General features: G+C 45.7%; 16 protein-coding genes across 21 annotated transcripts; 11 read left to right on the top strand and 5 right to left on the bottom strand.

Annotated features, from left to right (window-relative positions):
* Positions 1–18283: 18283 nt before the first annotated feature.
* erfl1 (Ets2 repressor factor like 1) lies at positions 18284–25696 on the top strand. The gene is made up of 5 exons (XM_084671695.1): positions 18284–18347; positions 19028–19262; positions 20973–21159; positions 23251–23380; positions 24870–25696. The coding sequence occupies exons 1-5, from the start codon at positions 18284–18286 to the stop codon at positions 25694–25696; spliced, it is 1443 nt and encodes a 480-aa protein (XP_084527821.1).
* Positions 25697–28289: 2593 nt separating this feature from the next.
* arhgef1 (Rho guanine nucleotide exchange factor (GEF) 1) lies at positions 28290–58321 on the top strand. 5 transcript variants are annotated; one of them, XR_014724723.1, is made up of 32 exons: positions 28290–28389; positions 37239–37325; positions 37903–38016; positions 38475–38573; positions 39893–39935; positions 40149–40254; positions 40942–41082; positions 43501–43530; positions 43825–43936; positions 44174–44261; positions 44667–44699; positions 45167–45370; positions 45797–45938; positions 48766–48924; positions 49423–49613; positions 50033–50179; positions 50333–50415; positions 50620–50745; positions 50868–50982; positions 51117–51217; positions 51523–51597; positions 51707–51782; positions 51900–52067; positions 52325–52412; positions 52688–52810; positions 52977–53035; positions 53149–53292; positions 53384–53509; positions 53643–53833; positions 54616–54723; positions 54873–55053; positions 56369–58321. XR_014724723.1 is itself a non-coding variant. In XM_084667602.1 (31 exons), the coding sequence occupies exons 2-30, from the start codon at positions 37275–37277 to the stop codon at positions 54688–54690; spliced, it is 3210 nt and encodes a 1069-aa protein (XP_084523728.1). In that variant the 5' UTR covers positions 28290–28389; positions 37239–37274; the 3' UTR covers positions 54691–54723; positions 54873–58321. The 5 variants fall into 5 exon arrangements, 4 of the variants coding, with proteins under 4 accessions (XP_084523728.1, XP_084523750.1, XP_084523758.1 ...); XM_084667602.1 differs by having other exon boundaries at positions 54873–58321; XM_084667612.1 differs by lacking the exon at positions 28290–28389 and adding an exon at positions 28502–28688 and having other exon boundaries at positions 54873–58321.
* A 367-nt stretch (positions 58322–58688) lies between these two features.
* On the top strand, positions 58689–62567 carry cd79a (CD79a molecule, immunoglobulin-associated alpha). The gene is made up of 5 exons (XM_084667645.1): positions 58689–58826; positions 59276–59632; positions 61010–61125; positions 61450–61512; positions 61948–62567. Exons 1-5 carry the CDS (start codon positions 58787–58789, stop codon positions 62086–62088), a joined length of 717 nt encoding a protein of 238 aa, XP_084523771.1. The 5' UTR covers positions 58689–58786; the 3' UTR covers positions 62089–62567.
* Positions 62568–62685: 118 nt separating this feature from the next.
* On the top strand, positions 62686–84326 carry lipeb (lipase, hormone-sensitive b). 2 transcript variants are annotated; one of them, XM_084667589.1, is made up of 15 exons: positions 62695–62801; positions 63385–63388; positions 66670–66710; positions 70472–70713; positions 71211–71495; positions 72223–72313; positions 73788–73933; positions 74138–74323; positions 74926–75078; positions 76949–77093; positions 78132–78359; positions 78504–78659; positions 78769–78959; positions 79222–79488; positions 79788–84326. In XM_084667589.1, exons 1-15 carry the CDS (start codon positions 62714–62716, stop codon positions 80187–80189), a joined length of 2625 nt encoding a protein of 874 aa, XP_084523715.1. In that variant the 5' UTR covers positions 62695–62713; the 3' UTR covers positions 80190–84326. The 2 variants fall into 2 exon arrangements, with proteins under 2 accessions (XP_084523706.1, XP_084523715.1); XM_084667580.1 differs by lacking the exons at positions 63385–63388; positions 66670–66710 and having other exon boundaries at positions 62686–62801.
* A 578-nt stretch (positions 84327–84904) lies between these two features.
* On the top strand, positions 84905–97972 carry tmem145 (transmembrane protein 145). The gene is made up of 15 exons (XM_084670921.1): positions 84905–85009; positions 88542–88616; positions 89338–89415; positions 89617–89703; positions 90123–90224; positions 91681–91765; positions 92041–92112; positions 92800–92868; positions 93382–93462; positions 93853–93931; positions 94403–94496; positions 96373–96545; positions 96700–96820; positions 97356–97544; positions 97739–97972. The coding sequence occupies exons 1-15, from the start codon at positions 84905–84907 to the stop codon at positions 97970–97972; spliced, it is 1644 nt and encodes a 547-aa protein (XP_084527047.1).
* A 3343-nt stretch (positions 97973–101315) lies between these two features.
* Positions 101316–102401, bottom strand: mrpl17 (mitochondrial ribosomal protein L17). Its single transcript, XM_084670909.1, has 3 exons — positions 102017–102401; positions 101818–101886; positions 101316–101715 (listed from the first exon to the last, which is right to left on the bottom strand). Exons 1-3 carry the CDS (start codon positions 102188–102190, stop codon positions 101464–101466), a joined length of 495 nt encoding a protein of 164 aa, XP_084527035.1. The 5' UTR covers positions 102191–102401; the 3' UTR covers positions 101316–101463.
* Positions 102402–103061: 660 nt separating this feature from the next.
* On the bottom strand, positions 103062–104710 carry LOC146301411 (trypsin-1-like). The gene is made up of 6 exons (XM_084667517.1): positions 104632–104710; positions 104335–104485; positions 103944–104194; positions 103679–103815; positions 103385–103486; positions 103062–103216 (listed from the first exon to the last, which is right to left on the bottom strand). Exons 1-6 carry the CDS (start codon positions 104669–104671, stop codon positions 103169–103171), a joined length of 729 nt encoding a protein of 242 aa, XP_084523643.1. The 5' UTR covers positions 104672–104710; the 3' UTR covers positions 103062–103168.
* A 1289-nt stretch (positions 104711–105999) lies between these two features.
* Positions 106000–107282, bottom strand: LOC146301410 (interferon-inducible GTPase 5-like). The gene has a single exon (XM_084667440.1). The coding sequence runs from the start codon at positions 107280–107282 to the stop codon at positions 106110–106112; it is 1173 nt and encodes a 390-aa protein (XP_084523566.1). The 3' UTR covers positions 106000–106109.
* A 2833-nt stretch (positions 107283–110115) lies between these two features.
* LOC146301409 (trypsin-1) lies at positions 110116–111897 on the bottom strand. The gene is made up of 6 exons (XM_084667554.1): positions 111837–111897; positions 111540–111690; positions 111149–111399; positions 110861–110997; positions 110600–110701; positions 110116–110269 (listed from the first exon to the last, which is right to left on the bottom strand). The coding sequence occupies exons 1-6, from the start codon at positions 111874–111876 to the stop codon at positions 110222–110224; spliced, it is 729 nt and encodes a 242-aa protein (XP_084523680.1). The 5' UTR covers positions 111877–111897; the 3' UTR covers positions 110116–110221.
* Positions 111898–114139: 2242 nt separating this feature from the next.
* On the bottom strand, positions 114140–115639 carry LOC146301408 (trypsin-1-like). The gene is made up of 6 exons (XM_084667491.1): positions 115570–115639; positions 115284–115434; positions 114891–115141; positions 114622–114758; positions 114400–114501; positions 114140–114308 (listed from the first exon to the last, which is right to left on the bottom strand). Exons 1-6 carry the CDS (start codon positions 115607–115609, stop codon positions 114261–114263), a joined length of 729 nt encoding a protein of 242 aa, XP_084523617.1. The 5' UTR covers positions 115610–115639; the 3' UTR covers positions 114140–114260.
* A 2109-nt stretch (positions 115640–117748) lies between these two features.
* Positions 117749–119426, top strand: LOC146301407 (trypsin-1-like). Its single transcript, XM_084667529.1, has 6 exons — positions 117749–117840; positions 118152–118302; positions 118445–118695; positions 118828–118964; positions 119083–119184; positions 119276–119426. The coding sequence occupies exons 1-6, from the start codon at positions 117801–117803 to the stop codon at positions 119321–119323; spliced, it is 729 nt and encodes a 242-aa protein (XP_084523655.1). The 5' UTR covers positions 117749–117800; the 3' UTR covers positions 119324–119426.
* A 559-nt stretch (positions 119427–119985) lies between these two features.
* On the top strand, positions 119986–121778 carry LOC146301406 (trypsin-1). The gene is made up of 6 exons (XM_084667540.1): positions 119986–120046; positions 120193–120343; positions 120484–120734; positions 120886–121022; positions 121182–121283; positions 121613–121778. The coding sequence occupies exons 1-6, from the start codon at positions 120007–120009 to the stop codon at positions 121658–121660; spliced, it is 729 nt and encodes a 242-aa protein (XP_084523666.1). The 5' UTR covers positions 119986–120006; the 3' UTR covers positions 121661–121778.
* Positions 121779–124590: 2812 nt separating this feature from the next.
* On the top strand, positions 124591–125763 carry LOC146301405 (interferon-inducible GTPase 5-like). Its single transcript, XM_084667428.1, has one exon. The coding sequence runs from the start codon at positions 124591–124593 to the stop codon at positions 125761–125763; it is 1173 nt and encodes a 390-aa protein (XP_084523554.1).
* A 1372-nt stretch (positions 125764–127135) lies between these two features.
* LOC146301404 (trypsin-1) lies at positions 127136–128955 on the top strand. The gene is made up of 6 exons (XM_084667503.1): positions 127136–127223; positions 127370–127520; positions 127661–127911; positions 128063–128199; positions 128359–128460; positions 128790–128955. Exons 1-6 carry the CDS (start codon positions 127184–127186, stop codon positions 128835–128837), a joined length of 729 nt encoding a protein of 242 aa, XP_084523629.1. The 5' UTR covers positions 127136–127183; the 3' UTR covers positions 128838–128955.
* Positions 128956–131809: 2854 nt separating this feature from the next.
* On the top strand, positions 131810–133454 carry LOC146301403 (interferon-inducible GTPase 5-like). Its single transcript, XM_084667413.1, has one exon. It carries the CDS (start codon positions 131810–131812, stop codon positions 132980–132982), a length of 1173 nt encoding a protein of 390 aa, XP_084523539.1. The 3' UTR covers positions 132983–133454.
* A 1343-nt stretch (positions 133455–134797) lies between these two features.
* Positions 134798–136026, top strand: LOC146301402 (T-cell-specific guanine nucleotide triphosphate-binding protein 2-like). The gene has a single exon (XM_084667466.1). The coding sequence runs from the start codon at positions 134800–134802 to the stop codon at positions 135556–135558; it is 759 nt and encodes a 252-aa protein (XP_084523592.1). The 5' UTR covers positions 134798–134799; the 3' UTR covers positions 135559–136026.
* The last annotated feature ends 1556 nt before the right edge of the window (positions 136027–137582 follow it).

Here is a 137582-nt window from a genome sequence, read left to right as displayed (position 1 = left end):
GTATAAGCTGCTTGGGTGAACACACCCAAAGACGCTTGTGTCCTTTCCCCGCTGTCTCAATACCAGCTCAATGTAATTCGATTGAGATTAGTCGCCCTGGCATGACAGCTGATCCCTTGTATTGCCAAAGCACTTAGGAGCCAATGACAGGGCCACATCGACGCGTGCTAACACACACGCGTTACTCGCCAACTGGCCATGCAGCGCTATCAAGCCACAGAGAGTTAGAAACAGCCTGGGGGGAGGTAGAGCGAGGAAAGTCAGAGGAAATGACAGAGAGAAGAAGGTAAAATACTTATAAGAGGTGTGGGAGAGAGGAAGAGAGACAGTCAGAAGAAAGAAAGGGAGAGAGAGGATGAAGATGAGTCCATAGAAGTGAAAGAGGGGAGACGGAGAGATTTACTAGAAGAGATTAAGTCAACATGTCCCAGGTCAGTCATTAATCCGATTTAAGAGCAATTAAGGTGAGACTGATTCCTTCCTTGTGAGAGAGAGATAGATGGAGAGGAGAGGGAAGGAAGTGGGAAAGATTGGTGGGAAGGCTGCTGTGGAGGGGCCGTGGTTATACATTTGAGCACACATTCAATGGTCAAGCCATGTACTACGCTCTACTGAACTACGCTCACTACACATTAGAGCTCCAGTCATTGTAGCACCTGCCGACAAGTCACTCGAACTGTGACAGGACGGAGTTGGGTTTTTAGTCGGCATTGAAAGCTGGTGCAACTTCACCTACAGGAGAGAAGTGTTTCCAGCCTGTCAAGCTTACACTCATCCCAAGACGGTGGCCAGGGTGGGGAAGAAGAGATAGGGTGCTACAAATGCAGCAGAATGAAAATTAGGCCCGGGTTAACCTTCATTACAATCTCCCTCCACTCCTCCTCCTCTACCGCCACCCCCTCCCCACCCCCCTCCCCACCACTGCTCAAATGCTGCTGCTCCCTCTGCTCTGTGGTTCCAGATGTGTATCGGGGGTCTGGGGGTCGACAGAGGGCCCCCACGTAGCTGTAGCGTCTGTGTGTCTATTGGGAGATGGTGGTCTTGATAGCCCAGCTGCCTAACACATACACAACAGTACATAAATCAAACGCACACGCTGTTTATCTCAAGATAGCAACTAACTCTCTGCATAGTGAGAGTAAGACAGAGAGAGAGAGAGAGAGAGAGAGAGAGAGAGAGAGAGAGAGAGAGAGAGAGAGAGAGAGAGAGAGAGAGGGAGAGGGAGAGGGAGAGGGGATATGGTCTGGTATAATAAGTGATAACGTCCCAGTTTGCCTTGGTTTGGCCTGTCTGCATTGTTTACTGCTTTGACGACTTCAATTTATGATATTCCCTTCAACTCATCAATACATAAACTGCAATCTCGATCATGTTTCAATGTTTAGGGCTGTCAAGGTTTTATTGAGCTTAAGAGACTGTGATGGACATGTTCGACTGTGATTGGCACGTTAAAACATGAAGCATGATACTGTAAGCTACCGCTTCTCTATTAAATAATAGATGGCAAAAAATGCAAATGATTCAGCCATAAGATCATGGTCATCTTTTACAAAATATCTTCCCTCATCTTGACCATAATCATTTAGATTATGTACTCTTCAAAAGGTTCCTAGATCCCCATTTGGCTGCAGTATGAACATACAGGCCAGCCTTCAGAGCCTACAGCCCACTGAGTTAACTGTGGAGGACACTTGTCATATGCGGCCACAGACAGAGTGAGCGTTTGGCCGCTGTTGACAGGAGGGGGGGCCGTATTGACCGGATCATGCCGGGGAGGCGTGTCTCTAGTACCGCGTCCAAACCGTTCGTGGCGTTTAATACACTGTAGCGGTGGTCTCCTCCAGCCTTCGCAGGCTTCCAGCAGCCATCGGGATCAATATGCACTAGTCTAGACTGGGACAGAGCATCGGATGAGGGAAGAGTGATACAGCAAGAGAGGACGACATGGATGGAGGGAAAGTAGTGAGAGACCAATAGGAAGGAGGAGAAAGAAAAAGGAGCTGAGAGGTAGAGGGAGAGGTAGAGGGAGAGGGAGAGGGAGAGGGAGAGGGAGAGGGAGAGGGAGAGAGAGAGTCCGCAAGACACAAAGAGGAGGAGAGAGAGAGGAAACAAAATAATCAGAGACATGGTTTGAAAAGCACGGAAGTAGAAAGGGACAGATGGAGAGAGGAAGTGGGCGAGTGAATGGGGAGAAGCGGGAATAAAGAGAAAGAAACAGAGAGTGGCCAGTGGATGAAAGAGACATTCAGCCCAGAGAAAACAGATCCGGTGGAATGGAGATCGACACTGCAAAAGAGGAAGACGGGGACACTGGGGAGGATATACACAGGAAGTGAAACACGACGTGGAGGGAAGAGTGTAGTGAAAAGAGATAGAGAAAGAGAGAGCGTGTGTGCGTGTGAGAGAAAGAGGGGAGGGGGAGAAAAACAGAAGGGAGAGAGAGGGGGGGGGTAAAATTTCCATCAGGTTTTCAATTGGGGCGGATCAATAGTGTATTAGAGCTCACCTTGACCCTGTCTCTCCCCCTTCTCCCTGGCCCAGCACACAGGCCAAGCTACTCTCTCTCTCAGCAGGGGGTGGAGAGGGGGAGCGATTGCATTACGGCCTCCCTTTCTTGGACCAAAGTGGCAGAAAATGGCACAATAAAAGCAGGAGAGGAGACAGAAGAAATGAGGACTAAGTCGAGCGATGGAGAAAGAGAGTGAGAGAGAGTGGGTGAGAGTGGAGAGTAGAAAGGTAGCCCTTTGGAAAGTGCTGTATTGTTGTGTTTGTTTGGTTGGAACTGTAGGTATGAAAGAGGAAACCGGTTTGTGTTCAGAGGCTGAGACATGCGCACACACAAAAAACACATACCCACACTCTTTCTCCACTTTTTACACACACATACACACACACACACACACACACACACATACAAACTCAAAGTTTTTCTTAGCTGTGGTGGGCTATAACCATTCCATAACATTTCTGTGGTACCTGTCTTATATGGCAACTTGGCTACCTTCATACTTCCTCTTGCAGTATAACATACATTGTCCTCTGGGTTGTATTTCAATTCAGTACTGGAATTGTTCCATTGTGTTGTCTATCTTTCACATGGTACCATTGCCCAGGACACGTACGCACACACAACACACACATGTGCACACACACACGTGCACACACACACGTGCACACACACACGTGCACACACTCTAGACAGGACACCCTACATCACATGAGGACACAAGACTTCAAACCATTTCAGGAGGACAGAAGCGGGGGCAAAGGGAGCATGAGGATGGGGAGAGGTTGAATGAAAAAAATTGATCCGGGAATTTAGCATTTAGACACAGTTTACAAAGCGATATAGAGGGGAGTCACGGGAGGGAGGGGGGGCCGTGGGGAGGACACTTAACTTTAAAAAAGGTCAGCTTTGCCCAATTGACTAACTGTAACCCCGGTTTAGGTCAAAATACTGCAGGATATGGCATGTGTGGTGTAAGTCGTCAAGTTTGTGATGTGCATTTTAATTTGGAAAATGAAGAAAATATTGTAAAGTTTCGCGGTCAGTTGATGATCTTAGTCCATTCAGATTTCTATGCGGTAGACCTTAACACACGGTTTGTAAGTAGAACCGTCTCTTCTTCCCTACATTTCCTAGCCTTGTTCCTATTGTCACCCAAGCACACTCGGGCGCTCATGCACACGCTGAGACTATCAACAACACGCAAGTACACTTACACGCGCACACACACACTCCGTCCCTCTTGCTGAGGGGAAAAAAGAGAAGAAAAAAGAAGAGAAAAAAAGAAATCGATCGCCGGGGATAGCGGTGCGCGTCGGAGGATCGTATCTTGTCAAAATAATATATTACCCTCATCCCCGGCTGATCGATGCGGTGGATTAGGGACGGAGGGCTCCCTCTCTCCTTCTCTCCACCCTCTTTCCCCTCTTTTCCTCCCGGCGCTCCGTGCAGTTTAATATTTACCTCCGTGAAAGAGCGGCCGCGACGGCGCTCACTCCTAATTGATTCCGACACTTGGGGCTCTGGTTCGGGCTGCGGATGAGAGCGGGAGGGGTGGGTTGAATGCAGAGAAAGAAATAGAAGGAAGGAAACAGTGGTCGAAGAAAATAGTGTAAATAGCGAACGGGAAGATGGATAGAACAATGAACGGAAACAAATATATAAAAACCTTATAATTTTGGTAGTCCAAGCTGGTCGTTAGAGGAGGGTATTGATAACAGATTTTGATATGATAGGCGTTTAGTAAGAGAGGGGCAAATAATAAACTCAATGGACAGGATACACTAGAGGCCTTCTGTTTCATGAGGTGGATGGAGTGATAGAGTAAAAGATGGATGAGAGAGGATGAGAGGAGAGTGGGAAAGTAAGAGAAAGTAGAGGTGAGAGGGGTAAGACGAAAAACCGAGAGCGGACGGACAGAATGTAGGGATGAATGGATGGAGAGAGGCAGAACAGAGGGATGAATGGTGCGGCCTGAACAGAGGAAATGAATCAAGACGGGAAAGGGGAAACAGAGGGAAGCTGGAGGAAATGGGAAGAATGGAGAGTGTCTGGAGGAGAGACGAGCAATGGAGTGATGAGAAACAAGAGAAAACAAGAGATTAAGAAAGAGACATAAAGAGAAATGAGGGGGAAAGAAATATATGAAACATGAAGGGGGGGGGGGGGGGGGCATGGAGCACCAAGAAATGGAAAAGAGGTAAAAAAACAGGGGTGAGGGGAAAAAGAGCATGAGAGGAGGTGACAGGATGATATTGAGGGGGATAGACCGAAATCAGGAGTGATAGTGGAGGGAGGAGGGCGAAAGAGGGACCATATTTTCAGTTGAAGGAACTGGCCTGTCATCTTGTTCCGCCAGCACAGAGCGTTCCTATAAAATAGGGCAAGGAGGCAGGCCGCAGTGGGTGACTTATGTGTATATCTAGCCTTTGTCAATATTTCTTTCTGTCTTCCTTCCTGCTGCTCCCCCTATTGCCCCTTCGCTCCCTTGCACGCTCCTTCCCTCTCTCTCTCTCTCTCTCTCTCTCTCTCTCTCTCTCTCTCTCTCTCTCTCTCTCTCTCTCTCTCTCTCTCTCTCTCTCTCTTTCTCTGTTTCTCTCTCTCTGTATCTCTCGCTCTCTCTCTGTATCTGTTTCTCTCGGTCTCTCTCTGTATCTCTCTCTCTGTTTCTCTCTCTGTTTCTCTCTCTCTCTGTTTCTCTCTCTCTGTTTCTCTCTCTCTCTGTTTCTCTCTCTCTCTGTTTCTCTCTCTCTCTCTCTCTCTCTCTGAGCCTCTCTGATCTCTCTCAGCCTCAATCTCTCTTCTCTGTCCTAGTCTCAGTATTTACGCCCTCTACCGACAGTGCTATTCTCTCTACATTGTCCCTCTTTCTCTGTGAGGCTGACACAACAGTATAACTTGGCCTTGAAGAACAGAAGTGAAATGGTACTTCCTGAGCTTGCACTCCAGTGCACTCTCCACTGCATACCGTATCATAATTAATGGTCTATTATGAGACTACATTTCTCAAATTGAAAATCGTTTTTTTTGTTGTTTATTGGACTACTCATACAGTACTGCAGTACCAAATCTCGTATCCAGCCTGCCTCTATCATCCATCTTCAACGTACACTAAGGAATAATGCTCAACACTTGTCTGTGCCAAGCTCTATGTGTGTGTGTGTGTGTTTGTAAGTGCGTGTGTGTGTCAGTGAGAGAGAGGAAAGAGAGAGAGAGGAAAGCGAGAGAGAGAGAGAGAGAGGAAAGAGAGAGAGAGCGACTTCCTTTCATACAGTAACACCAGGTGGTGATCTCATTTATTCATTTGGGCCGAGGGTGGAGCGCATCTCCCCGCCCTCATGCAGTTTCGCTGGCATCCTCAGTCAACCCCTGGAGGGCCTCGTCTACATGTGCAGACCCCAGAACATAAGGCTCGGAGTGAACCTTAGACGCTACCTTCAGTGAAGTCAACAGGACGAGACCCTCTTAGAAAGGTTGATCTGTAAAGGTCATTTCTTCTCAGTGTTCTGGGGTTTTCTACACAGTACCATGAATGGATGTAGGTGGTCGATAAAAGTTGAAGTATCTATTCAATCCAGAGCACAACAGCAGGATTTGAGTATGTCTCTATAAGACAGCATAGACTGATGATGTTACCCATGTCTTGCATTCATATCCACCTCAAAAACTGGGATATTCCATGAGTTTTATATCTGCCAGAGAGGTGAGCAGTGGCTAAGAGGAGAGATTGGGAAAAGGAGTCACTCTGGAACCAGCCAGAACTTATTTATTTTAGAGAACAACCCCAAAAACATAATCCCTCATCCATCTCCATGACCACCTCTGTCTCCGTTTCAATCTCTTTTCATCTTCTCATCCCCCCTCTCCCCTCCCTCCCTCCCTCCCTCCCTCCCTCACTCCCTCCCTTTACCCCTCTCTCTCTCTCTCTCTCTCTCTCTCTCTCTCTCTCTCTCTCTCTCTCTGCATTCTTCTCTATCTCCCCCCCCCCTCTCTCTCTCTCTCCATCTCTCTCTCTCCCCCCTCTCTCTCTTTCCCCTCTCTCTCCCCCCCCACTCTCTCTCTCTCTCCATCTCTCTCTCTCCCCCCTCTCTCTCTTTCCCCTCTCTCTCCCCCCCCACTCTCTCTCTCTCTCCATCTCTCTCCCCCCCCCTCTCTCTCTCTCTCCATCTCTCTCTCTCCCCCCTCTCTCTCTCTCCATCTCTCTCTCTCCCCCCCTCTCTCTCTTTCCCCTCTCTCTCCCCCCTCTCTCTCTTTCCCCTCTCTCTCCCCCCCCTCTCTCTCTCTCCATCTCTCTCTCTCCCCCCCTCTCTCTCTCTCTCCATCTCTCTCTCTCCCCCCTCTCTCTCTTTCCCCTCTCTCTCCCCCCTCTCTCTGTGTTCTTTATTTACACCTCTCCCCTGTTCTCCGTGGTGGCTCAGGGAGCGGTAACAGAAGTGTCAGTTGTCATTATTGGTCTAATTCAGTAATCCGTCATCGCGCGCTCACTGTATGCAGCGCATTATACGCAGCCACAGCAGGTGTACTACGCACTGAGGTGGAGATTCGATTTGACACGCACACAGGCGAGGGCCGACGGGGCTGGGACAGAGAAGCAGGCGGGTGGTGTGTGTGTGTGTGTGAATGTTTGTGTGTGTGTGTGTGTGTGTATGGGTGTGAATGTTTGTGTGTGTGTGGTAATGAGAGCCATGATTCCACTGGAAACAAAGAGGTCTGGGAGGTCTGAGTAGAGAGAAGTGCCATGCAGACAGGTACAAAGGGACACCTGAACACACCCATCCGGCTAAAGGAGAGGCTGATGTATCTTTCGGTATTTACCTTCTCATCCTCGTCCAGTATTCACCATCCTCATCCTGGCAGATTCCGATGAGATTGTTTGCTGTCTAGTTCGTCATGTGCTGTGCATTGTCTCTTATATTTCAAAACAGACATTTCACAAATGCCTGTGCACTGACGTCATAAATAATTGGAATGATTTCTTAACTGTGTTTCTCAACAAACAAAAAAACATAAAAAAATAAGATATAGTTACAGATTAGATTGTGCATGCTTATGTTTCGGTTTTTCACAAATTACTTATTTGGATCAATAATCTTTTTTTCTGCTGCCTTTTATCGTTTTGAGTTATTACGTTTAACACTAAGCATCTGACCTCTAAAAAATATGTCTACCCCAGACCTACAACTGCCATATCCAAGCTGCCGTTTCTTTGGTTGCTAATTAAATAGTGGGAGACAGTCTGGGTCTGAGAAACTTTGAGCGTAGTGAATAGAGACTAGAAGGTTAGCAGCATAGTTTTACGAATAGCTTTCCTTTCTCTCCTCATCAATTGCAATTTGTATGGGAGCACTCACCTCTTAGGTCCCTATGGGCATGCCGGATTCATCTGGTTCTTAACCCCACAAGGCTGCAAATCCAACTACCACTGTAAGAGTTTTAAACAGTTTAAACTATCAGAATGCTTCATGCTGAGTCTGGAAGCCCTAGAAGAATGGTCCAGACTGAGACCACACCACTTCACTTTTCTGTAGTTTAGTAACTCATAGTTCACATATCACTGGAGACCCACCTTCCAATTCTACTGGAGAGTCTTCTTTCAGTACTTTGTTGGTTTCTCCCATTCATAGATTTTTGTTAATTTGTACATACGGATTCATAGAGAAAAAATATATAATTTATCAATTGTATATTTACATTTTCATTTGAACTATCTTATATGTTAAAATTCTGATCTCGTTATCATCATTACATAATTCCATATTTATACCATGGTCTTTATTTTTATGTTCATAATATCTACTATTGTTAGTATATTATAATTTCAATAATATATTATAATACGTAAATAATAATATTTTAATTTTTATTTAAATTATTACATCAAAATTATGTCATTTCGGTAATACATCGTTCATGTTTAAGCTACACGAAAGTGCCCTAAACTTTGATCATTACGAAACTGAAAGAAATTGTAGGCCTATGTAATATATCTATGCCACAGTTTCAAAGTCTGATGCAACATCAGAAATCAATTCATGTTTAAGTTGCCCATTTCACTATTCCCATGGCTACCTGTTACAGGTTACATGCGGTTTCCATTCGTCTTTTGACAAAATAAGGCGTGCTCACAAACAACTTGAAACAGTAGATTCATAATACTACAACAACCAATCATGTTAAAGGAAAACAAAACGAAACACAAGGACAATGGATGTTCATTATCCTCTCTTCAAACTCAATAGCCTATACTCAGAATTTGTCTCAAACGTTTCTGTGTAACATTCACATAGGCTACTCCATAGCCTGTTCATCGAGTATCAGTTAGTATTACACAATATGTAATATAGATTAGGAGTGTGTGTTAATGGAAACAAGTAGGTTAGCTCAACCTGTGGCTTCAAAAAACGGACGCACGGTAATTAACTGGACAACGAACAGCACAGTCACAGGAAGAGAGAAGGATGTAGCCTATGGAGTTAGGAGTTGCAAGTGGCTGTGGAGAGATTAATGGTATGTGTTGAGAATTTGGGTCGGGGTGCTCACTTTTTTGCCCCCTACATGTAATTCTGCAGTTAATCACCATCATTATGACAATAGTACCATCTGCAAGACAGAGAAGAAGACGTAAAGAAAAATGGATGAGAGAAGCGCAGAGAAAGGGGGCACAGGGAAGGAGAGGGCTTGAATTATTACAGTATGTTTGAATGAGTGGGAGATAAAAAGGAGAGAGGGAGGGGGAAAGAGAGCTATGACAGCAGATTTTGGAAGAAAAGAGTGAGGTGAGTCTGGATGAGAGCGAGAGAGAGAAAGAGAGAGAGAGAAAGAGAGAGAGAAAGAGAGAAAGAGAGAGAGAGAAAGAGAGAGAGAAAGAGAGAGAGAGAGGATGAATGGATGGAAAACAAGGATAAGAGATGGGGCGAAATGAAACGTTGAGCGCGGAAGAGTATGGTGCCTCTCTGAGGATGATGAAACACTAATTAAAGTAAACGAGCTACCTGAGCCCTCAGACTAACCCCTTGTCACACTCTGTCAGGAGAAAGAAGGAGAACGGAGGAGGGAGGGGAACTGAGAGGCACACGGAGGGATGTAAGGATAGAGATGGAGATTTGAGTGTGGAAAAAAAAGGAGGGAAAAAGGGTCAATTTAAGTTGGGAAATTCTGTTGTACTCTTCAGGTTGGGCGTACATCTCCACTTCCTGGCTCATCTCAACTTCTCTATGGGTCTAAATCCTGGATGCCTTCATTTCTGCAGTGTGCTCTAACCAAGTAGCTATTCATATTGTGGGTGTAGGTCAGTTCCAGTCTATGATTTTTGCATAGTAGGCTATTCAGCTGTTAGGCCTACAGGTTCACATTGACACTGGCCTAGACCCACAATCTTGACCAGTCTTACTGCATGACAACAAGTCAGTCTTGGCATGTCTAGGGGGTGTTTAAGGCATCCATTGCAAAATACTAAGACGTATTTTTGTTGTTTTGTTTATTTCTTTAGTGTAATTACAGAATTACAAACACAGACTTGACCAAGTGAAGTTCAATCGAATGAGTCATTTGGCGTCCACCATCTTTGTCACTTTGTGTTTGTTAAGATTTTAGTTTAATTAGAATGGCCAACATATTATCTTACAGCGACCTGCGACTATAGTAGCCTTTAATGCCGAAACATTAGTTTCGAGTCCGACTTTATAGACTAATACAAAGAAAATACATTTACAAAAAATACGATTTTGTTATGTCCCTTTTCAATGGCCATCAACCCGATGTGTTAGGCAAGGTCATTGTACTCGCCATGGTCTATGCGGGTTATCTTTAGAACCACCTTTCTTTATTTCTCAATGCTCATATATTCATTCAATTAATCCCCGGACTAATTCGTTCATATATTTATTTACTACATCTCGCTGTTTCTCTCTCCCTTTTTCATCTCGCCAACGATTATCCTGCCGTCTAATTAGAAATCGATACTGTTGGGCCGGCGGGTATTTGCGATGTGTTTGTGGACGTTGAGAACAATTCCCCGGAGAGAGAGAACGGGAGAGTAGAAAGAACAAGAAAAGACACACACGCACAATCGTATAGCCTACAATCACACACCCTCACACACACGCACGCACACACAGACGCACAACACCTCATACTGACAACCAACTTCATAGCTTCCAGCCATTCTTCTCTTTTAAAGGCCAGAATAAAACAAGCAGCATAGAATGAAAATAATATCGTTTTAACGACTGGCACGAGGGATTTCAATGGAATATGCAAGGAGTTATTTTTCCTCCTTGAAAAAAAAAACTAATTATTTGTGAGGTTTAGTCAACTGCTGTAAATATTTTGGCATTTATCTATAACCCCTTAAAAACAGTAAACTGTATCGACGTTTTAGGCTACCAATAACAGTTATATAATAGCTAATTCTTTGTATCTCCCAATATTTATATAACTTCAGCGTGTTTATGGAGAAATAAATCAAATATATAAATAAACATGCTGCAGGATTAGACCATGTTTAGCTCAGAATATAAAATAAGTTTATGGTAATTTAGCCTATGTAGTTTTGATTATAGTAGCCTATTGCAGTAAACAACGGGTAGTATTGGGCCCTATGGCTTATCAATGGTAATATATATTTATTATTGATATCATCTTTGTTAACATCACAACTATTTGGTCTGTGTTTTCAGATGTACAGAGGCCATTTCCACCTCCCGAATCGGTCTGTGCCTCTGTTTCTGTCTGCCTGATTCCAATACCAATCAGACGTCTCTTCCGTACATCGAGTCCCGTGGAGGGAAGTCGGCAGAGGCGACGGGTTAGCACCATTACTACCGTAGCAATCGAACCTAAACGAATTAGGAACCCCAGTTGCCGGCCTAGAAAAAAAAATGTGGAAACAAAGTGAAAAGGGAATGAGAACGCGCACTTTTATTAGTTTAGCTCACACCCGTACGTGTTTATCGTCTGTGCTTATATCTTCATTTATTTTCTGTTAATGTGTTTGCAGCTTTGATTTGGTTTTCCTTTTTTTTCTGATACAAAAGGATAGGGTTAGGTGTCCCCACCTTGTCTTGTATATTTCCAGCTTTCATTGTCTGCTTAAACAGGCATATTTGGGCACGATGTATGGAAATGTCAATTAGGGAACAGGCAAAGCCTATGTCCTCTTTTAGTTATACGGAAAAGAGAGTAAGTTGTTTTTCATGGACTTGCCTCACATTTCGTCAATCTCTATGGTGCTTTACTTGACCATGGCAAGAGTTCTGTGCCTGTTTATGTTTTGAAGCTGGTTGGTTGGTATTGGAGTCAGTCCTTGCATTTCTAAAAGTCCATCCCTCCATCTCGCGCGCTCATTAAACGTCCCTCTCTCCCCCTGCCAGCGTGCTGGTTCACCCACTCCCGCCCTTCTTCCTCCGCGCCTCACGCTCCCCTTGCCTATGGCTATATGATCGCGAAAAATGTGTTTACAAAACTCGCTCTCTCACAGATCAAACCGCACGGACGAATCAAAGACTGGAGAAAGGGAAAGAGAAGGGGAGGGAAGCGACGGGTGTGAGGAGAGGGGTGTGTAGGCCTATGATTTAAAAATTCACAGTTTTTTCTGGTATGTGAATGTTTGTTCATGTCTTCTTTGGTAATACAATATATTTAGGCCCCAAACAAATATTTATATTTCAGTTCAACAAGCCTATATTCCTAATGCAATATTGATGTCTTATTTCGAACGCAATAGCGAGTGACAACCCAACAAGCTGAAACAATAAAAATACTTACTCTTCATTTATTAGCGAGTGGTTTACACTCAACCTTACAATGGCGTGTTAATGAGCACTTGGGGAAAAAAGTGACCTATTTTATATCTAAGTCTATATCGTTATATAGAGAGGCATTGCAAGGCAGGCATTGGTATAGGAAGTCATGTCTGCCAAAATGTCACCTCACAAACTAGGTATAATCATTGCTGTTTTTTGTTTTGTGTGTAATATCTGTTGTATTTCATCGGTGTGCGTGTGCTTGTGTGTAAATGTGTTCGGGTGTTAAACTGATGTTTGGATTTTTCACCCGCTATATCAAATGGAACAATGGGGAGAGGAAAGGGACAGGAAAAAAGAAGAATGGCACCTGCATGGGATGAGAGAGTGAAGGGGTAAAGAGTGAGGAGTGAGAAGGAGGGGGAGGCAGACCGACAGGCAGAGGGAGCGATTATAGCAGGGTTTATGTATGAGCTATTGATTGAGTCGGTGGTGACTTCTTGAGTGGTTAATTCGGGAAGTGAGAGCAATAGAGAGAGTAACTCACTGACCAGGGGGAGGAGGTGGGATAAAGAGAGAGGGGGATAAAGAGGGAGATAAGGGTGAAAGCCGGGACGGGTCTGTAACAAGTGCATTTCCTTGTGGGTTGAATTGGCGAGAGGACTGGTTTTTTTTGTCGAAGGGACAGAGTCTTGTAGACCGTATAAAGTAGCCTTCTACTTTACTTAACCTTTGACCCAAGCCTTCAAGGTTTGGGTTTGTGCCTATGAACAAAGTAGGCTTTAACATTTTGGGGGAGTTTGCAGTCAATCTTGGTAGTTGAAACCGTTTATACAGACGAACATCTACCATCAGTGAATGTCATGTGAATGCCTTGATCTTGCTATAACAGCCGTGACTCACAACAGGTTCAGTCTAAGATATGATTCTCTTTCAAAACTTCCCACTTTTTTCTTTTCCAACTGTTTTGATCTCTCAAGGACACACACACAGACTCACACCTTTGTTGAGCTTCCAGATAAGCGTGAATTTGAGCCCATAGGACGTTCATCTGCTCCAAAGACACAACAGATGGTTCTGCAACTCTCACTGTCTCACCCCGTGTGAGGAAGTCAAACATCAGGGCAGCCAGCTCATGGATTATGATTGAGGGAGGGAGAGAGAGAGAGAGAGAGAGAGAGAGAGAGAGAGAGAGAGAGAGAGAGAGAGAGAGAGAGAGAGACAGAGAGAGACAGAGAGAGACAGAGAGAGACAGAGAGAGACAGAGAGTGATTGGTGTGACTACTGCAAAATGTAGGCTTAATTCAGATGATGAAACTAATGATAATCAAATAATAGCCTAGAGAATATAAACATAAACCGTATAATGATTTATTTCATGATATTTCCAATATAATGTCTTATAAAACAAAGACTAGCCTATAGAATGACAACAATTCAAGTTGATGATACGGAGCAATGAGCATTATAACGAGCTCGATAAGTGACCTTATAAACTAACCTCACGTGAATACAAAATTCTGAGACGTACTGAATTTGAAAATGACTTGTCACCACAAGGAGACAGGTTACATAAATGTATTAAGATTTACGTCTGTGTGTCACTGTCACATCATGTGAATATATACGTGTCTCGATGTGAAGTTTAAGGTCCGCTCGCCGGCGCAGTTTCTTTTCCTCTTTCCTTTCCTTCTCTCCCCTCTCGCGCAGGTTTTGATCTTTCAGCCGCAAGATCAAAGGCACTCTCTGGCTATTAGTCAGCGCGAGCCATTGATCCCACATCGATCCACGCGAGACACAGCCGCCCCGTGAACACCGTACGGGGCTCCCCAAAGCTAGGGAGAGAGAGCGAGCTGGAAAGGAGAGCGCAAAGGGGGGCAATGTGTGTGCGTGTGAGTGTGAATTTTTCACTGGCGTTGTAGAGCCAAACTCAAGCTTTTTCTTTGCCGCGGGACATAAAACAATGAGGCTCGAGCCGGTTTTAATAAAGCGCGCTTTCCCTCCTTTCAACTCTGGCGCGAGGCGGACGAGCCGGCAGCGGAGAGCGATCGATAATTAATGACGATGAATAATTTAACCCTATCGATTGATACCTTTTCTTCCTCTTTTTCCCCCTCCTATTCCTTATATCTTAAGGCCGGCGTTCTATAAGATACCGATAGGCTACTGTATTACGCAGCCCACCGTCAACTTGTCAAGTTTTCACACAAACATCAACCTGCCAACCAAATGTTATCTAGACTTCCACCTCATCTTCACTTGTTTATTCGGCAAAGCTAACCCTATTTCCGTTGATAAGAAAAGTCTAGTCCATTCATTGTTTTCAATTTATTTCTAATTGTCATTAGTCTGTCATGTAAACACTAGCTAAAACTCTGAAATCAATATTAAAAAGTCAGTTACAGAAATGTTTACTAACTCTATAAGCACTTTTTCAGGTGATTTTGTGTTGCTATATAGAACAATGTTTTTCTACTTTTCACCTTTCCCTGCCCTCCAACCTATCCACCCCTGAAATGCAGTCTTATTGTTTTCTGCTGCCCAGACCTTTCCACCTTCCAGTTTAACATTTAGGCGGACAGGTCCTTCCTCCATCTTCCTGACCACAATCTCCCCCTCCTCCCCCTCCTCTTTCTCCCTTTCCCCCGCTCACTCGCTCCTCTAACAAACCCATAGCACAGTCCCTCTGTTCTCCTACCCCGAGGCTGGCCTGTGTGTCAGAGCTAACCAGGGAGAGGAACAGAGTGAGAAGGAGAGGGAGGAAGAAAAAAGAGAGGGAGAGAGGGCAGGAGAGAGAGGGTTCAGTCGGTCCTTTTCAGGGGCAACCAAAAGAGAAAGATGAGACAGATGTACAGTACTTGTTTCATCTATTGGAGAAAGGGAACGAGGGGTGAGGCCTGACTCTTCACGTCTCATGTTTTCACTCTTTTTTTTTCACCCCAGGGACAGTTGTCTCTCTTCCATCTTTAGACACCACTGGAGACAAAATGTTGCCCAAATGTCAGCCTGTACCCCGTCCATCTCTCCGACTAGTCCTGCTGCAACCTTCCCGCACCCTCTTCATTACTGTCCAGTAGTTTTTCAGTTGGTCTCCTGGTCTAAGTCACAAACATGTTCACTCTAGTCCACTCTTTTATGCTTATAGGGCTAACCCTAAGATCGCTGGTTCGGCTAATTCCGTCTGCTCCGTCTGCACCACCCACAAACATCTAAAAATGCCCTTACTCATTAACCTTTCTCCCCCCCCAAAAAAGAGCTGTTGATAATCAGAGGGAAGAATTTAATTGACTTTAAATGGAAGCTAAAGTCTACCGTGAACAATATAGCTTTGTTCCCATAAGTCTTTATCCTGTGCTGTAGTCACTGTGTGCGATCCATCATCCTTCTTATATAGAAGATGCTCGTTTGTACATGGACCGCACTCTGACTCAGAACACAAGAGAGTGTTTCTCGGATCTTTGTGGTGTAGGTGTGTGTGTGTGCTCTATCAGCATGTCTGTGTCTTAATCTTCAGTAAACAATGTCCTTTCTCTCTTTCGGCCCTGTGAGATGTGTGCTAGTATGCCTCTATTGATTCAGGCAGGATATCTACGGCATCTCTCTCACTGTGTATGCTGCTATCACATGATCAGTCTCTACCTGTGTGTATGTGTTTGTGTGAAGGCTTTATGCTTGTGACTTGTGTGTCTGCGTGTGCCGTGTATGTAGAATCCGTTAGTTTATCTGTGTCTCTCCGTATCTGCTGGTGTGTGTGTGTGTGTGTGTGTGTGTGTGGAGCAGTATTCCCTGGGCTGCTAGTTATAATGTTTCTGGGGGTGATGGGGGGAACTTGAAAGCCCTCTGCTGCCCAAATCAAAACTAACAAGGAAATGATGGGGGCCCCTTTATCTCCTCTCTGGCCTGGGGGGCCGAAGACGAGGGGGAGAGGGGGGGGGGGAGGGGGGGGGGTTGAGAGAGGGAGATCAGGGAAGGAGTGGGGGGGTGGTGGTGGTGGTGGTGGGGGGGTCTTGCTTCCTCTTTGATTTGTAAAAAATGCATTACCTCCGAAATCAAACGGAAAATTACTGCGCCGAAGCAAAACTCACAGAGCAGGAGAGTGAGAGAGTGAGAGAGAAAGAGAGGGAGGGAAGGAAGGAGGGAACAGAGAGAGAGTATGTGAATAGGTAGGTGTGTGAAGAGAAAGTAGGTGGGGAGAAGAAAGGAAGGATTTACCTGTATGGATAGGGCTGGCTGACAGGCAATAAAAGGGGTAGTGATTTTGCAGCAATAAACATTTTGAGGAATAGGAGGTTTCAAGCTGGGAGAGACACTTTTAGACACACCCAGACACTCAATCCTCAAAGGACATTATACACACTACCTATACTGCACCTGCCTGAGATCAGGATTATAATAAACATCAGATAATGCCATATTGATAATCATTAAGCCCATTGGAAATGGAAAAGGTATAGCCTGGTGCTACAACTAAGAGCTATGATGCAGCTCCTTCTGGTGGATTTGGCACAGTGAGATCATGTTGGTATACATTTGGAAAAAGACGGCACTCAAATGAATTGCATCTACAATATTAAATCCATTACCAAAATAAATTGCATTTTTTGGCATGTACACATGTTCCATAGAGCGATCTATGGGATATTTCTTATCATGAGTGTGGTTCATGTAAAGCTTTGTAAGTAAAGTGTATATATTGAGAGTTTTAATTGAGGGGCGGTTGTAGGGAGTTTGCAACAGGAATACAGGAATGTCAGGATTGGAGAGAAGAAGAAGAAGAGCAAGGAGCAAGAAGAGAAGAAGAAGAAGGAATACTGGATTTGAAGAATGAAAGAGTGACCTGAAACAGAAAGATGTAGCGAGTGCAGAGAGACCGATAAGACACACAGTCCAAAGACTAAAGAGAGACAGAGAGGGGTGAGTTTGAGGGAGAGAGAGGGAGAGAAATGCCCGGAGTTAGCGATAATAATTTATACAAACACACCTCAATAATTCACGTTCCATTTCAATGCTGGAGGGAAAATCCAAAATTCACAGAGCATAATTAAATAGAGGTTGCGAGTGGAGGGAAAGATGGAGAGAGAAAGAGAGAAAGAGAGAGAGAGAGAGAGAGAGAGAGAGCGTTATTAAAGGTACTAGTGTAACGGCAGGGATTCTCTTCTATGTGAGGTTTGTTAAACAAACCTGATGAAATGGTAATATCCAACTAAAATCCAATCTTTTGGAATCGCCTCCCTTCATTGACATATATTAAACAGATGTCCATCAAGTTACTCAAGTCAAATTCAATGTTGTGTGTACATTAAATATACATCTACATTTAATAACATTTTTACAGATTCACATTAACTTTTGGAAATCTGTATCCAAGTAAGATGCAACCACATCATGTTCAGCTACTCTATCAGATGCATATTATTCGATTTCTACCTTTAGAACTTCTTGACAAAAAACATAAATGTGCATGAGCGTTTCACCAAAGGACTAATGAGCAACAGTTTACCATTCTCAATCAAGGCTCCAAGGTGACACCTGCGTTGCAAGGTTAACATGTTTGCCACTAATGATGTTTTCATCTTTCAATCTTAAATATTTTAAATGATCTGTTAATTCGCCATTAAGTAACTACTGAGATGTTCTCAGAGAAGTGTGAGCAGTCACAAACTGATAAGTTTTCTTATGTGTAAATAAACTGTAGAGATGTCCACCACATTGCGTCAGGCATGCTCTCAATTACTCAGATCTCTACTGGAGAAATGTTCTATATATTGTACCATTGATTTGAGAGACCTTTCAAACTCTGATCCCTTCTTCCAGCTCCTTAGGTAATCTCTCAGTTCTAACTTTTTTTCTTGAGGTTAACTCAACTGTTTTCTCCACCTATCCCCCTCCATTTTTATCCACCTGTCATCCATCTCTCCCCTATCGCCCCCCCCACCCCACCCCTTTCCCCGTTTTACTCCCTCACTCCCTCCAACCCCACCACCACCACCCTCCTTCTCTCCCCCATCTCCCTCACCCCAGGTGTTGAGGAGACATGGACTGTAACTGTGTCAGTGATCTGCTGCTAAACCCCCCTGTCCCCACTCTATGGACACCAGGTTAGTCACATGACAGGAAGCCCTCTGTTGTTAGGGTTACAGTCTCCAGCAGCTACTCATATGGTATTCAAAGTTTTGGCTTTATTATTATCTGTACATTATTGTGCAATAAAATCAATTAGAAATGAATATGGGGAAATACCATATGGAATGCCTTTCAAAAATATGTTGTATATATATATATATATATATAGACAATCCCATTTTAAGTGTTCGAAAAACATTTTCTAAAAATATGTTCATCCTGCAAAACATGTTTGGTTTATAAAGACAATTATTTATACATTCTTTAAAAAATTAAAAATAAGAAGTAGAAGTCATTAAATAGTGTCTGTTATGTTTTTAAAATTATATTTTGAGGAGTTAACAGGTATCTGCTGTATAACTTCAACTTCGAGTTGACGTGCCGCTTAAAATTGTTAGATGTGTAAGATGGTCAAATAGATATCCAGTAACAACCAGGTACCATCAATTTGAAGCTGACCAATCTGTCCATGCTGGAGGGCATTAACACAGACCAACATCGCTGAGGGCACGTGCTGTGATATTAAACACATCATCCCTTAACTCCATTACCTATCAGTCATCTGGACGGCTATCCCCCTGGCAAGCACTCACAAAAAAAAACAAACACAAGGCCTCATCCCACCTCCTCCCACTTTCCTGCTCCTTCTCCCCAGGCATCGCCTTCCCAGACTGGGCCTACAAGCCCGAGTCGAGCCCCGGCTCCCGGCAGATCCAGCTGTGGCACTTCATCCTGGAGCTGCTGCAGAAAGAGGAATACCAGGGAGTGATTGCGTGGCAGGGTGATTATGGAGAGTTTGTCATCAAAGACCCTGATGAAGTGGCCCGGCTGTGGGGGATTCGAAAATGCAAACCGCACATGAACTATGACAAGCTTAGCAGGGCGCTAAGGTAGGAGCTGTGTGTGTGTGTTTGTGTGTGTGTGTTTGTGTGTGTGTGTGTTCACCTTCAGGATTTACTTTCGTATCACTGACTTTGCTTACTACTCATTGAGTAGCAATACGTTTATCCACAGCTTGATTTAAATAAAGTGGAAGTGTACGCCACTGTCCACCAAGTCCCATGACGTGAAATGTGTATCGTCAGCAACGGTTGATAAGAAAATATGTATGTTGAAGCTGACAACCATGTTTAGAATTCCTATTTTCCCCCTGAATCATCTTTGCCCACAGCTGCTAAAGTCGAAAGAAAAGTTTTTTTATAAGCAGTGTCAATCACCTCAGTTTCATCTTTGAACATCCTCCCTAAGGGAAGGTTTACAAGCAAGCCACCATATAAAAAAAATTCTATACTGGTTTTAAAACGAAGTCCCTATAAGAAATAGCTCAGGCTTGCTAGGAATAAATCTGCTCCGTCTTCCTTCTCGAAGTTAAGCATGGGTGATTTAAGCTACACTACAGGGTCCGTACCTATAGCACTGCACAATACATCATCCTATTGGATTTCCCCCCCCCCCTTCCCCCCACCTTCTCGTTTGCTTATGCAAATGACAGTATACAGCCCCCCTTCACCCCCACCCACCCACTCACCCACACAAACATAGCGTAGCATACCCCACATCCCCCTGGTCTCCCCTTGCCCTCTCGTTAATGGGGGCTGTCGTAAGGGTCTAATTGTTATGAATTGGCTTGGGCCATAATTAGCCTTCTTGATTAGCCTTGCTTAATTGCTCAATTAAGGGGCACGGCACAATTGCCACGCGAAGCAAAACGCGTAGATCTCACGACAAGAGCTGCACTGCTGAGCGTACCTGCTGATGCAAACCGATCCCCCCTCGCTCTTAATGCTGATGTCAGTTTGTATCTGCTCTACTGTTCTTTTGCCTTAAACACAGTGGTCCCCAACTCTGCGCCCGTTTCAAACCCACAATGGCACAGTTAACACAAATGGTGGTATCGCTACATTTTGTTCTCTTGGGGGAGGAAGCGGGGTTCATTACACCCCCCCCCACCCACCCCACCGACCCCCCCCCCCCCCCCCCCTTACCTGTGACACGAAATCCCTCCACCTGAGCCATATGGCAGTGTGTCTACCGCCTATACTTTCTGACACCGTACTGTGTCGGGGGGTGCGGCGTCTGTGCAGCGCGACACCTCAGTGGGTGGCACAGGAAGCTGGCATGCTACAGAGTTGGTATCCCTAACGGGAGACACCTGAGGTCGTTTCCATGGAGACGTCCGTCATCCCCACCCCTCAGTGTCATCCTTCAGTGCTGCCAGAACGACTGACAACCTCTGAGGCTGATTGACATGTGTAGATGTTTTTTATTATGGTCTGTTGCTGACGGTAACCAGCTCCAACTCTGAAGGGATGTTGTCTTCCGTTCAGTTCTTGCAGTTTCGTTTGGTTTCCAACCAAGCATTCATTGATTAGAAAGGTGTGGGGGTAAACAAACTCAAGGCAAGTCAGCAGGATTCCATTCCTCTTAGACTGAAGTTATAGACACTGACTGTGAGCAAATTAAAAATGACTGACTTCAGTAAAAAAAAAAATGACATGACGACATGGAGTTATGCTGGAGTGATATTAATCTTTTTTTTTTTTCTTCCTCCCTCCCTCATTTATCCCTCCCTCTTTCTACATCCTCCCATCGCTTCCTAGATACTACTACAACAAACGCATTTTGCACAAGACCAAAGGGAAGCGTTTCACCTACAAGTTTAACTTCAGCAAGGTTGTCCTGGTCAACTACCCTCTGCTGGACATGGCCAGCTCACCCTTCCTCCTGGCCCAGAACCACTTCAACGGTGGCTCGACCGCACCTGACTGCAGCCCTGTCACCCCTGAGGTAATCTGAGATGGAGGGAGGGAGGAACCAGGGGAGGGAGGATGGATAGAGAGAGAGAGAGAGAGAGAGAGAGAGAGAGAGAGAGAGAGAGAGAGAGAGAGAGAGAGAGAGAGAGAGAGAGAGAGAGAGAGAGAGAGAGAGAGGCGAGAGACGGACAGCTGAGAGAGCCAGAGATACGTATGGCAACCACCTGTCCATCTTTAATGGTTTATTAGGGTTGATTTAAACCACAGATCCCATGCAGGGTAACTGTAAAAATCTATTTAATACCAGCGAACAGTGTACCTCTCATACTCCTGCTGTGTTTTCTTCTGTTCAGGGTGGATGAATTGTATTCAGAATATCTATCTTTTATTCAGCTTCTCTAATCGCTGCAGACTGCTGATGATAAAGTGGTTATCACTTATTATTTGCCCAGAGACATAGTTAAATTTTTACTGAAATAAAAACTACCGGACCACCGGAGGCGTTGCATGAATATACTGTAAATATTATGAAACAATAGAAACACCATTTCTAGGGAGTCGACTGTTGATCAAAATCTTGTAGTTGTGCAAGTACACGTTTTACTGATTCACAGTAGTATGATCGTTTTCACATTGCAATTGCTTTGCCAATGAACATTTTCAAATTATTTTGTGGAAAAGTAGTTTCACTTCAAATTCTTTTTTTTAAAGGATACACTCCTCACTTGTCTTCAGTTCAGGAAGAAAGCGACCCAGCGAAGAAACACAAGTGAAGGAGAAAGAGGAGAGACGGTTTTAACTTGTCCTTAAGACAAAAGAAGACATTATCCCCCTCTCACACATCCCATGTCTCGGGTGGTGTACGTGCCTGTCATCGACTGAAAATGAAAGAAAATAAAAGTCAAAGAGTCTGTCAGATTAGATCAATGCTCGGTCATTAATGCAGGTTTGTTAAGCAAGCCAGATTGTGCCGCTTGGATGTACAGTCTTGCCTTTCAAACTTGGAGCTGAGAGGTGACAGATATTATTGATCTCAGCCAAGCGAAAGAAAAAGGAACGAAATCCCTCCTCTTCTCCTTCGATTCCCCGCGACTTCACACTTTCGTTAGTTTTGCCCCCTTTCTTCCCTGTGTTGAAAGTACAGCTGCAGACACATATTCAATCATGTACATCATCTCTCTCACACACACACACACACACACACACACATGCAGCGGCTCGTACAGATTCTGTTCAGTCACACACACACTCAAACACACACCTTCTAGTACACACACCCAAGCACACACATGCACACAGTATCCGCGTGTCTCCACTCGATCCTAACCTCACCGTCATTATGTCGTTTACTCTCCCGATTTCTGTTGGGGCTTTTTCCTTCTTTTGTCCCCTAACACTGCTTGGGCACTCCTTGCTTTACCCTCTCTCTCTCTTTCTATCTCTCTCTGTCTGTCTCTCTCTCTCTCTTTATGTCTCTCTCTCTCTTTCTATCTCTCTCTGTCTTTCTATCTCTCTTTCTATCTCTCTCTCTCTCTCTCTCTCTCTTTATGTCTCTCTCTCTGTCTCTCTCTCTCTGTCCGTCTCTCTCTCTCTCTTTATGTCTCTCTCTCTGTCTCTCTCTCTCTGTCCGTCTCTCTCTCTCTCTTTATGTCTCTCTCTCTGTCTCTCTCGGTCTGTCTTTCTCTCTATCCTTTGTGCCCACGTTCTTAATCGCTAGCCCCCACTTGACTCTGTCCTTTCCCTTCCTCTGAGTCTTTGAGCCTCCACGTCCTCCTACCTCTCCGTACTCCACAGTCCCACGGCGCCTCTTTCATCCCGTCCTTGCTGCCCTGAACTGCCGTTTGCGTCAGACACTGCAGGGTGCCACACGGTGCCTTTGCCGATGACTTTGAGTAAAAGACGAGAGCGACGACGGGGTTAAATGAGGTCCTTTTTTGGGGGGGGGGGGTGGGAGGGGGGAATCCACGTGAACTCTTCACGTTCACGTGTGTTCATCGTATTCTCATTCTCTCTTTCTTTTTCTCCATCTTTTCTCTCTCTCCCTCTCTCTCTCTCCCTCTCTGTCTCTCTCTCTCTCTCTGTCTCCCTCTCTGTCTCTCTCTCTATCTCTCTCTCTCTCTCTCAGGCCTTGCAGTCCCTGTTCCCTCGTCTGCCAGAGTCAGCGAGGGGGACCTCCCTGTTTGAGCGAGGGGCCACAGCACCTGGCCCAGAGGGAGACAAACTGAGACTGGATGCTTTCCCCTTCCTTGGCTCAGGTGAGAGAGATGGTAGGAAAGGACGGAGGAATAAGAGAGGGCAAGAATGGAGGGATTCGAAGAGAAGAATAGAGATGGAGAGGAGAGAGGAGAGATTTACAGTAAAACAGGGAAAAGAATGGATGGGTGTATGACAAGATGACATAAATGTTGTAGATGTGAGACAGTGAAAAGATGACATGATGAGGAGCAAAAAAAAAGAGGAGAAGTGGAAGATAATGATTTAGGAAGGAGGAGTCTACTTTGAAAGGAAATCACACGATGTATTTTTAGAGCATGACCATTTGCATTTGTCTTGACACAACTCCTTGAGTATACAGTGTGTGTGTGTGTACTTGTACACAATTGTGCCTTTGTTTGCCCGTCTGGATGCTCCGTATGTGCATTGCACCTCCACTGCATCAGAATGTGTGTTTCTACTCCACCGAGTGTGAGTTAGTTTGTGAACACACACTCCCCATCACACAACCTGCCCCCCTTACTTTGTTTGTCCTCAGGATGTATTTCCCCCTCCTTCTCTCCTCACCCTTCTCTCCCTCCCATGTGTCCCCCCTGTCCTAATCCCTTCCCAGGCAGGAAGGGCCTAATTGAGGGTGCAGGCTTTGGTTTGTGGCCTGTGGGCGCCCATTACTGTGTTTTCATAAGCAAGTGAGGCCTGCCTGACTAATTCAATATTCATGTGTCTGCCAGCTACTCCTGGCCCAGCACACAGAGACTCCACCATCAAATTAGCCCTGCATAGCAAATAACAGAGAGAGAGAGACACATAGAGAGAGAGAGAGAGAGACACAGAGAGAGAGAGAGAGAGAGAGAGAGAGAGAGAGAGAGAGAGAGAGAGAGAGAGAGAGAGAGAGAGAGAGAGAGAGAGAGAGAGGGGGGGGTGAATCTCACAGTTAGCTGTCAGTTGGAAAGAAGTACACCACTAGTGGGAAGGAATTCTTTTGTTTGTTCATTAAAATTGAATTTCAGTATCACCTCAGATTTATCCTATTTGGTTTTTGCTTTCTCTTTCTCCAAACAAGTTGTTGAGCAAACCAGACTGTCAGCGAGATCTGCTGTAGAAATTAGTACACATTAATACAAAGCTACACAATTTCTACTGGATTTTCTATGTAGAATTATTTTCTTGCTCAGAACTAAATATTCCAGTTCATCTTCAACATTCAGATAAATAGCTATATTCATAGCCATTTTATTACGATGGAATTCTCGTTCCATTCCAGGTTTTGATGTAATGTGTTTGCCAGAGAATTCTTTCCTGTGTGTTAATCACTGTTTTGAACAAGTGCAAAGTATCTTTAGCATGCATGAATGTACAATTACCTTTTGTAGAAAGCCAACTGTGCCTGACTTTGGCCCCTCTGGCTGCTATAAGAATTTCTAATAAGCGTTGGGCATAATTAGTGAACATTCTTGGAAGTGGTATGTCAGGAGACCTTTGGCCCTTATGAGAGCTAACTCCCCTCTCTGTGTATCTTTTCTCTCCCAGGCGCACCCTGTTATTCGAAACCCCCGTCCCTTCTGGGCTCTTACCCCCGCAACCCTCCGTTTGACTACCCCTGGGGCTTCAACCCTTACCTCCCAGGGGCCTTCTCCCTCAACAACTGCCCTAAACTGCCCCCCGGCTCCCTCTACCCCTCCCACTTCTACCACAACCCGCTGCAGAGCAGCCTGTCCCAGCTGCCTCACCCCTTCTCCTCCCTGCTGCCCCCAGGGGAGGCAGGTGGGGGAGAGAGGGGTGGCGGGGGGCAGACCGGGGCTACTAATGGCACGGCTGGTGGGCAACCTGCGAGACTATGCCTTCCACCTTACCCTGGCCTGTCACTGAGCCGGACGGACCGGGGTGACGGAGGCTCCGGGGGCGAGAGGGAAAGGGTTGAGGCCAGCACCCCTGGCGCAGGGCTCGGCATGGGGCTGAGCCTGGGCCTGGGAGGGCTTGGAGGGCTGGGCCTGGGCCTGGGGGCCATGGCTGGAGGGAGACAGAGCCCATCAGAGTGCCGAGGCGGAGTGAAGCAAGACCCCGAGTCCGACTCGGATCTGGAGATTACAGACCTGAGCGACTGCAGCTCAGAGAACGAGATAGAGCCTGTATTCAGCATGTCCAAGGAGGCCAGGCAGGCCGGCCGATCACAGATCCTGTTGGACAGGAAAAAGGGACCCCTCTCCTCCCTCCCTCCCCCGGTGTCCCCCCATCCCCTCAAAAGCCTGGTGCCCATCACTCCTCCGCCCCCATCCCTCCCACTGCCCCTCTCTCCCTCCATGGCTCTAGTTGACAGACACAGGGAGACAGAGACTCTCAAACTTATCCACAGCTAATGGATTCTGTTCCATGTCTCTGTCCTTTATGCTAACCCTGTCTCTCTCTTTTTCTCTCGCTTCATCTGTTGATGCCACTGTTATGGTTTCGGTTCCTATATTTTCCATTCTCTAGTCGCTTCAATCTATCTCTGGTGTCTTTCCCTGTCAAGATCTCCTTCTCTTCCATTCTCTCTCTCTCTGTATCTCTCTCTCTGGTTTATCAAACCTCTGTGTTATGTGTTGACCTGTCAAACACAGCTGATTTTGTGCACTTGCCTGTTTTCCTGTAACTGGCAGTCTCCGTGTTCCGAATGTGTGTCACGCCCGCTCGACGGTGTTCCTTGTGACTGTGCTCTTCACTTCAATTGTACACCAGACTCTATTAATTGTAGGTTTTAAAGTGTTCTGGGGATGCAGAGAATGCAGTAAGGTGTTGCGTTGCTAGACAACGTCAGTGCTTACAACAAACAAACAACATACGTGACTAATGATTATCTCATGTTTTACCATAACGATGATGATTCATTTTTATCTTTGAATTATTTTACCAGCTCAGTTTTTTCTTTTTCTTTTCCTGAAAGATTGTCAGCTACTGCCCCCTAGTGGTATGTTTAGTGTTTGTGTTGAGAAATGGGATGTTTGCTCAGAGAATGTAACCCACTTTTTTCCCTTCGCCATTAACATTTGGCTTTATATTGTATATGGTTTCATTGTGCGTTTGTAGAGGGTCACTGTAATTTAGTTTATATGAAAATTATGAAAGTACAGGTGTATCAGCACTGTTGAAGTAATTCTTCATATTCCTAAAGGACTCAGATAAAAAGAGAAAGAGAGAGAGATAGGAAAATTTAGAATTTGTATAAATATTTCAGTGTATATATTTTACTATGTATATTACATTTAATTATTATCAGTATTATAAGAGTAAGCTGTATTTGTGTGATTTAATTCAGTATTTTAAAAATGTGGGGGAAATTGATCAGTATAGGTGTATTAAAGTAAAAAATACTAATGGCAGAATATCTGCACATTTGAAGATGTTTTTCCACGATGAGGACAGAGTTTACCTAAGGGATTGTCTCGTATTTTCTCAGCCCAGGTTAATTGTGCCCTTTGGTCATTTTTCAATAAGCCCTCTGTGCAACCCTTTTGGGTTTAAAATATGCTGTTAGACTTATTTTTACAGTTAGCTTTCAACCGGTGTAACAGTACTAGTAATTAGTCAAATGTGAATAATATTGGGTTCTGCATAATCATTATTTCTAAAGTTGAACAACTTACATAATTTATTAAATAATTTTCAGTCTGTTTTTTTTGTTGTCCATGACATCAAAGTCAGGTTATGGGTTCAGCTTGTAGGAGTAAATGTTTGAAAAACAAAGATGCACTGTTTCCCAACCAAGGGCAAAAAAATAAAACAAATTTTTAAAGTCCTCCTTTACAACACAGAAGGCAATACCACAATGTACAGATTATGATGTGGAGGTATCTGATTAAGCGTGAAAGCACCGTTGTAAAGGCCATGTAAAGTTATATCTGTTGAGTTCCCTGTTTCATCTTTGTACTGTGTTCACAAACACCCCTGTAAATACTCTTTACTTTGTGTGTACACATTCAAAAAGACCATGCAGTGAAATTACGAGTCACTTTTCTGTTGTACAAAGGAAAAATGGAAAGTGCAAAAAAAGAAAGATTAATATCTTCAAAAGCAATAAACATTATTATGGACAGTGAGCTGATCCTAGCACTGTATGCTATTTATTACGAGAATGAATGGTCGTGATATTGAACTAACATTGATGGAAATCAGAGAACTTCATGTCGTTTCCTCGTGATGGCGCTCCAGCATACAGGCCCTTTAAATTATCGGCTACATTTTGCATGACATAAGGAGGGTGGGGGGGTCAGTCTGTCTTTAAAAACAAACATTTGGCAATATTTTTCCGACATACATAGCCTATATGGGCTATTTGCCCCACAATGTAATTGACAGGATAACTTGTGAAATTGTTATCAAGTGTTTTATTACTGCAGCCTCCCCCCTAATTACAAACCTTGATTAAAAAGTTTGAGATGAAAGTGCCGGTTTGGTTCAATCGATACGGTGCCAGGACCTCGACAACACGCCACATTTTGGTAGGCTTATCTTTGTCACATTTTGAACTTATTGTGATAATGGCAAAAAGTCATTTCAAAATAATAAATTGTCAAGGGGACTAACCCAAGACCGTCGCAAGGATGCACGTGTGCCCAACGCCGTTGAACAATATCGCACGTTTTTATAACGACCGACTTTGCTTATAGATGTGATCGCCTGGCATCTAAAACGGAATGATCCATTAATATCACATTGATCTTCAATCATAGCCCATCTTTTTCTCATGAGGGGATGGTATATCGTGTAACACAGTGCGGAAACAGATCATTTTAAAGCATTCTTTCTTAACAGGAAGACAAGAGGTAGAAAAAAGTTGCTATTAAAACACAAATTAAAATCAAAGACGCCGTGTGCTATAATAACTATGCACAAATATCATAATCACAACATATTTTCACACATTGCCCGTTATTTCCACATATAATTGGCTCGGGGAGTTAGTGCACTTGAAATTGTACTTCCGCGTACAATGTTTTTTTTACACTGACATACGGCAACTTTCGAACAGGAAACCTTATTATACATTTTTGCAAAAAAATCCCTGTGCTTTGAGGTGAGTTGTCTATGGTGTTCTCAGTTTTTTCTTTAACATAAAGCATATGCATTGAGAGGTTATAGTTTGCTGACTTTAAAAGACGTTGGACTAATTTTGAGTTTCGAGTGAAATGGCTTCGCATGGAGCCAGCTCGACACCAGACAGCCAGTAAGCTAGCTAAAGGAATGTGTTGTGTTTGGCCACACTGTAAACGGGACATCTTATCGTTTTTCAACCAAAATCAGTTGTTTTAGAGTGAGTGAAACACATTATTTTACTACGATTTTTCGAACTTGCTGGAGTTTAATATTTGAGGGGTAAGTGTTAATCGCCGAATTCTTCTCAAGCGCGACAGTGTGCTGCTACAATGTAAGATTATATTTCCTTTATTCATGCAACAAACAGTATGTTGCAACTCAAGCCATGGCATAATCATTTGCGCCCACCGTTGTTAACTGTATCGTTTAATGTGGTACATGGTCATAGGACTTTGACATAACATACATTAAAATAATGTTACACTTTTTTTCTGTAAACACCATGCTGGTAAACATTTCACAACTCAATGAAAAAGGAGCATTCATTAGCGTTGTGTCAGGCTGTTGAAATAACGAGCATTATACACTAACGCTAATCCGATATGGGTTGAATTACATTGCAACCAGCCTAACTATCGTAAAGAGTATACTTTTAAATAGTACACCTACATACCATTTAATGGTCTAACCTTTACTGGAAAGTCAATTAGTACACACAATTAGTAGTCACTTTAGTCCCTCCCTTCCTCTCTTTTCCCCTATATTTCAGCTTTTTTTTGCCATCTCCTCTTAATCCCCCCCCCCCCCCCCCAATACTTGATTAGGGGGCAGGGTAGACTCAAGAACTTAGAGAAATGTTGCCTTTATCTACAATACCATTCCATTTACTTATGCATTCAATCAAAACACAGATTTGAAGCATTGACTTGTACAGTAGACGTTTGAACACTGAAAGGTGAACACAGTTAAGTCAGTGATCTATTCAAACATGCTCAAATGGCAGTCAAATGTACTTAATTCGATGGTTCTTATGGTTTGTTTCTACTGTTTTTTGTTTTTACATTCTTTAGTGTCAGGTGAGGCCTTTACAAGCTGGTTGATCCAATCTGGTTGTGTGGCAGTTGAATGTGATGTACCCAGATGCTTAACCTTAGGGCTCCGTGTGAATCAGGCCCTGCCACTTCCTGTCTGTTAGAACAACACATCTTATCTTCACCACCCTTTCCCTCTCTCGCACACTCTCTCTCTCTCTCTTTCCTCTTTCTATCAGTCTTTTTTTTCTTTCTTCTACCTTTTCTCCTACAAGTGCAAACCTGTCTCGAGTCGAAAAGGCCTGCCCTCTCTTTCTTTCAAAGGAATGTTAACAATTTAATTTGCCTCTGTCTTTGTCATGCTATCATACAGGAAATACAAGAACCTTAGGTCTTCAGATGCTGGCAATCTTAGTTTGCTTTGCAGAGCTATGGAGCTGTAGGTAAATCTGGCAACAATAATAGTGTAACAACGGTAGCATGCATGTATGATAAGAATAGTGACGGCAGTACAATCCCATGGGGGCCACGAGGCAAGGTTACAAACGTTAGGGGGGGTCGGGTGTTCATGTTTGAAGGTAGCTATGGAAGCTGACATATTTTCTCAGCTGTAAGCTTCTCTCTGTGTGTTTGTGTGACGTGTGTGTGTGTGTTAGTCCTTTGTATATTTATCTGGCGTGAAGTTTCAGAAACCGTTGACTGTTTTTGACCTAAATTGACGTTAGTATGTGCATGGGCCTGCACTAGCAGTTGCTTTGTTGAAAGCAACAAAGCAACTGCATTAACGTCAAGGATTCAGGCAGTTACCGCCATTCTCACAAAAAATGAGTTGGGAAATCATATGGGAAAAAAAGGTCATTTTAGCCTTCAGTTCATGACATATGTTGCCACAGTTTTTGCAGATTTCTCTGCCTTCGCCTGGCTGGCAAAATGCCAATGGTGTTCCACCCAGTGTGTGGAACAGATGGAACATGGTACACGTGTGCACATAGGCGACATCCCTGAGTCATGAATGACCCATTCACCAGGAATGGATGCTTTGTATACGTGTGTGTGTGTGTGTGTCTGCACACACGTGTTGTTAGTAGAAGGGTTGAATGCTCTGCCAGTGTAGTCGAACTTCAGGCCTCGCTTACATCCTCAGGCACCCAAAAAGGTATGGAAATGAGAAAAAAAAAAAAAGAAGTTCTGTCCGAGTGTGAGTCAGACAGCCAGCAGCAAGGAGAGAAGGCGCTCTTTCATTTTGGGGTGGAAAAAATGAAGAGTGGGCTCCAAAGACTGTTTACTCTTGAGAAAGGGAAGAGGGGGGGGGGAGGGGAGGGAGGGAAAAGACGGAAGAGAACCTGCCGGTGAAGAGGGGTGGGATGAGAATCGGGGGTTAACACGCACACTTACACACACACGTCATGTTATGACACAGAAACCAGACACAAGGATAGTCGAAGGGTGTGTCGACAGTGCCTGGAGGTAGAAGAGGTTGATGGTGTTTAGCATAGAGCGAGAGGTGGGGCGTCAACACAGGAACCTGTAGGTTAGCCTGCTGACGTGCAGGCCAGGCCTCTAGAGCTCCACACGTTCCCGGATGAGGATCTCCATGCAGTAGCAGATCGATGTAACTACTTTGTGAATTTAGTAGCAACGTTGTTATCAAGTTTGGAATGGATATCATATGATTTAAATGTCTAGCCTATTCTTTAGTGATGGACGTACCCTGAGGAAGGAGGTTAGAAGGTCTAGGTTCTTTATCTCTTGCTTGGTCTGAAAATTCATTCTGTGTGTGTGTGTGTGTGTGTGTGTGTTGGCTTGGCAACGTGGTGTTCAGAACCAGCCCAGATTCTGAGAATCCCCCTCCAGCCCATTTCAGATGGGCATAGCAGCTTTATGTGCTGCAATCCTTGAGTCATCAGTTGCCAAAAGAGCGAGCCGTAGCCTAAAACACTCCACACAGGCAGGCAGACGTGACCCTTACCTACTTTGGAATGAATTAGAGTGTTTCTCCTCGACCCCAAGGACTTATCAAAGGGCTCTGTGTTAGGCCCGAGCAGTTACCCCTCAGTCTGCAAATGACACACACACACGCACACATACTTGAAAGCAGTTAGGCCTCCAGAACTGCCAATCCACTCGTCGTCAGTTGGCTTTGCCGATCACATATTTCCCTGAAGTGTAGAAGCCAGTTGGCTTTCAGGGCCTAGACACTCCAGAGAGACTGGAGAGGACGGGTTTGAGAAGGACCAATCACCACGTAACGTGGCTGGGGGTGATCAGGACGCGACCTAGGGACAGAGGATTGGCGCTGGGGTCAAATATCTGGTCACAACCACACCCCAAACAGACTGCACTGGGGCCCGTAGAGAATCTGTCTTCCCTCTCCAGTACATGGGTGTGTGTCTGTGTCTTCCCTAGATCGAGGAAGGATGGTCGCCACGGTGCCACTAAAGCTGCCACTCTTTCAGGTTGAACACGGCGCTGTGCTGTACTTTGTAAGCCTGCAAGCAAGACGTGAGCAGGCCAAAAGCCTCGCTTTTGGGTTTTTCCTTCCTTTCCTTCCTGTTTGAGTTCATAATCTTATTTTAGACGTTACGTCATGGGTTGTTAAATTACATAATTGTCTGGAGTGTTCTGACCATGCATGCACTGGCTTTATTGGCTCGGCCATACCAAGGAATCTTATACTGAGATGAGGGCGAAAAGAGAACAATGAAGGGGGGGGGGGGGATTTAAAACGAAAGAAAGGCAGAGGATGTGGTGTCGTGGCACTTGTTCACACCTCCGCCACTGCTGTTTGGTTCATCCTAACGCCATCATCTCCTCCGTCTCTTCCTCTTGCCACCGCCTCGTGTGTTCCTCTCACCCCTGCCACTGCCTCGTGTGTTCCTCTCACCCCTGCCACTGCCTCGTGTGTTCCTCTCACCCCTGCCACTGCCTCGTGTGTTCCTCTCACCCCTGCCACTGCCTCGTGTGTTCCTCTCACCCCTGCCACTGCCTCGTGTGTTCCTCTCACCCCTGCCACTGCCTCGTGTGTTCCTCTCACCCCTGCCACTGCCTCTCACTTCGTCGCTGCAACCTGTCCCTTTCTCTCTGCACTAGGCCTTCCTTCCTCATGTTATCTGTAGGGGACGGGTTCAACTGCAGGTCCCTGTCTGGATGACAGACGCTCACCAGGTTCTTCATGCTAGCAGCTTGCTAAAGAGCTTTCTCATTAAGCGGACACAATCGTTTTTCTGCCATGTTTGCCTGTTAGCATCTGTCCTCGTACTAGACAGAGATATGTCGTGGTTATGACAGTGTGTTGATAAAACTTGATAGAATGTCATCTGTTAGAAAGTAATGTAAAGGTGATTGGGATTTTCTAATCTAAGGGAATGTGTTGGATTGTATGCATAAGGTTTAGTCGTTTATTTAAATGTTTTATTAGCTAGTGTGTTGATCATTGGTGTTCAAATATTACATGGCAGCTTTACTTTCATTAACCCAGTTTGGCACTGGCCTTTCACACCCCAGGCCCTGCCTGGCCCTGCTCTGTGGACACACACACACACACACACACACACACACACACACACACACACACATGGATAGAACACTAGTTATGCAATCACTTTCTGTGTCATTGTCTGTAACTATGCCATGCAGTATTGAACATATTTAGGTTATGTGGGGCCACACACACACAGACACGCACGCACATTGGACAGAGATTTTTCAAAAATATTGTTTCAACCTTTCAAAGCTTTTTTCTTTGAGAAACTTTTTTTCCAAGTCACCAAAAAGTTTCAATTTTTTTTCTTCACCTTTAGCGGTCACTAGTACTGATTGATGCAGACTTAAGTAAAACCTCAGTCCCTATGTTGAAGTGACTGTATATTTTTCAGGAAACATTACTCTGGCTTTTTCTCTTTTTCTCCCACCCCCCTTCCACAAGCAGACAGTTTTTTCTCCCTCCCGATGTTGTCGCAATCTTTCTAATTTCCTTGTCCCCACCATCCTGCCGTCTTTTCCACGGCTCCTGCGCTCCCCCTCTTTTGAACCCCACCCCCCCCTCCTGGAGGAGGGGATCCCTCTCTGAATTGCTCTTGAGTTTTTCTGGGAGTTTTTCCTTGTCTTCCTTGAGGGTTTAGGTTGGTTGAGGGGCAGTTCTATGGGCGCATGTGAAGCCCTCTGTGACATGCTTGCGTGTAAAAAGGGCTATACAAATACATTTGATTTGATCCTGGTATCGTGCTTCTCTGGGGCATGTCTCACGACGCCTCTCTGTCTTAAGCTTGTCCCTGTATGGTTCTCCTCAGTCCTGGCCCAGTAGGTTCTCCTGACTGGTGTGCTGGGGAACACAAGACATGGGTAGAGAAGGGTGCAACACTCTTAATTGGATATTTGACCTTTTGGTATCTTCTCTCTTCCTCTTTCATTTTTTTTTTGGCACCGTGCAACATTTTTCTACTTTTTTTTTTTAAACATTTTTTTTTGCTTAGCTTAGCATTTCTCTCTCTTTGTTTCTCTCTCTCTCTTTGTCTCTCTTTCCCTCCCAGGCCTCTGAGATAAACCGAGCAGGAAATGTATCTGATCGCTTCCTGAGGAAATTACACCCACTTCCTGTCTGTGTGGCTCCTGCTGAGTTTCTGGTCAGGTCGCCTGAAGGGGCACCCCCCTCCGAGTAGGACCCCAGAGGCTCCTCTAATGGAGGATAGGGCCTGATGAGAGGGCCAGATAAATGGCAGCACAAACATTAACCAGCCATTAGCCGTTTTGCTATTTTGGGGCGGTGAACTCAGAGCAAAGGGCCGGAGATGGAGACAGGACACAGAACATTGTGTGTGGACAAGGTGTTCTGATACAGGAATGATTTGATCTGGCACAATAGAGCATGTGTGGATTCCGTCCAGAACAGAGAAATGTAACGAGTGTTTTATTAATGTCTCTCGTTGTGAAAGGTTACTAACGCTGGAGTTGCAACTCGTTGTGAAAATCTTTTTGGAGTTGCAAAGAACTTCTGTTGGTGTTTTGTTTTTTTTTTGTCCCGAAAAAGGAACAATGCGCTAAGTAGCGGTGTTGAACCTTTCGAAGTGTGTGTGGATTTGAGAAGCGTTTGAAGATCTTCCTGCAGGTTCTTGTAAAACAAGTCTTGACCCAGTACTGGATTCTTCTTCTCTTTCATTCATTGTTCCAAACGAACATGAATGTAAACGATGGACTGACAGATGTTGCCATGCCAATGCAACAGCTGCTGTCCAGTCCCCTTCCACAGGAGCAGGACAACGAAGAAGTGAGGTCACGGATTGGCCACTCAAAAACAGCTCTCTCATTGGTTGTGTAAAACGGTTATAAAACATTGCACGTGGTAAGGAAGGAGACTGGTATAAGCTCCGGAGCTGTTGTAACAGTGCCTTAACTTAGGAATTATGAAATGATTGGACAGGGACTGAGCTCGACTTCATCTAGCCTGGAGTCACATTCTGTAATTTCCTAGAGAGGACATGGACAGTATTGAGCACTCAACTCATCCCATCCATAAATTCTGTAGAGAGTAACACACACTAACAGTGTCTAGTCAATGTCAGATCCCACCCTCTCCCCACACACACACACACACACACACACACAGACATGGGCATAGTCCCCTGGCACACAGACTGGCAACACGTACAAAGCCACGTACACTTGATGGCTATCAATAGATTGATGCCAGCTGACACCTAATTAGTGCTGGAATGTCAGGGAGGGAGGGAGGGAGGGAGGGAGGAGGAGGAGGAGGAGGAGGAGGAAGAAGAAAGGGAGGGGGAGGGGGGATGGAGGTGGAAGAGGGAGGGAGGGGGAGGGGGGAGGGGAGGGGGGATGGAGGTGGAAGAGGGAGGGAGGGAGGGGAGGGGGGAGGAGAGGGGAGGGGTAGTTACACAGCTGCCTCCCCTCCAGGGCTCCTGAGCTTCTGGGCCACGTCTCAACACTCTAGAACAGCTCGCTTTCCTCCTCCCTCCATCCATCCCTCCTTCCATATCCCACCTTCCTCTATCGCTCCCTCCTTCCCTTCTCCCCTGTGTGCTCTCTCCATCATCCCTCCCTCCATCATCCCTCCCTCCATCATCCCTCCCTCCATCATCCCTCCCTCCATCATCCCTCCATCATCCCACCCTCTGTCCATCTTGTCTCCCGGCACCCGCCCTCTCATCTATCCTGACCTCTGGTGCCAGACCGTGGCATCCTCATACCTCTCCCCTCCCTCTTGACCTCTCTCCCCCGACCCGAGTATCGCATTCTCAACTCCCCTGTGTTTTTCTACACCCACCCACACTCACACACACACACATACCACCACAATAGATTAGCCTTTAGATGGCCTGTTGCTAATGGGATACCACAGAGGCCTGTTTGCGCTAACTAGCTTAGCGATACAGTTTTTTTGAGAGAGGCATTCCAGGAGGTCGTTACACGATGACAGTATAAAGCCGTGATTGTTTTCTTGTCATTAATACGCCGAAACAGGCTCAAATGAAAATGGGTTAAAAAAAGAAATATATATATATATATATTTCCACCAGAGAATTACATTTTTTCATGTGTACATAACATACCACTGGTTATGGTTGGGTGAACACGAGGTTTAGGTGACGTGGTGGGACATGGATTTAGGTGATGATGGTTTGTGGCACTGCCACAGTGGCAGTCAACGTCAAGCATCGAAACTACAGTGTGGGGTGAACCGTGTGTGGTTTAGGACCACAGGTCTTTCTGAGCTCTCTTGTTAACCCCTCTGTTCTTCTCCCTCTGTCCAAGTCTGCTTCTCTTTTACAGCTTTCTCCGTGACCTTCTTGACCACGTCAAACACAACTTCTCCCTCACTGGGTTCATCCATCACATTCCAGACACGCTCTTTCAGTTACCACCCGCTTTCATCACACAGTCCACATCTTCCCCCCAAAACGAACACACACAGTAAAAACAAAACAAAAAAAAAACAGATCTGTTCACAGCAAAACTTCCGTTTTTCTATTTCTGAGCAGTGGTGAATATATTTGTTGGCTGTGGGTGCTTTATGACTGGGTGCTTCCTCAAAGCAGTAACAGGCCCATGGCCTTCAGAGGAAGAGTGTGGCTGGGGCAGGGAGGGCAGAGGCTTCTAACCCCCCTTCCAACATCTTATTGACCTCAGGAAACCGTTTTAAGCTGGATCCATGAGTCAGGTGCATTACGGGCTCAACCACTCCGATCTTCACTCTGCTCCGGTGGTGCACGTCCCACAATCAAATATTGATGGCGCCCTGTCTCTCTACCTAGCCCCCACCCCCCACCCCCCCCCTTCCACATACCATTCTCAAGCGTAAATGTTTTAGTATTGCCTGGATGGAGGGAGAATACACACAGTCTGCATACAGGATCGCGGCTTAATTGGTCTGGAACGTCAAGATTTGTATTTGATCGCAGCAGGTAGTCGTCCCAACTTGCCCACTGGCAAGACCGCTAGGCTGTCTTGCCGCTGGAAAGCAGTCCCTCTGGGTCCCTCTCCACATTGAAACTGAGGGCGTTTGCACGTCCGTTTTCCCGTTCGGGAAAGAATAAACGTTTGGACTTTTCACCGCGATCCATCGTCCAGCAGTATAGAGAGAGAGAGAGAGGCCCTCGTTTTCGGAGGCGCAGTTCTTGGTCCGTCGGAAGCATGGGAAAGGTTTCCTAGCTTCACCCGCTTCTGCACAGCTGTGTGTGTGTGTGTGTGTGTGTGTGTGTGTGTGTGGGGGGGGGGGGGGGGGTCAGCCAGGCCTGTGAGACCGTGTCCTGACTGTGGTCTTCCCCTCCTTCCCTCTCTGCAGCCACGTGTGTTGTGGCCTCAGGGGTCCGAGACAACCATGAGCATCATAGGAGCCGAGGACGAGGACTTTGAGAACGACCTGGTGACTGTGAGTGACATGGAGCTGGGTGCCAGCTTTTGGAATGTTGTCACCCAAATATCTCTCCCCTCCCCTTTTCTGCCTGCCCCGCCCTCTTCTCTGTCTCTCTCTCTCTGTCTCTCTGTCTCTCTCTCTCTTTCTGTCTCAAAGGGCTATAATTGCTTGTAAAAAGGGCTAGACAAATACATTTTGATTTGATTTTGACTCTCCATCGCTTTCTGTCTCTCCATTTCTTTCTTTCTCTCTCTCTCTCTCTCTCTCTCTCTCTCTCTCTCTCTCTCTCTCTCTCTCTCTCTCTCTCTCTCTCTCTCTCTCTCTCTCTCTCTCTCTCTCTCTCTCTCTCTCTCTCTCTCTCTCTCTCTCTCTCTCTCTCTCTCTCTCTCTCTCTCTCTCTCTCTCTCTCCCTCCCTCCATCCATCCATCTCTCTCTCTCTCTCTCTCCTCCCTCCCTCCATCCATCCATCTCTCTCTCTCTCTCTCTCTCTCTCTCTCTCTCTCTCTCTCTCTCTCTCTCTCTCTCTCTCTCTCTCTCTCTCTCTCTCTCTCTCTCTCTCTCTCTCTCTCTCTCTCTCTCTCTCTTTCTCAGACGGTGGATGACCAGTGTAGTCACTTCAACAGCATAGAGTTGGTAAAGACCCGACCGACTCACCTGCTGGTCTTCCTGCAACATGTCATTCTGCAGTTTGACTGTGCCCCTCTGGTAAGAACTACAATTCCCACAATGCATATGCAAATATGGGGCAGAGGTGCATGTGTGCGCGTACCGTGTGTCTGATTGTCTAGTTCACCCTGTGTGTGTGTGTGTGCACATGGGTGTGACACAACACGCTTGTGTGGGTGTGCAAGTATTTCCGGGGATTTAAAGCATGCCTGTCTCTCCCTTCACTCTGCATGCAGACAAGGTGACCCAACCAGGTACTGTTACTGCCCCCCCCACCACCACCCCCTCTCCCACACCACATTAACCTTCAACCACACCACACCCCGCCCCATTCCCAAACCTTTCCCTCTCATCTTAGTAGTCACGTAGCGAGTGAATCACTCCTATGTCAACACACACACACACACACACACATACCCCATTTGAATTCCATCTCTTGTATTCATATCTCTCTCTCTCCATCTCCCTCTGTCTCTACCTACCATGATTCCTCCCAGTTGTGTTTCCTTCATGCCGAACTCTTCAAGAACACCAACACCAAAGAGACCAGGAAGCAGTTTGTGGAGTTCTACAACACCTTCCTTGACAAGGGGGCGGTGAGTACACAGACAGGAAGTGACAAACTGAATAATGGAGATTGAAAGCCCTGGAAACGATCATGGGTTTAAAGTGCATAGCTGTTCAGTATTTTTGCAGTCAGAGTCATGGAACAGTCTGGATGCACTAGCTTTATCTGGCCCTTTGAACAAAAATAATACTGTTGCACAACAATATCATCTCATTTGCTTAGATAAATGGCAACAATAACATGCCAACTGTGGTAGCAAGCTGATTAATGTATTATGACAAAAATAACACTACTGTGATATGATTACATCTCAAATAGAGTCTGACAATAAGGTCTTAATTCCAGAAGTGTCTAGTAGCGTGCAGTGCAGCAGAAACAGCTACATAAGTTATCTTATGTTCAACCTCGACCTCTAATGCAGTTACCAGATCACAACACAGCCACAAGTACAAACTGCAGGGAAGGGACAACAGGGATCAAAGAAAGCAATTGTCTTCTAAGAGCTACTTTCGCCGCCCTTAGGCTGAGCAGAGAAACCAGAAGCTAGTCAGGGTGTAGCTTCGAGAGGACAGTCTTGAGACCAGTGGTGGTGGCTCAGCAATAATATTTTGGACTTCCCCCTTCATCTACCCTTGCCCCTGGAAGTGTGTGTTTGGGTAAAAGGGCTCTGAACAAGTGTGTTTTGGGATTGTTGTTTGTGTGTCAACAGTGTTTGTTGATCATGTTGGTGTGCACTGGGACTGGCTGACTCTCCCCCGGGCTTCCCAACAGCTTTCTGTCTGCCTCACTGTCTCTGTTTACCTCTGCCTATCTGTTTTTTTTCTCTCTCTCTCGGTCTCTGTCTCTCTCTCTCTCTCTCTGTCTCTCTCTCGGTCTCTCTCTCTCTCTGTCTCTCTTTCTGTCATCTCATCTCCCCCCTCTTCTAATCTCTGGACTCTATCTCTCTCCCTCTGTTTGGCTTGTGTCACTCTCGCTCCCTCTGACCGCCCACTTCCTGCTGGGGTCGTGGGAATGACCTTCAGGAATCAAGCTTTTTTTTTGTTTCTCTCCCATTCATTCACTTCCTTTCTTTTGATATGAGCCATTTCACGGTATTTATTGGATTGTTCGAACCGATGCAGTCAGATATGGCTGGCTTTCCGTCGGTCCTGTGATCAAACGTTCTCGTTTTGTGTCGAAGCGACATCTGCTGGCGGCGCCGCGGTACTGCGCTCACCTCCGTTCCCCCGAGCTTGATCAAATAAGTATGGTGGTGGTGTAACAAACTGTTCAATTGGAAATGCGCTTCTGACTTGTGCCTCTCTCCATCCCCTCTCTGGCTTTTCGCCCCCCCTCCCCCGTTCTCAGATCCTCCGAGTGTGCGTCCCACAGTCTGTGTCCTTTGAGTTGGGTAAGTCTCACATCTGCTCACTCTAACATGGCCGTCACTTTATCTCGCTGCGCCATGATTTGACTCCTCGATCTAGAATGTGATCTGGAATTCTGGATCCAGTGTGTTCAGGCGACATCCCAACACAAAACGCGTATCTTCCTCCTGAATGTGTCCCCTCTTTTTACTGAATGTCCCCCTCTCGTCTTGTTTCCCCCCTCCCTTCCTTCCCAGATCGTACGCGTCCCGACCTGTTGCCTGAGGATCAGCAGAGAAGGTTTGCCCAGGAGATCCAGTCCCTCCAGGTCACTGAGGTGCTGCGTCAGCTGGAAGACTTCAGGTGAGAGACCATCCACCCTGACCGTGAAACACCATGAACCCTGACCAGCCCTGACCCTGGGCAACCAAATCTGACCAGCAAATAACTAACCTAAAGCAGCAACCCCTCTAACGACAGAGCAGCCAACTGGATCAGCCAGCTGGGTCTGTCTGCAGAGGACACCTGTGTCTGTGTGTCATTTGGCTCGGCTGGGAATCGATCTGGCAACCTTCAGATTACTAGCCCGATTCCCTCACCGTTCAGCCACCTGACTCCCTCAGTCACAACTGTACGCAACCGAGCAGTGTCTTCAAGCACCTGACCTGTTATGTGTGCTTTGACATTTAGCAGACACGCTTATCCAGAGCGACTTAACAGTATGTACAGAATGTACAGGGACATTCCCTGAATGTCAAACATAAAGCACACATAACACGTCAGGTGGTTGAAGACACTGGCCGGTAGTCACTTAGCAGACACTTTTATCCAGAGCCACTTACAGTAAGTACAGGGACATTCCCCCCCCGATGCAAGTAGGATGAAGTGCCTTGCCCAAGGACACAACGTCATTTTGCACGGCCGGGAATCGTACCGGGAACCTTCTGACTAATAGCCCGACTCCCTAACCGCTCAGCCACCTGACTCCCTGTTTGTGTGTCTTTTTGTGTCATCCCATCTACCCCCCCCCCCCCTCTCTTCTCCGCGCAGGCAGAAGCGGATGATGGGCATGACCCCAAACGAACAGGAGCTGGTGGAGGTGGAGTCCCACTACCCGACCGACCGCGTTCCCATGGAGATGAAGGAGAAGGCCGTGGCCGAGAACCTGCTGGACAGGATGTCCGAGCTCCAGTGAGTCTTCCGGAAACCAGCGGCTAAGACTTTTACCCAAACTATGAAGGCCTTAACCGGCTGCCCGTGTCATAAAAGTGGAAGATGTAACCTTTTATCCTGTATACGAATGAAACTCGGTTCAGCATTCTTTGTGTGCAAAGAGAGGCCAACCCCCAAATGTGAACTCTTTCCGTGCTACGCGGTTCCAGTAGCACAAGCTGCTGTGCGCGAGCTGCAGTCTGCACACTAGGAAGCCTAGTTCTCTTATTGACTCGGTTTGTGTACTGCACTGTAGAATCCCAGCTTCACACCTCAGTCTTACAGAACCAAAGGATGTCTTACCCCCATAATCACCTCGGAGATTTGACGCGTTAAGCAGCATCCAAACATCTCCTGGAGTTTCCCATAGGAGCTGCTAAGAAGCCACTGAATCCAATATGGGGCATGAGGCCTGGTGTGATGTGTTACAGATGGGGCAGGACTAGGTGGTCAGATTTGGTAGATGCCTTGGGCTGACGGGAGGGGAAGGGTTCAGTTGTATGGCGTGCATCAGACACCACCAAGACTAACCGGAGGGTTTTAGACGAGACATGACGAGACGGTCAGAGCCCAACGCGGAGGCAGGGGAGGGAGGGGGACAAGGAAGAGGAACTGAAAGCCGGACGTGGAGACGATGGAGTCGGTCTTGCCACGTTGGCAGGAAGGCCTCTCCACCCCCCTTCTGTCCCTCCCCCCCCTCCCCCCTCCCCCCGCCACTGGCACAGGGCCAAGCGGGGGGAGGGGGGAGGGAGCACCCAGGGAGAGGAGAGGGCGAGTGTTATTGATGCAGTCTGTCCATTGGAGACTGAGAGGGGGAGGGAAGTAGAGGGGGAAATGGAGGTAGAGAGACTGGGAAGTTAATGTAGCACTGACCCACTGGCCAGACACAATGCATTAGCACTACAACAGAGAGAGAGAGAGAGAGAGAGAGAGAGAGAGAGAGAGAGAGAGAGAGAGAGAGAGAGAGAGAGAGAGAGAGAGAGAGAGAGAGAGAGAGAGAGAGAGAGAGAGAGAGAGAGAGAGAGAGAGAGAGAGAGAGAGAGAGAGAGAGAGAGAGAGAGAGAGAGAGAGAGAGAGAGAGAGAGAGAGAGAGAGAGAGAGAGAGAGAGAGAGAGAGAGAGAGAGAGAGAGAGAGAGAGAGAGAGAGAGAGAGAGAGAGAGAGAGAGAGAGAGAGAGAGAGAGAGAGAGAGAGAGAGAGAGAGAGAGAGAGAGAGAGAGAGAGAGAGAGAGAGAGAGAGAGAGAGAGAGAGAGAGAGAGAGAGATATATGGAGGGAGGATACACCCGGTGCAGAGACAGAACCTAAAGGCCTGATAACAGGCTCCATCAGGGGCATCATAAAACACTATCAGTGTCTCTTGTCTCCCTGTCGTCACACAGGGACAAAAGAGTCATTCAGACGTGCAGTTTCACCCACAATCCTCTCCCTGTTCCTCCAAACCCCTGCTCCCTCACTCTCACACGCTCGATCGCCCCCTGCTCCCCACTCTCTCTCACCACAACTCGGTGACCTCACCTCCTCTACCTCCCAATTGGTTGCACGGTCAGCAGATTGGGGGGGTTCAGACCCTATGATTGGCTAGTTGTGGGGAATCCCAGGGAAATCCCTCCCAGGCTACAGTGTAGGAACACAGACAGGTCGTATTTCCTCCGTCTTGCCTGCTTATTGCATCAGTCAGAACCAGTTAAATACCCATGTCGGTTAGTTTTGGAGCTTTGTTTGAGAGTCATTCGCCCTGCAGACAAATGACAGAGAAATTTCCTCTTAGCTGAACATCGTCTTTGGAAGATTGAGCTTCAGAAGATTCAGTTTTAGAGAATTGGCGCGTAGCCTTTTTTAAATTTGTCCCTTCTTTTTGGTTATTAAATGAAGTACTTTTGCCAAGTATTTTAATTGTTAATTTTGAGGGATTATTTTCATTATAATTGTGTTTTTTGTGGGGGGGGTTCACAAATATCAGAATATGCTTAAAACCATTAATTCTGAACTCACTATTGCTGCAGTCAGATTAGAGCAGGAAAAACAGTGTAGCTTTCGATTCCGTCGTCCCAAAATCGCAGTTTGGAATCAGACAAAAGAGAGGGCAAAATGCTACTTAAAAATACAAGCAGGTGAGTCCTGCAGTTTTACATTTACATTTAGTCATTTAGCAGACACTCTTATCCAGAGCGACTTACAGTAAGTACAGGGACATTTTCCCTGAGGCAAGTAGGGTGAAGTGCTTTGCCCAAGGACACAACATCATTTGAAATGGCCGGGAATCGAACCTGCAACATTCTGATTACTAGCCCGATTTCCTAACCACTCAGCCACCTGACTCCCTGCAGTTTTGCGTGCGCCTGGTAAGGTGCATCTCGTCCCCCTCTAACATCTCTCTCTTGTTCTTTCCTTCACAGACCCACCATAGTCTCGGACGAGGAGAAATGGTGAGTTGTGTTGATGTCGTCCAACTCTCTGTTTACACAAGTACAGTTTGTTAACATCATGCTGCATGGGATACGTGTTTCTGCTTTAGTCATGCGGTCGATCTGTTTTGCAGATTTAGTTCAACTTTAGCCACTTAGAAAACAAGTCGATTTCTAGACGAGTTGAAGTTGTATCACTGTAACAGATGAGATGTGCTGTAGCAAGAGGTTAAAGCGACGATTTTGTTCCCATGAGTAGCTTATACTGGTAACAGAATCTTCTGTGATTTAATAAACGTTGTTCTTCTGTTCCAGCGCTGCCATCTTCGGAGCAGTGGCTTTCTACATGAAGCACCTGGGAGTGAAGACCAGGGCAGCGGACAGCAAGAAGTCCAGGGGGTTCTTCAGGAGACCCCTGGTGGGGAAGGTAAGACGGCTACCCCACCTTCCCTCCCGGGCCCAGAGCCTCCTCACCTCACTCAGCAGTAGCGGTGGCGTAGTGAGATCACGTCCAGATATTTGGGGGGGGAAATTTGATCTCAGCCTCAAGCCCAACTGCTTTTGTCTTTATGTATTCTCTAAAAGTTATTGTTACGGATTATTTTTGCGTTCACTTTTTAACTTTGTTTTGTGTCCGATTCCCTCCCTCCCTCTTTCCGTCCAGAACAAGAAAGAAGACAATCCCAATTCCAAACCCAAGCAGAGTTTCACTAAAGTTTTCCACGCAGCCGGAGGCTGGATTGCGGGCAGCAGTACGTATCTCTACCCTCCCTCCTCCCCCCCTCCATGTCAAAAACACCCCAGCCCGGCCCCAAAGACAGACAGATCCATGCATGGGGGAGAGGGAGTGTGTGTGGGGGGGGGGGGTCTTCTGAGCGGCACACGCTATGGTTACCATCTAAACAGAGAGCGTTGCTAAGGTTGACCGCATGCAGCGGCAAACCACATTCTTTAGCCTCATAGGAACGATGAAGATTAGAGTATGTCCTTATATTATTTGATATTCCAACTGGACAAGAATACTGCACTGTCGTGTTGATATGAATATATATATATATAGTTTTGCTCAAGCAAGATGATTAAGCTGTGAATTGCTGTATATCCAGGTTATTATAGGAATTAAAATAGTATGTTGTCTTGCCCCCTTTGTCTTTCAGCTGAGGGCAAAGTGCCTAAAGTGGAAGTTGAAGGTACCGTCTATTATGTCCACCCCTGTATCTCTAGAATGGTCTCATCCGTACTAATCTATACCTATGCATGTCTGCATGTACCAAATCAAACCTGGGGGAGGATCCAACGGGGGCCTTGTTAACTGGTTGGACTTGGTTAGAACAGTAGGGGTAGATTCTGTGACATTGTTTGTAATCACTGGTGTTATAGTGGAAGATCAACTAACCCTGACCAAGAACCCAAGCGCCCAAGCACACCGGTCAGGGCCAGTTTGTCCCCAAGGTTGTGGATGTAACACTAAACTAACCACTCTTTCACACAGAAACCTGATTGCCCTTTACTCATCCTACCTGTCTGTCTGTGTCTCTGTCTGTCTGGTTGATAGCACTGTTCCCCAACCGCCTTGCAAATGGTCTTACCAAAGTCTGTTGTTGAATTCTCTCTCTCTTTTTGTTTCCCTCTCTCCCTCGCTGTCTCTCGCCCCTAGTGGACAAGGAGAAGATGTCTCAGGAGAGGAAAGGTTCGAGCGGTCCTGCCCTGCCCCGAGGGTCCGTCCTGGACACCACCTTCCCCCCCCACAGGAAGCCCGGCTCCTCCGGGAGCTCCGCCTCCCAGCCCGGCGCCGAGCAACCAGACGGACCAACTGTCATTAGCGTGACATCCAGCCCGGATTCCGCCCACAGCGAATTGGGTAAAGCCAATTGGCTGGCAGGGTTGGCCAATCAGTGTTGTGGGGGAAAAAGAAAACATTGGTCCATATAATGAGGCTCTTGAGCCTCGTTGATCTTGTTGGTAGTTACAGACATGATTAGAGTTTAGTGATGGTTAGTGGATAAATAAAACAGATATTAAGGGTGGGAATCTTTTGGTACCTCAGAATTCAATTCAAATCAGTTCTTGGGGTCACGATTCCATTAGAAATCGATTCACGATTTTTAATCAATAAAAATTAAAATAACATTTGTGAATCGCTATAAGAATGAATCGCGATTCATAGGTGAATCAGATTTTTTTCCCCCCACCCCCCAACAGATATGATCATTGATTGATTTGTAAGGGCTACAGATGAGCTTCAGTACAAATCGTAACCTTCTGCCCAATTCTCCGCTCCACCAAGGTGTCCCCACAAGTCGGTCTGACCCCCTGTCTCTGTCCGAAGGGGGAGACATCTCCCCCGCCGGCCTGGGTGGGGGTCTGTCCATCTGGGAGCCCCCCTCAGCCAATGACACGGCCCCAGAGGAGAGCCTGGAAAAGGACAGGTGAGGACCAGATGGGGAGGGAGGGAGCGAGGGGGGGAGGGAGGGGAGGGGGGGAGGGGGGGAGGGAGGGAACAGAAGTTGAAAGGGAAGGAGAAGGAAAGAAATAAAGAATGGAGGAGGGGTTTAAAGAGAAAGGTATTCTTCACCAAGGGAAAGAGGAAATGAGAAGGGAAGGAATGCTTGTAAAAGTACCCAGACAGACATATCTCTGAGATTCTCGTGGTGTAGCTCAGCCATGAACTCGTGTCCACACCAAGACTATGGGGGCGTGGTAAAACTCCCGTAGTGGTATGAGAGTATAGATTAGCCATGAATCAGTCCAGCATTAGGGTAGGCAGCGTCCATGCTCAGACTGAGGGAGCGTGGTAAAACTCCCTCGGTGGTCCGTCCCTGCTGTGTGCAAGCTGCCGCTGCCGCTCGCTAACGCAGCAGCCAACACCCAAACGGACCTGCAAACCTGCCGGAATCCAGTCGTCCCTTCCAACACCTCCCCCCCCCCCGCCCCCATTCAACCCCCCCCATCCCCTGCCCCTCCCTTTGCTTGTTTTGCTACCCTCTTTCCTTCGCAATTTATTTCTGTCCATTCCTGCCTGTGTCCTCATTTTTCAGCTCATTATCAGTCCATTCTCTTCATCATTACATCTACCACAGTCATGACGATGCTACTTTAATCCTCTTGGGATTTTACTGGAGCTACGAGTCGGTGTGTGTACACACACACACACACACACCCCCACCAGGCGGGGAAAGCCCCTCCTTTCCTGGGCGTGTCTATCGTTCCATGGTTACGTGATGCATGTCTCCTGTTTTTGCCCCCTCCAGCTCATTTGCATGTCGCCCCCAGCCACTTCGGCTTGTCTTCAGTTGCGCAGGTGTCTCTTGTGTTTTGACAGGCGGATTGGACATCTGGTAAAGCTGTCGTGGTTTCCGTCGGGGGAATCTCCCAGTCAGTGTGCTTTTGATACCAGTCTGTGAGCCGCCGCGCCTTTTGTGCTGTTTCTGAGGGGCGCTTGATCGAAGGGGGAGACATCCCCCCTGCGGGCCTGGGTGGGCACATTAGCACTCGAATATCCCCCTCCCCCACCCCAGCTTCCCCTCCTCAAGCAATTTGAACAGTGATTCCATGTCCAGGCCAGGGCCTCCCTCCATCTGCGGGTTAGCGCTTGCTGCATGTGTTGTCCGTTACCCTGTCCGGCGTGTTGCCTTTTGTCACACGATTCATGTCTTGGAGGGTGTAAACACGGTGCTAGGTAGGGACCCTGTGGTCGTATGGTGGGCACAGGGATGTGAAGGTTGAGTGAAGGGAGTTTTTTTTGTGGTGAAGCTTTTGAAGGCAGTGTGGTTGTGTGTTGGTGTACAGCTGTGACAGTTTGATGTGTGTGTGTGTGTGTGTGTGTGGTGGTGTAACTGTGTGTTGTCCGGTGTTTTTACAGATGCAAGACAAAGTGGGTCACTGCTCCATTAACAGCCTGGGACAGATGTCAGGCCAGAGACTGATCTGAGACACACACACACACACGCACACACACATGCATATTTACACACACTGCATGGATAAGTATCATTCATCTCTGCAGCTTGGTTTTGATGTGGGCGGGCTGTGGAAGTAGAGAGCCGTAGACCTGCTTCACTGTCGTCATGAGAGCTCAAACACACTGCATGTCTAAGGGCTGTCCGACCCCCCCCGGATGGGAAATGTCTGGAACTGAAGGGGGGGGGGCATAGGGTCACATGACCCCTGTCAGTCTGTGTGAGAGATCAAAGATCCGATCTGCTCCATTCACCGTTAGGTTGCCTTCATAGAGCACTGGTACACCTGTTTATGAATGACAAGTCTCTTCACTGTACACGGTCAGACGGGCTTCCAGTATGTCTTAACAGAGGGTTTTTACTGAGGGGGTCATCTGGGTCTACATGACTGTCTCTAACCTGGTCACCTTTTCCATGCTCCTCTTTCACTCCCTCTTTTCACACGTGTTCCGTCTTCCCTCCTCTTATTGTCCCTCGTTCTTCTCGTTTGGGTCACTCCTCGTCCTTTGGATCCCCACCTCCTCCCTCTCTCTCTCTCTCTCTCTCTCTCTCTCTCTCTCTCTCTCTCTCTCTCTCTCTCTCTCTCTCTCTCTCTCTCTCTCTCTCTCTCTCTCTCTCTCTCTCTGTATCTCTCTCTGTATCTCTCTCTGTCTCTCTCTCTCTGTATCTCTCTCTCTCTCTCTGTCTCTCTCTCTCTGTCTCTCTCTCTGTCTCTCTCTCTCTCTCTCTCTCTCTCTCTGTCTCTCTCTCTCTGTCTCTCTCTGTCTCTCTCTCTCTCTCTCTCTCTCTCTGTATCTCTCTCTCTGTCTCTCTGTCTCCCTCTCTGTCTCTCTGTCTGTATCTCTCTCTCTCTATCTCTCTCTGTCTCTCTGTCTCTCTCTCTGTCTCTCTGTCTCTCTGTCTCTCTCTCTGTCTCTGTCTCTCTCTCTGTCTCTCTCTCTCTGTATCTCTCTCTCTGTCTCTCTGTCTCTCTGTCTCTCTCTCTCTCTCTCTCTCTCTCTCTCTCTCTCTCTCTCTCTCTCTCTCTGTCTCTCTCTCTGTATCTCTGTCTCTGTCTCTCTGTCTCTCTCTCTGTCTCTCTCTCTCTCTGTCTCTCTCTCTGTATCTGTCTCTCTCTCTCTCTCTCTCTGTCTCTCTGTCTCTCTCTCTGTCTCTCTCTCTCCCCTACCCACCCCATCTCTGTCGTTACTTTGTCTCCTCCTGTCCTCCCCTGCTCTCTGCACTGTCTTTTCCCCTCCCTACCTCCACGTTTTACACCCCCCCTACCCCCCCCCCCACCTTATCCCCCCCTCCCCAGGAAAGTGTTGCGCAGCGAGAGTGCGCGGGTGGACCGCCATCCCTCCCGTCGTCGTGGCTCCTCCCGGGCCAAACAGCCGCGTTCCCGTAGTGACGTGGACCTGCAAGCCGCTGCCACGGCGATGCATCCCACCTCACCCTCCCCCAAGCAACACTTCTTGTAAGGCAGCCACCCCCCTCTTCCCCACCACCACCACCATCTCCATCTTGGTGGAAGGGGGGCGCACAGCAGGGACGGACAGACAGACAAATGAGATGACTGACCCGTTGTCTAACTGTCTCACTGACCAGCTGACAGCAGATTGACTGACTGACTGACAGACTGACACCGTACTGGCCTACTCTAAAACCGTCAGTCCTCAAACCTCCAAAGTTCCAGCCTGAGTAAAAGAGAATAGAGTTCACTATAGCTAGACTGACCCCCCCCGACCCTCCATTCCCCTAAGGTTGGACTTGGTCATCTTCTGACAGTTAGTCAGGAAAAAAAAGGACAAGTTACTTAACCCGGATGAAGACAAAAACATCCCTTAGCCGATCATGTATAATAATATTTAATGTTTCATATTCATTTCCATCAAGGCTACACTTTTCAAATGCCTCTCCTGTGCAACTTCCTTCCCTCCCTCCATCTGCTCTCCTACCCCCCTCCCCCCATCAGTTTTGACGTGCCGTCCCCCGACAGCGCTCTGCCTGGCCCCTCCCCAACAGGCCCCGCCCCCCAGCAGGAGGAGGTGGAGCCACGCCTCCTGGAGCTGGAGCAGGACCCGCCCAACTGGAGGGAGCTGGCCCCCGCTGACACCCTCGCACGACTCAGCAAGAAGGAGACCAAGAGACAGGAAGTCATAAATGGTGAGTAGGGAGGGGGGGAGGGACGGAAATGGAGGGGAGGGAGGGAAAAAGAGGGAGGAGGAATGGAAAAGGGGGAGGAGGAAGGGAAAGGGGGAAGAAGAGGGGAAAAGGGGGGGAGGAAGGGAAAAGGGGGAGGGAGGAGGGAAGGGAAAGGGGGAGGAGGGAGGGGAAAAGGGGGAGGGAGGAGGGGAAAAGAGGGAGGAGGGAAAAGGGGGAGGAGGAAGGGAAAAGGGGAGGAGGAAGGGAAAAGGGGGAGGAGGGAAAAGGGGGAGGAGGGAGGAGGAAGGGAAAAGGGGGAGGAGGAAGGGAAAAGGGGGAGGAGGAAGGGAAAAGGGGGAGGAGGAAGGGAAAAGGGGGAGGAGGAAGGGAAAAGGGGAGGAGGAAGGGCTCACCCCTCCCCTCTTATGTTGCCTCCCCAGAGCTTTACGTGACGGAGCACGCCCACGTGCGCATGCTGAGCGTGCTCCAGATGGTGTTCTCCAGGCCTCTGGAGAGAGAGAACATCATGACGTCCACAGAGCTGGCCACCATCTTCCCCAACCTGGACGAGATCATTGAGATGCACTGTGAGTGCTGTCTCGGTCAAGGGTCGAGGGACGACCCTTTGGAATGGCCAACCATAAGATAATAGGACCTAAGCTGGGTTATATTAGCCAATAGGTCAGGTGAGGTCTAAGTGATGTGTGTGTGTGTGTTTGTGTGTGTGCGTATGCATCCAGATGCCTTTTATGAGAACCTGAAGAAAGTACGTCTGGAGGATAACTACATTGTCAGTTCAATCAGGACCACATTACACAACAGAGTAAGTGCAAAAACACAAACTCCCTGAATGTCACACACACACACACAAACATACTTGATACATTCTGTGGACTGTACAAACCGTATTCTCTCTCAAACATGGGCAGGCAGTCTCCTCATGGGTGTGTGTGTGTGTGTGTGTGTGTGTGTGTGTGTGTGTGTGTGTGTGTGTGTGTGTGCGACGTCCGGTCTTCTCCTCTCTCAGTTCGGAGGCACGGAGGGAGACTGGTTCCAGAAGCTGACTGCACGCTTCTGCAGTCACCAGACCTGGGCTCTGGACCAGATCAAGATCAGGCAGAAGAAGGACCCCCGCTTCAATGCCTTCATACTGGTAACACACACACACAAGTTTGTTTTTCTATCCTTGTGAGGTCCACTCATTGAACCCACCATAAAGGATTGTTGTGTGAAGTGGAACCAACACACAAGCGTGTGTGTGTGTGTGTCAAACAGGAGGCAGAGAGCAAGCCCCAGTGCCGAAGGCTCCAGCTGAAAGACATCATCCCCACAGAGATGCAGAGACTGACCAAGTACCCCCTACTGCTGGAGAATATCGCCAAAAGCACAGGTGTGTGTGTGTGTCAGAGGGGCGTGGGGTGATTGTAAATGTATGTGTGTTAGTGTGTGTGTGTGTGTGTGTGTGTGTGTGTTGACGCGTGTGTGAGCTCGCTAACTCTACCAGTGTGTGTTGTTCCCCTCCAGAGGACTCCAAGGAGAAGGAGAGCATCCAGCAGAGTGCCGAGTGCTGTAGGAAGATCCTGAACCACGTCAACGACGAGGTCAAGCAGATGGAGAACCTGCTGGTGAGACACACACATACATACATACATACACACACACACACACACACACACACACACACACACACACACACACACACACACACACACACACACACACATACATACATATATACACTCGAAATACACACAGACATATGGCAAACACGCACGCTAAAAGCATACACTAAGCCTTATTTATACTAAAGTCACTTTGAGAGCTGTGGCGCTCGACCCCGTATCTGTTCAGCTCAGCAGGTTCCAGAACAATCCTTTATGAGTCCTCTCTCTCTCTCTTGTTCTGCCCTCCTTTCTCTCTCTTTCCGCAGACTCTGAAAGACTACCAGCGCAGACTGGACACCTCAGGGCTGAAGCCAAGTAATGAACTCTACACAGAGTACAGGGTGAGACTGTCCGGACACCTCACTTCCTGTATCGTCCTCTCTCGCTCACTCGCCCTTTTTCAAGCTCTCTCTCTGGCTCATTTTTGCTTGATGATCCTCTTATCCCCAGAACATCGACCTAACGCAGAGAAAAATGATCTATGAGGGGCCTCTGATCTGGAGAGTGACCAAGGAGAAAGCGCTAGGTACATTTATTTGTGTGTGTGTGTGTGTGTGTGTGTGTACATGCTACATACGATTCCTATATCACCTGGATTGATGAGGGAACGTCATTAGAGAGTGTGTGTCCTGTTCCCCTGCAGACGTGCAGTGCGTGCTGCTGGGGGACCTGCTGGTGCTGCTGCAGAGGCAGGACGACAAGATGGTGCTCAAGTGCCAGAGCAAGAGCAACATCGCCGTGCAGGAGGGCAAGCAGATGCTCAGCCCCATCATCAAGCTGGACTCGGCCTTCCTCAGGGAGGTGGCCACAGGTGGGGCCCACACACACACACACACTCTCTGTCTCTCTCTCTCTCTCTCTCTAAATCTCTCTCTATCTCTCTCACACTCTCTCTAAATCTCTCTCTATCTCTCTCACACTCTCTCTCTCTCTCTCTCTCTCTCTCTCTGACTGTATAGATATGCAGCACACTCATATATATATATATATACACACACACACACACACACTTCCACACTGATGCATCCATCCTTGGCCTGTGCTGACCTGTGCTCCCGTCTCCCTCAGATCGTAAGGCCTTCTACGTGATCTTCACCTGGGACAGCGGGGCTCAGATCTATGAGCTGGTGGCCCAGTCTCTGGGAGAAAGGAAGAAGTGAGTGTGCTCCTTGTACTGGACTGGACTACACTTGTACTGGTTTGTTCTGGTACTAGTACTGCTTGTACTGGTTTGTTCTGGTACTAGTACTGCTTGTACTGGTTTGTTCTGGTACTAGTACTGGTTTTGTACTGTGCTGTCTAGTCCTGTAATGGACGTGAAAGTAGATGTGTGAGACTTGTCATTGTGTTTCTGACTCTCCCTCTGTGTGTGTCTGTGTGTGTCTGTGTGTGTCTGTGTGTGTCTGTGTGTGCGTGTATGTGTGTGTGTAGTTGGACCGATGTGATCAAGTCTGCGGTGGATGAGCTGAAGAAGAGCGGGCCTCCTGTGATGGATCGCAAGAGGCAGGGCAGCCTGGCCCTCGGGGGAGGGGTGTCTCAGTTCAACCCCAGCACGTACGTACCACACACACACCACACACACACACACACACACCCACACACACCACACACATCACACACACAACACACACACACACTTTGGAAATTGTCTTTCCATCTCCATCTTTCTTTCCCAGCGAGTAACGTCGAGCCCCGGATCCCTCTTTTCTCTTTCCCTCAGCTTGCACGCCCCTCTCAGCCCCACGGAGAACGGAGGGGAATTGCTGAAACCCATCACTGGTAAGAACTGGGCGTTCCAGTCTGATGGGAGGTTTTTCGGCACCTGGACTCACTTTCTGACGTTTTCGGCACCTGGACTCACTTTCTGACTTTTTCTGTGTCTCCGTCTCTAGACCGAGATAAGGACAACTTGACAGATGAGAAGACGGCCGACTCTCCCCCTTCGCTGATCGACTACCTTTCAGACAAAGGCTTCGATCTGATTGGTCACACTAACAGTGTTCAGGAGAAGGTGGCCAATGGCGCACTGGAAGAAGGTGGAGGCGGTTCATTTCCTCCTTTTTTCCTTTCCTCCTTCCCATCCCGTCACTTAGTGATTATTTACATCATGTCATGTTCATCCTACAGTCATGTCCCTGAAGAGGCTATTGGTTGGGAGCATCAGCCTATCAGAGGATTCTCATCTTGACGAGGAAAATGGAGGGGAGGCGTCAGAAAGGAAGGAGCAGGAGTTCGAAGTCTGTCAATCAACAGGTATCTGTCTTTTGATTGGCTTTTGTCAAATCAGACTTTTTGTACTGTCCTTTAACGAGCATAGGGATTTTAGCTGTAAGTGGATGCTCAAGTAGAACGTTTAAATCCCAATATCTCAACTGTCGATCCACAGAGAAAGACCCCCACAGGGAGGGGGGGGGAGAGGGGGAAGAGGCGGGGCCAGGAGGAGAGGATGCAGAGATGAAGGGAGAGCAGCAGGAGGAGGAGGGAGGGATCAGCGCTCCTCTCGTCCTGTCCCAGGAGAGGAGGGAGGAGGTGCGGAGGAGATTCCACTGTCTGGAGGAGCACCTGAAGAAACTGCAGGTGACCGAAAAAGGGGGGATAAACAGAAAGAGAGATGGGACTTGGAGGAAGAGATGAACAATATAAACTACGACTGGGACAAAGATGGGTAGATTGAAAATTATGCAGAGAGTGGAGAGAGTATGTTCGAGAATTGTGGAGGGGGGGGGGGGGGGACACGAAGAGATGAGATTGGTCCATAAAAAATAGTAGCAGATGACAGAATGACCCTTACAAAGGATGGTTTAAGTAAGGAGGGAGGAATGGGCTCAAACTGCCCAAAGAGAGATTGAGAGAGAAAATCGTTTAACCACAGCTGTTATGGCAGGGCTTCCATCACAGCCAAAATTGCTGAGCAAAATTGGAGTTTTCTGACAATGACTATTATGTGCGCTCCCAGCAAGGGGACGTGTCACAGGAGAGGGAGGCAGTCAGAGGGAGAGAGGCAGAGGGAGGCAGTCAGAGGGAGAGAGGTAGAGGGAGAGAGGCAGAGGGAGGCAGTCAGAGGGAGGCAGTCAGAGGGAGGCAGTCAGAGGGAGAGAGGCAGAGGGAGAGAGGCAGAGGGAGAGAGGCAGAGGGAGAGAGGCAGAGGGAGAGAGGCAGAGGGAGAGAGGCAGAGGGAGAGAGGCAGAGGGAGAGAGGCAGAGGGAGAGAGGCAGAGGGAGAGAGGCAGAGGGAGGCAGTCAGAGGGAGAGAGGCAGAGTATGATGATAGGAGCTGGTGAAAGATGGATGACTGCAGAGTGAAGGTGTGCTTACTTGATCTTGTCCGTAACTTGGTATTGATCCCCCCCCCTCTTTCAGGGTATTGAGGAGGCTCACCACCAGTTGCTAGAGGCCCTCTCCAAGTTCACCCTCAAGAAGGGCAACTTCCATTGAGATGCAATGCCCCCTGCTGGTGGAAAGCACAAGGTGAAAGCGCAGATGAACAAGGATAGATGGTTCCTCACCTCCAATCATCGAAGTGGATGTGCTTTCTCACTGTGCATCAAGATCCACTGCAGTGTGAGTGTTGCTAGAGAGACCAACAGACTGAATGTGTCTTTTTCTTTTCTCTTTAGTGCGGAATCAGGACGCTTGAGCTGTATTTTGAGGATTGATTCGTACTGCCTGGAATGTTCTGGTTACTCCGCTCTGTGCTCGTGTGCCATGCCTGAGCCCTCAATGAAGATTGACAATAAGTCACAGCCAATCAAGACGCTCCCAGACAAACAGACAGAGGGGACAAATAATTGTAACAAGGTGTGTGTGTGTGTGTGTGTGTGTGTGTGTGTGTGTGTGTGTGTGTGTGTGTGTGTGTGTTTGCTTTTTTGTGTGGTTTATGCAAGCGCTGCCAAAGATTGAAGCAATATTTTTGCTTTGAGTAGAGGCTGCCTAGGGATATTGATTGTTAGCTGCCTTAACGCACACACACACACACACACACACACCCAAGACACTTGCTCTGGACATGCCAGATATGTACATAAACAGTATCATTGCCAACCCAATTAGATAGACCTATGACCATAATATGCATGCAGTTACTGCTCTTTGTCCTGTAGAGGGCAGTGTTAAGCCTTAGTAGAATCTACCCTAGCAGCAGAACAATAGATTATGTACTCAATGCCAAAGTATAGCAGAAATGCACTTTTACCCTTATCAAATTAGAGCAACCTCTCAACTCCAACCCTTGAGTTATCATTTTGACAATATTTATTGTGATTGTAATTATCTACTGTAAAGTATTTGAATAATCAAATGATTCTGTGTCAAGTAGTCTTCCCTGATTATTTGGGAGTGTGTGTGTGTGTGTGTCTACACACGTGGACAAAATTGTTGGTACCCCTCGGTCAATGAAAGAAAAACTCAATGGTCACAGAAAAAAACTTTAATCTGACAAAAGTCAAAATAAATACAATTTCTATGAATGTTAACCAATGAAAGTCAGACATTGCTTTTCAACCATGCTTCAACGGAATTCGTAAAAAAAATAAACTCTGTAGTCACAGTGCAACCGTAGTCACAGGAACATCTAGCTGCTTGGAGATGGTCTTATAGCCTTTATCATGCTTGTCTATAATTGTCCATGTCACCAGACAACACAGTGACTACCTGGAGCCCTATATATAGGCCCACTGACTGATTACAAGATTGTAGACACCTGTGATGCTAATTAGTGGACACACCTTGAATTAACATGTCCCTTTGGTCACATTATTTTCAGTCTTTTCTAGGGGTACCATCATTTTTGTCTAGGCCTGTTCCATGAGTTTATTTTTTTAAATAATTCTGTTGAAGCATGGTTGAAAAGCAATGTCTGACTTTCATTGGTTAACATTCATAGAATTTTATTTTTTTATAATTTTTGTCAGATAAGTTTTCTTCTGTGACCATTGTGAGTTTTTCTTTCGTTGACCGAGGGGTACCAACAATTTTGTGTGTGTGTGCGTGTGTGTATGTGCGTGCATGTTGAAAAGCGTCTGTTTTATGGAGTAGTTGTCACGTTAAGAGATATACGGCATTTTTGCGTGTTTATTGCTTTTATTTATTCCCCCGGTATCTTCTGGGTCCCTAGTATCTTCTCCTCTATCGCACTGCTATTGCACTGGGCCTGTACCGGGGCTGGACAGACGGAGAGAAGGCAGGAGACTGACTTTTATTGAGGCGGAAGCAGAAAAGTGGAACAAAGATGGGTGGATTTTTTTGGGGGTGGGCGGAAGTGTTTGAGTGAACTTGTGAAGTACATGAAATGAGCTAGTTTGGCCATCGAAGACAACCGCATACTAAAAGAAGAGCAGAGAAGCAGATTAGTGTTCACTGTTCTGTAGGAGCCGTCACAAGCACATGCGGGATAAGTAGGCTTACGCGCACACACACACACACACATATATAGGCACACACTCACTGTAATATGCATGACGTGGGAGTTCAGTGCAGTAAGTGTTTACACCAGCTGACGTCATACACCTCTATTCTGTGTGTGTGTGTGTGTGTGTGACGTCTGTGGCAGCGACCATAGCTCAGCAGCAGAAGGAGGCGGAGAAGTTGTTTTTTATATATATATATATATATATATATATATATATATATATATATATATATATATATATATATATATATATATATATATATATATATATAAAATGCTACATAATAAATGCTGTTCAATACATTTGTAGTCTGCAACAACAACAAAAGTTACATTATTCAGTGGTAGCAATATTTGTATTGTTTTTACTATAATTTTAGTTTTTGTGTGCTTTTTAAAATATTCTTTAGAACATTATTGTAATAGTTTATTATTTGGAGTATTTTCTTGCAGAGTAGAGGCATTTAACTGTGGATTCCGAAACCGGACCAAAGAGAGATAGCCATATACTAGTAATATCCTCAGTCGCTGTTATATATTTTGACACGTATACGTTGATGTTAGCATGTCACTTAATGCTGTTAGGGGAGACCATGGCTGGATGGTGTGGGCTGCTCTTCTTCTCTCCAAACTCCCAACACACCAGCGTCAACACTGAAACGATTAGACTAGGGATAGTACAAAACCCCCCAGAGCTGATACGATGACATGGTGTCACTCCGAAAGGGGAAGCCGTGAAGATTTCCGTAGAACCAAGGGCATCTAGACTTGAATGAACAAGGCTACTTAAGAAATGATTTGTTTGGTGTACCCAGCCAGTTTGGCGTTTTAATTTTTTATCATGTATTATGCATTTGTCAAACATGGAGTGCGATCAGATATGTTTTAATTCCTTGTTTGAGAAGAAAAAACCTGATTGTATCAAAGTATTGAACTGTAAACTGCATATTGGATTAGTTGTTACTGTTCAGTTGCTCAAGCAGGTTAACAGGATAAGGTTAAACAGTTACTCCAACCAAGATTTCTTCACCATTTAACAGCAGTGATCAGCAGGTGAAATCCTGCTCAAACCGTTATCTCTCTCTCTCCCCCCTATCCTTTCGCACCTATCCTTGATAGTACATGATAACATAGCTTGATGAATATGTATAAAGGTGTATTTATAGAAGGGTGCCTTGTTCTGACGATCAAGTTTTGTTGTATCCACAGGACTCGCTAGGAAGCACATGCTTGTTATTTGGTGAGGGTGGGGGTCTGTTATGGAATCATGAAATTGACCGGTGACTGAAATGAGCCTTGTGACTGATAAGTATTCTGAGATGATCCTGATTTCTTATTGGTGGTTTTGGGGGGGGGGGGGGGGCATCTCAGGAGTATCCACTCTGTATTCTTAATGTGCGTATTCACCTCCGTGACTGCTGGATCTCCATCAGTTGTAGGCTTCTGCCTGGGGCTTTGTATAGAGTAGGCTGTAGGCAGTGACCCAGGCATCAACCTGTCTATCCATACAAATGAATATGCAAGAATTATACTGTGTATTTGGGCTCTGATTCAATTGTGGGTTTTTAATTATGTATACTTCAGAAGAATTGTGGTACGTTTTTATAATTATTATTTTCAAATACATTTTTTAAATAAATGTGGGGGGGGGAAAAAGAATTGTTTCGTTTGCTTATTTTGTTCTGTTGACACATGTATCATAGTAGAATGTAATAACAAACAATCAAGAAATATCCTGAGATAACGGGGTTCTTCTTCTAGTGTAACCCTAGAAACAACATAAAACTGTAACTTCTTGTGTCACCCTAGAAACAAGAACGTCAGAGATACGAAGCCACCCTAGACTGTTGAGATGCAGTCGCTATACAAGAACCCCCCCCTTGTGTTTTTTGTAACGCTCTGGATAAGAGCGTCTGCTAAATTATCAAATGTAAATGTGGGGTGAGGTTCCTTCCTTCAGCACAGCACATTCAGTCAAGCGTACATCCTGTCATGGACATGTGAACGGTTGGGTGTGTAACTGTCTCTACAACAAAAGCGACGGCTTTTGGAAGGTGTTAGACGGTGGGGACAACACGAGAGGACATCTTTGAGTAGCGCGGTTACTCGAACGCAATTGACATCATGAACGTCATCGCCGTCCTGTTTCTTTTTGGACAAGCAGGTAAGGAGGCCTCTTTCTGCTCATGCGGTGGTGGTGTGTGCTTCACCTGCATCATTGCGATGGCTTTTGCGCAAGTTTTTTTGTTGTGCGCGTTTTTGTGCAACTTAAAAGCGATTAGCTTATAAATGTACATTTACTAAAACAACTTGAATGTAGGTGACTGTTTACATAACAGTAAAAGTATACAATTCCAAGTCTGTGCACAGAATGTCATCACTATCGATACAATCTGGTTCGTACAGATGTACTCAAAATATTGCATATAAATAGGCTACATGTGTGGGTCTAGAACACGATCTAACCCTTAGTTCTGCTCCAATGAGGCGAAGCTCCTCTTTGAACAGATGTCAGATCATCCCCCCTGACAACAGCGTAATGAGGTCAAATGGAAAACAACGATCTGCCCATATAAAACCAATCTTTTCAATCTACCCTCCCTCCCCCTCAAGTTGTTTCCCAGGGCGCCCGTTCCCAGGCGACCCTGGAAGCTGATAGGCCTTCTCTGAGGGTCCAGCTCTCTCACGACGCCCACCTGCAGTGCTGCTACCACACCACAGGGGGCGCTTTGACACACACCTGGATCCACAGTGTCCACACAGTCAATGGAACGGGCTTCCCCAGGACAGTAAACCCAAAGGACTCCCGGGTGACCGTTGGCCAGAACCAAACGGTCGAGGGAGTCTGGTGTCATCACCTCAACCTGCGCGCGGTCCAGTTAGAGGACAGTGGGCTGTACCAGTGTTTGCTGAACGGCAGCTCCCTGAGATCCTGGATGTACACACACGGCACCTACCTACAGGTCTACAGTGAGTGTGTGTGTGCGTGCGCGTGTGCGTGAGTGTGTGTGGAAATTGGGGATTTTGTATTTAGAGTGAGCGAGAGACGGGGGGGGGGGGGGGGGTACGTGCTGGTTGAGGGGGTAATGAGTCTCTGCAGGTTGGGATGTCTGGGATAGGTGTTTTATGTGATACAGAGATGGAGAGACAGCGCTGGAGAGTGGAGTGTGCTTGATGATTCATGGTTGGGTCAACGACACCCAATATACAGTGAGCACCAAAGCTTCTGCGTGACAGGTTTTTTCTTTCCTACAGTTTGTATAAAGTTTGCTTGAATGAGACTGCATTGTCATTCATATTAGATTAACGATTTACAATCTATGTACACCATTCATACATTTTGGTGTGCTACGAAGCATTTGATTCAACGTTATCTTGATTATATCACCCGCCTTGAACAGCAACAGGCCTCACACTCACGATAACCTAGCACACTTTACTTCGTGTGTGTGTGCGCGCGCGCATGTGTGTGGATGAATGTGTGTGTGTGCGCATGTGTGTGGATGAATGTGTGTGTGTGCGCATGTGTGTGTATATCTGCTCGGGGGAGTGGGGTATCAGACTAGCTCAGCATTGCAAAAGCTTTGTAATCCTAAAATCCAGTTAACCATAGTCCAGGCGCAATGAATGAACGAATGAATGTCAGCATCGTTGCACTGTACGCCACAGTGGGCCTTTCATACGACGACGGTCTCGCGACAGTCGTTCCAAAGACCACGTCACAATCCACCTGGAAAACACAGGCACTGCCCATGCTGAATGGACACTTTGTTCAGTAATCTCACCTACTTTAATCAAAAGGCTCTGTTGAAACGTTGATTAAGTGCTTTATTTAGAGCCCCCATTGGAAGGAGAAGGGTATTAAGGACTCTTGTCTCACATAGCGATCACACTGCCCACTCACTGTTTCTTCGTCCGATTCATGCAGTGTGCTAATTGTGTAATATCTCACGTAGTATAGTGGTATGTATAGTATACCATAGTCTAAGTAGCTACTGTAACTGCTATCTGATAACTAAGAAAATGGATGAAAAGCGTTTGTATTGAATATACAATATACACACACACAATAAAATAAACTACAAATGACCGTTTCCACAGTACTGCAACACCGAACAATCGCCCTGCTGTATATTGTACAGTATGTACAGCAGTTGGCGAATGTTCCATCTGAGAGCTGAGGCATTTGATTTGACTCTCACTCTCAATACTTTTGTAAACACACATGCAGGTGGTACACATTTCTCTGTCTTGTCAATCCTATAAGAGAGCCAGAGAGAGAGAAAGAGAGAGACAGAGAGAGTGATAGATATGTTTTCTAATCTCTTTTTACCCCCTTACTGCCAGAGCCTATGGAGAAGATGTTTAACTTGAGTGAGACTGTGAAGAACCGGATCTTGGCGGTAGAGGGGGTGTTGTTGCTTGTGTGTGTACTCCTCCCTGGGGTCATTCTGCTCTTTAAGGTCAGCAGTCATACCATACTTGCTTTACTACCACCATAACCTCCCTGGCTAGTCATTAGGTGCACTGACATGAAGTTACATCGACTGCATCCAACACACATCTATATCAAACAATGTGTGCATATTGATGTTGTGCCCAGAGATATGAACTGTTGTATCGATGTCTTTTGATGGTCTGGTGGTGAATTGTAATGCAGTTCCGTGGTTTTGGTCTGTGTTTCGAAGAAACCCACTGTTCATTGTATAGTTCAGATTGTATGATGGCAACAGTGTTGTACACAACCTCACGTCATGACTTTCCCATCTTACATCCTACATTTCCAGGCAAAGAGAGTCAATGAACTTGAGATGCTGAGAGGTAAAAGGGAAGAGGAGAACATATATGAGGTGAGGTTTTAGTACCACAATGCACAGTGCTCACCCATACACAGACTCAGAATTTGACTGTTTGGGTGTCTGAACCTTTAATTTTCGGAACTGAATTGTTTTTTTTCCAACAACAAAAAATATGGGGGGGGGCGATCAAATTTGAGCAGCCCGAATTTTTATCTATTTGAATTTATGAGCTAGAATGTTTTTTTTATTTTTATTTTTTTTTTGGGGGGGGGCACTGATTTTTTATGCTCGAATTTGCTCCAATGTTCAAAGTGAACCTATGCCATTGAATGAAGGTGAAAGAGAGAAAAAAAAATGTGTGAGTTAGGCCATTCTAGTAGAGAGAGAGAGTAAAGGATCTGTTTGGTTTGTAATTGGGTACGTGTCTGCATGGGGTACTAGCACTATACATCTTTCTGCAGTATTTTCACTCATGAATGCTTACAGGGTCTGAACCTGGAGGACTGCAGCACCACCTATGATAAAATCCAGCTCTCCCTGGTGCAGGGGGCCTACCAGGATGTAGGGTACAAAGTGAAGGAGATGGAGGAGGATGAGGAGGACGATGCCCAGCTCCAGAAGCCTTGAAAGAGTGGAGGAATGAGGAGGGTTCAGATCAGTTGTTAAGGAGATAAAAGGTGAAGTCTGTGGAACAAGCACATTTACAAAGCTGAGGGTTATTGATTTTCTGTGCAGTCTGAAAAGCTTTTTTTTTTTATCAACATTTGAATTGATAGAACATTTTAAAGCAATCTCATGTGTTTCCTTTCTTCCAATGTTTTTGTTAATTTAGCCCAGTTTGACTTTTCTATTATGTTTCGATGTGTCTGCTTTACATGAAGTGAATGATTAAACGAATGTAATCTTAAAGATGTGGCCTATTGCTTTATACACCATATATTTTTCAAAGCCCATAAATAGCATGCATGTTGATATGTTGGAAGCCGTTTACAGTGTGCCTCGATTTCTTGTGGTCTCAAGAAACCCAATGTATAACGTTTGAGAAGGGTGGAATATCTGCAATATTGTTTAAATATACATAATGTATAACATATAAAACATGTACATTATCCATGAAATTAAATGTAAATAAATAAGTTGAACAAAGATCTGCGCTGACCGGCTGCCTTTATGGTTGTGGGCGTGGCGGTCTTTCAAGGTATAACTACAGTCAGATCAGTTGAGGCGCCTTGCGCAAACAGAGTGGGCGAAGATGGCGTCTGGAAAGAAATCAGGGAACGGTAGCCTCGAAAAAGGTGTAAATGGCAGACGCTCATCTAAACACAAAGAGGGTCCGATAGGTGAGAAATCAACATCTGTTGGAATGTAGACCTTAATTCTTGTTTGTAAATTGTGATCAAATCCATACATCCCCGGACAGTCACCGCTAAAAGGTTAGCAAGCTAGTCTAGTCTAACTACTGTATGGCACTAGCTAGCCAATGTTAGCTACACCTAGATTGAGAAAGATTTAAGCCGATCTGTGTCTGGTGCTTTCCATAAGTCTTTTGCTAAACAGTTACTTGTGTAACTAAGCTACAGTACTCATGTATCTGCCATGTCGGTTTTCTCACTGTCAGACGGTGTCTTTGATTTGAATGCTAGCCCTAAGCCTAACTATAAAATGTCGACCCCTAAGTTTCTTTTAGTAAACAGTGATGAAAGCACGCCACATACATAACCTATAGGTGGTTATTTGTTGCAGAATCGATTGAATCGACTTGTAGATAACATATCCTACTTTCAGAGTCGACAGTCGACTCTTAAAGTACTCGGACAGTGAGAACGTAAAAGCAAAATACTTGAGAGATGCATTTACGTTATCACTGTCCGAATAACGTACAAGAGCAGCACTGTCTGGGAAATTAAAAGTTTGGGTTAGAAGGCCGGTGAGGAATTTTCTGCAGATCCTTATTACCTTCCTTTTTTATAGAAGGATTAAAGAGAAGGCATCTTGACTAACTAACCTGTGTGTCACATCAGCATCTATTCGGTAAACCGGTAGAGAGCGACAGTGGCAGGGGCGCGCATTCGCTAGGAGCAAGCGACTCAATTTGACACATGGATTGGCTCCGAAAAAGAACATGCTTGAGGGGGACGTCATGAATATGTCCTTGTAATCCACACAGACTCTCACTGTAGCTGCGACTATTTTAGCCAGGCGGACGCACTGAGTTACTTAGTTGCTTTAATTGGAAAAATGCGATGGCTTACCAACGTCTTGAACAATGCGCTTTCAACCACTCTCTCTCTTAAGACAACCAATATCGCAGAAACAGTAGCCCAACTGTGTCTTTAATAGCTGGACAGCATTAGCCTATCTTGTCAAAACCAAATGGAGAAGACAATGCTTGCACAGTTAACCGCTGTGTGCGGATGACAGGAAAGTCAATTTGACAAGTTGGCTAAACATAGCCTGGCTGCCAGCCCAACTTCTCCCGCCCACAAAAAAATGTGTCCGGGAAGTTGGGTCTGGAGGGTCTGTATTGGGGACAACTACAGAAAACACAGAATTGGGACGGACCAATGAAATTGCCAGTGCGGGCTTTATACGATGATGGACAGATGATTAACGTAACGTAATCAACAACGTCACGAAAGAGCCCTTGGGTTGAATTCGTTTTCAACAAACAACATAATACGTTGCTTTGATTGGCTGTAGGTCTATCCAATTGAGCGTAGAGGCATTTGTTTTACGAGTTCGGTTGAAACAGGCTCCTTACTCAAAGCCCAATGGAGAGTTTTCAGACTCTGCAGCAGCGCCTTGTCTTGTACTCAGCATCTCATCCTCCATATTATGCTTTTGGCCTACATTCATGTAAAATCAGTTATGACTTGTGTCTTTATGTTAAAGGGGGCCTTGTTGTGTGTCCAGGAAGCGTTCATTGTTACTGGCTTCCTGTTGTTACGTTGGCCTTTGTCAAAACGTGTCTGGGACAAGGGTCACGTTTTCCGACCCCCCTCCCCCCTCCCCAACCTTACCATCCTGGAGGTAGAATGGAGTCTATTCTCATGACTGCTATGGATAGTGCTCACCTCCATAGTAAGAGAACAGCATCAAGGCGTTGTGATCTCAAAGGAGCACATTAGGCTAGCTTAGCATCTGCTTTCATGATTTAGCTCCACTCAGAAGACTTTCAGCCAGGCTGTTTTGCATTTCATTTAACCGTCTGTCAACAAGAAGATGCCCTGCGGCTAGGGCCCGGGCCGGAAGGCTTATCATTTACATTTTACATTTAGTCATGTAGCAGACGCTGTTATCCAGAGCGACTTACAGTAAGTACAGGGATATTCCCCCTGAGGCAAGTAGGGTGAAGTGTAAGTAGGGTGAAGTACCTTACCAGATACTTTTCACTAATATTTGGACACATTCTGAATCCACTCAAATTGCCTAACTTTAAAGTTAAGTCAAGCCTTATCTCAAGGCGACTGATACCGATGAAACATATTTTGCCAAAAAACAGGGTGTCGAATTGTGCGTTTATTATTTCAAGACTCCCAGGAGAGAATTTATTTTGTACACTTTGCACCTGGCCAGGGCAGTATCAGTGAATTTGCATAAATACAGATAAGGTAAAGCTTATCAATATGGATGCTAAAGTAACAGTTAACTGTCCTTTCTTTATCTGTCATTCTTTTCCTACTCACTCGCTCTCTGTCACTTCTTGTCTCTCTCCCAACAGTATAACCACATATACCGTTAGATGTCAAGGATGCCAGCTAGTTTAAACAAGGACAGGGTAGAAGACTCGTAAACCACGTAAACAAACATTTACATTTAGTCATTTAGCAGACGCTCTTATCCAGGGCGACTTACAGTAAGTACAGGGACATTCCCCCCGAGGCAAGTAGGGTGAAGTGCCTTGCCCAAGGACACAACGTCATTTGGCACGGCGGGGAATCAATCCGGCAACCTTTGGATCACTAGCCCGACTCTCTCACCGCTCAGCCATCAGACTCCTCAAACAACCCCTTCTGCTTTTCCCCCTGGCGCTCCGTCAGAGCCGAGCGGTCATCTCTCCCTCATTCCCCTGGAGGACTTGCTGCCACCCACCAGTGCATTCCAGCCCACTGTTTGGAAAACACTGTGTTCAATATTTGAGATTTGGCACCATCACAGGCTTAGAAACCCCCAGAGTGAAGCGGATCACAAGCCCCAAGACGGGGGCATTTCTCAACCTCCTGGCTAGTGGCTGGCACAGCCCAGCTCACTAAGAATGAGATCCTCATATGAATGTTCAAAGGTTCAGTATTATCCTGCTGTTTTTAAGACATGAGCGCACATGTTTAGGCCGTGTATGCGTGCGTGTGTGTGTGTCGGTTGGTCTGTGTTTGAGTGACTGCTCACACTTGTGACTGTAGAGATTCGTAACATTCCCTCAGTCACGTTCTCTGTAACATTCCCTCAGTCACGTTCTCTGTAACATTCCCTCAGTCACGTTCTCTGTAACATTCCCTCAGTCACGTTCTCTGTAACATTCCCTCAGTCACGTTCTCTGTAACATTCCCTCAGTCACGTTCTCTGTAACATTCCCTCAGTCACGTTCTCTGTAACATTCCCTCAGTCACGTTCTCTGTAACATTCCCTCAGTCACATTCTCTGTAACATTCCTTCTCAAGGTGATTTCAGAGCGACACCAGGTCACACTGGTACACACAGGTTATGGACACACCTGGTGTTGGTGCATCCTGCATGGGAAATGCCAAGTAGACTTCAGATGGCCGGGAGTTGCAGGTCGAACAGCCAATAACAATCAAGGTTATTAAGGAGGGTGTTGTTTTGGTACCGGTTGTTTTGGATGGACATATACACACTCACACACTCATAGACCTTTGCCCTGCTGTGTGTGTGTCTGTGTGTTCATCAAACTGGGTGAAGAGTCCTTGGATTTGGAGAGATGTCCTCAGAGCTGAGGGACTGCTGGTATGTGGCTGAGGACACCATGCCCTTTAAATAGAAGTGAGGCACAGAGGGAAAAGAGGAAAAATCATCTCAGTAGGATTGAGTCTGACAGGCTGACAGAAACCAAAACAGACCGGGGGTGAAACCGCCACCAACCGAAGGAGGCGAGGATCCAATCAGGATACCCCATATCTCCCCTTCCCCTCCCTCCCTCCCTCCCTCTGTCCCTCTCTCTCTCTCTCTCTGCTCTCGTTGTCGTTGTTGGAGAGAGGAATCAGTCAAGGACAGAGGCATGAGCTTGGACACGGGTAACTCTATTTTTACTCATTATGGCTTTTGAACAGTTGTTCTATAACATGCATGCCTCACGAAGCTCTGTCAGCCTGCTATTCCTCACACACAAGCGTGCACATAGTATTTGTAGGCAACTCTCTCTCTCTGTCTCTATCTCTCCCTCTCTCTGTCTCTCTCACACACACATCGTTGCTCCGGCAGGATACATTATAAGCCTGTTATGCCGCTGGTGGTAGTTGTTATGCATGATTTATAGATGTCCTGTTTTCATTTATCTTTAATGTCGGGGGACCAGGTGTCTGTGTCTACAGCCTGCTTCTACGCGCCGGTACCTAGCTTCTGCCCTATAGGGGACAGAAAATCATCCTTACCGACAGTTAGGAACACCGAAACATGGGCTCGTTTTGTTTCGCTTCATGTCCTTTTCAACCTGCCATGTCTTACACACCAACACATAGCAGGATGGTAATGTGCCAGGGTGCCTGGGTGTTGATGATGCCCGGCTCCAAGAAGCACTGGGGAAATCGGTGGTTTTATTCAACAGTAGTAGGCTAGTCAGTGGTTAAACAACCAATAAGCCGAGCCGCAATTAGCTAGTTGTCGGTTTAAATAACCATGCCTGCTTCATTCTGCCTACAGAGGCTTACAGAATGACATGTCATTCAGAATGGGAATGAAAGTAGGCAATGTCTAGTCTGGTTTAGCTATCTGTCTAAGTTAACTATACTGAATGTACAAAACGTGGCATGGTTTTAGTGACTGTTCAGAAGGTCACACCTGTGGCTTATTGTTGGTTTGCCGTCCTGTGCTCCTAGTATATGTTAATTGGGCTATGCCAGGTTATTTGAACTTTTTCTCAAGCCTGGCCTTGTTTGTTCCGCTACATTGCACTACAATAGTGCAGTTATTTTCTCTAAATCTCTGGGCTTTTTGTGGACAGTGTGCGGTCAATGTTGATGCAATAGTTTTGCTGACTAAATCCCTTTCATTTCCTCACGCTCTCTCTGGCGTTCACTATCACTAGTCCACCCGCTCACAGCTAGGAGCAACTTAAGAGCAAGTGAATTCATTCTGTGAGTTTTGTTAGGTCATCATTTGTATTTTATTTTGGTCGTGGTGGCATGAGTTTCTGTCTCTGTCAACATGTCAGAGTTTGTCTCTCAGAGTGAATAAAATGGGTTTGGAATCGCTGTCACATTCACTTGGCTCTCCTTCGTGTTTTCTCTCTTTCTCCATGTCTCTCTCCCTTTCTCTCTCTTTCTCCATCTCTCTCTCTCTCTCTTTCTCCATGTCTCTCTCCCTTTCTCTCTCTTTCTCCATCTCTCTCTCCCTTTTTCCCTCCCTCCCTCCCTCCCTCCCTCCCTCCCTCCCTCCCTCCCTCCCTCCCTCCCTCCCTCCCTCCCTCCCTCCCTCTGTCTCTCACCCTCCATGTCTCTCTCCCTCTCTCTCTCTCTCTCTCTCTCTCTCTCTCTCTCTCTCTCTCTCTCTCTCTCTCTCTCTCTCTCTCTCTCTCTCCCTCCCTCCCTCTGTCTCTCTCCCTCTCTCTCTTTTGCTCTCCCCTTCCCAGCCACATCTGTCAGAGGGCTTGAGGCCTACACACCCAGACAATTCATTACCAGAAACGTGGGCGATAATGAACCTGCCATTTTGACCAGTAGGTAGTACATAAAGGCCTGTGATAGGGAAGATTAACGATGCTGAAGTTGGGCCTACTGCGCCATCTAACGGATTCACCCTGGACCTGCTTGTTTAGCTTGGGGACCTAGCTAACACCAGACCCTGGATGCGTGACAGAGAGGGAACGAGAGTGAGAGAGAGAGAGAAGACGACATGTAGGAAGGGGTGGATGAAGGGCTGGCTGTTGTGTTTCCACAAAGTAGGCAAGAACTAGAATTTGAGGGAGGGGGGGCGTTGAAGAGGGGTGTCGTTTTGTAAGATGTAGCACGTTCAAGCCAAATGGGTGAGAGAGTGAAGGGGGGGGGGCGGTAGTGGTTTAGCAATCATGAGACCAGTTTCGCCAAGCAAAAAGAATTAGCCTCTCAGCCACATCGCCATGCATGACAGTAGACTCGACAGTGAGTAAGCAGAAAATCTCGCCGGCCATTCAATTCAGTATGAACGATACTGTTGATTTGATTCGATTTTGGTCAGCATCCAGCACAGACGTTTAAAACGTATCCAGCACAAGCGGCTGATGTTCTCTGAAGGGAAACTTGGCCTACTGGGACGGTGCCTTACCCTGCAGCTACAGACGAGAGCTGAACAGATAAATACATAGAGAACATTGAATGAGAGAGCTGCCGTCACATGATGACAAGATGTTGGTCCTCACAGCCAACTGAGACTTCAGTGTTGACTGACTGTACTTGTGCACTCACTGAACATCAGTAACCGAACTACACACACACACACACACACACACACACACACCATCTCTTGTCTCTAACTCTGCCATCAAACTATCTGGCTTCAGATCAAATATTTTCTTGTCTCTCGATCAAGTCCAGAAATGGAGACTTAAGTTGTGACTGAAGTATTTTCATTCCTAATCTATTAAAGTTGCCCCATTCACTGTTCTACATCATTTCTTGGCCTCCCTCTCTCTCTCTCTCTCTCCCTCCCTCCCACCCTCACTTGGGCACTGGAGTGTTGTCTCTCAGCGTCTCCGTCACCCTATCCAGTAAGCACCAGAGAGCCCCTCCCTGCTGCCTGTCTGCCCTGAGAGGGAGCTGTGGGCTCAGGTGGCCCAGCGCAACTCGAGAGCGGGGCCTGCTCTGAGCTCCCCAGTGAGTGTTCGGATACCCTTCCTCCCACTTGTCTGTGGGGCAGCGTGGGGCCCTGTGGGGCAGCGAGGGGCCCTGTGGGGCAGCGAGGGGCCCTGTGGGGCAGGGTGGAGCAGCGAGGGGCCCTGTGGGGCAGCGAGGGGCCCTGTGGGGCAGCGAGGGGCCCTGTGGGGCAGCGAGGGGCCCTGTGGGGCAGCGTGGAGCAGCGAGGGGCCCTGTGGGGCAGCGTGGAGCAGCGAGGGGCCCTGTGGGGCAGCGAGGGGCCCTGTGGGGCAGCGTGTTTGTCTGAATGTGTCTCCTGTGTGTCATGCTCATTCCCGAGTAAGAGTGTGTGTTGTGTCCGTCTCGTCTTGTCGTTTAATTGTAACTTGTTTAACTGCATGCTGTTCTGGTTCCGCCCATTGGCACTTATTTGCTTTTCACAATGTATGCTTCATGTTTTGGCCGCCCGCAATGTTTTGGGGGCTATCTCGTCGTTTATGATCATTGACCTGTGCACTCTTTGTAAAGCTCTCTTGAAAGTCACTTTGGATAAAAGCGTCTACTAAATGCAAGTGTGTGTGTTCCTCATTTCCAAGTAAAAGGTTGTGTTTGTGTGTGTGTTCTCCGCAGCCACTTGCGTTGCATCTCATGCGAGGCCTCACGCCTTTTGAGCTTGGCCTCAGATCATTTCGTTCAGCGCTTGCTCAGCACACGCTCCCCGTCAATGAGCTCCTGTGAGCTGAGCTGCAGGGGATTAGAGGCTGAAGGCAGCACGAGGCAGCATGAGGCAGCGCGAGGCAGCGCGAGGCTGCCCGCACTCCAGCCCTCCGCACTCCGCTCTTCTTTCTGTCAGTCTATCTCTCTCGCTCTCTCTTGCTCTCTTGCTCTCTCTCTCTCTCTCTCTCTCTCGCTCTGTCTCTCGCTTTCTCTCTGTCTCTTGCTTTGTCTCTGTCTCTCTCCCTTCGTCTCTCTCCCTCCAATGCTGTGACATTCTCCCTCCTCTCCTCCAGTGATGGACACCAAGGCGGTGTTTGCGGCCCTGTACAGCGTGTGCGAGGAGAATGCCTCCTTCTTCTCCGGGGGCCCCAAGGGCCCCCAGGGGGACGCGGCGCGGCGGCTAGTGGACGCTGCCACGCTCATCCAGGAGCACGCCCGCAGCCTGGAGCCCGTCGTCTCCGGCTTCGCCTCCATCTACCACCACTTTGACTTTGACCCTCACATACCTGCCAACGGATACCGCTCACTTGTCAAGGTAAGGTGTGTGTGTGTGTGTGTGTGTGTGTGTGTGTGTGTGTGTGTGTGTGTGTGTGTGTGTGTGTGTGTGTGTGTGTGTGTGTGTGTGTGTGTGTGTGTGTGTGTGTGTGTGTGTGTGTGTGTGTGTGTGTGTGTGTGTGTCTGCACGTCCACATGATCCATCGTGCTGCATGGTCTGTTGGTCTACATGAGGGAGAAGCTCACCCACCGTTATGGACACTGGGATATCCATTTTTTTCTTATTCCCACATGGTGTCTCATTAAATTGATTTTGTGTCAGGGTGATCAGTGTGCCAGCCCGCCATTATCCACCATTATCTCCCTGTGCTCTGACCCCCCCCCCCGTTGAGAGAATGGAACATTCCCTCCCCTTTCACTGTCGGTTAAACCTTCACATTCTCCCCCTCTCCATTCTTTGATCAACTTTATTATTAAATTGCTATCTCACGTTCCCTCCGTCCTCTCAACATGTTGACCCTCAACACGTTGACCCAGGTGGTGAAGTGCTGCATCCTCCACATCATCCAGAAGGGGCGCTACATCACCGCCAACCGCCGCAGCATCTTCTTCCGGGCGGCGCACAACGCGGGCGAGATGGAGGCGTACTGCAGCGCCCTGTGCCAGCTGCGCGCCCTGCTCTACCTGGCCCAGCGGCTGCTGCACGACAACAGCCACGGCAACCTGTTCTTCCAGGAGGAGAGCGGGCTGAGCCAGAGCTTCGTGCGGGAGTACGCCTCCATGCACAAGGGCTGTTTCTACGGCCGGTGCATCGGCTTCCAGGTGTGTGTGTGTGTGTGTGTGCGTGTGTGTGTGGCTCTGCAGGTGTGTGTGTGTGTGTGTGTGGCGCTGCAGGTGTGTGTGTGGCGCTGCAGGTGTGTGTGTGGCGCTGCAGGTGTGTGTGTGTGTGTGGCGCTGCAGGTGTGTGTGTGGCGCTGCAGGTGTGTGTGTGTGGTGCTGCAGGTGTGTGTTTGTGCAGCTGCAGGTTTGTGTTTGTGCAGCTGCAGGTTTGTGTTTGTGGAAAGGAGTTGACCGGGGTTGCCCTCCCCCCCCCCCCCCCCCCCCCAACCTGTAGGAGAGAGAAAGAGAGAGAGAGAGAGAAAGAGACAGAGAGAAGGGGATTCATCCAGAGCTTATATATATATAGAGCATATGAGTTGCTTCTCAGGTGATTATCAAGGCTTAGAAGAGGGAGGAGAGGGACGGATTATCTTGAGGTGGGGGAGCGGTTGTTGTTGTTGATAGTGAAGCATTGTGGATTCCTCTGGCCTGGGTCCGTGTTCAGACCAGACCAGTCCTGTTCAGACTCTCTCTATCCCTGTCTCTCTCTATCCCTGTCTCCCTCTATCCCTGTCTCTCTCTATCCCTGTCTCTCTCTATCCCTGTCTCTCTCTATCCCTGTCTCTCTCTATCCCTCTCCCTCTCTATCCCTGTCTCTCTCTATCCCTGTCTCTCTCTATCCCTGTCTCTCTCTATCCCTGTCTCTCTCTAAACCTGTCTCTCTCTCTAGTTCACCCCTGCCATCCGCCCCTGCCTGCAGACCATCGCCATTGGCCTGGTGGCCTTCGGAGAGAACTACAAACGCCACCAGTCTGGGATAGGTTTGTTATTCCCCCCCCCCCCCCCCACACACACACACACATACACACCCCTGTCTGCACCCTTACTCATGTTGCCAAACGGAGGCCTTAACTCAACAACAACTGACGTGTCGGTGTGTCCCCCATTCTTACTGCAAACATGCGGGCACACCCTGTATTTTGTGTGCCTTCTCATGCCTAAAGCGCATGGCTGGCAGATGCACTTCATGTACAGGCCGACACACACACCCCGTCCCACTCACCCTGTGTCTTGTGCTCTCTGCTGCGCCCCAGTGGAGGCTGGAGTCGTTGCGCCGTACGGTGAGTGCGCGTGGCCGCCCCCGTCACTCTCGTTTGCAGTGGACTTCCTGTCAGGAAGTGGGAGAGACCCTCTCCCCCCCCCCCCCCACTGCTGTCTCCCTCCGCCTCATGTCCTCAGAGCTGGGGGGGCGATGACAAGGCTCCTGTTTGGCACCAACCTCGGTGGAAGCTTCTGACGAGCTAGGGGGTGACACATACTGTCCTCCTAGTGATGTGCAGTGAATGGCTGACTGTGGCCGTAGAGCGAGGGGTGGGGGGGGGGGGGGGAGAGAGTGGGCGAAAGAGAGAAGAGCTCATTTTCCCCTCAGTGGTTGGAGGTCCCCGTGCTTTCCTAGCTGTAGGAGTTGTTCAGTGTCCGCGCTTGTCTGTATCTATCTACTCACTGCCATGCCTCTCCCCCTCTCCTCCCCCTCCCTCCTTTATGTTGCTGTCTCAGTGAGTTCATGTTTCTCTTGTTGCGATTTGATGTTTCAGCATCCAGTCATTCGCTCATCTTTATCACTCTCTCTCTCTCTCTCTCTCTCTCTCTATCCTCCACCCTCCACCTTTTGTCTCTTTCTTCTCTCCCTTTTTCCTCACCTCCTCCTCTCTTCCCATCATCTCTCTCTCTCGCCCTCTCTCTCTCTCCATCCTCCTTCCCTCCTGTATGACACTCAATTCTTATCCATCCATATTTTTTTTTTTCTTCCATTTGCTACTTTACATCTCTTTCCTTTTCGGTCATCTCTCTATGCCCTGTCCCCATCTCCTCCACACCCCACACCCCCCTCTCCTCCCCACCCCACCCCCCCCCCTCTCCTTCACCTCTCCTCCACACCCCCCCCCCCACCCTCTCCTTCACCCTCCCTCTCCTCTCCACCCCACCCCCCCCTCTCCTCCACACCCCACATCCCCCTCTCCTCCCCACCCCCCTCTCCTCTACACCCACCCTCTCCTTACCACCTCCCCACCCCACACCCCCCTCTCCTCCACACCCCCCCCCCACCCTCTCCTTCACCTCTCCTCCACACCCCCCCCACCCTCTCCTTCATACCCCCTCTCCTCTCCACCCCACCCCCCCCCTCTCCACCCCACCCTCCCCCCCTCTCCTCTCCACCCCACCCCCCCCTCTCCTCCACACCCCACACCCCCCTCTCCTCCTCATTTGCTGTTTCCCCCCCCCCCCCCTCCTCAGGCGTGGCGGCTGGCTCCTTCTTCACCTCAGGTAAATATGCCATTGACCCGGAGCTGCGAGGGGCGGAGTTTGAACGCATCACTCAGAACCTGGACATCAGCTTCTGGAAGGCCTTCTGGAACATCACGGAGACTGAGGTGCTGTCGGTGAGTCTGGAGGGTTCCGCTCTAGAGCCGGACTGCCATCTGTTTGCCAACAATTTATTATATATATATATATATTTTTTTTTTAATGTATTTTTTTGTATTCTTTCTATATGTGTAAGTCTGGAAAAGTACTTGTGTGTGGAATGATTTGTTGACGTCCTTTTCCTTCAAACTGCTTCCTGTTTCCCCCCCCCCCCTGTTCAGAGTCTGGCTAGTATGACGTCCACGCAGGTGAAGGTGAACCGCGCCCTCTCCGTGCCCCCCGTGCCCTTTGACCTGCCCCTGGTGGCAGAGCCCACATCCAGCGTCACCATAGCGGCGCCTTCAGCCCACACCGGGCCGGGCCCCGTCCAGATGAGGCTCATCTCCCACGAGCTGAGAGAAGGACAGGTACACTACATCACTGCTGCTGCTGCTGCTGGGTTATCACACACACACACACCAGTACACACACACACCAGTACACACACCAGTACACACACACACCAGTAGACACACACCAGTACACACACCAGTAGACACACACACACCAGTACACACACACACCAGTAGAAACACACCAGTACACACACCAGTAGACACACACACACCAGTACACACACACACCAGTAGACACACACCAGTAGACAGACAGACACACTTCAGTACACACACACATTCTCTCTAATATGTCTATCTTTGCCTGACAGCAATTAAACACTGCCTTCTCTCATCCGCTGCAGTTAATCCCATTTAATCCCTCTTGCGCTCTAGCTCTTGCTCTCCCTCCCTCCCTCTCTCTCTCTCTCTCTCTCTTCTTGTTTTGGTTCAGTCTTGCTCTCTCTTTCTCTCTCTCTCTGTCAAGTCAACAGACATTACACCACAACAGGTGGAGTGCTGGCAGTTTTGACTCCCAATGAATATATTTTGAAAGTCAGTCAGTGTCTCTCTCTCCCTCTCTCTATCTCTCTCTCTGTCTCTGTCTCTCTGTCTCTGTCTCTCTCCCTCCACAGGACAGTGAGAAGCTGCTGTCCATGTGCCGCAGCGAGGGGGGCTCCATCACCTTGTCCCTGGGCATGAAGGCCAAGCGGAGCCCCCCTGCTCCCTGGCTGCTGGTGCACTACCACGGGGGAGGCTTCGTAGCCCAGACCTCCAAGTCCCACGAGGTGAGGCTTCATCCCTCCTCCTCATCATCATCATCCTCCATCCATTGTCCATTCCTTTCCATTCCTTGTTTGTGAGAACTTGCATGGCGAATAAAGCTAATTATGATCCATCCATCCATTATCCAGCCTCAAGGCTACTGCACCGCTACACTGGTCTCTCTCTCTGTCTGTCTCTCTCTGTCTCTCTCTGTCTCTCTCTGTCTCTCTCTCTCTCTCTCTCTCTCTCTCTCTCTCTCTGTGTCTATCAATCTATCTCTCTGTCTCTCTCTGTCTCTCTCTGTCTCTCTCTGTCTCTGTCTGTCTGTCTCTGTGTGTTGATCTCAGTCTTGCTGTGTCACACACGTTGACATACCTTCCAAGAAGTGTGTCTCTGGAGGTACCCCACCACGCCTCTCCGCCTCCTCCAACCTCCCCGTTCCCCTCGACCAATCACGTCCCGTCCCCCGTCTTAACGACCCTTGTCTTTAACCCATTAAATCGGAGCTGGTGTAATGAACCCGTCAAGGACTCGGTCGTCAGACTGACTCTTGTTGTCATGCTGGGGGGGTTGCCGCGGCGAGCGTTTAGCAGTCGATAGCCTCCTGCTAATAAGCTAGGCTAAATGGTGCCTAATTACCACCGGAGCAGTTTGGAGACTCGCTTCTCTGCTTCTCTGTCCCTGGTTGTTAACCCTCCGGCATGGCAGGACACTGACACACCTTCTCACATCCTGCTTCACTTTGTTCCTGTCTGTCGCTAACCCTAACGCTGTTCTCCCTCTTTCCTCCCTCTCCGTCTCCCCCAACTCCCTCGTTGTCTCGTTTCTCTGCCGTCTCTCCCTGCCGACTGTTCTCTGTCCCGGAAGCCCCCCCCAACACACATGGCTCCTTCTTCTCTCTCTCTCTCGCTGTCTCTCTCTCTCTCGCTGTCTCTTTGTCTCGCTGGGTCTCGGTCTCTCTCGGAGATGGATGGTGTCAACAAGGCCTGAGGCCTAGGTTAGTGTTCCTCCTTTCAGCGCCCCATTGATCCAGACCCATCGTAATGGATGGGCCAGAACTTAATCACTGTCTCTCTCACACACACACGCCGGCGCGCGCGCGCACACACACGCACACACTTGCTGTGTGAAAGAGAGCGATATGACACCGTGTTGCTCTCCCAGACAGCCAGATTAACTGCAGTAGCCGTCTGCCGATGAGTGAGACTACAACTCCCATTAACCCCTGACATCTAGGTCATCTGAGGGGTTATGAATCAGAGCTGAAGTCAGTCTGGGCCAAGGCCAACACACGTAGACACACACACACACACACCTACACTCCTCTCCCTTGTCAGTTGGTAGTGTCAGCCCTGGGCTTTGCCTATGGCAATGACACGTGACAACACGAGAATGACAGTTGTGCGTAGGAGAGCATGGAGAAGCGTGTGTGTGTGTGTGTGTGTGTGTGTGTGTGTGTGTGTGTGTGTGTGTGTGTGTGTGTGTGTGTGTGTGTGTGTGTGTGTGTGTGTGTGTGTGTGTGTGTGTGTGTGTGTGTGTGTGTTCTTGGAGGGTGAGGATAAAGGAGATGGTGGTGGTGATGATTTTGACAGTGGTTGTGATGAGCTGGAGACAGATTCCTTAAAATGTAAATGTTTTTAATGTACCTGGCTACGACACTAACTCCTATATTTTGTCTCCTTTTTGTATTTGTGTAACTATATTTGTATGTATGCTGCTGGCTATCTTGGCCAGGTCTCCCTTGAAAAAGAGATTCTTAATCTCAATGGGTCTCTCCTGGTTAAATAAAGGTTATAATGAATATAAGAACAGTAGCCATGATTCATTTGTATTTATTTTCATCCCTGGTCTATCTCCTTCTGCCCTGGCTCTCCTCCCACCTCCACCCCCCAGCCCTACCTGAAGAGCTGGTCCCAGGACCTGGGCTGCCCCATCCTGTCAGTGGACTACTCCCTGGCCCCTGAGGCCCCCTTCCCAAGGGCCCTGGAGGAATGCTTTTATGCCTACTGCTGGGCTCTCAAGAACCACCAGCTCCTGGGTGAGTCTCCCACACACACACACACACACGCAAGCTTGAGTGTGTGGAACATTCTGGAACTTGAGCAGGAACGCGCAACGGGTGAGGGATGCGAAACAAGACGTGAAACCAACCATTTGACAATCCCGACTGATTGAAATGTGTTTTCCCATTTTTATGGAAATGATTGGTTGGTTTCATACGAAGTGTCCGTTACAGCGACCTTCCTCGCGCGGCGAGGGAGGGAGGGAGGGAGGGAGGGGTGACAGGCACCATCTGTGCGTTAACAGCTTGGTGACTGCAGTGAGTCAGCAAGCGCGTCGTTATCTGGTAGATCTGTCCTGGACGTCCATTTTATAGACGGCTTTCCTCCCCTCTTTTTTGTTCCTCTTCATTTCTCCCTCAGTGTATCGCTCCTCTCCATGTATTTTCTCTCTCTCTCCTCTATCCCTCCCCCTCTCTCTCTGTTGCCTTCACTTATTTCAGGTCTAACAATGCAAACAGGAGTAACCTGTTTTGATTGTGGTACCAAATTGCATCATCCATTATTAATGGCACTACAGCCCGCTGGATCTGACTGGCTTAATGAGTGCCACTTTGTATCTCTCACTTGTCATTTTTCCAATTTATTTACCAAGCAAAGCACACAAGTAGCCTCTCTTTATTCAGTATGCATCCTGTCTCTACCTCAGAGAGGATGGTGACAGAGAGATGCACAATACGCATGTCGCTTTGGATAAAAGGTTCTGCTAAATGCTAATTTAAGTGTAGCTAGCCTCCAGCTCTTTCCTGTTTTCATTTTCTCTCTCTCTCCTTCTCTCTGTCCCTCTTTCACACACTTTCCATCACTCTTTCTCTCTCTTTCACACTTTCGCTCAGTCTTTTATTTTCTTTCTCACTTGTTCTCTCTCTCTCACTCACTCACTCACTCTCTCACACACACACACACACACACACACACACTCCCCGCCCCCTCTCTCTCCTTCACCGTTCTTCAACAGTGCCTTTCTTTTGACTCTGTCTCTAACTCCCCCCCCCCCCCCCTCCCTCCTTGCGCAGGCTGGACCGGGGAGAGGGTGTGCCTGGCGGGCGACAGCGCCGGGGGCAACCTGTGCCTGACCACCTCCATGCGCGTGGCGGCGCACGGCGTCCGCATGCCGGACGGCATCATGGCGGCCTACCCCGCCACCCTGCTCACGGCCTACGCCTCGCCCTCCCGCCTGCTCACCCTCATGGACCCCCTGCTGCCCCTCAGCGTGCTCTCCAGGTGCCTCAGCGCCTACGCAGGTGTGTGTGCGTGTGTCTACCTGTTAGATTAGGAAAAGATCTGGATTGCAGTCTAGTGTGTGTGTGTCGTTGTCGTCTCCCTTTTGATGCTTCTTTATTCTCTCTCCAATTTTGTTCCTCTCCTCCGTGACCCCCCCCCCCCAGGAGTGGATGCCCAGGCGGAGAAGCAGGTGGAGAAGGTGAGCACCATGACCCTGGTGAGGAGGGACACGGCGCTGCTGCTCCGAGACTTCAGACAAGGAGCCTCCAACTGGTTCCAGGCCCTGCTGGACCCAAACAGAGCCCCCTCCGCCGCCACAGGTACACACCTCCCAGAGAGAGACAGAGACAGAGTGTGTGTGTCGATTGCATGAATGAGCTGGAAAAACGATTCCCGGTTGACCCTGATGACGGTCCTCTTCCCGATCAGACGCGGTGAGGAAGAGCGTGTCCGAAGCCACGATTGGCTCCCCCCACGCTGACCCCCCGGTGCCCCCGGAGCCGGCAGAGTCCTCCAGGAGGGAGTCTCTGAAGAGCCACACCTGCCAGGACCTCCAGGCCGCCGCCCACTGCCCCGCCCCTCCTGCCGCCTGCTGTGCACCTCTGCTGTCCGAGTGCACGGTAACCCTCGCCCCTGCTGCCCCACCGGAGGCACCCCTACACACACACACACACACGCGTGCACGCACTTGTCAGCACGGAACATCCTAACGATCCATCGTCCATTTCGGCCTCATTAAATCCAATCCTACATGCCGTTGTTCATCCCCTCTCCCTCTCCCCCTCCTCTCCTACCCCCCTCTCCTCCTCCTCCCCCCTCCTCTCCTACCCCTCCTACACCCCACCCCTCTCCACCTCCCCCTACCTCCTGCCCCCTCCCCAGCCCGATGACGTGAGCTTCTTCCTGTCCAAGGACGAGGACGCCTCCCTGTCCAGCGCCCTGTCCTCCGTGGCCACGCCCCCCCCGGGGGGGCGGGAGGGCGTGGACCAGGAGCACCAGAGGGAGTTCCCCCTGGGCTTCGAGCCGCTGCGCTCGGAGCAGCTGGCCGACATGAAGATCGAGAGCACGTCCGTGTTCAAGAACCCCTACTGCTCCCCGCTGCTGGCCCCAGACAGCATGCTGAGAGGACTGCCCCCCGTGCACTTTGTGGTGGGTGGGGGGGGCGGGGGTTACCGGGGAGACATAGTGGGAGGAATGGAAGGAGGGGGAGGAATATAACTTGTTAACCGTAGTTGAAGGAGAGAAGGAATGGAGTATTCATATTCAGAGGAGGGGGGGGGGGGGGGGTGAGGGGGGGGAGTGGGTAGACTGGAGAGGAGGATTATTTTAAAAGTCAGTCAGAGGGAGGATAGGAGGGGAGAGAGGGAAGAGAGCGAGGGTAGGCGTTCCTGGTAGATTTAATTTAAGTTCCCAGCATGTTTAATTCTCCCTCCCTCCCTCCCTCCCAGGCCTGTGCGTTGGACCCCATGCTGGACGACTCGGTGATGATGGCCAAGAGGCTCCGTAACGTGGGCCAGCCCGTGACCCTGTGTGTGGTGGACGAGCTCCCCCACGGCTTCCTCAGCCTATCACAGCTCTCCAGGGAGACACGCGAGGCCGCCAACGTCTGCGTGGGACGAATCAGGGCGATCCTCGACGTCAAGGACACGCCCCCGCCCGGGCACCGCAAGCTGGAGCGGACCAATCGGGGTTCTCCCTCCGTCGCCACGGGAGACCCCGCCCCGCTCTCCGCCGCGCCCGTGGAAGAAGCGGGGTCAGCTGTCGGGGGAGGGGCTAAAGTCGCTGAAGGGGAGGGGCCAGTGGGAGTGGTTTCTCGTAACGAGACGGGCTCTGAAGGGATCGGGGCGTAGATGTGGTGGGGGAAATACGCGTGAGTAGAGGACTGTCGGAGGTGGAGGGCGAGCGATAGAAAGATGGAGAAAATACGTTGAGAGTCAGGTTTAGCCTGAGCTTGAGTGGAAAGGAAAGAGTTTAGGAAGACGAGGAAGAGAGGAGAGGAAGTTCCCAGTGACGGAGTGGGAGGGGGTGGGAGTGGGGGGGGTGCAGCTTCAACACTCAACCACTTCTTACCACTGCACACACCCCTCCTACCAAACACACACCCACACACACACACCCACACACGGACGCGCACTTAGACGCACACTCAATACAGAGGTCATTTAGCAGCACTTTGAACCAAAGCTAGACCCCTTCGCACACTCCAAACACAACCTCGCTGCCTTCGCGGCTGTCTGTTAGTTTGACGCTGGGATATAAAGCCATACGCACACAGATCAATCTGGAGACGGCTGCCTCATTCAGAACAGGCATGATAGGGCTGTTCATCTAGGCTCAGAAGGCCATTTGAAGTTTCTAATCAGACAGGGAGAGACGCTGCAAAAGCCTTTTGTTGGGCTGTTACTTTGAAATGGACACTTGTCCTTAAAGAAGCTGCTTTAGATCAATCCTAATGGCTTCGTGCTGTGAGGTCTATCACTCTGTCAATATGGACCACTTTAGGAAAGCTAACTCGGTTTGCACCCCAAATTGGATCCCGGTTCTAAAGCAACAAACATCCGAACGTGACTGTCGGACGGGTTTGTTTAGTTCTTGTGGATTTTAATCGCAACCATATCTTTTATGAAAGTATGTAAGTCTTTGAAGATTTTTTTTAATTTATTTACGTCAATAGATGTACTTGTATTTTATTCATTAGCAATGTATCCATGGTGTGTGTCACTTTATCCGTTTAAAGATGTTGTTCTTAGGCTGGCGTTGCCATCGTTTTTTATGCAGTGAGGTGGGAGTTATCCAGGAGTTATCTGCACTGCTTGTGGGGTGTTTTGTAATTAATCTACAATTTGATTAAATAATAAAAACATATATCAATACATATTACTGCAAAGTGTAGTCTGGGCAAATCACATAGCACTGCCTTGCCTAGTGTAGCTTTTGAACTCTCCATAAGCCTTTGATTTGCAGGTTAGGGTGATTAAGCCTTACAGGCCTGTAGCTGACCAGAGTGACCATTATGACCCACCAGACCAGACTAGAAATTGGACTTGTTCAGTCCTGAACGATCGTCCTTCTGAGGCGTTCACTCCTCCCATGCCAGCGTGCCGCACGTCACATGGCTACACCTTGAGCATCCTGGGACATCCTGCTTCGCAATCCACTTTTGCAGGGTTTCTCCTGTACCTCGCCCCCCCCCTCCTCCCACACACCCAGTCTGGTCCCAGCAGGAGAATCCAGATCCAGCGTGAGGGATCAGATGGCTGAGCGATTAGGGAGTCGGACTATTAATCAGAAGGTAGTTGGTTCGAATCCCGGCCATGCCAAATGACGTTGTGTCCTTGGGCAAGGCACTTCACCCTACTTGCCTCGGGGGGGGGGAATGTCCCTGTACTTACTGTAAGTCGCTCTGTATGAGATCGTCTGCTAAATGACTAAATGTAAAACAGCACCCAATAAGATGATGTCTTGTTTACCAGATCCTGGTGCCCGGGGCGCCACCGAAGCCAAGCACTGAAGTATGATGCGTCCAATAGTCACCTGAGGGTTCCTTGGCGCGTTAGCTGTAAATGCACGTCCGTCAAACTAGACTCTTCACGGTGTTCCAAGTCAGGCCATCGGACGCTGTGATTGGTTTAGAGAGTGAAGGACTTCTATCGTGTGGAGTTCAAAAGCTATTTGGAGTGACCGGTAAATCGTCATTTCGATTGGCTGTCCTCTTTCAACCCTTTGCTATAAATAGATCTGTTAGAAACACCTAACATCCTTCGCCCCCGTCTAGTGGATATCTGCTGTGTGATGAATAGCATTTAGCTGGAATTAGATTTTTTTTTATTTTTTTTTATAATCCTCACTCTAGGGTGTTCACCAGAAAGTCTCACTAAAGGGTTGTCATTGCCGGCTCTGTCTGCTTGGAATGCTTACGGCAGAATTTTTGCGGAGAGATGACACAGAGGAGAGTAGTCAGGAACAGCAAAGTCATCTCCTTTTAGTCCCTCATGAAATGTTTTGGTTGTGTTTGCTGGTGGCTGTTACTTCTGTTTGTGTTACCTCAGCACTTCCTGTCTGGCTGTGTGTAGGTGTGTGTGTGTGTGTCTGTGGTCTGTTTGTGTGTGTTACTCAGTCTGAATTTTGTTGTTGTTGCTCATGTTGCCTCTGGGAGTCCCTGTGAAGCGCAGTCCGCATGCGCGTTTGTGCGTGTTAACGTGATCGTGATAGTGACTGTTGTGTGTGTGTGTGTTACATCGATGCTGTGGAGAAATGTGAGCTCCGAGGTGTTTGTAAGTGTGTTGCCGATAGCAAGATAGGGGCTGTTGTGTTTTCGAAACAAAACACCAACCACTATTATAAGTCATCCAGCCCTATGAAGTTGCTTTCATGGGCTATCTGGTTCTCATGTTTGATGGATTAGCTCTGTGCCTTTCCCAGTATCGAGTACCCTTGAAGCTAACTAGGCAATACTGCCCTGCCCTTTACTTCATGAGTCATCATCACCCCCCTGTGGCAGTGGTATGTACAATAGCCCTGTTGCATCCCAACCTGTTGGTGGGGAACAAATAGCAACTGAAGACACTTTCATAGTTTCTTCCTGGTTTCCTGAGACCAATCGTGTGACCCACCCCCCTTCCCAGCTCCCTGTCCTTGATAACCACTCATGGGGGAGAGAAGGAGAGCAGGAAGTGACACGGATGAGAGGAGATGATGGGAAGAGAGGGAGGTCTAGTGTGGAGTCCTCGCCTCTTTGAAACGTTTCCCCCGTCTGCCTCCGTGTTCTTCGATGTTTCACGCACGAGTCTTTTAACGTGTGTGCGCCCTACGGAACAACTACGCAGACGTTTCTGTGTGCACAGATCACACGGGCCCCGGTAGGAACGGAAAATAGCTTCAGATGTACGTTTAATCATGTGATGTTGCTCGGTGTGTCGAGCTTGCAGGGTGTAAACTGAATACCTTAACCTCCTCAGAGATAAGCTTTCCTCACTAAGAACTACCTGAGACCTAAAACGAGTGCAATGTGAAAAGCCCCTGGAAAACATATCAGCAATTAACAGAAGATGCATAGTAAAGAGACCTGCGCTGTCATAAGCACACCTAATGCAATATGAACACACCAGCATACTCTGTCACTACCCTGTGTTATTATTTTTTTTTCTGATCTAAATTATTTTACATTTTGACAGTGAGGTTTAACGGGGTTATGGCTGCTGTTTATATACATGGGTGTATGAGTTCATTTTGTTTTCTAATCGAGACCATTTGCGAAAATCTGATCGACATCAAATATCAGAATCATTTTACTCGACCGACCGTTGCTGTTTCAGTGTTTTGCGGGAATACATTATTCCCCTTTCGAGTGTCCCACTTAGAAAACACCTCTTGTGGGATCAAGTGCATTCTAGATTAAGGCCACTAGCACAACCAAAGACTTCGCCTAGTTTTTGAAGAGTCATTTTGACCCGCTGTCCTTGCCATATGTGTTATATACCGCTGACGTCTGAACCAATATTAGCGTATGGTCAGCCGTGCGTCAACGCCATCAGACGGGTTCTGCACGTCTGCACTTCATAGCATAAGCAGCAATGGTCATATGGAGGAGAATCATAACACCCGTATAAGCCATAGAAAGACTGGAAGCCACGCAGTTTACTTGATTTTTATGTCCATTTATCTTAAAACACCACAAGTGCAAACCTGTGAATAATAATGAATGTATATTAAATATCCTGTATAGTTTTTTTTTTATGCCTTTATTTTGCAGGATTGGCTGAATGTTGTGTCAGATACTTAAAGTATATTGGAGTATACTATTGGAAACTATTATTTTCCCTGTTGATTTGGTATTGAAATAAATAAATAATCAAAAAAATATTGTTTTACTGCTGTCTTTTTAAAGTATATTTTACACATTTGTTTGTGTTCATATCTTGAGTGACTGAGTTATCGAAAAAGGCTACTGTATCAAGCATTTTTTCTGAGATCGATTAAAAAATATATCCCCGTCATTCAATTTCTTACTTTATTCTTGATGTTTGATGTAGCCTATATCAATGTATTATATTCTTGAGAATCTGACGCGTTGGTTGTCTCGTGGTTTGTTAAACTTTGGTATAGCTCATCTTTTGGAGAAAATAAATTATATAAATAAACCTTTCCGAATGCTTTAGGCTGTAGCCTATTGAAAACTTAGGAGCAGAATTTTGTGTGGGACATACCTGTGTATTTTGCCTGTTGTCTTTAGGAAGTATATGGTTCGCTATTTTCAATACATTTTTGTGCCATCGACTAGTCAACACGAATGGCAAATTCTGAGGTGCTGAATGTGTCGCAATCTACGAGCGAGGACGAGCATTCTGCCCCATAACCGACGAAGGAAAGAAGCAGAATTGGGGCGCGTATCCGAAGCGCGCTCACCGCTCAAGTAGGCTATTGGGGCTACATTCATCCTCGAGGGACAAGAGCGCGCTTCCTCTCTGCTTCCATCTCTTACCCAGGCTCTACCGTTTCCTGCGTTCCTGGGTGATAGACCAGGGTTGTCCTGAGAACCACGGTATCAACAGAGAAGGAGGATAAGATGGAGGTTTGCGAGAGACTTTTGTGTTTGGCCGTGGTGTCCAGCGTTTTCGGTTTTGGCTCAGTTCTGGGGAAATACGTCAGAGGTATAGTTAATACCAAAGAGGTAAGAGATGGTGTTGGTATTTATCGCTATTATTACAACGGCACAGTCACCGTTATTGGATAGACAATTGAGTCCATGCTACAAGCCTAACTGTTATTGCGAAACCTCTAAGTTACCTGTGATGTTTGCATGCCATTTAACCTATTACGCTACGGATTAGATTACAGTAGGTTGTGTGTGTTGCCGTGCAATTGTGCGCATCTGTATGCATGTCAGATCCAGCACATCTCTTTTGTGATCGAAACTCTGCATAGACATCACAAGCTTCAGTTGTGACGCTGTGGCTCTCAACTTAAATTTGACTATTTCGTCGCTTTAGCTTACAGGCTTCTTTATAGTCACTACAAGGCGATGGGTCTGTCTTCACAAAGGCAACCGGTTACAGGTGTGCGTCAGCGGTCGTTCTTCAAAACGGTGTTTGTTATTGGTCCACGCACGCCAGTTTCCATAGATACATTTGACAAAAATTAGGCGTATTAGACCAGACATCGTCTAAATTGATATGGCGTTTTATCCGTAGTGCTCCAGGTGTCTCAGTGAATCTGGGCCAAGTGTCCATTGCAGCGAGAGTTCCAAAAACCTAGATCATGGCGTTTAGGAGACTAATCTAACTTGATTAGACGATATCCGCCAAACTAGACCCTAATCTATAACAAGACTTTATAAATGATTGTCAGTGGTGCGGTTTATTGGAAGTTTAGAATCATGACCATGTTATCAGAGATGTGGTTATATGCTTTTATCCTTTGGTCAATTGAGATTGCAGGATTGCAAATCGCATTTTGTTTAAAAGTAAAAAATCTGTTGAATAAGTGGTTTCCATATCAAATACTTATTCAAGAAAGCACTCCTTGTCTTCTAAACTCATTCTGTGTTGCTGATCTAGGAGTAAACACCTGCACAGTATGAATGGCATAAAACAACACTGGTCTTGACATATTGATAAAGAGAGAGAAAGAGAGAGACTGTGCTTGTGTGTGAGTGCTTGTGTTTTCCTTTGGGACCGTTAAACACATCATCAGTCTTGTCGGCTAGCCTCTTCCCACCCAAGGTCACTCACTCACTCATTCAGTAAACACACACAAACACACACACAGTCCGAATGCCAACACCAAAACACTCCAGTTGAAATTGAGAAAAGCCAGAATTGATATCAGGCTCATGAGAGGAGAGCGGAGGGGTGCATGAGTGGGCCGTGAAGGGCCGTAAAGGAGGGATTTGCTATGTGGGATATTGGGGCCTGGAGCATGATGAAATGAACCAGCAAAGTAAATATAGACTCTGTAGAATAATTCTTTACCAGCTTTTATAGGTGTGTGTGTGTGTGTGTGTTTCTGTGGTGTAATATGACAGATAACGACGACAAAAAAAGGTTTTGTGTGTGTAGTGAGTGTCTGTGTTTTCCCATGTTTGTACATAGTGTGTGCGAGGGTGTCTTTAAGTTTTACTGTTGTGTAACCTCACTAATGAATCATTGAGAGGCTTGGCGGTCCAGGGGTGACGTGACTAGCTGATTGGTAATTAATTGTTAATGAGGCTTAGCGAGCAAACAGGGATCTGGGGAGGGAAAGAGAGGGACTGAGATAGAGGGAGAGAGAGACAGGTTGAGGAAAGGAGGGATGGCGAAAGAGAGGGAGATTCTGAATCTCGGTGGTGAGTGGATACGGCATCAAGGCCTAGCGTTTGATTAATGAGGTGTCCAGTGCACACACACACACACACACACACACAAACACACACACTTACACACACTGGCTGAATGACTCTGCATCACAATGCAGTGGCCGTGGGGGAAATGAAAGGACCAAGGAGGGTTACGTGTGACACCTCATCCTCCGGACCTGTGTTCCAAGATGTTCTACGTATCCTCTCCTGTTCCCCTGTGCACGGTTCACTTGTCCACTAAGACTGTCTGGGGCAGCAGGTGCCCTTTGACCCCCCAGGGGGGACGATAGCCTGGCTGGCTGGTGTGAAAATCACCCAGCTGGCTGTGGGGACGTTATTGACCAGTCAACGATAACATTTGAGCTAGTCGAGCATGAGCAGTTGTGAAGCTGGCCGTAGAGGGATGTGCTGGGGCTGGGGCTGGGGGCTGGGGGCTGGGGGCTGGGGCTGGGGGCTGGGGGCTGGGTCTGGGGGCTGGGGGCTGGGGGCTGGGGGCTGGGGCTGGGGGCTGGGGCTGGGGCTGGGGCTGGGGGCTGGGGCTGGGGCTGGGGGCTGGGGCTGGGGGCTGGGGGCTGGGGCTGGGGCTGGGGGCTGGGGGCTGGGGCTGAGGCTGGGGCTGAAAACGGGTGTGAGGTGTTGCTTGTGTTTCTATGTGTGTGTGTGTGTCTGTAATTTGTGCTGGTTCTTTGTTTGTTCCTATGACAGCTGGAAACCAATCTTGTAGTTGCTATGACTATGGGTCAATTAGGTGTTTGTGTACGCGTGCGCCTTAACAAGGGGGTCATTCATGATACAGGGAGAGTCGGACGATAGCACTACCATTCTCCTGTCTACCTAGCCTTATTTTATCTTTAAGGGGGAAGGGGAAGGGGGGGGGGGTGGTGTCTAGTTCTGAATTACGACATTGTAGTAGCCATGGCGATGGCGCCGGTCCCAGGACAATGCAGGGAGGTTGTGTGTGTGAAGCAGGTTCCTGGGTCGCTCCATGACTTACTGCCCCTGGTGTGTCAGCTCCAGTTAGCTTGCGGTGCCTGAAATATGGCAGCGGTTTTGTTTGCTGTGTGAAATATAGACCAGGGGCATGGTTGGAGGATGAAGCCCGCTTGGCAGAGATTCAGATACAGAACAGAAATGGACGTGTTTCTATTCTGAGAGGAGTCGTCAGAAGGGCAGTTATACAGTAATAACCTGTGGACTTCATTTCCGTGAGCGCTCGTGCAGGTGGGGCGTTCTAACAAACAGGCACTGGTCAGGTGAACATCCTAACGTGAATTTCATTATTTCAAGTGTCCATTGCAGATGAGACTGTCTACTGTCTACTGCCCTGTTCACTGTGGGCAGACACAAGTGGCTGGTGGGCTGGTTGATCTGTTTGTGTTCAGGAAGCACTTGCTGTCATTGTGCCCCCTTCTTCAATTCCCGCCGGTGCTGCTTGCACACACACACACACACACACACACACTCTCACTCTCTCTCTCTCTCTCTCTCTCTCTCTCTCTCTCTCTCTCTCTCTCTCTCTCTCTCTCTCTCTCTCTCGCTGACCAATCTACTGCTGGCCACTGCTGCTGTTGCAGTGTCTTACGTAAGAACATTGAAGTGTGCTGTCCGCGCTGTAGTTTGGCCCAGTCCTTGCAGGCTTGTGGTTTCAATGTTCTTACTTTGATGTCCCTCTCCCCTCTTTCCTCTCTTCCCTCCCTCCTTCCCCCCCTCTCTCTTTCTCCTTTTTCATCCACCTATCTCCTCCTGTTCTACCTCATCTTTGCATTTTTTCTTCTCTGTCCCCCCCTCCCCCCCTCCCTCCCGTTTCCCTTCATTCACCCCTCCTCATCTTTCCTCCTCCTTCCCCCTCTTTTCTCCTCTTTCCTAGGACTGGGTCTTCCTCACTCGATTCTGTTTCCTCACTGACTTTGGGCGTCTAGACTTCCGGTTCCGCTACGCAAAGGTAGGCTGGTACTGCACATCTGTGGTTTGAGTAGTGTGTGTGTGTGTGTGTTTGAGTGTGTGTCTACATAAAAACCCGTAGAAGCCGGTAATAATAGCCTAACTACCGATAGAGTGAAAATCACTGAAAACATTGAAAACTGGAGTGTTGTTCGAATAAACAATAAGGTTCTTTTGTTGGGTGGTAATAGATTTTTAAGGTAAAGGGTACACACAAACGTGTGGTCTTTTTCTGACAATGTTTCTATTACAATTTATTTTGCTCTTTTATTCCATCATGCATATTATTTCTGTTTCTGTGTTATTTTCATTGTACATCTTTACACAAATCTCTCCACCCTCCTTTCTCTCTCTCCTTCCCTCTCTCACTCTCTTTCCCCTCTCTTGCTACCTTAAACTATTTTTATTAGCCTTGAGCCTGTATAGTTATAGGCCGTTCGAGTGGTAACACACCTTTTCCTTTACCTTGTCCTCTACTCCGCCCTCTATCACTTGTTCTCCATCTATCCATCAACGGTTCCCAAATCCCGCCCTCCTCTGGCACCCCACCCTTCACGCCACCCCTCCCTCGCTTTTCCATCTTCTTTCTGTTGCGTTGTAGCCTGCAGACTGTGTCGAATTAATCTTACCCTTTCACACCAACCTCCCCCCCCTCTTTTCTCCCCCCCCTCCTCTTTCCCATTCCCCTCCATTTCCTTGTTCTCTCTGTCCCTCCTCCCTAGTCACGCTGCTGTCAGAACATATTGCTCTACTTTGATGACAGCACTCAGTGGCCATCTGTGTACAAGAGGGCAGATAAGGTGAGAAACTGTCTTTCTGCTTCTCAGGGATGGTTTGTGTGCGTGTGTGTGTGTGTGTGTCATGGTTTTCCATGAAATCCGAGCCAACAGAGCTATGGACACTTGTTTGCTTCTTGGTCGTGTGGTTTTTGCGTGTGTAATGTATACTGTAAGGTGACGCCTTTAGCTTTACCTTTTCCTACCTGGTTGTCTGCGCCACAGAACTGCTACCAGAAGGAGGCAGTGTTGAGGCCAGAGAACAACCAGGTCATCAACCTGACCACCCGCTACACTTGGTCGGGCTGTGTGGTAAGAACACAAGTATTTTTTCGCAAAAAACACGCACACTTGTATCCGTTCCGTGGTTTTGCTTTCCCAACAGACTGTTTTCTTTTTGTAAATTGTTTTTATCAATTAATCCATGCTTTGTTTGTTAACACAGTCTGGGCTATTTGTGGTTGCAGTGGGTGTGAGTCTGGTATGGTTCCTCCCTTTGAGGGCTCGTTTGTGTGTTTACATCTGTTAAATGTGTGGGCTGTGATATCTCTCTGTGGGTTTATGACAATAACACGTCTCTCTCTTTCTCTCACCCTTTTTTCTATCACACACACATTCACTCTTCTTTTACGGTCTCACTCGCCGTCTCTCTCCCTCCCTCTCTCGCTGACTATCATTCTCTCTCTGTGTGTCTCTGTCTCTCCTCCCCCCTCTCCCTCTCTGGGTGTTAGGTTGAAGGAGAGGGAAATGAGGAGGTGTTAAGCTGTGTGGGAGGTCGAAGTTTCAGGTCCGTGAGGGAGAGATGGTGGTACATCGCTCTCAGCAAGTGCGGGGTAAGTGTTCAACTCTAACCCCTGAGGCTGGGGCCCTGCCCGCCGCTTGTCTGTTGCCCTGACAACACACGCCACCCCCACACTCACACACACAAGCGAACAGGGCGGCCGGACAATCCATCGTCAGGCGACAGCACACGTTTATTCAGGACTGAACTCATGTTACCTCGCTGTTTTGTCTGCGCAATCCTCAGAAACAAATGAATAAATATTTTTCGCTTCGCCGAGATTGTAAATCCACGGACGAGTCCTATTGTGATGTCAAGTTTTGTCTGGTGACGGCTCTGTGTGTGAGCGTGGGTCGATGCCACTACGGGGAGAGTGTGGCTGGTTCATGTTGCTGTGCTAGGAGCACTCTGCATAGTAATCACTGCTTGATGAGCTCTGCTCAAGGGCTGGAGCTGTGCTCAGTGTGTACGTGTGTGCGTGCGTGTGCGCATGTTTGTGAATGTGTGTGGGTGTCTTCTGCCTGTTCGTCGTGTTCTGTTGGCGTGTGTGTATGTGTGTGTGTGTGGGGGGGGGGGGTGTGAGTGCATATTTGGGCATGTGTCTGTCTGACCGTGTGTGTGGTGTTTGCAGTGTGAGTGCGTGCAGGATTTGCAGTGTTGGCGCAGATCGCTAGTGAAGAGGGACATGATTTAAGTGGTTGTTTCCTGGAGAGTGTCGTCACGACAGCAGCTGTTGATGGACACACGGCCTAATGCTGTCGGACTGGCTCTCACGCTGTGTGTCGGAGCCGGCAGCTCTCTGCACACGCCGGCAATTTCCGTCTTCATGTCTTCATGTCTTCTCGCTTCCTCTCCCTTCGCTCACTCTCAGCCTCACCTTTCCATCTCTGTTTTGGCTCCGTCTTCATCTCCCTCCCCCCCCCATCTCTCTCTCCCTCCCTTTCTCTCTCTTCCCCCCGTCTGTTGTCTGATCGCTGCATTTGTTTACTTCTCTTTCACTTCTGCTCGTTCATTTCATCCTCTGCTCCCTCTGTCGCTCCGTTCCCCTACTTTATTTACTGTTGTCCTCGCCTCTCTCTGCACCCACTTTTTTTTGTCACTCTCTGACTATCTATCCATCTATCTATCTCTCTCCTCTCTCTTCAACTCGCTGTGTGTGCCTTCACTGGCAGTATTGATTTTCTGACAGGCTACGCTAGGTACTCCCTCCAGCCTTTTTGATGGAGGGACTGAGATGGAGGCCTGGCTGCCAAAAGGAATCAAAGGCTACCCCCTGCCCCCACCCCACCTCGCCACCTCACCACCACAACAACCAGAAAGTCCGCAGGCTTTGAACTGCTCTGTGTGAAATGAGCTCTTTCTGCCACGCACGGTCTCTCAATCTCCTCTCTTCCTCTGTCTCTCTCTCCCTCTCTCTCTTTTTATATCTATTTCTCTCTGTCTTTATATCTCTGTCTTTCTCTCTCTGTCTCACTCTTTCTCTCTCTGTCTGTCTCTCTCTCTTTCAGGGCGATGGCTTGCAGCTGGAATACGAGATGAAGCTGACTAACGGCCAGTCTTTCTGGACCCAGCATTTCTCTGCAGATGAGTTTGGTGAGCGTGATTGTAGAGATGTTAATAAAACGATGGCTAATAGACTGGACAACGCTACTGCACGGCCAATAAAGCATATTGAATTGAACAAATTAAAATAATGAAGGGAAGGGCTGGTGGATGAATTAAAAATGATGGATGAGCTTACGAGGATGGACAGAGAGAGTGGGGCTGTGGTATAGAAATAGTCATGTTCATCTCCTTTAATAATTCCAACATCTTTCTGTGCCTCATCTCCCCTTCCTATTCCCATCCTCTTTAATGGAACTTCCCAGGGATTCTAGAGACTGACATCACCTTCCTGGTCATCTTCAGCGCTGTCTTCCTCCTCTCCTGCTACTTTGCCTGTAAGTGTCTTTCCCACGTATGGGGGCTTGACCGGACGCCCGTCCTCGAAAAAACCCCTGGCCTTTGTCTTCCCAGGGAGAGAGGATTAGTAAGTGCCTACCTGCCTGAATGGCGTCAAGACGGGAGTGCTTGTTTCTGAGAGGGCCAGAGTACGTTCCTGTGTTCAGCCCCACATCCCCTGGATCACTAGAGGAGGGGGGGTGGGGGGGGTTCAGCCCCACATCCCCTGGATCACTAGATGAGGCACGGGACAGCTGAAGCTGAAGAGCAGACAAGGCCTGCAGGGAAACGGGGATGTCGGTGTGACTGAGCTACAATGCCGGACTTCTCCCTGGAGAGACCAGAGAGAGAGAGGGAGAGGGAGAGGGAGAGGGAGAGGGAGAGGGAGAGGGAGAGGGAGAGGGAGAGGGAGAGGGAGAGGGAGAGGGAGAGGGAGGGAAAAGTGCACAAAGACACAGTATCTGCACACGACATGTCTTCAGCAAGTAGGGCACGTCTTCATGCATCTCTCTCTTTCTCTCCCTCTCTTCGTTAATTTTCACTTCCTCTACACCTGTTCTTGCCCACATGTCTCCTGTTATTTACTCTCCTTTCCCCTTTTCTTTCATCTTCCTTGGTTGCCTCTCCTCTTTTGTATTCCTCTTTCATCCCCCACTCCCTGTCTCGTTCCTTCTCCTTCCCTCTAGATAATCTGAAAGGACGGCAGCTTCTCCATACAACCTATAAGATGTTTATGACTGCGGCAGGTGTAGAGGGTGAGGCTCATAACTCTCTCTCTCTCTCTCTCTCTCTCTCTCTAGCTATCTCACTCTCTCTCTCTCTCTCTCTCTCTCTCTCTCTCTCTCTCTCTCTCTCTCTCTCTCTCTCTCTCCTCTCTCTCTCTCTCTCTCTCTCTCTCTCTCTCTCTATCTCTCTCTCTCTCTCTCTCTATCTCTCTTTCTCTATCTCTATCTCTCTCTCTATCTCTTTATCTTTCACTTTCTCTGTATCTTTCTCTCTGTTTCTCTCTCTGTCTCTATCTCTCTCTCTCGTTCTCTATCTCTCTTTATCTGTCTCTCACACACACACAGATTCCTCAAGCACTACATTTGCATGTCATACTGCATGAAAGTCTCAGATCGTCAAGTACATGAGCCACTGATATTAGCATAGGTATTAAGTAAATGAATAAGCACTATAGCTTAGCTTAGTTGTTCCCTCTGGTATGTAATATTTAATAGCTTTCAGTAGCTCAGAAGTGTCTCTCTCCTGATTCCTCTCTTCTGCAGTGTGCAGCCTGATGTTTCACTGTATCTACTGGGGCTTGTATGCCAGAGATGGGGTAGGCAATGGCAGTCTGAAGATACTGGGTGAGTCAGAGAGCCAAACCACTGGGTTGAACAATGCATTTCAGATATTCTGTATAGGAGTACATTTGTGTGTGTGTGTGTGTGTGTCTGACTGACTGCGCGCATGTGTGTGACATGACCTGTTTTCGATTTCCGGCGTTACCAATTCAGACATTTTAACCTACTTACAGTAACCTGTCTTTCACTCTCTGTGGGAGAAGTTCTAATTTTTTCCCTCCCTCCCTCCCTCCCTCCCTCCCTCCCTCCCTCCCTCCCTCCCTCCCTCCCTCCCTCCCTCCCTCCCTCCCTCCCTCCCTCCCTCCCTCCCTCCCTCCCTCCCTCCCTCCCTCCCTCCCTCCCTCCCTCCCTCCCTCCCTCCCTCCCTCCCTCCCTCCCTCTCTGTCCCCACAGGGAAGTTACTGTTCTCTGTCAGTTTCTTAGTGTTCCTACTGATGCTGGTTCTTCTGGGAAAAGGCTTCACTGTCACCAGGTAGGTGTGTGTGCGTGTATCTGTGTATCTCACATTTCACACGGCGTCTCTCACCTCTGGCCCGGAGGGCAGCCCCAGATGTCCCCGCGCTCAACATCTCTCCCTAGCTTTGCCTTGTCACTTAGGATAACTGCCGTTATCTTTGCCACGTTGTGACACTGGATAAAAACGCTCTTCTCCCTTCCGTCTCACCGGCTGTGTTGACTGAGCCTTTTAGCTCTGCTTCTCCCTGTCTGTCTAGTTTGGCACAGAGATTTCAACATTGACACATTGTCTTCTCACTCAGGTCCAGTTTATGAGTAGCTGCAGTACTTAGATCAGCTGTCTGCACCGGAGTTTAAAGGACAGACTCTGTGCTTTTGTTCACTTTCTTACATGCACCGTGTGTCTGCCTGTCTGCACACACTAGGGTCTGCAAACTCTTTAAACTAGCTTTACAAACTCCTCCCTGTGTGTGTGTCACTGTATCAGGGCAAGGATCAGCCACAGCGGATCTGTCAAGCTGTCCATCTACATGACGGTCTACACCATCACTTACGTCATCCTCTTCATCTACGAAGCCGAGGTAAGCTCCAGCGCACCACCACCCTAGCCTAGCCCCCTGACAGGAAACACACCACCCTAGCCTAGCCCCCTGACAGGAAACACATCACCCTAGCCTAGCCCCCTGACAGGAAACACATCACCCTAGCCAAGCCCCCTGACAGGAAACACATCACCCTAGCCTAGCCCCCTGACAGGAAACACATCACCCTAGCCAAGCCCCCTGACAGGAAACACATCACCCTAGCCAAGCCCCCTGACAGGAAACACATCACCCTAGCCTAGCCCCCTGACAGGAAACACATCACCCTAGCCTAGCCCCCTGACAGGAAACATATCACCCTAGCCTAGCCCCCTGACAGGAAACACATCACCCTAGCCAAGCCCCCTGACAGGAAACACATCACCCTAGCGTAGCCCCCTGACAGGAAACACATCACCCTAGCCTAGCCTCCTGACAGGAAACACATCACCCTAGCCTAGCCCCCTGACAGGAAACACATCACCCTAGCCTAGCCCCCTGACAGGAAACACATCACCCTAGCCAAGCCCCCTGACAGGAAACACATCACCCTAGCCTAGCCCCCTGACAGGAAACACATCACCCTAGCCTAGCCTCCTGACAGGAAACACATCACCCTAGCCTAGCCCCCTGACAGGAAACACATCACCCTAGCCTAGCCCCCTGACAGGAAACAGCCGGGCAACGCTACAATGATACACCAACAGGCCAATGATACATATATACCCCATCAAGCCTTTGTATCAAGTCTCATGTTCATTGTATAATAGCACTGCAAATTCTATATCGAGGTCTGATCAGTGACTCGGAATATGAGAAAGACCGCTAGAGTAGTGGTCTGGGTAGAGGGGAGGGTTGCCTGCTGTGCAGTGTTGTATTCTAGGATGTAGGTTCAGGAAGACACCTTTTAGACTCCCAGAGTGTCCCCTCCATACACTCTGTATGTGTACCAGCCCCCCTCCCCCCTCCCCCCTCCCCCCTCCCCCCTCCCCCCTCCCCCCTCCCCCCCTCCCCCCCTCCCCCCCTCCTTAAAAACGTTGTCCTCCACCCTCCCCTCAACCTCGCAAACGGAAAATCCAGCAATTTAGCCAGTTTGTCACAGTTAGATCCTCCCTACTTTCTTTTGTTCCGGTCGCTTCTTCTAATGACAGTCGCTCACCCAAGGCATCAGGTTAAATGAGTTTCAGCCAGGTTCGGGTGGAAAGGAAATGAGGCTGGACGCCTACTTATTGGGCCTGCAGTCTAGCTGTCATGTTGCAGTGGACAGTAGGGACCAGGGCCTGGAGGTGGAAGGTGGATTCATCACACCTCTGCATAATGCAGGGCAGTGGAAGGTGTAACTCTGTCCTTGCTATCCAGAAGTGCGAAACTCGATGCACTGCCCGCAGACACAGAGAGTCTGACGACGACCCAGTTGTAGGAACAGCGAAGGCAACACGCATGCCAACACGCGTACACAGAGTCACGCACAAACACACACCTATACACACACATGCTTACACAAGTTTGCGAGGATACACTTGACAAGGGCAGACAAACACACACGCGCACACACACACGGACCCTGTCATTCTACTGACCTTTCATCAGTCATACCAATTGTGTCAGCTAAAAAACAAGCAGAACTCGGGCAGCAAAAGGCACTGCATACTTTTGACACTTCAGCAAATGAACTGATGAAACTGCCCTGCTGAATTAAGGGGTTTGATATAGTATAATGAATGACTGTCAGTAATTGTAATAATAGACACAGAGGGCTTGTCCATTGTTATTTCCCATTAAGAGTTTAGATAGTTCTGATTTTGACTGCAATATGTGTGTGTGTGTGTGTGCGTGTGTGTGTGCGCGTGTGTGTGTGTGTGTGTGCGTGCCCCAGTTCTTTGACCCAGGTGAGGTGCTGTATGCATACGACAGTCCAGCAGGGTACGGGCTGATGGGTCTTCAGCTGCTGGCCTACGTGTGGTTCTGCTACGCCGTCCTGGTCTCTCTCAAACACTACCCCGAGAAACAGCCCTTCTACATCCCCTTCTTCACTGCATACACCCTCTGGTGAGCCCCCTCCCTCCTTCCAGATCAGAACTTGGATAGTGTCTTGCCTTTACTTCATAACAATAAGTAGCAAATTGACCATATTTTCTCCCTGCCTGTGTCTGATTGCCCTCTCTTGCTCATTACCTCTCTCTCTCTCTATTTTCTACCTCAGGTTTTTCGCAGTGCCAGTCATGGCTTTGATTGCCAACTTTGGCATACCTCGATGGGCTCGGGAGAAGATTGTCAATGGCATCCAGCTTGGCATCCACCTCTACGCCCACATTGTGTTCCTGGTTAGTGCGCCATGTCCGCACACACACACACGAACACACACGCACAAATGCACACACACACACACACACACACCTAACACTCTGTTCCTGCTAATGATTCACATCTCGGTGTCCTTCATCATCCTCGTTTCGCAGCTTCCACCTTCCTCGTCCGACACACAAACACTTCAGATCCACACTCACTTGCAAAATGTCACACACACACACACACACACACAATCTCTTTGTTGGTCTGTTCATTAGCCATGATTCATTCCTCATGAGTCCTCTGCCTGTTCTTATAAATATTGTACCGTGTCATTAGGACCTTGCAACTGTAAAAAGGCCAGATCTGATTTATATAACGTACATTCTTCACTTCTCCAGGCACCCTACTGAATTGCTTTCACCCTTTAGATTCAGCATTTTCACAATATGTGAGTTACACTGTGAGTCACAGCTAGACGTGTATGTTTAAGCACCCTCAGACAAACTCCATGCTAACACAGTATGGCATACCTTCATAATCATTTTCGCTTTCCCATTCTCTCCCTAGGCTATCACTCGTCCCTCAGCGGCCAATAAGAACTTCCCGTATCACGTGAGGACGTCCCAGATAGGCATCCTCCTGTCCAGTCCGAAAGCGGGGGTGCCTGGAGAGAGCTTCCCCCACCACGCCTACGGCAACAGCTCCTTTCTGGGCGACTCCCAGCCCAACTTCACCGAGCTGTTCTCCATCCAGTCGGTGAGTCTGAGATCGAGGGCTGAGGCTTTGAAACCGTCCATTTTAGCAAGCAGGCCTGCTAAAACACACAGACACAGACAGGGGACATAGTACAGTCCTGCCAGCTACTGCCAGGTACTGACAGCAGGGTTAAACCTGCATGACTCCTTGACCTTTCACTCTAAACCTCCCTCTCCATCCTCTTCCTCCTCCAGGGCCCAGTGAAGACAGTAGAGGAGACGGTGTCCCGGAAGGGACAAGAGGTGCCAAGGAACAGCGAGCAAAAGATCATCACCACCACAGCCGATCTGACGTCTGCGCTCCCCCCGGCCCTGCCCCCTGTGCCCCCCCGCCTCTCTCCCCATTCCCCCCCTCCCCCTCCACGACTCCCCTCCTTTACCGAGTACTTCAGCATGCAGGGTGGGCTCGGGGTGGGGTCGAAGGCATGAGATGGACCAATAGGAAAGGAGGGTTGACAGGGAGAGAGGGCTGATATAGAAGGAAGTGTAAGGTGGGGGGGAAGAGTATCGTGAGAAAAGAAAAAGAGTAACAGTGGGTGAGGAACAAGATATGAGTTAGAGTGCTATGGCTGTAAAAAAAAAATATATATAAAAAAAATAAAAACAAGAAGCAATAAATATTTGATGCAGACCTGAGTGAGGCACAGGGGGAGATAACAAAGTGGGCGTAGACTGAGCAATAGAGTGATAGGAGTGCACAAAGGGACTGAACAAAACTCTTATGAACATTTTCATTTAAGAATTTATAAGGCATCGCTGGAAGAGCCAAGTGGTAAGTGTAAATAGCCGAAGCGAGGGAGCAGTACTTGTACTTTAAGTAGTTGCAAATATTTCTATTGCGCAAGGGATGTTTTTTTTCACATTGTTGAATTTCAAGTGGTGCTGTGACCATTGAAATTCTGCTGCCATTACACTGTACCAGAGTATTCACTCCCTTCATGCGAAGTAAAACTACTTTTTTATGTTTGACATATTTTGATAACGCATAGATATTTACTCCCTTAATAGAATATGTAAGGTTTGTTTATATATTCATCGGGTTAGACAGGATTGATATGCCGACGTTTAAGTGTACAATGTCAAGTTTACTGTGGACATCTCTGAGGTAGTAAAACAAGCATGTTTGTACTGTACCCACCTGTTTTACACTAGGAAAACTGCACTTCATGTTACCATACAATGCGTGCACTTGTGTGTATTAACACCAATTTTATACCACATACATACTGTATGTACAGAACAAACAATACCTGGCGAAAAATCGTCAATTTTTCAACAATTTGGGGAAAATCTATTGTTACAACTCTGCTTTCATTTGTTGATGATTGGAACCGCACATCACATTCACTGAACTGAAAAGTGCACAGTTTCATCAGTTTTTTGTTACGACAACGAACTGTTGTTATAATCTATTAACAGTTTGTGAATGTACTACTGCCTCAGACGAGGACTGAAGTGATTAGAACTTACTTTAAAGTGCACATCTTTTATACATGTTCCTTAGATTCCAGTGTGCATCATCGACAGACAGCCACAGGTGATGCGTTAAACATTCATCAAGCCCCAAATAAAACAATTGAAAGTCTGTTTCTTTAGGCAACAACCATGAATTAATCTGTACAACATGGACACAGGCAATTGTATAACCATAAATATTTACATGAGCTCCTACTAATGAATCAGTCATGTTTTAGATACATTCTCTTTGTTCTGCATGGAAGTCTTAATGTTCCTCACTGCAGAATGTCTGTTTCTAATACGTTTAAAGGAGACATCTGGACTTACTGTACTCATCCATAACACATTGCATTATAGTCCAGCTGCATCCAAAAATGCAATACCTGTAGATATAGTCATACTAATGTACAGAAGTGTCATGCTCCGATATTGAAGAATGGAACATTAACCTGCTAATCATTGCTTTTTTTCTCAAAACAATTGTTGATATAATGTTGATAGAGCAGGATTCATTCATAAAAGTCTTAATACCATTTACCACATATCTGCATCACTGGTACCCCACTAATTGTCTTTGGGTACAGTCTTTTCTTTCAGTAACTATGAAGCAGGCATGAGACAAATATGTGTCTTCAATTCAAATAATACAGAGAAAATGGTGGTTTTGTTTATTGCAGTTTTTATCAATAACCTCCTGTTGTCGGTTCCAGTTTTTTTCTGGGAATCATTGTGATGGTACAAACAATATATGTTGTGTACATACAGTAGGAACATAGGAAAACAAGTTTTATTCAGACTGTAAAACAGAACGATACTTGAAGTAGAGCACTAACTGTGGTATGATATATGTTCTGGTGTTATAATGGATCTGTCTATGTAAGAGTTTGGCATTGTTGCCACTGTAGTCCATTGTCGCTCATGGATTATTATCATTACTTGTCTGCATAGACTGATGTACTAGGTGGACAACTGACTCACATTCTTCGAAGCTGGTTCCACTCATTCACACATTTTGCATGACTTATCTGTCTAATGTACATTTGACATGTATATTTAGTCATTTAGCAGACACTCTTATCCAGAGCGACTTACAGTAAGTACAGGGACAGGGAGGCAAGTAGGGTAAAGTGCCTTGCCCAAGGACACAACGTAATTTGGCACAGCGGGGAATCAATCCGGCAAGCTTCTGATCACTAGCCTGACTCCCTCACCGCTCAGCCATCTGACTCCCTCACTGCTCAGCCATCTGACTCCCCTAATGTACTTGGATGACACACAAGTTCACTACTACATTAAAGGGGGGGTCAGATGGCTGAGCGGTTAAGGAGTCAGGCTATTAATTAGAAGGTTCTTGGTTCGATTCCTGGCCGTGCAAAATGACGTTGTGTCCTTGGGCAAGGCACTTTACCCTACTTGCCTCGGGGCGAATGTCCCTGTACTTTAAGTCGCTCTGGATAAGAGCATCTGCTAAATGACTAAATGTAAAGACGTGCGCGCACACACACACGTGGAAGATGAAAAGGGATTGTGTATGCATGAAATGATAGCACAGCTTCCAGGCAACTGAGATAGATATGGTTAAGAGCACATCACAGAAGCATTGTTAAAAAATAAATGCATTTTATTGGTGTCAAATAAGGAGATACTGAATACGCTGTACATACACTTTTATGCCAAAAATAAAATTGGTCAGTTTTGTTAAAGCCTTGCTCGTTTCATGCATTGTTACTCGAACACTGAAAAACAGCATGTTTAATTTGATGTTGTTTTATATTTGAGCTTAGAATACTTTATAGGCTACTGTACTTGCACAAAAAATGCAAAAGACCTATTGATACTATCATATCAGAGTTTTCCACTCAGTGTTTCCAAAGCAGCACATCAGTGTGCAGTTGGTTTTTAGACATGCGTATTCATGTGTCATTTGAATACTCATTTGTATTTTGAATTTGTTTTTCAAAATACTCGCAAGAAAGTTTCGCATTTTGAGTGTTTTCGGATTTGTTTTGAGAAATGTAGCCATTCTTTCAAAAATGTGCATAAGCAACTGTGGAAAAACTAGATATAAACTAGCATGGTTTCAGTGAAAATAAATCCAGAGTTGCTCTGCACCAAGCTCCAGCAGCCTGTAGCTTTAGGGAATCAAGTTCACAAGCCCACAGCATAGCCCAGGGCTGACCACCAAATCCACTACCAGACCATCGTGCAGGGTTCAAGACATGGATTCCAAAACTGCCATTTGGTCAAGTTTGACACTCCATCTTTCTCTATCTTGCCATGTCAATGGTTAAAATGTATTAAGTGGACAGTCAAGAATAATTAAAGAATAATTTATTTTTTATACATTTTTCATCCAAATACACATGGAAGATGTGATGTGATTGGTGTGCACGTTGCAAAGCTTGCAGGAAGTCTTTCTTCCACTTGTCTGCATGGACATAAAAGATGGCAGAGTTTGCTGGTCAGATTTTCACTGTCTTCTTTGCTTTCTCCTCTTTATAGCCTTTCAGCAGCTGGTTGATAAGGTTGAGTTCACTGTTCTTTCTGACAGGATACAGGGGTGGGAAAGGGTTTCCTCTGTACTCAAGAACAGCCATTTTGGCCCGGTCCAGGTTCTCTCGGTTAGGAATGCGAGCCATACGCGTGTAGCCTTTCTTATGAGTTTCGAATCGAGGAGCCAGAACCTTGAAGAGCTTTGGAACAAGATCCTTTTCCTTCAGCGACACAGGAGACAGTGGAAGGACAACAGTTCATTAACTCAACACAACAGCATGAGTTCAACAAAATACTCAAAAGGCTAGGTAGCGAACACTTACCGTGAGCCAAAAGCTAGCCATTTTCATTGCTTTCTCGTCCGTGTCTCCCTTCTTTGCATAGTCAATCAACTAGAAAAAACATCAAAATAACATTGCAAACAGCGTTAGCTCTTTCAAGCTAAAAATACAATGGTAGCTTAACGTCTGCATGGCGAGTTAGTTAGCTAACGCTACCAAGCTCAACGCGTCGGGCCCTCACCTTTTCCGCGTAGAACCGAACTTCGTCTGCACGTCCTTGAGTGGTCTCTATCCTTTCGTGGCGAACGAGCCCCGTAAGCATATTGCGTAGCATATTGATACGAGACTCGGGACCGAGACCCATTTTACGGGCAACTCGGCCATGGGAAATTAGCATCTGCAAAGTAAGGCGCATCTTGTCGAAAGGTTTGCCTGAAGGAGTCAAAGAAGAAGGGCCAGAAGAAGACACAACTGCGTCCCCCTCCTCAAATACTTGTTTGTTATTGTAACACACACACACACAAAAATCGCTCTTAGACCCTATCCTCAAGATCGAAGATATCTGTTGAAGTGCTGTTTGATTTCACTGGTTGACTTTGACTATAGCGCTAAACGAGTAGACCGGCTGGGTATCTGATTTAGTATAACTGTTCCGGGGTAAGATGTGTTCCGCCTTGAAAACAAATAAACAGTACAATCTTCATAAATGCATTCCCATTATTATACATTAAATATTTTTAGATGTGGAAACAAGCCTAATTTGCATTTAAAGTAGGGTAATATTAGTTGTATATTAACTATTTCCGTCCCCTTACATTGACAACATATTTGTCATAGTTTTTGTCCCGTTTCTATGTATCACCCCGAGAGGTTAAATTGATATGACACATCGTGCTTGCCTGTTCTGGAGCACACCTCTCGACGGAGACTCAGTGGGTAAATATCGGTGGACGAGAGTTAAAAAATGTTTGGGGTAAAACTGTGTTCGCATATTTTTTGGGGAAATATCTGGTACAATTACAGTGGGAAATTAAGCTACTGTGAAATATCCTATATGAGGCTACATGCTTTTTAATCTTTTCAAAGAACTGCTAACAAATACTATTCATTGTGCACTGAGTTTCCTACATACGATAGCCTACATGCACGGTAACTAATACCGGCACTTTTCTACCACCTGCCAATATGAACAACAATTCAAGACAACAGAGTCATATTCAAATTTTATTTTGTTTCGAACCTCATAATAAAAGGTAGCTCTTTTTTTTATTTTTATGTATTTATTTTAATTAATGCGATACAGCATACACAAAAATTAAAAGGTAGCTCTAGATGTAGAACGAGCAGCAATCTGTGATGTAATCTTGTTAGAGGTCTGTCCCTGAGATCAGATTTAGTAGCTGTTCATGGTGCTGGTAAGCCAGTCGTTGAAGAGGCACACCTGGAGGTGAAGTAAGAGAGAAATATTAGTGGAAGTACTTGTAAATATGGCAGTTATTCTGCCAGTAACTTTTACGTTAATAGCCCAGGGTTGTCTGTTTACTTCAAGAAAATAAATCTCAGAATTTTGACATGAAAAGGCTATAAGAACACTCTTCTTCAGTCTCACCTTGGCGTAAACACCGGGCTTATTCCTCTCGGCACAGCCATAGCCCCAGGACACGACACCCTGGAGCTCACCATTGCAGACCACGGGGCCACCGGAGTCACCCTGAGAGGGAGGGAGAGAAAGGGGGAAAGGAAGAGGAAAGGAAAGGGGAAAGGAAGAGGAAACATGAGAAGGACACTTCTCACTTACTGAATTCAAAATCTTTGGGCCTTCATCATGACACTTGGATAACTTGAGAGGGGCATTAGTTGAGCAACAGCAGCCTCTACAGATTCATGTCTTTCATCACAGTACCTGGCAAGAGTCCTTGCCTCCCTCCAGGTAGCCAGCACAGAACATGGCGTTGGTGATCATGCCAGGGTAGGAGTTGTCACAATCCTCGAAGGAAAGGATGGGGATGTCCAGACACTGCAGCTTGTCGCCATTAGCAGCTGTAAGATGTGATGGTGACAAAGGAAAAAGAGGTAGATAATGTTAAGTTAGTTAGACACTTTCTCGTAATACTGGACATAAACAACCTGTAACCCAAAATCACAATACCATGGTGGTCCATACTCACAGGAGCTCATGGTGTTGCCCCAGCCAGAGACTTTGCACATGGTGCCAGCGGGGGCACAGCTGGAGGGCAGAGCCACGGGCTGCACGGCAGCGTTGAGGGTGGCGGGCTTGCTCAGCTTGATCAGCATGATGTCGTTGTTGATGTTGTAGGAGCTGTAGTTGGGGTGACGGATGACGCGGGCAGAGCTGATGAACTGCTCGTTACCCTCGTTCACTCTGATGTGGTGCTCCCCAAGACGAACCTCCACACGACTGAAAGAGAAAGAGAAATGCATAAAGTCAATGTTTTTCCTAAAAACATTATAGGTAGGCATTTACAGTAAAGTTGCAATCCATGTTCGAATGGGATGCTGGTAGAAAGCAAAGTTCAAGTCAACATAGGGGCTACTTACGACTTGTAACAGTGAGCAGCAGACACAACCCAGTTCTCATTGACCAGGGAGCCACCGCAGAAGTGGTACCCAGAGTTCAGAGACACCTGATGGGGCTGGGAGTGGGGCTTGCACTCATACCCTCCGACAATCTTGTCCTCCTCAGTGGCAACTAAAACCAAAAGAAAGGCATTCAAACTATTCTATTTTCATAACTGACTGAGTTTATATGCAGTGTCCTGATGACATATTGTAGATCATTTAACTGTCTGTAGAGGAAAGTGCTGGGTGGGAAAGATGTGAAGGAGCTTTACTCACAAGCAGCTCCGATGAGCAGAACGAAGACCAGAGACCTCATGGTTGCTGTGTGATCCTGTTGATGAGAGGTCCAGACTGCACACCTGCTTTATATACACGGCCAGACACGCTGTCACAGCTCCGGGACAAGCTCATTGGTCAACAGGGGGCCAGTCAACGGAAAAAGGATAAGATTAGGTGATTCCTTATAAGAATATGTAACACATACATGTAACCTTCATATCTAGAAAACTCTTTGTTAAATTATTATTTTTTGGATAAGCACCAACTTGTTGAACCTGCAACTGGCAGAATTATATTGTCCTGATTCAAATTGAAGATCAGGCAATTACATCTTTTTATTTATTTCATTTTGTTTAGTATGGCTCCTTACATGAAATTTGTGAATTTCCTCAAAATCCTCACCCACTTTGATGATGCAGAAGGTCGATTTTGTCCAAGTGTTTCAAACCCTCCCGTTGCTAAGTAAACTACCATATTGTGTACTAAATACTCTCTTTACAAGGAATTAAACAAAGGGTTTTAAAGGCTTCCAACAGGAAACCGAAAATTATCCATATCTCATATCAATGTTTTTGGTTTGAAAAATATTCCTCTGAAAGTAGTTAATTATTCTACAAAGCACATTTCAAACTGTAAAAACAAAAGTATGTTTATCTCAACTTTTCTCTGTGTATTAGCTGGTTGTGTGTGTTGTTATCACACCTGAGACTATGGCTTCAGCTGTAAGGTTCTCATACAGTGGCTTTGTTTACCTGGGAAAGTCTGCACATAGAGAGCTGGCTAAAGGTAACATCTCACATGAACAAATGAGAATATAAAGGCATATCAAGGAATATAAAAGCTGCAATTAAAAGACAAACTTATAACAGTATTAGTTTGACAACTCCATGGGACAGTGATTCACACATTTCAATTAACTGTAATTGTAATTAACCCTAACCCTATTTCCGTCTTCCGTTTTATCTTCAAATATTCTCAGAACAGGTTATCCTTGTCATGGTTTATTTCAGATGTAAATGATAACAGTCTTGCAAACATTCTTTGACTAGGGACATAAAATACATCCAACTTTGTCACTTGTGCCAAGTAACAACATTATGGAAAAATAGGGATAAAACCAGGATAAAACCACATTTCCAAGTTTAGTTGCAAATAATAAAACATTTTCATCTTAGATATTATACATATATTACAGAATTGTTATATTTAGTTAATTAAACATGACAATACACATTTTATTCTAAGAAACCAACTTACCAATCAATGCTATGATCTGTCAAATTATATTTAAATTAACAATTGAGAAACAGTGATAAAAGTTAAAGTTATTTAATGAATTTAGACTATCTAAACGACACATGCGATTGTGAACATGGTAGAAATTGGTATTGACAAAGACAAATTTAGCCTACGTTTACACAAAGCACATGCCCTATTTGCTCGGGCGACTGAAACAAGCGCCGCAGTGTATTGTTTCATTTTGCGAAAGCAAGTGCAATAGCGAGCACAGCTTTAGCGTCATCTGTCATTTCTTTAATTCCCACCTGTAAAAGGTGCAATGTGGTAGTAAATGAAATTCCCATTGCTGCGAGACTTCCAATGCCTGCAATGCCGCTTAACACAACCTCAAAAGCCTTGGCTGTTATCATGGACTTGTGGGTTAACATTCCAAGCACCACCCTTTCGTTAATTCCGTTAGCGAAGCGAGAGGTCATTGCTACCCTTAGCTCTCTTTCTGGCTTGTTGATACGGGTAGCGATCCTTTTGATGGATTCTGCATCCAACCCAAAGGAAACATGGGCCTTCTGTAGGAACCCCTGCATGACGCCAATCTCACAACCCACTGAAAGGCCTGGGATGGCGATGGCTGCAGACGTGGCAGCCGCAGCAGACACGGCGAAGGCAATTTTGTAGAGCTCTCTCTTTTTTTGTTCTATCATTGGTAGAGAGCAGGCTGGCATAGATTGAACAAGAGCCGACCTCTTATGGTCTGACAAGTTATTAATCAGTGAATCAATTAGTTTCTGAAAATCATACTTCTCCAGGTGAAAAGTAGAGATTAGGAAGACATCGGGGTTTCCAATGGTCCTTAGACTGTCCTTACAGCTCAACCGGATCTCGTTCAGCACCTTTTCCTCATTGAAGTTTTTTTTCCTGGACTCTGCGCTGATGTCGTGATCAATCTTCGAACGTACAAAGTAAAACATCTTTTTCTTTCTCTTGATTTCTTTGGCCAGCATGAGGTCATTCTCTTTGAACCTCACAGTTCCAATGATAATGAAAAAGTCATAAGTCTCAAAGTTGACGTCTCTTAGATAGGTTTGGGCTTTAAAGTTTGGGGTCCCAATTCCTGGCAGGTCCCAGATGAAAACGTTAGTCATGGAGGGGTGGGTGTATCTTGTAGCCATCATGGTGGTTTCAGTCACCCCAGTTTCTGCGGATCCTATTTCCCCATCCTCGACCCCCCGAAGGGCATTGACAAAAGTAGATTTTCCTACTCCACTTTCGCCTGTCACAGCAATGTTAAGAGTGACACTATCCATCAGGTCCAGCTCATTTCTGGCTGTCTCTGTACTCGCATTTGGTCTGTTCAAAATATAGCTCTTAAAATCATCGATTAAACAGGGTTCGTCATATATTCCAGCCATGGTGATCCTGATGAAAAACTGTATTGAAAGAAAGACGAAATGTTGGACATTAACATGGAAAAACCTTATTTTATAATGTCAGAAAAGTTCAGGGTATAGTTATAAAGTTTTTTTTTTTTTTTTTTACCAGTAATAATGTCAGGTATCCTGAAGAGATAACCCCCACCCAAACCCCCAGCAAACCCCCCCCCCCCCCAAAAAAGGAAAATGTCCAACTTAATGCACGTCATCTGTCTTAATCAACTGATATGTTGTAAACAGCTAAGCATGTAAAGGGTATGAGACTTAAATAATTATTATTCCTTACCTTCAGTTGTTGAACTATAGGCTTCCCTCAACCGACACCTCTGAAGACTGTAGCATGCTGAACAAGTGCAACTAAGTTTGAACATTCCAAAATTGCTAAAGCATTCTGGAATGTACTGCAGGTGTTTTTGTGACACCAATAGAGCCAACAGTGTTTTGGAAAATACTTTTTTTGTGATACGGGGGTGTCGAGGTGGCGGGAAATGTGCCTACCAAGGACATAAAGGGGGAGGGCCCTCGAAAACCTTGAAATGAACAATTGTTGAATTAAAAAACGGATTCAACCAAACTAGGATGGGGTGGCAATCTCTTCATGGGGCCCAACATTTAAAACAACGCTTCTGGTTGTGAGTAGGCAATGGGCATGGCAGTGATGTGCCATTGCCTACCTTTACCATTAGCTATGGATTGTAGTATCATTCCTGTATGAACTGTGTCTTAATTATCCTGCCAAGTAAAGCGTCATAAATGTAACCTAAGTTATAAGCTGTTGGTGTGTAACACTGTTGATAAGGTAGGGATGAGAGAGATAAAGGGAACTCTTTGTATTTGATACATCAAGGCAGATAAATGGAAGCTAACAACGATTGATGTTACCCTACTGTTAGCTACTTTGAACCTTGTTGTGTTGGTTTACTATTCTCACATTGATTGTAAACAAGCTTAACATTATTAACTATGTTTATATGTGGCATATATGGCATTGTTTTGCAGTGTAAGTTGTTAGTGCAATTTACACTGCCAAAGCAAGAAGGTTCTGGGTTTGATTCCGATTGGGGTCTGTTGGTGCTAAGGTGAGCTTTTCTGTGTGGAGTGTCGATGTTTCCTTGTGCTCACATGGGTTCCCTCTATAAAAGAAGCCCAAAATAAAAATTTTCTGTTGTATTATTGAGCATTACAGCAGATATACATCATCATTGTGAATGGTCAATGCTGTTGAATTGAGTTAATTACTGCGATAAATAACCCAATACTTATTGTACAAAAGCATAATAATAATAATAATAATGAATTTTATTTGTATTGCACTTTATATTACAGCAATCACAAAGTGCTACAGAGCATATAATGAAACGAATGAAAAAGAATCAAAGTTAATAATAATTTAAAAAAAAATCAAGGTCAATAAATAGTTAAAAGGAAAACCTATAAAATACATGTGGTACAAATCTTCATTTTATTTTATGTTTTTAGATTTTTTATAAAAACATCTGTAGTCATATTACACAGTATTGGAGAAGTGAACTTCCATTGTGTAAATCTTATGAGCTGGAACTTGACAAAAACAAGACATGCAGGTTGAGGGGGAAGGCTTTCGGTAAAGTTCTCATCTAGGGCATCAAAAGTGTCACAACTGGGTGTGCAACATTCTTGAATCAAATTCTCTTGGTACAGTATTCTGGCATGACATCCGAAACTTACAGTTATTGATCTTCCTGGTTTAGTCTAAAGATTCTTTTCTAAAGTGGAATTCCGAAAACGTATTAAACTTGAGGGGTTATTTTGGGAATAATTCGATGTTTACAAACAATTAGTTTGCAGGCCGACAGGGCTAAAAATTGATTGTTTAACGATTGTGCTCCATCACAATGTTTTGTCAGTGTGCAGAGGTACAAAAAGAAGAAGTGGCTTCACAAGGGCGTTTGCTCAAACTTGCTGAGGTAACTTGCAAAATTCTGTGAATTTTTAAGGTCGGAAACTTCCCATGGGAATTTTTGGGAAACAACAGAACTATTTGGGAGTTAATTGGAATTTTTGGGAATGAACTGAAAAAAGATATTGCAGCATAATCTTGATTCAAACAACCAGATTCAATACAAATTAAGTTGAATTTCTACGCTGCACATTCCTCAATGTCACATGCACAGGTGTTTACATGCACACAGCACACTACGTACTGAAGGGCAATTGGGACACACCCCTTGCATGCCCTGTGCATTCCCCCATGCAGATATCATTTATAAAATTCTGCATATTACCTCAAGACTATTGAAACCAGACTACTACATTTGAGCCTAAAGATTACATTCAGTCAAACTATTTTCTTTTCAAATTAATAAGTTAGGTCTCTGTCTATGTATGGTCTGAAGACACAGATACAGACATATGCTTACATTTGCACAAAAGTTCTGTCAACTCAGTTTCACAAGTGAATTTCTTTGTATCATACAACTCTGTTAAGCTCGCAGACAAACACCCGAAAGAGCAGGGGCACAGACTTGCGAATGGCATAAAGCAAACTCACATTCATGAGAGCTCAGGAAAGACAGCTTGCAAGCAGAGACCGTAGAGAAAGTGCAATAAGGACACCTAGCGTGCTCGCCAAGATTCCCCTGGGTCTTAAGTTACACCTGCAGTTTTCATAACATACTTCTGATTGGTCTACAAATAAGAATTTCTTGAAGGACTAATTTCAGCGAAGACACTTTTCATCTGTCATAAAAATCAAGTCAAACACCCTTTGGCAATGGAGATACCTATAAATATTGGTCATGAGAAAATACATGAGACAAGTCATTGTTTTTGTTTTTTTTACTTTATTTGTCTTTTACACTTGTTTGACTGAGTGGTTGAAGACTGCACAGGATCCAGAGTGGTGTGACTGTGCTGGAGGTGTGTTCCTGGGATCAGACTTAATAGCTGGCCATGGTGCTGGTGAGCCAGTCGTTGAAGATGCACACCTGGAGGTGAAGAAAGACACGTTAGTGGGTGTTATGTGAAAACAATCAGTCACAATTCTGATTCATTTCTGATGAGCTTTATCGGCCTCTGTAACATTTTTATTATTCCAACCTCAGGTCTAACCATGTACAATTAGCATACATAATTAATACGTATTTTTATACATTTTTGTTATCTATCAAAGGCCAACAAATAGAGATTCATGAGATTGCCTCCAGCAATAAATACATTTATAAATATTCACAACTGAATACAAATGATCACATCCAGTTACATGATTTATTACTCGAACTAACAACCAGCATGAAGAACGTTTTTCCCAGTCTCACCTTGGCGTAAACACCGGGGTTATCCCTCTCGGCACAGCCGTAGCCCCAGGACACGACACCCTGGAGCTCACCGTTGCAGACCACGGGGCCACCGGAGTCACCCTGAGAGAGAGGGAGAGAGAGAGGGAAAGGAAGAGGAAAAGGCAACATGAGAAGGAGACTGAATTCACAAGTTTTAGGCCTTCATGACACTTGTCATGTTGTGAGACCATTAGTTGAGCAACAGCAGCCTCTACAGATTCATGTTGCTCATCACAGTACCTGGCAAGAGTCCTTGCCTCCCTCCAGATAGCCAGCACAGAACATGGCATTAGTGATCTGGCCAGGGTAGGAGTTGTCACAATCCTTGAAGGAAAGGATGGGGATGTCCAGGCACTGCAGCTTGTCACCATTAGCAGCTGTAAGATGTGACCATGACATTAAGAAAGACAAGGAGAAAGAGGTAGATATTGTTAAGTCAGTTACACACAATATTAACAGTTGTCTGTTAATACCGAACATAAACAGCCTGTAACCCAAAATCCCGATACCATGGTGGTCCATACTCACAGGAGCTCATGGTGTTGCCCCAGCCAGAGACTTTGCACATGGTGCCAGCGGGGGCACAGCTGGAGGGCAGAGCCACGGGCTGCACGAAGGCATTGAGGGTGGCGGGCTTGCTCAGCTTGATCAGCATGATGTCGTTGTTGATGTTGTAGGAGCTGTAGTTGGGGTGACGGATGACGCGGGCAGAGCTGATGAACTGCTCGTTACCCTCGTTCACTCTGATGTGGTGCTCCCCAAGACGAACCTCCACACGACTGAAAAAGAAAAAGAAATGCATAAAGTCAATGTTTTTCCTAAAAACATTATAGGTAGGCATTTACAGTAAAGTTGCAATCCATGTTCGAATGGGATGCTGGGAGAAAGCAGAGCTCAAGTCAACATGGGGGCTACTCACGACTTGTAACAGTGAGCAGCAGACACAACCCAGTTCTCGTTGACCAGGGAGCCACCGCAGAAGTGGTACCCAGAGTTCAGAGACACCTGATGGGGCTGGGAGTGGGGCTTGCACTCATACCCTCCGACAATCTTGTCCTCCTCAGTGGCAACTGAAACCAAAAGAAAGGCATTCAAACTATTCTATTTTCATAACTGACTGAGTTTACATGCAGTGTCCTGATGACATATTGTAGATCATTTAACTGTCTGTAGAGGAAAGTGCTGGGTGGGAAAGATGTGAAGGAGCTTTACTCACAAGCAGCTCCGATGAGCAGAACGAAGACCAGAGACCTCATGGTTGCTGTGTGATCCTGTTGATGAGAGGTCCAGACTGCACACCTGCTTTATATACACGGCCAGACACGCTGTCACAGCTCCGGGACAAGCTCATTGGTCAACAGGGGGCCAGTCAGTGGAAAAAGGATAAGATTAGGTGATTCCTTATCAGAATATGTAACACATACATGTAAACTTCATATCTAGAAAACTCTTTGTTAAATTATTATTTTTTGTCCGGTGGATACGCACCAACTTGTTGATCCTGCAACTTGCAGAATTAGATATACCCGATTCAAATTGATTATCAGGCAAAAACATCTTTTACTTATTTCATTTTTTTCAGTGTGGCTCCTTACATGAAATTGGTGAATTTCCAAAATCCTCACCCACTTTGAAGATGCAGTAGAAGGTCAATTTTGGCTCAGTGTTTCAAACCCTCCCTGTGCTAAGTTAACTGCCATATTGTGTACTAAATACTCTCTTTACTAAGAATTAATGGAAGGGTATTAAAGGCTTCCAACAGGAAACAACAACAGGAATCTCATATCAATGTTTTTGGTTTGAAAAATATACCTCTGAAAGTAGTTAGTTATTCTACAAAGCACATTTTTACACAACTGTAAAAACAAAAGTATGTTTATCTGAACTTTTCTCTGTGCATTAGCTGGTTGTGTGTGTTGTAGTCACACCTGAGACTATGGCTTCAGCTGTAAGGTTCTCATATAGTGGCTTTGTTTACCTGGGAAAGTATGCACATACAGAGCTGGCTAAAGGTAACATCTCACATGAACACATGAACATATAAAGGCATATCAAGGAATATAAAAGCTGCAATTCAAAGACAAACTTATAACAGTATTAGTTTGACAACTCCATGGGACAGTGATTCACACGTTTCAATTGACTCTCATTTCTTGTTTCTTTTTTGGTGCCGTCATGTACTTCGTCAACTCCACCTGTAACTTATGGTGTCACATGGAAATGTAATCATTTTTGTTCTAGTTTCTTTCATTGGAATTGATTCCTACTTGAAGGTGGATCGTGATAAATTAGCTTGAGCGTAACAAATATTAAATTCTTCGCAAAAAAAGGGTGATGTATGCAGTTGAAATACATTTAAAAGGACAAATGTTGAAGAATGTACTGAAGTAGAGCAACTTTAGTAAATGTAATCAAATGTGATAAACCTCAATCCCAACCATGTCCTAAACAGTGTTCAACTTGTAACCATCAAACCGGAGATTCAAGGTTCCATGATTTAAAGTTAGATTGGAGAACTCTTTTGTGCACCAGACAATCCTGAAAAAAAAAATATATAGCTCAATCCCAGAGAAAAAGTACAAAGGTCGTGAATATTACAGTAATTGTTATCTTTTGTGATTGTTGTGCCAGCGTAACACAGCATGCGAGTGGTTTAGTCTCTTGTGATGGTTATGTTATGGTAATGTTTGTTTCAGTGTTGCTGTGTTTTAATGTCCATCTTCTCTGTGATTCAAATGGAAATACTGTGACGCAAGAAAAATAGCAGAATTGTCTGACAAAGTCTAGTCAATCAACCAGTCAACCAACCAATCAATACATGTTAAGTGTTTAAGTGATATTGCTGTATGGACAGATGCATCAGCAGTAGGGGGTCAGGAGGCTGAGCGCTTAGGGAATCGGGCTAGTAATCTGAAGGTTGCCAGTTCGATTCCCGGCCATGTCAAATGATGATGAGTCCTTGGGCAAGGCACTTCACCCTACTTGCCTCGGGGAGAATGTCCCTGTACTTACTGTAAGTCGCTCTGGATAGGAGCGTCTGCTAAATTACTAGATATAATATATAAATATAGTGTACTTCTTGTGCGTTGTGTATTGATGGCACCAGTTTGTATGTAACAGATGTGGTTTTGCTCTGCAAGAGCTACACTTGGCCAATGTTCGCCCTTCGCTGGGATTGGACCTGCCACCTCTGGCATCCCATGCGCGACCACTACCAGCTACGCCAACCAAAAGATAGTTGTTAGCTAACGCAGGTAGCCTGTTACATACTTGAGTAGTGAGTTCAACCTGCTACACATGGAGAACCAATATTAGAATAATTTTTAATAAAAACAAGCCAATCACACTTCTTTGTATGTCGTAAACATCAACAATAATAAATGAGATTTCTTGTATTCCTGTGGACATAGTCTAATCAATTATTGAGTCCCAATGGATTGCTGACAATCGCTAAAAGTATTTTGTGAAGTTATTACGTTGGAATAATTTTGTGCAAAGAAATACTGAAAGGAACTCAAATGCATTCAAAATCTTTTATTAATCAAAAGATTCTCATCATGGATGCAATACGATCACAGGTTCGACATCATAGAATGTTGAGCTGTGTGGCCAGAGTGGAAGTCTGGTCCTTGGATCAGACTTAGTTACTGGCCATGGTGCTGGTGAGCCAGTCGTTGAAGAGGCACACCTGAAAGTGGAGACAGATACACATTAGTGGATGTGGATGACGGATATTGATGGAATAAAATCAATACATCATAACTTATTTTCAGTCTCACCTTGGCGTAAACACCGGGGTGATCCCTCTCGGCACAGCCGTAGCCCCAGGACACGACACCCTGGAGCTCACCGTTGCAGACCACGGGGCCACCGGAGTCACCCTGAGAGAGAGGGAGAGAGAGACATGAGATACAGAAGGAAATGAATGAGCAGATAGATGTTAGTTTCAAACTAGATGACATCTCTATATTGCATTACTGGGAGGTCAGAGATGCACACACCTGGCAAGAATCCTTGCCTCCTTCCAGATAGCCAGCACAGAACATGGCGTCGGTGATCATGCCAGGGTAGGAGTTGTCACAATCCTCGAAGGAAAGGATGGGGATGTCCAGGCACTGCAGCTTGTCGCCATTAGCAGCTGTAAGATGTAACCGTGACAGTAAGAAAGACAAGGAGAAAGAGGTAGACATTGTTAAGTTAGTTACACACTATCTGTTGATACTGGACATAAACAACCCAAAATCCCGATACCACGGTGGTCCATACTCACAGGAGCTCATGGTGTTGCCCCAGCCAGAGACTTTGCACATGGTGCCAGCGGGGGCACAGCTGGAGGGCAGAGCCACGGGCTGCACGGCAGCGTTGAGGGTGGCGGGCTTGCTCAGCTTGATCAGCATGATGTCGTTGTTGATGTTGTAGGAGCTGTAGTTGGGGTGACGGATGACGCGGGCAGAGCTGATGAACTGCTCGTTACCCTCGTTCACTCTGATGTGGTGCTCCCCAAGACGAACCTCCACACGACTGAAAGAGAAAGAGAGATGCATAAAGAGTCAATGTTTTTCCTAAAAACATTATAGGTAGGCATTTACAGTAAAGTTGCAATCCATGTTAGAATGGGATGCTGGTAGAAAGCAGAGCTCAAGTCAACATGGGGGCTACTTACGACTTGTAACAGTGAGCAGCAGACACAACCCAGTTCTCGTTGACCAGGGAGCCACCGCAGAAGTGGTACCCAGAGTTCAGAGACACCTGATGGGGCTGGGAGTGGGGCTTGCACTCATACCCTCCGACAATCTTGTCCTCCTCAGTGGCAACTGAAACCAAGAGATAAGCACAGGTTTCTGTCAGGTCATTGTCAGGGTTGTATTCATAACCATAAAACTCTTCTAATTTATTATGACTTAGAATCAAATTGTTGAGGAAACCACAAATATTAAGATATTACTTACAAGCAGCTCCGATGAGCAGAACGAAGACAAGAGACCTCATGGTTGCTATGTGATCGTATTGATAACTTCCAGACCCACACACCTGGCTTTTATGGAATTTGTGAATGTCCAGATCTTGCAACAGACCACGCCTTGAACACTGAAAGGACCAATCACATGCCCTGGAGAGTTTATCAGCACCTGTTTGGTTGGGGGGAGGGGGTCATAAAATAGTTTGTAACCAAACATCATATTCATAAAATATAAATAATACAAATACGTTTCAATCCAATTTTAAACGTTGTCTTTCACCACAACATAAATAGCTTTTGCCTTAGAGACTGTTTGTTTGAATCTGCAGAGAAAATTTAAGAAACAAAATATTGCAGCATTTATGTTTCACAGAAGCCCACAGACACATGACGGTTTATTCAAACAATATTTTACGGCTGATTGAAACAGTGAAGACATATTTTAAGATATCTCAATCTTCCATGTCGGCCCTACGATGACAGGAGAGTCAAACCAGAATCAGCTTGCACACTATGTGCTTTGACACATACACATACATGTGTGGTTCTTGTTGATAGATTTGTTGCACTGTATAATCTGCAGCTCTTTGAGCTAAACTCCATGCCCCGACAAGTCTCTGCAGCTGGTCATGTTCACATGACGACTCTCTGGACTTGACCGTCTCCGCTTTTCACCCCCCATAACTTAACAAGTAGCTTTGGTTAATACAGCACAGTGTAGTTATCTTAATAAAAATTATAATAAAAATATTAATACATTGTATTTCTAATGCACCTTTCATCTGGAAACAGAACTCAAGATGCTACAGTTAAGAATTATAAAACAAGGTAAAACATAAATATAAAATACAATTAGACAATTAATTCATAAGATCTGATGTTGGATGACGTCTGCCATGAGAATATTGTTACTTGCAAATCATGAAACTTAAATCCAGCGGCCTGTGCAAGTTGTAATTTTCTCCCAATCACATGTCATCTCTGGTTCATGGAGTTCTTATTGGACAGGGAGATGATCGTATGACCCCTTTAGAAAATATGTCCTATTATTTAATGTACCTGGGCACAAAATAGACACAAAAAAAAAAGATGATTAAAATGCAAGGTCATATTCAAAGATAAATCTGTCAAGTTTCTTTTCACGTTTCTTTTTTATTGTGTCAATGCCTGGGAAGTTATTTGTATGTCTGTTTGTCTAACAACATGACAAAATGTGATGAGAAACGTGATGATGTGTTGTTAATCATTATCTTTTGACATAATTTGGTTTAATTGTTTTAACAGACAACCATCAAATATCGTTTCTGTGTGGTGGATAATGATTTGTTTTGATGTGTCAACTAGATTTAAAGTTATTTCAATTGTAATATACATCTTTACAATGTTGAAGAAACCCCTTAAAAAGAATAATCTCAGTTGTTTGTGACAAAAAGCTAGGGTCGGCCTTGAGGCGAGGCTATTCTGAGAAACTTTCCAGACAAATATCTTTCAAGGTTGTGAATCTTACAGCTGTGTCTAGGTCTGTTTAAGATAAAGACCAAATAGTCAAACGTGTTGGTCTCATGAGCCTGCTATAGGTACTTACTTTTCCAGCTGTGGTACTATTAATTAGGAACAGAGCTATAATGAGTAATAAATGTACCCCACATCTTTTTAAGTTTTTTGATCTGACGTTTGACTTTTTAGCTGGGTCATTGACAAATAATTATGTATACAAAGAATGTACTAAATTTAAGTGTAACATTCTCTTTAGAATTTTTCACGTTAAATCCATTGATAATATGTTGTTGTAGTATTTATTTATTTTAGAGTTAGATTATGGACTTCTTGTTGCCATTAATCTCCTATCTGTGCTTCTCTGTCCTTACCAACAGATCACACATGAATGTGTCCTAAAAACACAATTATAAATTATAACACACAAAAGTCAAACTATTCTGAGAGCAGTGTTTGAGCGTTTTTTCATACCATGGAACGTTGTCTTTTCTGCAAAGCCATTTCAAAATGTAACCATTGGAAAATGACCTTATTTCAAAGTGATTGGGACAAGGATGGCAAAAAGAATCAGATGAAAGTCATACACCGCAGGTTATTTGTATTTTTTTGATTGGCCAGTGCTTGACCAATCAAAATGCTCAATGAAACAGGGCAGCCGTCCCGTTTGTAGATATAAACCTGGAGGGGCTTCGGATTTCCCATCAATCGCATCACACAGCAACCATGAGGTCTCTGGTCTTCATTCTGCTCATCGGAGCAGCTTGTGAGTAGAGGCCATCTGGTGATGTTCTGCACAGTCTAATGATGTGTCTTTTCAAGACACCTTTGGCATGCTGTTTAGTGATGCAAACTGGGGTTATTTTTTAATCAGATCTTCAACAGATTGTATCTAAACTAAGTGATGAAAATAAGGACCCTGTTTTTCAGACATGGATTAGACCTAGTCCTGATGAAAGAGAACAAATCGATGAAGTTTTTAGGGTTCATCCATGTCAGGGAAACTGGGCCGCCAAGTTGAAGGATTTTGAATCTGACCCTAACCTGACACAAACCATGTCTTACCCTGGGTTTCAGTTGCCACGGAGGAGGACAAGATTGTCGGAGGGTATGAGTGCAAGCCCCACTCCCAGCCCCATCAGGTGTCTCTGAACTCTGGGTACCACTTCTGCGGTGGCTCCCTGGTCAACGAGAACTGGGTTGTGTCTGCTGCTCACTGTTACAAGTCGTAAGTAGCCCCCATGTTGACTAGAGCTCTGCTTTCTACCAGCAACCCATTCGAACATGGATTGCAACTTTACTGTAAATGCCTACCTATAATGTTTTTAGGAAAAACATTGACTCTTTATGCATCTCTCTTTCTCTTTCAGTCGTGTGGAGGTTCGTCTTGGGGAGCACCACATCAGAGTGAACGAGGGTAACGAGCAGTTCATCAGCTCTGCCCGCGTCATCCGTCACCCCAACTACAGCTCCTACAACATCAACAACGACATCATGCTGATCAAGCTGAGCAAGCCCGCCACCCTCAACGCTGCCGTGCAGCCCGTGGCTCTGCCCTCCAGCTGTGCCCCCGCTGGCACCATGTGCAAAGTCTCTGGCTGGGGCAACACCATGAGCTCCTGTGAGTATGGACCACCATGGTATTGTGATTTTGGGTTGTTTATGTCCAGTATCAACAGATAGTGTGTAACTACCTTAACAATATCTACCTCTTTCTCCTTGTCTTTCTTAATGTCATGGTTACATCTTACAGCTGCTAATGGCGACAAGCTGCAGTGTCTGGACATCCCCATCCTTTCCTTCGAGGATTGTGACAACTCCTACCCTGGCATGATCACCAACGCCATGTTCTGTGCTGGCTACCTGGAGGGAGGCAAGGACTCTTGCCAGGTGTGTGCATCTCTGACCTCCCAGTAATGCAATATAGAGATGTCATCTAGTTTGAAACTAATCTATCTGCTCATTCATTTCCTTCTGTATCTCATGTCTCTCTCTCCCTCTCTCTCAGGGTGACTCCGGTGGCCCCGTGGTCTGCAACGGTGAGCTCCAGGGTGTCGTGTCCTGGGGCTACGGCTGTGCCGAGAGGGATCACCCCGGTGTTTACGCCAAGGTGAGACTGAAAATAAGTTATGATGTATTGATTTTATTCCATCAATATCCGTCATCCACATCCACTAATGTGTATCTGTCTCCACTTTCAGGTGTGCCTCTTCAACGACTGGCTCACCAGCACCATGGCCAGTAACTAAGTCTGATCTCAGCCCAAAACCATCACAGATGCCCAACTCTACGTTATTCCACCTTTCGTCCTTGAGATTGAATCCTGATGATAAATAAAGCATTTGGAATATATGTTTTTTGGGGGTATTCTTTTATAAATTCAAGGAATTAGAACAGCTTAGTCTAAATATCACAACTATATATTGTCATTTGAACGTTTGAGTGTACATGAAGACATTTAAAATTAACTTACATGTATGTTATGAGGTGACTGAGAGGTCACCGAAAAACGACTTAGTCGATAAGGTACATGATCACAGTGCATTAGCAGAACATGGCAAGTATAACATTCACATTCAAATAACGGCATATCATCACATATGTAACTGAACATGAACATTAACAATAACAGAATTTAAACTGTAAAAACAAAAGTACAGCGCTTTAACTAAAAAGTAAAATGCTCTGAATTTCTAACTTTCAAAAACAGATTAACATATCAGACAGTTCCAATGGTGATGTTTTTTTCCTTAGGTAGAACACACACACATGGACATAGTCTGATAAGGAATCACCTAATCTTATCCTTTTTCCACTGACTGGCCCCCTGTTGACCAATGAGCTTGTCCCGGAGCTGTGACAGCGTGTCTGGCCGTGTATATAAAGCAGGTGTGCAGTCTGGACCTCTCATCAACAGGATCACACAGCAACCATGAGGTCTCTGGTCTTCGTTCTGCTCATCGGAGCTGCTTGTGAGTAAAGCTCCTTCACATCTTTCCCACCCAGCACTTTCCTCTACAGACAGTTAAATGATCTACAATATGTCATCAGGACACTGCATATAAACTCAGTCAGTTATGAAAATAGAATAGTTTGAATGCCTTTCTTTTGGTTTCAGTTGCCACTGAGGAGGACAAGATTGTCGGAGGGTATGAGTGCAAGCCCCACTCCCAGCCCCATCAGGTGTCTCTGAACTCTGGGTACCACTTCTGCGGTGGCTCCCTGGTCAACGAGAACTGGGTTGTGTCTGCTGCTCACTGTTACAAGTCGTAAGTAGCCCTTATGTTGACTTGAACTTTGCTTTCTACCAGCATCCCATTCGAACATGGATTGCAACTTTACTGTAAATGCCTACCTATAATGTTTTTAGGAAAAACATTGACTTTATGCATTTCTCTTTCTCTTTCAGTCGTGTGGAGGTTCGTCTTGGGGAGCACCACATCAGAGTGAACGAGGGTAACGAGCAGTTCATCAGCTCTGCCCGCGTCATCCGTCACCCCAACTACAGCTCCTACAACATCAACAACGACATCATGCTGATCAAGCTGAGCAAGCCCGCCACCCTCAATGCCTTCGTGCAGCCCGTGGCTCTGCCCTCCAGCTGTGCCCCCGCTGGCACCATGTGCAAAGTCTCTGGCTGGGGCAACACCATGAGCTCCTGTGAGTATGGACCACCATGGTATCGGGATTTTGGGTTACAGGCTGTTTATGTTCGGTATTAACAGACAACTGTTAATATTGTGTGTAACTGACTTAACAATATCTACCTCTTTCTCCTTGTCTTTCTTAATGTCATGGTCACATCTTACAGCTGCTAATGGCGACAAGCTGCAGTGCCTGGACATCCCCATCCTTTCCTTCGAGGATTGTGACAACTCCTACCCTGGCCAGATCACCAATGCCATGTTCTGTGCTGGCTATCTGGAGGGAGGCAAGGACTCTTGCCAGGTACTGTGATGAGCAACATGAATCTGTAAAGGCTGCTGTTGCTCAACTAATGGTCTCACAACATGACAAGTGTCATGAAGTCCTAAAATTTGTGAATTCAGTCTCCTTCTCATGTTGCCTTTTCCTCTTCCTTTCCCTCTCTCTCTCCCTCTCTCTCAGGGTGACTCCGGTGGCCCCGTGGTCTGCAACGGTGAGCTCCAGGGTGTCGTGTCCTGGGGCTACGGCTGTGCCGAGAGGGATAACCCCGGTGTTTACGCCAAGGTGAGACTGGGAAAAACGTTCTTCATGCTGGTTGTTAGTTTGAGCAATAAATCATGTAACTGGATGTGATCATTTGTATTCAGTTGTGATGTTTATAAATGTATTTATTGCTGGAGGCAATCTCATGAATCTCTATTTGTTGGCCTTTGATAGATAACAAAAATGTATAAAAATACGTATTAATTATGTATGCTAATTGTACATGGTTAGACCTGAGGTTGGAATAATAAAAATGTTACAGAGGCCGATAAAGCTCATCAGAAATGAATCAGAATTGTGACTGATTGTTTTCACATAACACCCACTAATGTGTCTTTCTTCACCTCCAGGTGTGCATCTTCAACGACTGGCTCACCAGCACCATGGCCAGCTATTAAGTCTGATCCCAGGAACACACCTCCAGCACAGTCACACCACTCTGGATCCTGTGCAGTCTTCAACCACTCAGTCAAACAAGTGTAAAAGACAAATAAAGTAAAAAAAACAAAAAAACAATTACTTGTGTCATGTATTTTCTCATGACCAATATTTATAGGTATCTCCATTGCCAAAGGGTGTTTGACTTGATTTTTATGACAGATGAAAAGTGTCTTCGCTAAAATTAGTCCTTCAAGAAGTTCTTATTTGTAGACCAATCAGAAGTATGTTATGAAAACTGCAGGTGTAACTTAAGAACCAGGGGAATCTAGGCGAGCACGCTAGGTGTCCTTATTGCACTTTCTCTACGGTCTCTGCTTGCAAGCTGTCTTTCCTGAGCTCTCATGAATGTGAGTTTGCTTTATGCCATTCGCAAGTCTGTGCCCCTGCTCTTTCGGGTGTTTGTCTGCGAGCTTAACAGAGTTGTATGATACAAAGAAATTCACTTGTGAAACTGAGTTGACAGAACTTTTGTGCAAATGTAAGCATATGTCTGTATCTGTGTCTTCAGACCATACATAGACAGAGACCTAACTTATTAATTTGAAAAGAAAATAGTTTGACTGAATGTAATCTTTAGGCTCAAATGTAGTAGTCTGGTTTCAATAGTCTTGAGGTAATATGCAGAATTTTATAAATGATATCTGCATGGGGGAATGCACAGGACATGCAAGGGGTGTGTCCCAATTGCCCTTCAGTACGTAGTGTGCTGTGTGCATGTGAACACCTGTGCATGTGACATTGAGGAATGTGCAGCGTAGAAATTCAACTTAATTTGTATTGAATCTGGTTGTTTGAATCAAGATTATGCTGCAATATCTTTTTTCAGTTCATTCCCAAAAATTCCAATTAACTCCCAAATAGTTCTGTTGTTTCCCAAAAAAGTTTCCGACCTTGAAAATTCACAGAATTTAACAATTTACCTCAGCAAGTTTGAGCAAACGCCCGTGTGGAGCCACTTCTTCTTTTTGTACCTCTGCACTCTGACAAAACATTGTGATGGAGCACAATCTTTAAACAATCCATTTTTAGCCCTGTCGGCCTGCAAACAAATTGTTTGAAAACATCGAATTATTCCCAAAATAACCCCTCAAGTTTAATACGTTTTCGGAATTCCACTTTAGAAAAGAATCTCTAGACTAAACCAGGAAGATCAATAACTGTAAGTTTCGGATGTCATGCCAAAATACTGTACCAAGAGAATTTGATTCAAGAATGTTGCACACCCAGTTGTGGCACTTTTGATGCCCTAGATGAGAACTTTACCGAAAGCCTTCTCCCTCAACCTGCATGTCTTGTTTTTGTCAAGTTCCAGCTCATAAGATTTACACAATGGAAGTTCACTTCTCCAATACTGTATATTATGTCTACAGATGTTTTTATACAAAAACTAAAAACATATAAAATAAAATAAAGATTTGTACTAAATGTATTTTATAGGTTTTCCTTTTAACTATTTATTGACCTTGATCTTTTTTTTTTATTATTGTTAACTTTGATTCTTTTTTATTTGTTTTATTATATGCTCTGTAGCACTTTGTGATTGCTGTAATATAAAGTGCAATACAAATAAAATGCATTATTATTATTATTATTATGCTTTTGTACAATAAGTATTGGGTTATTTATCGCAGTAATTAACTCAATTCAACAGCATTGACCATTTACAATGATGATGTATATCTGCTGTAATGCTCAATAATACAACAGAATATTTTTATTTTGGGCTTCTTTTATAGAGGGAACCCATGTGAGCACAAGGAAACATCGACACTCCACACAGAAAAGCTCACCTTAGCACCAACAGACCCCAATCGGAATCAAACCCAGAACCTTCTTGCTGTGGCAGTGTAAATTGCACTAACAACTTGCACTGCAAAACAATGCCATATATGCCACATATAAACATAGTTAATAATGTTAAGCTTGTTTACAATCAACGTGAGAATAGTAAACCAACACAACAAGGTTTAAAGTAGCTAACAGTAGGGTAACATCAATCGTTGTTAGCTTCCATTTATCTGCGTTGATGTATCAAATACAAGTAGTTCCCTTTATCTCTCTCATCCCTACCTTATCAACAGTGTTACACACCAACAGCTTATAACTTAGGTTACATTTATGATTCTTTACTTGGCAGGATAATTAAGACATAGTTCATACAGGAATGATACTACAATCCATAGTTAATGGTAAAGGTAGGCAATGGCACATCACTACCATGCCCATTGCCTACTCACAACCAGAAGCGTTGTTTTAAATGTTGGGCCCCATGAAGAGATTGCAACCCCATCCTAGTTTGGTTAAATCAGTTTTTTAATTCAACAATTGTTCATTTCAAGGTTTTCGAGGGCCCTCCCCCTTAATGTCCTTGGTAGGCACTTTTCCCGCCACCTCGACACCCCCGTATCACAAAAAAAAGTATCTTCCAAAACACTGTTGGCTCTATTGGTGTCACAAAAACACCTGCAGTACATTCCAGAATGCTTTAGCAATTTTGGAATGTTCAAACTTAGTTGCACTTGTTCAGCGTGCTACAGTCTTCAGAGGTGTCGGTTGAGTGAAGCCTATAGTTCAACAACAGAAGGTAAGGAATAATAATCATTCAAGTCTCATATCCTTTACATGCTTAGCTGTTTACAACATATCAGTTGATTAAGACAGATGACGTGCATTAAGTTGGACATTTTCCTTTTTTTGGGGGGGGGGGGGTTTGCTGGGGGTTGGGGTGGGGGTTATCTCTTCAGGATACCTGACATTATTACTGATAAAAAAAATAAAACTTTTATAACTATACCCTGACCTTTTCTGACATTATAAAATAAGGTTTTTCCATGTTAATGTCCAACACTTTGTCTTTCTTTCAATACAGTTTTTCACCAGGATCACCATGGCTGGAATATATGACGAACCCTGTTTCATCGATGATTTTAAGAGCTATATTATGAACAGACCAAATGCGAGTACAGAGACAGCCAGAAATGAGCTGGACCTGATGAATAGTGTCACGCTTAACATTGCTGTGACAGGCGAAAGTGGAGTAGGAAAATCTACTTTTGTCAATGCCCTTCGGGGGGTCGAGGATGGGGAAATAGGATCCGCAGAAACTGGGGTGACTGAAACCACCATGATGGCTACAAGATACACCCACCCCTCCATGACTAACGTTTTCATCTGGGACCTGCCAGGGATCGGGACCCCAAACTTTAAAGCCAAAACCTATCTAAGAGACGTCAACTTTGAGACATATGACTTTTTCATTATCATTGGAACTGTGAGGTTCAAAGAGAATGACCTCATGCTGGCCAAAGAAATCAAGAGAAAGAGGAAGATGTTTTACTTTGTACGTTCGAAGATTGATCACGACATCAGCGCAGAGTCCAGGAAAAAAAACTTTAATGAGGAAAAGGTGCTGAACGAGATCCGGTTGAACTGTAAGGACAGTCTAAGGACCATTGGAAACCCCGATGTCTTCCTAATCTCTACTTTTCACCTGGAGAAGTATGATTTTCAGAAACTAATTGATTCACTTATTAATAACTTGTCAGACCATAAGAGGTCGGCTCTTGTTCAATCTATGCCAGCTTGCTCTCTACCAATGATAGAACAAAAAAAGAGAGATCTCTACAAAATTGCCTTCGCCGTGTCTGCTGCGGCTGCCACGTCTGCAGCCATCGCCATCCCAGGCCTCTCAGTGGGTTGTGAGATTGGCGTCATGCAGGGGTTCCTACAGAAGGCCCATGTTTCCTTTGGGTTGGATGCAGAATCCATCAACAAGATTGCTACCCGTATCAACAAGCCAGAAAGAGAGCTGAGGGTAGCAATGACCTCTCGCTTCGCTAACGGAATTAACGAAAGGGTGGTGCTTGGAATGTTAACCCACAAGTCCATGATAACAGCCAAGGCTTTTGAGGTTGTGTTAAGCGGCATTGCAGGCATTGGAAGTCTCGCAGCAATGGGAATTTCATTTACTACCACATTGCACCTTTTACAGGTGGGAATTAAAGAAATGACAGATGACGCTAAAGCTGTGCTCGCTATTGCACTTGCTTTCGAAAAATGAAACAGTACACTGCGGCGCTTGTTTCAGTCGGCCGAGCAAATAGGGCATGTGCTTTGTGTAAACGTAGGCTAAATTTGTCTTTGTCAATACCAATTTCTACCATGTTCACAATCGCATGTGTCGTTTAGATAGGCTAAATTCATTAAATAACTTTAACTTTTATCACTGTTTCTCAATTGTTAATTTAAATATAATTTGACAGATCATAGTATTGATTGGTAAGTTGGTTTCTTAATAAAATGTGTATTGTCATGTTTAATTAACTAAATATAACAAATCTGTAATAAGTGTATAAAATCTAAGATGAAAATGTTTTATTATTTGCAACTAAACTTGGAAATGTGGCTTTATCCTGAACATGTAAGCAGTTTCTGATAATATGAAGGCTACTGAATGCATGTTTTCATGTATTTAATTTCAACCGTGTAGAAGTGCTAGGTGATAAATATAAACTAGGCTAAACATTTATTAATCATGATATATGTCCTTATTATTTTCCCATAATGTTGTTACTTGGCACAAGTGACAAAGTTGGATGTATTTTATGTCCCTCGTTAAAGAATGTTTGCAAGACTGTTATCATTTACATCTGAAATAAACCATGACAAGGATAACCTGTTCTGAGAATATTTGAAGATAAAACGGAAGACTGAAATAGGGTTAGGGTTAATTACAATGACAATTAATTGAAATGTGTGAATCACTGTCCCATGGAGTTGTCAAACTAATAATGTTATAAGTTTGTCTTTTAATTGCAGCTTATATATTCCTTGATATGCCTTTATATTCTCATGTGTTCATGTGAGATGTTACCTTTAGCCAGCTCTCTATGTGCAGACTTTCCCAGGTAAACAAAGCCACTGTATGAGAACCTTACAGCTGAAGCCATAGTCTCAGGTGTGATAACAACACACACAACCAGCTAATGCACAGAGAAAAGTTGAGATAATCATACTTTTTTTACATTTAGTACACAATATGGCAGTTTACTTAGCACAGGGAGGGTTTGAAACAGACAGAATTGACCTTCTGCATCATCAAAGTGTGTGAGGATTTTGAGGAAATTCACCAATTTCATGTAAGGACCCACACTGAATAAAATGAAATACAAGTAAAAATGTGTAATTGCCTAATATTCAATTTGAATCAGAACGATATAATTCTGCAAGTTGCAGGTTTAACAAGTTGGTGCTTATCCACCTGACAAAAAATAATAATTTAACAAAGAGTTTTCTAGATATAAAGGTTACATGTATGTGTTACATATTCTGATAAGGAATCACCTAATCTTATCCTTTTTCCGTTGACTGGCCCCCTGCTGACCAATGAGCTTGTCCCGGAGCTGTGACAGCGTGTCTGGCCGTGTATATAAAGCAGGTGTGCAGTCTGGACCTCTCATCAACAGGATCACACAGCAACCATGAGGTCTCTGGTCTTCGTTCTGCTCATCGGAGCTGCTTGTGAGTAAAGCTCCTTCACATCTTTCCCACCCAGCACTTTCCTCTACAGACAGTTAAATTATCTACAATATGTAATCAGGACACTGCATGTAAACTCAGTCAGTTATGAAAATAGAATAGTTTGAATGCCTTTCTTTTGGTTTCAGTTGCCACTGAGGAGGACAAGATTGTCGGAGGGTATGAGTGCAAGCCCCACTCCCAGCCCCATCAGGTGTCTCTGAACTCTGGGTACCACTTCTGCGGTGGCTCCCTGGTCAACGAGAACTGGGTTGTGTCTGCTGCTCACTGTTACAAGTCGTAAGTAGCCCCCATGTTGACTTGAGCTCTGCTTTCTACCAGCATCCCATTCTAACATGGATTGCAACTTTACTGTAAATGCCTACCTATAATGTTTTTAGGAAAAACATTGACTTTATGCATTTCTCTTTCTCTTTCAGTCGTGTGGAGGTTCGTCTTGGGGAGCACCACATCAGAGTGAACGAGGGTAACGAGCAGTTCATCAGCTCTGCCCGCGTCATCCGTCACCCCAACTACAGCTCCTACAACATCAACAACGACATCATGCTGATCAAGCTGAGCAAGCCCGCCACCCTCAATGCCTTTGTGCAGCCCGTGGCTCTGCCCTCCAGCTGTGCCCCCGCTGGCACCATGTGCAAAGTCTCTGGCTGGGGCAACACCATGAGCTCCTGTGAGTATGGACCACCATGGTATCGGGATTTTGGGTTACAGGCTGTTTATGTTCGGTATTAACAGACAACTGTTAATATTATGTGTAACTGACTTAACAATATCTACCTCTTTCTCCTTGTCTTTCTTAATGTCATGGTCACATCTTACAGCTGCTAATGGCGACAAGCTGCAGTGCCTGGACATCCCCATCCTTTCCTTCAAGGATTGTGACAACTCCTACCCTGGCCAGATCACCAATGCCATGTTCTGTGCTGGCTATCTGGAGGGAGGCAAGGACTCTTGCCAGGTACTGTGATGAGCAACATGAATCTGTAAAGGCTGCTGTTGCTCAACTAATGGTCTCACAACATGTCAAGTGTCATGAAGGCCTAAAACTTGTGAATTCAGTCTCTTTCTCATGTTGCCTTTTCCTCTTCCTTTCCCTCTCTCTCTCCCTCTCTCTCAGGGTGACTCCGGTGGCCCCGTGGTCTGCAACGGTGAGCTCCAGGGTGTCGTGTCCTGGGGCTACGGCTGTGCCGAGAGGGATAACCCCGGTGTTTACGCCAAGGTGAGACTGGGAAAAACGTTCTTCATGCTGGTTGTTAGTTTGAGTAATAAATCATGTAACTGGATGTGATCATTTTTATTCAGTTGTGATGTTTATAAATGTATTTATTGCTGGAGGCAATCTCATGAATCTCTATTTGTTGGCCTTTGATAGATAACAAAAATGTATAAAAATACGTATTAATTATGTATGCTAATTGTACATGGTTAGACCTGAGGTTGGAATAATAAAAATGTTACAGAGGCCGATAAAGCTCATCAGAAATGAATCAGAATTGTGACTGATTGTTTTCACATAACACCCACTAACGTGTCTTTCTTCACCTCCAGGTGTGCATCTTCAACGACTGGCTCACCAGCACCATGGCCAGCTATTAAGTCTGATCCCAGGAACACACCTCCAGCACAGTCACACCACTCTGGATCCTGTGCAGTCTTCAACCACTCAGTCAAACAAGTGTAAAAGACAAATAAAGTAAAAAAAACAAAAAAACAATTACTTGTGTCATGTATTTTCTCATGACCAATATTTATAGGTATCTCCATTGCCAAAGGGTGTTTGACTTGATTATCAGGACAGATGAAAAGTGTCTTCGCTGAAATTAGTCCTTCAAGACATTCTTAATGTAGACCAATCAGAAGTATGTTATGAAAACTGCAGGTGTAACTTAAGACCCAGGGGAATCTTGGCGAGCACGCTAGGTGTCCTTATTGCACTTTCTCTACGGTTTCTGCTTGCAAGCTGTCTTTCCTGAGCTCTCATGAATGTGAGTTTGCTTTATGCCATTCGCAACAAAGAAATTCACTTGTGAAACTGAGTTGACAGAACTTTTGTGCAAATGTAAGCATATGTCTGTATCTGTGTCCACACACCATACACAGACAAAGACCTATTTTGGACATAGGTAGGAATTATTCTAGTGCTTGACCAGACTACATTTTTTAATTTTGTTCTGCAGAACATAAATTAATAATTTATTTGAGAAGAAAATTGTTTGACTGAATATAATATTTGTGCTCAATTGTAGTAGTGTGGTTTCAATAGTCTTGAGGTAATATGCAGAATTTTAGAAATGATCTCTGCATGTGATGGGGGAATGCACAGGACATGCAAGGGGTGTGTCCCAATTGCCCTTCAGTACGTAGTGTGCTGTGTGCATGTGAACACCTGTGCATGTGACATTGAGGAATGTGCAGCTTAGAAAACTAACTTAATTTGTATCGAATCTGGTTGTTTGAATCAAGATTATGCTGCAATACATTTTTTCAGTTCATTCCCAAAAATTCCAATTAACTCCAAAATAGTTCTGTTATTTCCCATAAATTCCCATGGGAAGTTACCTCAGCAAGTTTGAGCAAACGCCCGTGTGAAGCCACTTCTTATTTTTGTACCTCTGCACTCTGACAAAACATTGTGATGGAGCACAATCTTTCAACAATCCATTTTTAGGCCTGTCGGCCTGCAAACTAATAGTTTGAAAACGTCTAGTTATTCCAAAAAAATAGTTATTCTAGAAAAAATAACCACTCAAGTTTAGTAATACGTTTTCAAAATTTAACTTTAGAAAAGAATCTCCAAACTAAACTAGGAAGAGCAATAACTGTTACTTATGTCATGCCAAAATACTGTACCAAAAGAATTGTTGGTTTGTTGTCAAGAATGTTGCACACCCAGTTGTGGCACTTTTGATGCCCTAGATGAGAACTTTACTGTAAGCCTTCCCCCTCAACCTGCATGTCTTGTTTTTGTCAAGTTCCAGCCCACAAGATTTACACAATGGAAGTTCACTTCTCCAATACTGTATAATATGACTACAGATGTTTTTATACAAAATCTAAAAACATAAATAAAATAAAGATTTGTACCACATGTATTTTATAGGTTTTTCTTTTAACTATTTATCGACCTTGATCTTGTTTTAAATTTTAATTATTAACTTTGATTATTTTTTATTTTTTATTATTATATGATATGTAGCACTTTGTGATTGCTGTAATATAAAGTGCAATACAAATAAAATTCATTATTATTATTATTATTATGCTTTTGTACAATAAGTATTGGGTTATTTATCGCAGTAATTAACTCAATTCAACAGCATTGACCATTTACAATGATGATGTATATCTGCTGTAATGCTCAATAATACAACAGAATATTTTTATTTTGGGCTTCTTTTATAGAGGGAACCCATGTGAGCACAAGGAAACATCGACACTCCACACAGAAAAGCTCACCTTAGCACCAACAGACCCCAATTGGAATCAAACCCAGAACCTTCTTGCTGTGGCAGTGTAAATTGCACTAACAACTTGCACTGCAAAACAATGCCATATATGCCACATATAAACATAGTTAATAATGTTAAGCTTGTTTACAATCAATGTGAGAATAGTAAACCAACACAACAAGGTTCAAAGTAGCTAACAGTAGGGTAACATCAATCGTTGTTAGCTTCCATTTATCTGCGTTGATGTATCAAATACAAGGAGTTCCCTTTATCTCTCTCATCCCTACCTTATCAACAGTGTTACACACCAACAGCTTATAACTTAGGTTAGATTTATGATTCTTTACTTGGCAGGATAATTAAGACATAGTTCATACAGGAATGATACTACAATCCATAGTTAATGGTAAATGTAGGCAATGGCACATCACTGCCATGCCCATTGCCTACTCACAACCAGAAGCGTTGTTTTAAATGTTGGGCCCCATGAAGAGATTGCAACCCCATCCTAGTTTGGTTAAATCAGTTTTTTAATTCAACAATTGTTCATTTCAAGGTTTTCGAGGGCCCTCCCCCTTAATGTCCTTGGTAGGCACTTTTCCCGCCACCTCGACACCCCCGTATCACAAAAAAAGTATCTTCCAAAACACTGTTGGCTCTATTGGTGTCACAAAAACACCTGCAGTACATTCCAGAATGCTTTAGCAATTTTGGAATGTTCAAACTTAGTTGCACTTGTTCAGCGTGCTACAGTCTTCAGAGGTGTCGGTTGAGTGAAGCCTATAGTTCAACAACAGAAGGTAAGGAATAATAATCATTCAAGTCTCATATCCTTTACATGCTTAGCTGTTTACAACATATCAGTTGATTAAGACAGATGACGTGCATTAACTTTGACATTTTCCTCTCTTTTTTTGGGGGGGGGGGGGGGGGGGGTTGCTGGGGGTTGGGGTGGGGTTATTTATTTAGGATGCCTGACATAAAATTACTGGTATTAAAATTAAAATAAAAACTATATTTCTATACCCTGAACTTTTCTGACATTATAAATTAAGGTTTTTCCATGTTAATGTCCAACACTTTGTCTTTCTTTCAATACAGATTTTCGCCAGGATCACCATGGCTGGAATATACGACGAACCCTGTTTCATGAAGGAGTTGAAGAGTTATATTTTGAACAGACCAAATGCGAGTACAGAGACAGCCAGAAATGAGCTGGACCTGATGGATAGTGTCACGCTTAACATTGCTGTGACAGGCGAAAGTGGAGTAGGAAAATCTACTTTTGTCAATGCCCTTCGGGGGGTCGAGGATGGGGAAATAGGATCCGCAGAAACTGGGGTGACTGAAACCACCATGAAGGCTACAAGATACACCCACCCCTCCATGACTAACGTTTTCATCTGGGACCTGCCAGGAATTGGGACCCCAAACTTTAAAGCCAAAACCTATCTAAGAGACGTCAACTTTGAGACTTATGACTTTTTCATTATCATTGGAACTGTGAGGTTCAAAGAGAATGACCTCATGCTGGCCAAAGAAATCAAGAGAAAGAGGAAGATGTTTTACTTTGTACGTTCGAAGATTGATCACGACATCAGCGCAGAGTCCAGGAAAAAAAACTTCAATGAGGAAAAGGTGCTGAACGAGATCCGGTTGAGCTGTAAGGACAGTCTAAGGACCATTGGAAACCCCGATGTCTTCCTAATCTCTACTTTTCACCTGGAGAAGTATGATTTTCAGAAACTAATTGATTCACTTATTAATAACTTGTCAGACCATAAGAGGTCGGCTCTTGTTCAATCTATGCCAGCTTGCTCTCTACCAATGATAGAACAAAAAAAGAGAGAGCTCTACAAAATTGCCTTCGCCGTGTCTGCTGCGTCTGCCACGTCTGCAGCCATCGCCATCCCAGGCCTCTCAGTGGGTTGTGAGATTGGCGTCATGCAGGGGTTCCTACAGAAGGCCCATGTTTCCTTTGGGTTGGATGCAGAATCCATCAAAAGGATCGCTACCCGTATCAACAAGCCAGAAAGAGAGCTGAGGGCAGCAATGACCTCTCGCTTCGCTAACGGAATTAACGAAAGGGTGGTGCTTGGAATGTTAACCCACAAGTCCATGATAACAGCCAAGGCTTTTGAGGTTGTGTTAAGCGGCATTGCAGGCATTGGAAGTCTCGCAGCAATGGGAATTTCATTTACTACCACATTGCACCTTTTACAGGTGGGAATTAAAGAAATGACAGATGACGCTAAAGCTGTGCTCGCTATTGCACTTACTTTCGAAAAATGAAACAGGACACTGCAGCGCTTGTTTCAGTCGCACGAGGGAAGAGGGTATGTGCTTCGTGTAAGCGTGATGTAAAAACTTCCTTTCGTAGGCTAAATTAAAAAATCCTTGTCTTTTAGTTAATACCAATTTTTTCCATGTTCACAAACGCATGTGTCGTTTAGATAGGTTACATTCATTAAATAACTTTAACTTCTATCACCGTTTCTCAATCGTTAATTTAAATATAATTTGACAGATCATAGCATTGATTGGTAAGTTGGTTTCTTACAATAAAATGTGTATTGTTATGTTTAATTAACTAAATATAACAATTCTGTAATATGTGTATAAAATCTAAGATGAAAATGTTTTATTATTTGCAACTAAACTTGGAAATGTGGTTTTATCCTGAACATGTAAGCATTTTCTGATAATATTCTGAATGCATTTTTTCATGTATGTATTTTCAACCCAGTAGACGTGAATAAACCTAAACTAGGCTAAACATTTATTTATCATGATATATATCCTTATTATTTTTCCATAATGTTGTTACTTGGCACAAGTGACAAAGTTGGATGTATTTTATGTCCCTTGTCAAAGAATGTTTGCAAGACTGTTATCATTTACATCTGAAATAAACCATGACACGGATAACCTGTTCTGAGAATTTCGTCGTCGTCGTCGTTGAAATGATTAAATATAATCAAATTTCATTTAATTGAATGAATAATAAAAAAAGTACAGTCTGGTAGCTACATATAATACATATAGTGCTAACCTTGAAAAATCTATAAAAAATGTTGTTTTGATATATAATTAGTTGAAAGATGGCTGGACACTGCCCAGAAAAACGCCAACCATTCTAACCAACGCCAACTGTCTGATCAGTGTGTGCGGTCAGTCTGTATGTGACGGTGTTTGTTGGTGTTGGTCAGGTGGCATTTTTCGAGTTTGACATGTCCAGTCGGGTTTGGTGTAATCGTGGAAAGTCTGACCAATGTTGCCATTTTCCAGCAAACGGCAACATTCTGACTATGGCCTACTCGCGTGCCGAAAGTCGGCGCCCACTATAGCCTAACTGGATGTCAACGTTAGCAGCAACTATAGCTCTACAGGCCTATTATGTGTCTTACTTATGGCATTATATTTAATATTTCAAATGGCTGTTTTGTGGAAACATTGAACGCCGCGGAATGATGATTGAGTTGTGCAAATAAGCGACCCAACTAGCCTATATAGGCTATAACCACACAGATACATTGTCCAACTGACACAATGTATCTTTATCTATAGTATTACCCCACATCTTGTGACTTTGTAGATCATAGGATAATAGATAACTATTTTGTAGTAATGCTATTAGAATACTATATTGAGATAGGCTTAACACCATACCATCTCCTATTCACATCTCTAAACGTTCCCCAGGCACCTTCAAGAATGATTGGCTTTCTTGGCATTAAAAAACACCTGCAGTACATTCCAGAATGCTAAAGCAATGTTGGAATGTTCCAGCTTAGTTGCACTTGTTCTTAGGCTTTGAATGAGTTTGTTTTGCTACAGTGTGTTCAGAGGAGGTTGTTGGGAGTAGCCTAGTTCAGCAACTGAAGGTAAGGAATAATAGTCATTCAAGTTTTATATCCTTTAAATGCTTAGCTGTTATAACATATCAGTTGATTAAGATGTGATTAAAGACAGATTACTTTGCTGGTTCAAGTTGGAAAGTTTTACTTCAGGAAATCTGCCATTATACTGGTAATGCTAAAATGCAATACCTCTAAACTATAGACCTGCACTTTTTGTCAGACAATATCAAATAAAGTTTGTCCATATTCATGTCCAACACTGACTTTCTTTCCGCACAGTTAATTGTTAGGATCACCATGGCTGCCGTAAATGAGGAAACCCGGGTCATGAAAGAGTTGAAGATCTATATTAGGGGCAAATTAGAGGAGATTGCAGCTAAAACAAGAAAGGAGCAGAACTCGACGGAGGATGTAACTATAAACGTTGCTGTGACAGGTGAGAGCGGAGTAGGAAAGTCTACTTTCGTCAATGCCCTTCTGGGGATCGCGGATGGGGAAACGGGAGCCGCAGAAACTGGGGTGACTGAAATCATCAAGAGGCCTAGGAGATACAACCACCCCTCCATGTCTAACGTGTTCATATGGGACCTGCCAGGCACTGCGACCCCAAACTTCAGAGTCAAAAACTATTTGAGAGACGTTAACTTTGAGATTTATGACTTTTTTATTTTCATCGGAGCAGTGAGGTTCAAAGAGAATGACATCATGCTGGCCAAAGAAATCAAGAAGAGGATGAAGATGTTTTACTTTGTACGTTCGAAGATCGATCACGACATCAGTGCAGAGTCCAGGAAACAAAACTTCAATGAGGATGAAGTCCTCAAAAAGATCCGATTGAGCTGTCAGTGCAACTTGAGCTGCATTGGGAATGTGGATGTTTACCTAATCTCTTCATTTGACCTGGAAAAGTATGATTTTCGGAAACTAATTGATTCACTGATGGAGAACCTGTCAGAGCAAAAGAAGACAGCTCTTCTTCAATATAAGCCACTTTGCGCTCTTTTGTAACTTCATTAAATAACTCCATTGTAACTCTTAACATAAAACACATGTCACAGGCAAGTGACAGTATAGTTAATTATGTAAATTTGGGGTATAGCATTGATAGTTGACTTCAATGCTATTGACTTGATTTCTTAGACTAAAATGTGTATTGTCATGTATAATTAAGTTCATCTATGACTTTTTTCATATGCGTACAATCTTTACAAAGATGAAATCATCACATAATATCTGTCATGGTTACTGTTTCTGTTTCCTGATAGTATTGTTGGCACAATACAATATTGTTGGCACTTGAAAAGTGACAAAGCCAGATGTAGTATATGAAGCAGGCTAAAGAATGTGTGCAACACTGTTAAAATGTACAGTTTGAAGAGAAAAAGGAAGACTGCGAATGACAGTTATTTCAACACTGCACCTGACAGTCTCAGATATTAAAATATAATCCAATTGCAAACTGAATTTGACCGACTACACACAGCATTGAAAATTAAATAAAATGAAATCTTGCTTCAAAAAATCATGCTTTTATTTGTCGAGCCCTTTCTTTAAGCAGCATCACAGACGGCTACACTTCACCTAAATAACCCAAACCCTCAGAAAAGACGGCACCCTTCCAACATGTACACACACAAAACACATCATAACACATTAAGGTCACAGGCAGTTCTATAAAGATAAACAATTATTTTTATATGCAAAGACAGATACATTTTTGGGTATTAATTTTAGTCTGTGTACAGAGTATCAAAAAAACTGAACAAAGAGATGTCTGGAAACAAAAACGTATATCCTTGAAAATTTGAAAACAAATGGAAATCTAATTGCGTGTAAAAGTTTAACTGAATAGGCTACAAATAAGAAACCATGGCTACCATGTAGCCTATTATACAAAAACAAGTAGCATTTTGGGCACATGAGGTCTGCATATAAACCGCCCTAATATAAGCAGTAGAATTTAGAAATATAGGTTTCTTAATTGACGTTGCAGTTACGGACTGGCAACGTCACAAAATTACGTTGCTAGGAGGTCGCGGTTACGGACTGGCAACGTGATTTGGTGACGTTGCCGTTACCTCATGGCGTCTTTCACTTTCCACGTTGCCGCAACGTTGCCAAAGACGTTGCGGCAACGTAAGTTTGGTCAACAAGTGACGTTGCGGCAACGTAAGGGCAACGTAACTGTGTTAGCTGGGAATGCAGAACACATAGATATACCTCTTCAAGAGACGTCAGATAACCAATATATTACGTAAAGAGATTGTTACTCTATATTTCAGACTTGCTTTACTTTAAAATTAAATGATTTGTAATGTAAATGGTATTTTAAAAATTCAGTAATATTCAGTTAAAAAAACTATTTTGTTTTGAATTCAAGGTTTTATAACATTTTTTATTGTTTTCCACCAGCAAGGTAGCTAGTGCTAACCAGGAATAACTGTGATGTTAAAAATGTCCGTACAAAGTAAAACATATTTTTCATCTTCTTGATCTCGTTGGCCAGCATGATGCCATTTTCTTTGAACCTCACTGTTCAGATGATAATAAAGAAGTCATTAGAGTCAAAGTGTAAAGTTGTATTCAAGATGGGGCTTGTTGTATTCAAGATCAAGATGGGGCTTGTTGTATTCAAGATGAGGCTTGTTTTATTCAAGATGGGGCTTGTTGTATTCAAGATGGCGCCGATGATGGCAGCCTCGGTCATTTGGTGCGCTCTGTTTTGTGTCATTTTGTCTGTTCAATGAGCGTTCTGCCAAGATTTCCAGGGTTCTCTAACACGTTTTTGCACCTTTCTGCCAAAGTAAATTCCTTGTCTGTGCAAACTTTTATGGTCTTCATAGATGTTCTCAGCCATAGTTCTGATTACAGAGAACAAGAGAGTATGAGAATGTGGAGCAGATCAGGGAAATGTTCAGGCCCTGGGACCTCTCCAACCGATCAGCAAGGGAGACAATTCTAAACCATCCTGTTGCTCTAGAGTCAACACGAATAGTTTGACTTGAACAGTTTGTATGACTGCACTGGTCGTT

This window comes from Hypomesus nipponensis, chromosome 2, assembly GCF_054491055.1.
Source record: "Hypomesus nipponensis isolate SF chromosome 2, ASM5449105v1, whole genome shotgun sequence".
Classification (NCBI taxonomy): domain Eukaryota; kingdom Metazoa; phylum Chordata; class Actinopteri; order Osmeriformes; family Osmeridae; genus Hypomesus; species Hypomesus nipponensis.
The sequence above is the reverse complement of the archived record's forward strand: the minus strand, read 5'-3'. Positions and strand labels throughout refer to the sequence as shown.

Excerpts from the sequence above, each read along its gene's own strand:
- lipeb (XM_084667589.1), top strand. The coding sequence starts at position 62,714 with ATGGCGTCTGGAAAGAAATCAGGGAACGGTAGCCTCGAAAAAGGTGTA. Across the intron at positions 70,714-71,210 it reads GATACCGCTCACTTGTCAAG|GTGGTGAAGTGCTGCATCCT; the intron begins GTAAGGTGTGTG and ends ACGTTGACCCAG. Across the intron at positions 73,934-74,137 it reads CGGAGACTGAGGTGCTGTCG|AGTCTGGCTAGTATGACGTC; the intron begins GTGAGTCTGGAG and ends CCCCCTGTTCAG.
- LOC146301406 (XM_084667540.1), top strand. The coding sequence starts at position 120,007 with ATGAGGTCTCTGGTCTTCGTTCTGCTCATCGGAGCTGCTT. Across the intron at positions 121,023-121,181 it reads GAGGCAAGGACTCTTGCCAG|GGTGACTCCGGTGGCCCCGT; the intron begins GTACTGTGATGA and ends CCTCTCTCTCAG. Across the intron at positions 121,284-121,612 it reads ACCCCGGTGTTTACGCCAAG|GTGTGCATCTTCAACGACTG; the intron begins GTGAGACTGGGA and ends CTTCACCTCCAG.
- LOC146301407 (XM_084667529.1), top strand. The coding sequence starts at position 117,801 with ATGAGGTCTCTGGTCTTCATTCTGCTCATCGGAGCAGCTT. Across the intron at positions 118,965-119,082 it reads GAGGCAAGGACTCTTGCCAG|GGTGACTCCGGTGGCCCCGT; the intron begins GTGTGTGCATCT and ends CCTCTCTCTCAG. Across the intron at positions 119,185-119,275 it reads ACCCCGGTGTTTACGCCAAG|GTGTGCCTCTTCAACGACTG; the intron begins GTGAGACTGAAA and ends CTCCACTTTCAG.
- tmem145 (XM_084670921.1), top strand. The coding sequence starts at position 84,905 with ATGGAGGTTTGCGAGAGACTTTTGTGTTTGGCCGTGGTGTCCAGCGTT. Across the intron at positions 92,113-92,799 it reads CCTCTCCTGCTACTTTGCCT|ATAATCTGAAAGGACGGCAG; the intron begins GTAAGTGTCTTT and ends CCTTCCCTCTAG. Across the intron at positions 93,463-93,852 it reads TGGCAGTCTGAAGATACTGG|GGAAGTTACTGTTCTCTGTC; the intron begins GTGAGTCAGAGA and ends CTGTCCCCACAG.
- LOC146301409 (XM_084667554.1), bottom strand. The coding sequence starts at position 111,876 with ATGAGGTCTCTGGTCTTCGTTCTGCTCATCGGAGCTGCTT. Across the intron at positions 111,400-111,539 it reads GCTGCTCACTGTTACAAGTC|TCGTGTGGAGGTTCGTCTTG; the intron begins GTGAGTAGCCCC and ends TTTCTTTTTCAG. Across the intron at positions 110,270-110,599 it reads ACCCCGGTGTTTACGCCAAG|GTGTGCATCTTCAACGACTG; the intron begins GTGAGACTGGGA and ends CTTCACCTCCAG.
- LOC146301411 (XM_084667517.1), bottom strand. The coding sequence starts at position 104,671 with ATGAGGTCTCTGGTCTTCGTTCTGCTCATCGGAGCTGCTT. Across the intron at positions 103,487-103,678 it reads GAGGCAAGGACTCTTGCCAG|GGTGACTCCGGTGGCCCCGT; the intron begins GTACTGTGATGA and ends CCTCCCTCTCAG. Across the intron at positions 103,217-103,384 it reads AGCCCGGTGTTTACGCCAAG|GTGTGCCTCTTCAACGACTG; the intron begins GTGAGACTGAAG and ends CTTCACCTCCAG.
- LOC146301403 (XM_084667413.1), top strand. The coding sequence starts at position 131,810 with ATGGCTGGAATATACGACGAACCCTGTTTCATGAAGGAGTTGAAGAGT.
- erfl1 (XM_084671695.1), top strand. The coding sequence starts at position 18,284 with ATGGACTGTAACTGTGTCAGTGATCTGCTGCTAAACCCCCCTGTCCCC. Across the intron at positions 18,348-19,027 it reads CCCCACTCTATGGACACCAG|GCATCGCCTTCCCAGACTGG; the intron begins GTTAGTCACATG and ends CCTTCTCCCCAG. Across the intron at positions 21,160-23,250 it reads GCAGCCCTGTCACCCCTGAG|GCCTTGCAGTCCCTGTTCCC; the intron begins GTAATCTGAGAT and ends TCTCTCTCTCAG.
- LOC146301410 (XM_084667440.1), bottom strand. The coding sequence starts at position 107,282 with ATGGCTGGAATATATGACGAACCCTGTTTAATCGATGATTTTAAGAGC.
- LOC146301408 (XM_084667491.1), bottom strand. The coding sequence starts at position 115,609 with ATGAGGTCTCTTGTCTTCGTTCTGCTCATCGGAGCTGCTT. Across the intron at positions 114,502-114,621 it reads GAGGCAAGGATTCTTGCCAG|GGTGACTCCGGTGGCCCCGT; the intron begins GTGTGTGCATCT and ends CCTCTCTCTCAG. Across the intron at positions 114,309-114,399 it reads ACCCCGGTGTTTACGCCAAG|GTGTGCCTCTTCAACGACTG; the intron begins GTGAGACTGAAA and ends CTCCACTTTCAG.
- LOC146301402 (XM_084667466.1), top strand. The coding sequence starts at position 134,800 with ATGTCCAACACTGACTTTCTTTCCGCACAGTTAATTGTTAGGATCACC.
- mrpl17 (XM_084670909.1), bottom strand. The coding sequence starts at position 102,190 with ATGCGCCTTACTTTGCAGATGCTAATTTCCCATGGCCGAGTTGCCCGT. Across the intron at positions 101,887-102,016 it reads TTCGGTTCTACGCGGAAAAG|TTGATTGACTATGCAAAGAA; the intron begins GTGAGGGCCCGA and ends TGTTTTTTCTAG. Across the intron at positions 101,716-101,817 it reads TGGCTAGCTTTTGGCTCACG|GAAAAGGATCTTGTTCCAAA; the intron begins GTAAGTGTTCGC and ends GTGTCGCTGAAG.
- arhgef1 (XM_084667602.1), top strand. The coding sequence starts at position 37,275 with ATGAGCATCATAGGAGCCGAGGACGAGGACTTTGAGAACGACCTGGTG. Across the intron at positions 44,700-45,166 it reads GCCTAAAGTGGAAGTTGAAG|TGGACAAGGAGAAGATGTCT; the intron begins GTACCGTCTATT and ends TCTCGCCCCTAG. Across the intron at positions 52,811-52,976 it reads TCTCAGTTCAACCCCAGCAC|CTTGCACGCCCCTCTCAGCC; the intron begins GTACGTACCACA and ends TCTTTCCCTCAG.
- LOC146301405 (XM_084667428.1), top strand. The coding sequence starts at position 124,591 with ATGGCTGGAATATATGACGAACCCTGTTTCATCGATGATTTTAAGAGC.
- cd79a (XM_084667645.1), top strand. The coding sequence starts at position 58,787 with ATGAACGTCATCGCCGTCCTGTTTCTTTTTGGACAAGCAG. Across the intron at positions 58,827-59,275 it reads GTTTCTTTTTGGACAAGCAG|TTGTTTCCCAGGGCGCCCGT; the intron begins GTAAGGAGGCCT and ends CTCCCCCTCAAG. Across the intron at positions 59,633-61,009 it reads CACCTACCTACAGGTCTACA|AGCCTATGGAGAAGATGTTT; the intron begins GTGAGTGTGTGT and ends CCTTACTGCCAG.
- LOC146301404 (XM_084667503.1), top strand. The coding sequence starts at position 127,184 with ATGAGGTCTCTGGTCTTCGTTCTGCTCATCGGAGCTGCTT. Across the intron at positions 127,224-127,369 it reads TCTGCTCATCGGAGCTGCTT|TTGCCACTGAGGAGGACAAG; the intron begins GTGAGTAAAGCT and ends TTTTGGTTTCAG. Across the intron at positions 127,912-128,062 it reads GGGCAACACCATGAGCTCCT|CTGCTAATGGCGACAAGCTG; the intron begins GTGAGTATGGAC and ends CACATCTTACAG.